General features: G+C 44.3%; 2 protein-coding genes and 1 non-coding gene across 6 annotated transcripts; 1 reads left to right on the top strand and 2 right to left on the bottom strand.

The window, feature by feature from the left end:
- Window positions 1-33,366: 33,366 nt before the first annotated feature.
- On the bottom strand, window positions 33,367-124,786 carry SLC37A3 (solute carrier family 37 member 3). Of its 4 annotated transcripts, XR_011486741.1 has the most exons (19): window positions 124,666-124,786; window positions 116,341-116,501; window positions 114,917-115,028; window positions 106,035-106,127; window positions 102,792-102,875; window positions 100,762-100,907; window positions 96,281-96,377; window positions 93,511-93,595; window positions 92,597-92,775; window positions 90,262-90,403; window positions 87,749-87,850; window positions 87,101-87,148; window positions 86,039-86,190; window positions 81,175-81,240; window positions 68,682-68,776; window positions 67,350-67,433; window positions 38,884-38,947; window positions 38,529-38,664; window positions 33,367-35,003 (listed from the first exon to the last, which is right to left on the bottom strand). XR_011486741.1 is itself a non-coding variant. In XM_070464941.1 (15 exons), the coding sequence occupies exons 2-15, from the start codon at window positions 116,460-116,462 to the stop codon at window positions 78,992-78,994; spliced, it is 1,521 nt and encodes a 506-aa protein (XP_070321042.1). In that variant the 5' UTR covers window positions 116,463-116,501; window positions 124,666-124,785; the 3' UTR covers window positions 77,715-78,991. The 4 variants fall into 4 exon arrangements, 2 of the variants coding, with proteins under 2 accessions (XP_070321042.1, XP_070321049.1); XR_011486742.1 differs by lacking the exons at window positions 33,367-35,003; window positions 38,529-38,664; window positions 38,884-38,947 and adding an exon at window positions 52,177-53,504; XM_070464941.1 differs by lacking the exons at window positions 33,367-35,003; window positions 38,529-38,664; window positions 38,884-38,947; window positions 67,350-67,433; window positions 68,682-68,776 and adding an exon at window positions 77,715-79,084 and having other exon boundaries at window positions 124,666-124,785.
- Window positions 124,787-128,905: 4,119 nt separating this feature from the next.
- TRNAG-CCC (transfer RNA glycine (anticodon CCC)) lies at window positions 128,906-128,978 on the bottom strand. Its single transcript has one exon. It is a non-coding gene; the product is annotated as a tRNA-Gly (tRNA).
- A 2,120-nt stretch (window positions 128,979-131,098) lies between these two features.
- Window positions 131,099-143,802, top strand: RAB19 (RAB19, member RAS oncogene family). Its single transcript, XM_020899376.2, has 4 exons — window positions 131,099-131,244; window positions 133,689-133,901; window positions 136,403-136,586; window positions 142,159-143,802. The coding sequence occupies exons 2-4, from the start codon at window positions 133,701-133,703 to the stop codon at window positions 142,425-142,427; spliced, it is 654 nt and encodes a 217-aa protein (XP_020755035.1). The 5' UTR covers window positions 131,099-131,244; window positions 133,689-133,700; the 3' UTR covers window positions 142,428-143,802.
- Window positions 143,803-144,179: the final 377 nt, after the last annotated feature.

Genomic DNA, 144,179 nt, shown 5'->3' with positions numbered 1-144,179 from the left:
CACTGTCTTCTGGAATTTATTCAAACTCATGTCCATTGAGATGGTGATGCCATCCAACCATCTCATCCTCTGTTGCCCCCTTCTCCTCCTGTACAACAAATACTATGTACTATGTGCTGTTATAAGCAGGTAATAGCTTAATCCTTCTAACAACCCTGTAAGATGGATCCCATTGTCATCATCTTCCCTGGTGGTTCAGACGGTAAAGAATCTGCCTAAAATGTGGGAGACCTGAGTTCGATCCCTGGGTCAGGAAGATCCCCTGGAGAAGGGAATGGCAACCCACTCTGGTATTCTTGCCTGGAAAATCCCATGGACAGGGAAGCCTGGAGAGCTACAGTCCGTGGGGTCGCAAAGAGTCAGACACGACTAAGCAACTAACACTATTTGACAGATGGGGAAACAAAGGCACAGAGAAGTAACTTTTCCAAGGTCTCATAGCTAATAAGTGTTCCAGGATTGAAACTCTGGCTGGCTGACTCTGGAATACACAAACCCCACTACACTGGCCTTCAGGCCACTCCTGCACATCTGCTGGGGTGACACCGCTCAGCTCTAGTCCGGTGCTGCCGGAATGCAGACCCATTGTAACCTTTCTTTCTTTTTCTTTTTTTTTTTTCCAAGAAAAGCCATAAGGGTCCATACTGGGTTCTGGATTGAATAAACCCAGCTAAATCCCCCAGAACTCATCCAGCTTCTGACTTCTGTTCAGCCCACGCCACCTCTCCAACCGACTTGTCTTATGGAGAGGGTACTGTGGTCTATGTCCAAGAACATGAGTCATAGATGTGGGCTCTAAACAGAGCAGGAGAGACAGGCAGGGCATGTGTATAGAAGCAGCTCGGGGCGGGGTGGGTGGGGGCGTGGGCAAAGGCTGTGAGTCGGGGTGCTTCTGTGTCTGGGGTCTGTCCCCGAGGGAACAGGCTTGCTGGCCTTGTCAATCAGCAGTGATTAGTAATCTCTGGGTCCCTTGCAGTTCCGGGGCTCAATGAATCTATGGATGTCATCACAGAAAGCAACATCTAAGGCAGAGAGAAATGTTTGATGTTGGGAAGATAGGCTCTGTGGCACATATATATATATACGTATAACCTGATTGTCCATCCTAAGACCATCAACCACACAAAATGTGCAGAGCCCAAGGCTATGCAGTGTGGTGTGGGCTGAGAGAACTGCAGGGCAGAGGCCAGGCAAGGAGTCCGAAGCATCAACAGAAGCCTTTCTGCAGGGTCGCCCCGTCAGCTCAGGCAGGTGGGGCACCGCCCCTCGAGTGCACAGAGAGACCAGGGGCATTCTTCTAGCTTGCACAAAGGCACTGTTCACTATGCTGAGCACTCATGGGGCTGTGTCCCCCCAGAAGAGGGTCCTTCTCTAATTAACACTGAGTCCCCATATGTAGCAGGGGTCCCTAAAGAAGCCTGAGGTGCCACTATACTCTTTCACATACCCCCACTTTACTCAATTTCTTTCTTTCCATCTTTTCTACTCTTGAGAATGCAGGTGGGATTTGGGGGTGGGGCCCAGGATTCTGCCCTCGTTCACCCACCCCTTCCTTCCTGTGGGGCTCCAGGGACCAGAGCCTGACACACCAGCTGGGGGCAGGAACACCGGATCCAGAACTCTGACTCCCCTGCCCCCTTGGACATGAACCCCGGGAAGAAGCTGCGGGGGAACCAGGAGGCCAGGCTGCCAGAGGACCTTGGTTATTTCCTCATTCTGTCCCGAGCTGGAAAAGCCAGGGAGGAGAGCGAGGTCACCCAGCCCCCAGGAGTCGGGGGGTGGAGGGGGGGACACGGGCGGAGGCTGTCCCATTGCAGGAACAAGGTCTCCCAGTTTCCCTCATCACAGATTAGGAAATGCTGACTGAATAAGAATAAGGAAACTGGCCAAGGTCACATAACTAGAAGTTGCAGAGCTGGGCTTTGAACCGGAGGTGGACGCTGTGGCCTCTGCCCGGGCTCCCCTTCGGGACTGAGGGCAGCTCCCAGCCGGGCCCTTCCCAGGAAAGACCTCGCCTCAAGGCAGCCGCCATGTCCACTGGCCAACAGGGACAGTCCCAGGCCAGCTCACTCCCGCGGGGGTGGGGTGGGGTCACAAGCCCGGCCCCAGTTTGGGATGACTCTGGGATGGAGGGAAGACGGGGCTTTTACGGCATCTCTGCTGCATTTCAGCACCTTCTGCCCAGTCCTGCTGCCCTCTCTGCTCCTGTTGGGAACAGTCCCAAAGAAACGCTCAGCCTACAAGTCCCCCTCTTAGCGTAGGGAGACACCCACCTAACACACCTCTGTGACATGCTGCCTCTCCGCCTCCAGCCTGCCAGGAGGGAAAAACCAGGAGTCCACCGAGAGGAGAGTGTGGGGACCCAGAGATGAACAACGGCAGGAGGCCACCACCTCCTCCAGGCTGGAGGGGCAGGAATGGGGGCAGTGAGACCTGAGCCCAGGGACCACCCAGGAAACACAGCAGGTCACACTGGGTCTGTCCGGAAGAAACTGAAGCCCCTGCAGGAGACACCCCCAAAGGTGGGAGTGGGTGGGTGAGACCCTGGCATCTTCCTTCCTTCCAGCTTGAATTTTATGATTATGGACAACTTATGCACATATGGAGTTTATACTGAGGTTGAAATTTGCACATATTGGGGTAGTATTAAAAATTCAAAGTTTTAAATCTGTTCAGGGTCCATGATAATTTTTTTCTTTTCAGAGGGAAACACTGCTGTAGAATGATATGCTGGTGGCCAAGTGGAAGGGGGTGTCCCGGGGAGGGGGTGTGCAGACCATGGCTAGCCCAGTGCCAGCCCACACCCTTAAAGGTGCAGAGTTTCGATTGGCTTGATCCTTTCTGGGATCGGGGGTGGGCAGCTTTAAACAGCTCTGAGAGCCAGAGAATTTTAGGGCCAGGAGGGTTTCTAGAGGTTTCCCAATTAACTCATTCTCCCCCAGGCCCAGAGCCCTGTAGTGAAGCGTAGACAACACATCCCATGGAGAGGGCCCCATAGCTTTGGGGAACCATCGTTCTGGGGATTGGGGACAGCTTGAGGCTTCTTAATCTTAGCCTAGATGGGTATGAGTGTGGGTGTGTGTGTCTGAGGTATGTGTGTACATGTGTGTGTGCACAGTCCCCACTTCCATAGTTCACAGGAGAATGGTGTCTGGACACATCTTTTCAATCTAAAAGAGTCATTGGCATTGGTAATAGATTGTGACTATACCCGGCTTACATTCCAATGGAGGGAAAGCCCCTCTTGCCCATTCCCCCAGGAAGGGAAACAGGATCCAATGGAGAGATGAGAATGGAGGGGCCTGTCCCAGCTCCCAGCTCCCAGGAGGCCAGGCCCAGCTCCGGAGCCTAGCTCTTATCAGTCGGCTGGGGACCTGGGCCAAAGGCACACCTGCTTCTGTTTATTCTTCCTCTTTATCTTAATGGGCCCCCCACCTATCGCTCCCTGCAATATCCCACACCACTGCCCTCCGTACTCGGGTACCTCTCTCTGCCCCTGGGCAAAGACCCAGGGAGGGAGGGCATGGGGACAGACAGGCCGGAGACTTGGTGTCTGGGTTAAGGCTCCTCACTAAACACAGGCTGAACTGGACGCTGAGGTCAAGGTGGAAAAGAAGGAAGAGTAAGAGGCTGGAGCCCTTCCTCCTGGGAAGGGAACTGGCAGGTTGCTAGGAGCAACCTCATCTCTAAGAGAAATGTAATTACATTTAAATTTCGGGTTATACCTAAGCTAATAACTCTAACTGGAAATTCCTGTTGGGAGCAGAAGGTTTTCTGTCATTACGAGATAATAGGGAGTCACTCGCCCTTGAACCCAAAACAGTCAGTCTTAAGCTGGGAGGACTTTACTTGGGTAGAGCCTCTACAGTTCACATGGCACCTTTGTGCAGATTAGAAAAAGGGGCCCCTCCTTCCAGGCATCACAGCCCTTGACTGGGCAAGTCCCCCCTATCTTCCCTGGCATCCTAGGACATTGAGAACCAAGACACAGTTACATAATCACAACAGATCTCCCTCCAGCCCCCAGCTATCCCTCTCATTAACCTGGACAGCTGAAGCACTAAACAGACCACCCCAGAAACAGAAAAATGCTGCAACTGGGAGAAGCTTGGAAGGTTTTAACAATGACTTGGTCCAGAGTCCCTGCTCCAATTCTTTCCATGATAAGGCTTCTGGTTGAGCTACCAAACACATTCCAGTCCTCACCCAGGTTATCCTAAATGGTGATTATTGGCATTTTGGAATGAATGAGAACATTACCAAATCTCTCAAGGATTTCTTTCTTTACATTTTGTGTAATGGCTATCATTTTAAAGCATGGAGCTTTTGTGTTACTATCTATATCATGAAGTTCAGCTCTTTTAAAGTAGCTTCTTTTTTTGTAGCAAAACTGGCAATATATCATGGGGGTTCCAAGCTTGATTTTGGAGTCAGAATGATCTGAGTTCTGATTTTAACTCCTCCACTTGCTAGGTGAATGGCCCTGTGCAGTTTGCTTTACTTCACACCCTGGTTTCCTCCTCTGTAAAATGGGGATATATAAAAGTATTTACCGCAAAAAATTCATACGTGAATTAAATAAGGTAATGCATAGAAAACACTTGCAGAGTACCTGGCACACAGTAATAATAAACAATTAGCTAGCATTAAAACTTATTTTAAGTGGTAAGGAAAGTGACATCTTACTTATAGGTAATTGAGGAGGATGGCCATGTTTTCTGTCACTTGAACAAATAGCCAATCCCAGGTCTCAGGCAGGGAAAATGAGCCTAGGGCATCAAATTGTGCCAGAAAACAACGAAGTATTCAAAAGACATAGGAGCTAGCTGAAAAGTATTCTTACAGGCCAAATTTGAGAAAACCGGAGCATCAAAACAAATAAGGACTACAATTGGTAGCACAATGAATAAAACAAAATCTACATGATCACTGTGATAATCAAAACAAAAGAGAAAGGAAGCAAAATACTGCTCAATAAAACTGGAAGGAATGATAGAATTGGAAATCAATATTTTGCACCCTGCAATAAAATAAGTGATCTAAGCAAAGACCATCAGTGGAACTACTGGGTGAAAGAGTAAAATATTTACATTGGGTTAAAGTAACACCCACAGATGACTTACAAGTTACTTACAAATGGAAAACTTCTCTTTACACTGGAGAGACCTGGTAGTCACCATCTTAACCAAGCAATCAAACTGAGCACTAATAGTGCAACAATTATGCACCTTCTGATATGATATAATCCAAAATACACAATACCACCTATGAATTATTCCTGTCGAAGTGATGAACATACTTCTAACCAAGCCTCATGACCTACACTCCAGTTTGCAGAAAATATGGGGATAGAGGAAAAGTTAAATTATACCAAGAGAAATCAGAAAGACACATTCACAGTGTGGAACACAGTATAAGACAATTAAGCTGTGACAAAGGCTCTCCCTTTTCGTGAGGTTCCTCTGAACCCTCTTTCATCAAGGCCTCCGCCCTGCCTTGGGCCTATCCCACCCAATCTCTGCAGGTGGTAATGGTGGGCATACGGGCTCAGTGACCCCATGGGCTCCTCTGTCCATGGAATTTTCCAGGCAAGAATACTAGAGTGGGTTGCTATTTCCTTCTCCAGGGAATCTTCCCGACCCAGGGATTGAATCCGCATCTCTTGGGTCTCCTGTTTTTGTGGGTGGGTTCTTTACCAGTCAAGCCACCCCTATATCTTATCTCCTATAATATCTGATCAAGTTCCTCCTCTTCTACCCACGATCAGGTCTAAGCTCTCGACATATCTTTAGTGAGAATCCTGTTAAGCAAGTTTAGCAAGATCCCCCTGCCCCCATCTTGTCTCCATCTCCAAACACTGACTTCCGCACCTGCCTTTTGGCCATATATCCCCACCTAACCTTGCTGTATTCAGAGTTGAACTCCTTCTCTCTCCCTTGTTGCAATAATCATGCATAAAGTCTTCTTTATAGTTTGAGAATAATCTCTATCACCTGGATACTTGAAAAATTAATGTCTTTCCTTTTTTTTTTTTTTTAAAAGGTAGATTACTATAGAATGAAAGAAATTAGAGAGACATAACAATCAAATGAATATAAGATACCTTGGTTGGATCCTGACCAAAAAAGAAAGTCTGCAAAAGTTACTTTGAGCACAATTGGATCCTTTTGATTATGAATTGAAAATTACAGAATGAGTCTTAATTTTCTTAGATGGTGTAGTGGCATTGATATGAAGAGAATGTTCTTACTCCTATGAAATATCTGGCTTTTGGGAACTCCTATAATTTTCTAAAACTTCTATAACAAACAATCATAAGCTAGGTGGCTTACAACAACAGAAATGTATCCTCTTTCAGTTCTGGGGGCTAGACGTCTCAAACCAGGTATCAGCTGGATCATGCCGTGTCTGAAGGCACCAAGAGATGATCTTGCTTCTTCCTAGCATCTGGTGTTTGCTGGCAATCTGAGGTGTTCCTTGGCTCTTGACAGCACTAACTCCATCTCTGCCTTTGTGGTCACTTGTCCTTCCCTATGTGTTTCTCTGGGACTTCAATCTCTCTCTCCTTATAAGGGCATCAGTTATTGGGTTTAGGGCCCACCCTAACCCAATATTCTCTCATTTTAACCTGATTACATCTGCAAAAACCCTGCTTATAATAAGGTCACATTCACTGGTACCAGGGGTTAGGACTTCTCCTTGGGGGGAACATAATTCGACCCACAATGAGAATAAAATGTCAAGATGTCTGAAATTTACTTTCAGATGTCTCAGCAGAAAATTTTATAGCCAGAGAGAGAGACAGAGAGAGAAAAGAAAAAAAAAATTTTTTTGAAATGTTAATAATTGTAGGATCTAGGTAGAAAGTAGAGGATGAACATTATATTCTTTCAACCTTTCTCTAAATTTGAAATTTTCAAAGTAAAAAGTTGAAGGAAAGATAGATTCATAGCAATTCCCCCATCCACAATCCTGTTCTGTTTCATAAACCTGAGGAAGGGCCTAGGAGTATGTATTTTTAACAAAGATTCTCACTGTTAATAAGCACTCAAAAGTGATTCTAATGCACTGCTAGGATTGAAAAGTACTAGTTGATATTATAAACTCACATGGATATATTTAAGTCCCTGGCCACCTTTCTACCAACATACTCTAAGATGTATTCTTTTGAGGACATAAATTATGTAAAGTTAAATCAACCAACACAGCCTGTAGACACTTTACATAAAAATGGTGAGAATCTCCATCACTGATCAATGTAACAATATCTAACAATTTTTTATTAGATATGTGTTTCACAGTAGGGAAATATCTCTGAAGTAAATGTATTTCTCCAGAACATCAATAGGCTTCCACTAGAATTTTTTTTCCTGATCCTTCTTTCTACTCTTATCTCTCCTACAGATATATTTGGTTTTTAAGATTGTCCTCGTGCTGGGTCGTGTCCAACTCTTTGTGACCCTTTGGACTGTAGCCCCGAGGCTCTTCTGTCCATTGGATTTCCCTGGCAAGCATACTGGAGTGGGTAACATTTCCTCCTGCGGGGGATCTTCCTGACCCGGGGAGTGAACCTGCATTGCAGGCAGATTCTTTACCCACTGAGCCATCAGGGAAGCCCAGTGGATGCATGCCTTTTTCCTTTTTTTAAAGTCTCTTTACTCCTATTTCAGTGGGGCTTGGGGAGGAGGCTGAAGTTTATACACATGTTCAATCTGCTGTTTAATGGGAAGTCCTCAGAACCCACAGTTTTCAACTCTAGTTTTACTGATGTCAGCTTCCTCATGTAAACTAGTAAACTAGTCCCGCTTTCAAAATGGAAGGCAAGCAGAAATGTGACTTGATTCACGGAATTGGAAGACCCACTTTCCCAGAATGCTTTTGGCCTGTGTGGTTCAGGCTGAATGATCAGTCTGAGTATAATTGTCTGACCATCATGTGTGGACTGGGTACACACAGCCCAGCCCCACAGTCCAGGCGCATCCCTTCTGATGAAACACAAGTGCCCACAAACAGAAGGTTCCTCTTCTCTCAGCGTGGAATGAACAGGAAGGTCTCTTGGGACTGTGGTCTTAGGACTCTAGCTCTGCCCCTAATGTCTTCAGTCCCTTCACTGGGAACTGAGTCACTGCAACGCCATGCCCTGCCAGCCGTCTCAGCACAAGAAAAGCTTTGCTGTGGTATGAGGTTTTGTGGGCTGCAAACGACATCTAGGTCAGCAAATTAAACTCCACAGTGTGGTTAGCAAGTCCAGCTTCATCTGGCTAAAGGGCTGTCTGATTTCACCCTCTGGGCACTGGCTCTTCTGGTGTTTGGGATGCAAGGCCCCTCTGCGGGTGTTTAAGGTACAACCCTGCAGGCCTAAACCCCGGGGTGACACGTGCCTAAGCTCAGAATCTTATTTTCTCCACCAGGGCTCCTGGGCACTTGAAAGTGACAATACTCTGTCCCTGCAGGTATATTGTGACTTGTGTCTGTGCGCTGGGACAAAGTGGGGAAATGGAGATGTATTTCTTCGTTCCTCAGTTTCACCCACTGTTTTTCTTTCCTTCCACGTGGACCCAAACATGAGCCTTTCTTCTCAGTTCCCTTTCATGGAAGTTTTTCAGAGAGAGCTCACAACAGATGGCAAACTGGTCTACCTAGATAGGGCTTTACAAAGAGCAGTATCTCTGGAATTCCCTGGCAGGCCAATGGTTAGGACTTGGGGCTTTCACTGTCATGATCCTGGGTTCCATCCCTGGTTGGGGAACTACGATCTTGCAAGCCATACAGCCAGAAAACAACAACATCAACAAAGAGCAATGTCTCCATAGGCTAAGGTTTTACATCTTGGTTCAGGAACTGGGTCTCATTTTTACAGTGGATAAAGTCCTGAGACTAAATCATATTAAAAATTCAAAATAATTCAGGAAATATTTATCTGAAGGCTTGATGCTATCCAGGTCTCAGGAATACAGGAAAGAAAACCAGATTTGTTGTCTTCCAGAAACTCTTTAACTATGGGGGGAGAATAACAGTCTAGTGGACGGCTACATATTTTACTGCCTAGCACCTATTCATGCTCTTCTTGGTAATAGAAACCGAAGTTTACTCTGAGGAGAACCCTCTCCTCCATCCTTAGTCTGTGTGCTTTCAATGCCTGGTTCTCGAGCTGAAGAATAGACTCAGGCCTGGCCACAGTGACTGATTTAGAGATAGGCATGAAACGTAATCAAAACCAAGATTTTATTTGCAGAACAGAAATAGAGATGGAGGTAGAGAATAGACATGTGGACACAGAGTGGGAGGGGAGGGTGGGATGAACTGAGACACTAGCACTGATACATATACACTCAGTTCAGTTCAGTTCAGTTGCTCAGTCGTGTTGAACTCTTTGCAATCCCATGGACTGCAGCATGTCAGGCTTCCCTGTCCATCACCAACTCCCAGAGCTTGCTCAAACTCATGCCCATTGAGTTGGTGATGCCATCCAACCATCTCATCCTCTGTCCTCCCCTTCTCCTCCCGCCTTCAATCTTTCCCAGCATCAGGGTCTTTTCAAAGGAGTCAGCTCTTCGCATCAGGTAGCCAAAGTATTGGGAGTTTCAGCTTCAGCATCAGTCCTTCCAATGAATATTCAGGGCTGATTTCCTTTAGGATTGACTGGTTAGATCTTGCAGTCCAAGGGATTCTCAAGAGTCTTCTCCAACACCACAGTTCAAAAGCATCAATTCTTCAGCACTCAGCTTTCTTTATGGTCCAACTCTCACATCCATATATTACTACTGGAAAAACCATAGCTTTGACTAGATGGACCTTTGTTGGCAAAGTACTCTCTGCTTTTTAATATGCTGTCTGGGTTGGTCATAACTTTTCTTCCAAGGAGCAAGTGTCTTTTAATTTCATGTCTTCAGTCACCATCTGCAGTGATTTTGGAGCCCCAAAAAATAAAGTCTGTCACTCTTTTCATTGTTTCCCCATCTATGTGCCAAGAAGTGATGGGACCGGATGCCATGATCTTAGTTTTCTGAATGTTGAGCTTTAAGCCAACTTTTTCACTCTCCTCTTTCACTTTCATCAAGAGGCTCTTTGGTTCTTTGCTTTCTGCCATAAGGGTGGTGTCATCTGCATACCTGAGGTTATTGATATTTCTCCAGGAAATCTTGATTCTAGCTTGTGCTTCTTCCAGCCTGGCATTTCACATGATGTACTCTGCATATAAGTTAAATAAGCAGGGTGACAATATATAGCCTTGACATACTCCTTTCCTGACTTGGAACCAGTCTGTTTTTTCATGTCCAGTTCTAACTGTTGCTTCCTGACCTGCATACAGATTTCTCAGGAGGCAGGTCAGGTGGTCTGGTATTCCCATCTCTTGAAGAATTTTCCACAGTTTGTTGTGATGTACACAGTCAAAGGCTTTGGCATAGTCAATAAAGCAAAAGTAGATGTTTTTCTGGAACTCTCTTGCTTTTTTGATGATCCAACAGATGTTGGCAATTTGATCTCTGGTTCCTCTGCCTTTTCTAAGTCCAGCTTCAACATCTGGAAGTTCATCTTCATGTACTGTTGAAGCCTGGCTTGGAGAATTTTGAGCATTACTTTGCTAGAGTGTGAGATGAGTGCAATTGTGCGGTAGTCTGAACATTCTTTAGTCATTGCCTTTCATTGGGGTTGGAATGAAAACTGACCTTTTCCAGTCCTGTGGCCACTGCTGAGTTTTCCAAATTTGCTGGCATATTGAGCACAGCACTTTCACAGCATCATCTTTTAGGATTTGAAATAGCTCAACTGGAATTCCATCACCTCCACTAGCTTTGTTCATAGTGATGCTTCCTAAGGCCCACTTGACTTAACATTCCAGGACGTCTGTCTCTAGGTGAGTGATCACACCATCGTAGTTATCTGGGTCATGAAGATCTTTTTGTATAGTTCTTTTGTGTATTCTTGCCACCTCTTAATATCTTCTGCTTCTATTAGGTCCATACCATTTCTGTCCTTTATTGTGCCCATCTGTGCATGAAATGTTCCCTTGGTATCTCTAACTTTCTTGAAGAGATCCCTAGTCTTTCCCATTCTGTTGGTTTCCTCTATTTCTTTGCACTGATCACTGAGGAAGGCTTTCTTATCTCCCTTTGCTCTTCTTTACAACTCTGCATTCAAATGGGTATATCTTTCCTTTTCTCCTTTGCCTTTCACATATTTTCTTTTCTCAGCACACTACCATGTGTAAATTAGATGGCCAGTGGGAAGCTGCTATATAGCACAGGGAGCTGAATTTGCTGCTCTGTGATGACCTAGAGGGGTGGGATGGGGGTGGGAAAGAAGATGAAGGGGGAGGGGATATATGCATCGGTTCAGTTCAGTTCAGTCACTCAGTCGTGTCCAACTCTTTGAGACCCCATGGACTGGAGCACACCAGGCTTCTCTGTCCATCACCAACTCCCAGAGCTTGCTCAAACTCATGTTCATCGAGTCAGTGATGCCATCTACCCATCTCATCCTCTGTCGTTCCCTTCTCCTCTTGCCTTCAATCTTTCCCAGCATCAGGGTCTTTTCCAATAAGTTAGCTCTTCGCATCAGGTGGCCAGAGTATTGGAGTTTCAGCTTCAGCATCAGTCCTTCCAATGAATATTCAGGGTTGATTTCCTTTAGGATTGACTGGTTTGATCTCCTTGCAGTCCAAGGAACTCTCAAGAGTCTTCGCCAACACCACAGTTCAAAACCATCAATTCTTCGGTGTTCAGCTTTCTGTACAGTCCATACATGTGTATGTATACGCATGGCCAGTTCACTTCCTTGTACAGCAGAAACTAACACATTATAAAGCAATTATACTCCAGAAAAAAAGCTAATGATGTGCATGAAATGTTTGATCATACTGTTTTGGGGAGAGACACTAGATCAGTTTTGCTTGGATTACAAGGAGGATGTGAGCCAAGAGTTGCCAAAAGCCACACAATAGAGCCTAAGAATGAGGCCAACACAGCAAAAGACAGATCGGAATGAAAGAGAAAGACTGACTTTCTTGGTCAAGCCATTCTTGATGTTCCATATATTTCTAGGCTTTTCTGCTAATTGTTCCAACAGTTATTTTTATTTGTTTAAGCTAGTTAGATGGGGTTTTAAGGTGCAACTAAAAAAGCTCTATGTTGCAACTAAAAACTTGAATAGTGTCCCGCCCCTGCTCCGCCAAATTCACATCCACCCAGAATTTCATAATGTGACTTTATTTGAAAATATAGTCTTTGAAGATGTAACTAGTTAAGGGTGTTAAGGTGAAAGAATCTTGGATATAGGGTATGCCCTGAATCCAATGACTGGTGTCCTTGTAAGATGAGGCGAGGACTAAGAGACACAGAGAAGAAAGCCATGTGGAGGGAGAGACAGGGATTACAGCCATGCTACTAAAGGCCTAGGATTGCCTAGGGCCACCAGGAACTAAGAAGAAGCAAGGAAGTAACCTACGAGCATCAGGGGGAACCTGGTCCTTCTGATACCTTTTTTTTTTTTTTTTTTACATTTTTTGTAATGCAGCATGTGGCATCTTAGTTCTCCAACCAGGGATCAAACCCATGCCTCTTGAATCCAAAGCATGGAGTCTTAACCACTGGGTCACCAAGGAAGTCCCTCTTCTGACACCTTGATTTCAAACTTTTAGCCTCTAGAACTGTAAAAGTTCCATTGTTTTAAGCCAGTTTGTGTTCTTTGTTTCAGCAGCCCTAGGAACAAAAATACTCTAATACATGAAAGGATTAAATAAATATTTATTGATACCTAATATGTGTCTGAAGAGATTTTAGCTCATTATTGACCAGGGGATTTTTGCAGAAACTAATATCTGTGGCTGGTGACTTTTATTTTGGCTGGCTAAAAATGATTTCTGTTATTGCACTAACACTTTGCAGGTTATTACATTCAATAATGTGGATGACCTGAGTTTGATCCCTGGGTTGGGAAGATCCCCTGGAGAAGGGAAGGGCTACCCACTCCAGTATTCTGGCCTGGAGAATACCATGGACTGTATAGTTCATGGGGTCACAAAGAGTCAGACATGACTGACTGACTTTCACATTCAACAGTTACACATGAAGCACCTGTGAAGTGGAGTGAAGTGAAGTCGCTCAGTCGTGTCTGACTCTTTGCAACCCCATGAACTGTAGCCTACCAGGCTCCTCAGTCTATGGAATTTTCCAGGCAAGGGTACTGGAGTGGGCTGCCATTTTCTTTTCTGAAACATCTGTAAAGTCTTCTAATTTTTGTGAAATATTATCTTCAATCTACTATTCTGTAGAAACAAAGGAGCGTTCTCCAGCAGTGTGAGTTTTATTTTCACTTTCTGTATCAGAATCAATCAATAAGGTTTTTTTGTCTTTGTTGGTGTAACATTCACTCGTGTGAATCAGAACTATATTCTGAAGAACTGTCATCTTCTGAGACACTAGTGTAAATGTTGCTCAGACAATCAGAATACGTATCTGCATAAAATTCACCAAAAAATTCTTCACTCAAAATTTCATGATGTATCATTTTGAAAAAATTTTACATTTATAATATCCACAAGGTTGGAACAGGCTTCCCTGGTGGCTCACTGGTAAAGAATCCACGTGCCAGTTCAGGAGACGTGGGTTTGATCCCTGGGTCAGGAAGATCCCTTGGAGAAGGAAATGGCAGCCCACTACAGTATTCTTGCCTGGGAAATCCCATGGACAGAAGGAGTCTGGTGGGCTGTAGTTCATGGAGTTGAAAAAGAGTCAGACACAACTTAGTGACTAAACAACAGTAACAGCAACGCTGGAACAAAAACCTAATGGGGCAAAATGTGAATGGACAATCATAAGTTGTATAACGAACCCTTGATCAATTTTAAGCTCTAACAACTTCCTCCAGTGACGTTAATTGTCTCACTCTCTAAAAACATATTGATATGTCTGAGATCAATAATGTTTGGGTAATAAAAGATATATTGATCCATCTCTGGTCAATAATGTGCTGTTATCACAAAATTCAGAGAAAAGTGGCACGGAGAATGTAGAAGGATATTTGGGCTGGGACATTATGAAGCCTGAAGAACTGTCTGTACCACCAACTTGCCCCACCATGGGTACCTCTGCAAGGCCCTGCAAAAACTATAGAATTCTTGTTCTCCAGCCTCCCTTTCTGGCCTCTGACAGGCCATTCTCCTAATATATGGACATCCTTCTTCAGCATGGGAATGAACTCTGTTTGATATAATTGAAAATATTTCTCCTCATTTGTTCTTTGTCTTTTGACTTTGCATGGACTGATCTTTGCCCTGTAGACTTTTCACTTTTTACATAGTCAAATTTATCAATGACTTTGTGGCTAATAGTTGTTGCTGTTGTTGTTTTCTATTCCCCTGTTTTCATCAAGTGTACTGTACTGTGGAAGAAGGTATTCCTTTTCCAATTTTTTCTTCTTGTGGTGAAATACACATAACTTACAATTTACTATCTTAATCGTTTTTAATTGTATAATTCAGTGGTTTTCAGCACATTCATGTTGCTATGCAATCATCACCACATCCATCTGCAGGAGTCTTTTCATCTTACAAAACTGAAATTATACCCGCTGAACAATAACTCCCCTTTTCTCCCTTCACCCAGCCCCTGGCAACCACCATTCTACTTTTTGTCTCTGTGATTTTGACTAAGTATAACGTAGCTTTCTTTTATCTTTACTGTGTTTCCCTTCCCTGCTCTTCCATTACCTTTATTGAGTGTTCCCCCAAAATAGCAACAGTAATAACACTACCATTTGTGTCCAGGCATTACACCCAAGGCTTAAGTACAGAGGCTCCAGTCTTCCCGGAATCTGCTAGGCAGGTGATATTCTGCCCATTTTACAGCTAAGGAAAGTATGGTCCATAGAAGTTACACAGTTGCCCCCAGTTAAAGGTCTCACAGTTCTTAATCGGAAGAGGGAAGAGTCATGCTCGTGTTTGTCCAAACCAAAGCCAGGGCTCCTCCTGTCACACCATTCAGAAGCCTTGTGTCTACACCCTCAGACTACAGATGGCTGATCTTGCCTCTGTTGATTATTCCTAGTTTGACTATCACAGAAAAAGCTTATTTTCAATTATTACATATAACTTTTTCACCTTACAACTTAGTTATAAGATATAGCTGTATTAACATCATGGGAGAACACAAGGAAATAGTTACTAAAAAACAAATTCTATCCTCATGGTCAAAGTTCCAAAGTATAGCCCTCAGAGGCTCCCATGGTCTGGGGCCCCCTCCACTATCTGATCTCTCTCAGATGAATGACCTCCCGCTGCCATCTGGATTGCCCTAACCACAGGAAAGCACAGGGGAGTTTGAACTTCACCCCAGTGGAACTCTTTTTCCTATGTGAGAGCTGTGCTTCATTTAAGGAAGTGTAAACAATGGTAAATAATACTTGTATGTTGTCTAGGGCTGCCCTAAGGATGTGGCTCACGACAGAAATGTTTCTCACTTGTAGAGAACAAACATTTGAGGTGAAGGTGTGAGGGGGTAGGTTTCTTCTGAGGCCTCTCTCCTTGGCTTGTAGATGACTGTCTTCATATTGTGTATTGGTCTGCTTGGGTCGCCATAACAACACACCACAGACTGCGTACCTTAAACAACAGAAATTTGTTTTCTCACAGCTGTGGAAGCCAGAGTCCAAGATCAAGGTGCTGGACTGGTCGGGCTCTGGGGAGCACTCCCTTCTCAGCTCTGAGACAGCCACCTTCTCTCTGTCTTCCCATTTCCTTACAGGGTGGAAAGTGGGGTCTCTTTCTCTTCTTACAAAGGTGCTACCATGCAGTCCTGCCTTAGCTCAGACTGCTATAGCAAAACACCATAAACTGGGTGGTATATATAAGCAAAAGTTTATTTCTCAGAGTCCTAGAAACTGGAAGGCCAGGCTCGGGTGCCAGCACTGCTCGCATTCTGGTGAAGACCTTCTTCCAGGTTGTAGACTGTGGACTTCTGTGTCCTCAGGTGGCAGAGAGAAGAGCAGAGGAAGCAAGGTCTCCGGTGACTATTAGAAGGGTGCTAATCCCATTCATGAGAGCTCCAACCCATGACCTCATCTCATGCTTGTTACCCCACAGAAGCCCCACCTCCTACCACCACCACATGGAGGGGTGTATAGTTTCAGCATATGCATTTTGGAGGACACAAACCTTTAGTCCCTAACTGAGCTCTGCGCTCATAATTTCATCTAAACGTAATTATCTCCCAAAGCCTCCATCCCCAAATACCATCACCCTGAAGGGTGAAACCTTCAACACATAAATTTGGGGGGCAGGGGACACAAACATTTAATCCATTGCACATTGTCTTCTCTGCCAGTCTGTGTCCAAATTTCCTCTTCTTACAAGGACAGTATTCCAGTGACCTCAGTTAACCTCTGTAAAGGTCCTATCTCTAAAGGCAGTCACATTCTGAGGTCCTGGGAGTTAGCATTTCAATATATGGATTTTTTTCACCATGTCACCAACATGTATGATCTTAGTTCCCCAACTGGGGATCAAACCTGTGCTCCCTGCAGTGGAAGCACTGAGTCTTAACCACTGGATGACCAGGGAAGTCCCTCAGTGTATGAATTTTAAGGGGACAAAATTCAGCCCCAAACACTACTCTTTGAGCCTCACAGAAAGAAAAGATTTTTCAAAGTCTGGTGTAACTAAGCCCTCCTATGCCTGTGATATACTCAAGGACTCTCAGATTCACCAGGTGTCTACCGCCCCTACCCTCATTCTCAGCAACTTATTATTACAAAAGTGCTCAAATATATAGAAAGATTGAAAGAATAGCACGATCACTTAGATTTAAAAATTGCTGACATTGGGGAGGGGCTTCTCTAGTGGCTCAGGGGTTAAGGGTCCACCTGCCAGTGCAGGAGACACAGGTTCGATGCCTGGTCCAGGAGGATCCCACTTGCTCAGAGCAGCTAAGGCCGAGCTCCACAACCACTCAGCCTGTGCTCTAGGGCCCGGGAGCCGCAGCTATTGAGCCCATGCCCTACAGCCCATGCTTTGCAAGCGAAGCCACTGCACTGAGAAGCCCATGCACCTCAGTGAAGAGTAGCCTGCAGTCTCCAAAACTAGAGAAAAGCCCACGCAGCAACAGAGACCCAGCATGGCCAAAAAGAAATAAAGTTTTCAAAGGTTGTTGATACTTTTTGCTTTATCTGTAGGTGTGTGTGTTTTCCCAAAATGCTTCAAAATAAGTTTTGGAAATCATATTTCCCTAAATGCTTTAGTAGGTGCCTCCTCAAAATCAACATAGCAGACAATCCTTGCCTAAAGTTATTTCCTTGATTGGCCTCCTACCAGTCTGAACCTGAGTTTACCCCTCAAAAGGCTTAAAACTTAGTAATTAACGTATGTAGTAGGATGAGGCTCAATCCCTTGCTCTTAGAAGCTCTTCTCTTTCCTATGATTCCTCTAACTTATCTCCTCCGTCTGTAGAGATCAGACCCGCTGGCTGGTTCCCTGGTGCCCGGAAATTCAACACCAGGAGAAAGAATCTGAACCATTTGTGGGGGTCAGTGGCAGGGAGGAGAAGTGCCAAGATGAAATAAGACAAACCAAATAAATACATCTGAAATTACGAGCAGTATAAGTTGAAGAAAGTACCTGATGCAGAGGTGAAGATCCCAGCAGAGAGGAGGAGTTTTGTGACTTGGGGAGGCGGGGTCCAGAAGAGCCCAGCTTCTGTGTGCAGCCCAGGGGGTACCGGGCCATCACAGGGTCTCCCAGGTGACCCCAAAGCCCCCGATCTCCTGTCCCAGGGCCCCCATGGCCCGCACCACACTGGGAGCCCCAGGAGCCCCAGGAAGTGGCCTGTGGAGCCTATGAGAAGCCGGGCAGCAGCCTGGCTCTGCTCCCCGCAAACGCCACTTCCCTCCTGGCCAGAGATGGGCCGTCTTCCTGCCCCAGCCCCACTAAGCAGGAGCTTCCCGCTGCGTTTCCCTGTTGCCTTAGCACCTGGAAGAGATTAGCTTAGCTGGCAAACCTGGAGAGCTCGCGGTGTGCTTCCTTTTCAACGTGATTTGTAAAACAAAATATTGAATGAGATCAGTTCCAGCACTCTCCCTTGAGATCCACATAAAATCTACAGAGAAGTGTCCATTTATCACTACCCTGGGGCTTCCTGTTTTGAGCCTGACCTGTTCTTGGCAGACCCTCCACCCTGGTTTCATCACGTTGAAAGACCTGGGCAGACTTAACTCTCTCTTTCCCCTCCTTCTCTTCATTCCCTGCCCTGTTCCTCCTGGTTCAGGCACCAAGGCAGGACTCTGGGACCCGAAAGACAGGAGAGGTGGCTGAGTCACTTTTGAGTCACATCCTCTCTGGTCTATACTCGCCCCTTTTCTTTCCCAGGTAACATTTCATGAACGTGGGGAACCCACCCCCTTCATTCTGGACAGGCAGAGGAAATGCAGACCCCTCTGGACAAAACTCGCCTTGATGTTCCCAGAGAGAGCAATCGTCAGAGTGGGGTGTGGCTTAGGAAGAGCCAACAGGTCAAGTTCAAAAGCAAAGACCTGGCTAGGCCTGACTGTTGGGGAAAACAACGGGAGTGTTGGTGGCAAAATAGGGGAGGGGAACCACAGAGCTCTTTCGACCTACTTTAAGGTCACTAAATCCTAATGACAAATAGCCAGATGATTGTTGTTCGTCTAGCCAGCACCCCTTCCCAGCTTCTCTTAGACTCAGACCCCAGCTCCCAAATACAGGGTGTGCACGTGACCCTGGCAGTCCAATCACGGTGCCCTGTCGCCCTGGGCCTGCTGCCATGCAGCCCAGAGAGACCTATTGTAATTGATTGCAATTTAAAAGCAAGTACAGGGATTTCCTGCTGGTCCAGTGGCTAAGATTCTGCACTCCCAGTCCAAGGGTTTGATCCTTAGATAGGGACACAGGAGACGTGGGTTCGATCCCTGGGTCAGGAAGATCCCCTGGAGAAGGAAATGACAACCCACTCCAGTACTCTTGTTTGGAAAATCCCATGGACAGAAGAGCCTGGTGGGCAACAGTCCATACGGTTGCAAAGAGTCAGACTCGACTGAGCAACTGAGCATCACATAGGCCTGGAACTAGATCCCACATGCTGCAACTAAAGATCCTGCCCTGCTAAGACCCTGTACAGCCAAATAAATAAATAAAAATACACAAATATGTAAAACTGCTGGGTGCCTGCCCCAGTATTCATTTTCATCTTATTCTCAAGTAACAGAAGTCCAATTTTTAAAAATTGTGGTAAAGCTCACGTAACAACATTCATACTTTTCAGGTGTACAATCACAAGGTGGTCCGACCATCACCACTGTCTAGTTCCAGAACATTTTCATCAACCACAGAATTTATTCTATTCAGTTGCCAGTGCTGCAAGCTCAAGGACTTCATTTCTCAACTTCCCTTTCCGTGAGATGTGGTTTTCTGATTAGGTTTTAGCCAATGAATTGTGAGCAGAAGTCTGAGGGACTCCCAGCAAAGCTCCTTAAAAGGATGTGATACCCTTTGGTCCTTTCCCGTTTCTTTCCTCTGCTGACCTTAAACATCAGCGTTTCATCTATGGGTCTGGTGGGAGAACTGAGCTAGTCAGGGTGTTCACCCTCACTGTGGTCAGTATGGGTCTTAAGGAGAAGTTCCCTTCTTAGTTAAGATAAACAGATACACACTATTTATACCAAAAAAAAAAAAAAAAAAAAGATAAACAGGGGCATTCCCTGGAAGTCCAGTTAGGACTCCATGCTTCCATGGCAGGGGACGTGGGTTCAATCCCTAGTCAGGGAACTAAGATCCCGAATGCCAGGTGGTGCTCAGTCAAAAAAGAAAGATTAAACAACAAGGACCTACTGTATAGCACAGGGAACAATACTTCTCATTTTGTAATAACCTACAATGGAAAATAATCTGAAAAAGAACATATAAAGAAAATATATGACTGAATCACTGTACACTGTACACCTCAGTTAACACTTCAGTTAAAAAAAATAATAAAAGGAGTTCCCACTGCTACATGTTAATGCTGACAGCAGCCTGGCCCAGATCCACACACAGGTATGAAAACTCCTTGGAGAGACACCAGCGGAACAGGCCGCCAGCCCTGCCCATGGTCCTGGGTATCTTGGCTGAAGACCCACCTCTGAGGCACACCCATTTGACTTGACTCTTCCAACATCACCTAGTGTCTGTCTCCAAGTCACTTGAACCTTGACAGCTAGAGTCCCCCTCCCATGCCTGATGACCTCCCTCAGTTACATATGCACCCTAGACAATAAGTTCATACAGCGCTTGCTCTGTGCCAGACTCTGATCTAAGCACCTTACATGTATCGACCCACGGCAACCCTTACAGTAACCCTAGGAGGTTAGAATCATCATCTCCTTTTCAGAGGTGAAGAAACTGAGGCACAGGGCACATTTATTTCACTGTGTGGCATTTCGTCTTAGAACATAGGATGAAGCCAGACAGTGAAATAAAAGTAAATCCTCCTTCCACCCCTGTCTTCCCCCAACCCACCCCCATATCTTAGCTCCACAGCTCAGATGGTGGTATAAATCAGCAGAAATTTATTTAACCAGTCACCTATTGGTTGTTTCCAAACTTTGCTGCGTCAACAATATTGCAACAATTCTTTTTGTATTATATATACTATATATACTTAATATGTACTACATATATATATAATTTGGTTCATGCACTTAATCTGTTAGATGAATTACTAGAAGTGGGATTTCTGAGCCAAAATCCTATGCATTTGCAATCTTGATGGATATTGCTCTCTGCAGAGATTGAACCAATTTGTCTTCCCATGAACAATGTTTGGGACCACCTGCTTTTTTTTTTTTTCTTTTAATTTTTATTGTAGCGTAGTTGATTTACAATGTTGTGTTAGTTTTAGGTATACAGCAAAGTGAATCAGTGAAATGTATACATATATCCAACTTTAAGATTCTTTGCCATACATGAGACCACCTGTTTTGCCATAGCTTTACCAACGCACCAAAATGTTACCAGATTTTGCCAAACTGATAGGCAAAAAATATACAGAGAACTTCGTTGTACTTTAAATTGCTATGTACTGAGTTAGATTGAGCATCTTTTTTACATGTTCAAGGCTACAACTTACAGTTTTTGCCCTTGTACTGACAACCCCCTTTTATTGGACCTTTACAGCATCGTCATTCTTACCTTATAAGCGATACTCCAGGAATGTCCTTGGGCATGCTGCCCTGAGCACACGTGCAAGTGTTTCTCTGAGGATAAAGGCCAAGAAGTATGGCTGCTAGATGGAACGGTTATGTACACGTAAAACTTCATTAGATTCTGCCAGATGGCTTTTCAAAAAAGGCAGTGCCAATTTATGCTTCACTAGTACTGTTTGAGATTACCCATACCTCACCAGCAGCTAATAACGTATACCTTTTCTTAGATGTAACCATTTTTTTCTATATATGCATAGTTATATGTGCGTGTGTGTGTGTATGTATGAACATAAGTTTTTAATGAAAACCAACCATTCCCTGCCTTAAACTTTCTCACCACCAGGATCTATTACACTTGAGGCAGCCAATGAAACTCTTTTAGCTACTTTCTCTGACATTTATCTCCATATTTAAGAACATTATGCTTCTGCTGATATTTCTTTTCTTTTTGGCTGCACCATGCACCATGTGGGTTCTTAGTTCCCTGACCAAGGATTGAACCCTGGGCCACAGCAGTGAGAGCATAGAGTCCTAACCAGTGGACTGCCAGTGAACTCCCTACTGCTCTTTCTTAATTTATCATCCTTAGACATTCTACACAGACTCTGACAGGTGAGTATCTAACTGTCCCACATGTACATCCATCACTTCTCCCGCATCACCCCAACACAGTGCTATTACATGAATAAAGAGTTGGGGTGAATAAATAGTATTTACATTATAATGACTGTGCAAGTATCATTCACTGCTGAGCCGAGTGCGCATTCATTACTTAGCTCAATTCTTGTGCAGCCTTCAGTATTCCTAAGGTTAAGGAGGGCCTTGTTTTTTCATTCGCTTAATTTTCTATGACTCATCATTAGTGTTCTCTAAAAGCTCTAACATCTCTGCCAAAGGCCTTCCCATGATATTTTCCATATGCTCAAGCACATCAGTTCCATTTCTTCTTTTCCAGAGCCTCTCAAGAAGCCTCCTTCCTCCTTCCCCCAGAGCTGGCTGGGCTCCGGCTTAATGCTCTGCTGCTACTCCTAGGACTTCATCACACCTCCAGGGATGGAAACCCTAATCTCTAAGTTGAGGATCCCACCTGTCTCTCTCCCTCTCTCTGCCCCCTTAAAAAGTTTTTTTACTCCCTTATTTTTTTATTTTTTGGCTGTGCTGGGTCTTCATTGCTGCTCATTGGCTTTCTCCAGTTGCAGCGAGTGGGGGCTACTCTCTTGTTGCAATGAACAGGCTTCTCATTGCGGTGGCTTCTCTTGTTGAGGAACACAGGCTTTGGGGCACCTGGGCTCTAGAGCCAAGGGTACTCCCTCCTTTTGATGAAGCATATTTTCTAGTAGCGGCTTTCCAGGTTGTGCTAGTGGTAAAGGACCTACCTGCCAATGCAGGAGACATAAGAGACATGGGTTCAATCCCTGGGTTGGGAAGATTTCCCTAGAGGAGGGCATGGCAACGTACTCCAGTATTCTTGCCTGGAGCATCCCATGGACAGAGGAGCCTGGCTGGCTATTCGCTCCATAGAGTCACAGAGAGTCCAGTACAACTGAAGCAACCTACATGCGCACCCGTTCTCTAGTAGTGTCCTAATAAATTGAGAGTGTACTCAGATAATTTTGTGATTGGGTGAAAAACTATGCATTGTTTAGACCACATCCCTTGGGAGTTTTCTGATTTTGATTCTATGGGGGCTCTGTGCCTTTCATCACCTTTCAGCTATTTTATAACACTGTAAATTGTAGATAACTGATAACAGTACAAAATAAATCATATCTAGAGATACACAAATAAATAATGCATGTCCCTCCCCACTTCCCACACAAGGATCCCTACAAAAGGCAATTTCATATCTGTTTGTAAATTTATTTCCTTTTTGAAATTCCATATATATTTGTGCTTCTTTGACTTCTTTAAACTGGTTATAACATCTTACTGATTCCCTCATTAATAATGAGTTAAATATGATATTTAACACATATTCATTTTATATGTGTGAGGCTATTCATTTACATTTCATTATGCATTCATTTATATTTATATTAATGATTTTATTAATACTTTAAAAACATATTCCTTTAATAGAAATATATTTTTCAAGTCACTGAAGTCTGAAAATATCTTTGTTCTACATGCACTCTTGATTGACAAATTGGCTGGGTATAAAATTACAGGTAAAAAATCCAATGAGATAGGTACTATTATTATCTGCATTTTGAAGGCAAAAAAGCTTATCTGAAAGTTTAAGTGACTGAGCTGAGATTTAGCTCCAAATATTATTCTTTTAACCATCAGATTAGGTGCCTCTTTAGTTGGCTCAGCTCATAAACCAATTCTGATCTATTTATAGTAGTGTCAGACACATATTGTTGAGAAGAATTCTAGGGCAGCATTTAGTTCCATAGTAAAAAACAAAACAAAACAAACAAACAAAACTACCTTGATTGATTAATGATATCTGCCACAAGCTCAGGAATGGGGAGTTGGGTTATTTTCTTTTTAAACACTGCTTAATCATTCCTAAAAGAAAGAGATTGTCTTTGGGGTTATACATAGCTCTAGCGCTTTTGAAATTAGGGCATGTTGACATCAAAAGTGTTTAAAGGCTGCTTTGTTTCTTTGCTGTAGTAGGAGAATTTTTTAACAGCCTGTTTATAATTTATCTGAGAGAAGCACTGGTAATTAGGCATCTGATCGCTTCTCTGATTCCCTTGCTTCTTCCTTTTCTTGTGACAAAAACAGAAAGTCAGGAAAATGATCACATTGCATCATGATACCAGTGGGCCATATAAAAAACCATATGATGTTGTTTTTCCAATCATGGGTTTCCTTAACAGCCAGCATTTCGACACTTCCAAATACCCCTCCCATCCATCATTAGCAATGACTGTAGGACTGGTCTCTTTACTAACCTTTCTATGTCCCAAGGAGCTTTACAACTTGGCTTCATCTGCAGGGCAGCCCAGCCTTTAAAGGAATTATGTTCTTTTCCCAGAATATCTATTAAACAGAACTTAACCCAGTTTGAAGAGAGGTATAAAGCGACTCTCTCCCGTCTCTCCTCACTTTTCGAAGTGCACTTTTACACTCAAGACCAGCATCTACTTGTTGAGGAAAATTCTATAAAGTGTTCATTATTCCCTTTCTCATCCTTTAACAATTTTTTTTTTTTTCAGCACAAATCATACACATTTACTGAGAATTCTGGGACGGCTACTATCTCCTCTTAACTACAAGGCAGGGAACCAAGCAGAGAAAAAAAAAATCACCAATAAATCCCATGGCCCTGATACCGCTGGCTGAGCAAAGGGAAGAGGGTGGTTGCTCGGAGAAAGTTCTTATGAGGCCCATGGAGGTTTTCTGGGCTGGGTCTGCACTGCTGTGCGGTCACTTCTTTAGTGGTGGTAAGCGGGGACCACTCTCCAGTTGCAGCGCACAGGCTTCTCATTGTGATGGCTTCTCTCATCGCGGAGCACGGGGTGCACCGGCTTAGTAGCTTGGCAGCACAAGGGATCTTCCCAACCCAGGGATCAAACCCGTGTCTCCTGCATTGGCAAGCAGATTCTTTGCCACTGAGCCACAAGGGAAGCCTGCCAGTGGGGTTTGGAAGGAGGCATGTCGGAAGAAATCCCCTGACACCAGGGATGGCAGCTTGGGGTGAAGGCTGCTCTTTCCTACCAGTGGCTCCTCTATCCAATTTCTTGAAGGGGCTCCTTCTGGTCTGTGATGAGGTCTTCTTCCTGGAAGCTCCACAGGGCACCAAAGGACAGCCGAGTGTGGCCCCAGGTTGTAAAGAGCATCTTGGAGAGGGCAGAACTGCTCAGACTGTGCCCATTTTGCAGTGGACAGGGCTCCCACTTAGCTATGCCCCAAGCATCCCCCATCAGGGTGAAGAAGGAAGACCTTGGGCTGCTTCCTGCACATTTGCTGCAGGTTGGCAGGCCCCCACAGAGCTTCCTGAGGGACCTTCCCCACTTCTGCTGCCCAGTCCATGACCTTCCTCTGAGGGGACCTGGATGCTGCACCCAGGAAAGAGGCACATCCCACCGTTTTATTGAGTTGGCACCTCCTGGAATGGTGTCTGGTCTGTGATCACATGAAATATTCACACATAAGATGAGAAGCGTCCACCAGCCCTCTACCATTTGCTGTACCCCATAATTTATGATGTTCAAGTTCAACCCCAGAGAGCCCCCTCCCAGAGGAGTCCCAGAGACCTGCCATGATCTTGGCACACAGCAGACCCATAACCAAAAATGCCCCACCTAAACGCATCTTCAAAGTTCAGACCCTTGCTGGATACTCCATTTCTGCTGTTATTTATTTTTATTTTTGTTAATGTGAAATCATATATGTACGGTTTAAAAACAATCCTAAAGCCAACTCCCTAGCACTCATAACTCAGGTGAAGAAATATCACATTAGCAAAGCTTTGGGGCTTGTGTTAGTTTCCCATGATTGCTATAACAAATTATCCTAACCCAAGTGGCTTAAAACAAGGGGAATTTACTCACCTCCAGTTCTGGGGGCTACAAGTCTGCAGTCAGGGTGTCTGATGGTTCCTGAGGGAAGTCTTATCTTTTCCTGGCTTCTGGTGGCTCCCAGCAATCCTTGGCACTCCTTGGTTTGTCCCTGCATCACTCCAATCTCTGCTTCCATTGTCACCAGCCTCCTTCCTTCTCCTTTCTCTTATAAAGACACCAGTCATTTCATGGAAGCAACATAAATCCATCAGCAGAGGAATGGATAAAGAAGATGTGGTACATATATACAATGGACTATTATTCAGCCAGAAAAAGACTGAAATAATGCCATTTGCAGCAACAGTGGATGAACCTAGAGCTTATCACAGTAAGTCAAGTCAGTCAGACAGAGAAAGAGAAGTATGAATCTAAAGAAATGATGCAAACAAACTTATTTACAAAACAGAAACAGACTCACAGTCTTCGAGAACAAACTTATAGTTACCGGGTGGGGTGGGCAGGGGAAGGATGGGTGGAAAGATATTTAGGGAGTTTGGGATCTACATGTACACACTGCTATATTTAAAGTGGATAACCAACAAGGACCTACTGTATAGCACAGGGAACCCTGCTCAATGCTATGTGGCAGACTGGATGGGAGGGAAGTTTAGGGGAAAATGGATACATGCATATGTACGCCTGAGTCCCCGTGCTGTCCACCTGAAATCATCACAGAGTGTTAATCAGTCTGTGCTGTGCTGTGCTTAGAGGTTCAGTCGTGTCCAACTCTTTGTGACCCCCATGAACTGTAACCTGCCAGGCTCCTCTGTTCATGGGATTCTCCGGGCAAGAATACTGGAGCTGGTAGCCACTCCCTTCTCCAGGGGATCGTCCCGTCCCAGGGACTGACCTCGGATCTCCCGCATTGCAGGCAGAGTCTTTACTGTCTGCCACCAGGGGAAGTCCAGCACAGCCTGTTGTACAGATGCAGGCGCAGGGACGAGGCCTCTCTTTGCTGCATCTACTGCGAGAGTGAAAACCATTTTTAGCAACAGGCAGTTGACAATCCAGAGAATGTAGACATCGCTTGGAAGGGATACACAGGTGTTACAAAGGGCCCCAGAGGAGGCTGCAGAGGAACTTCAATCACATCTGTGTAGAACTCTGTCTCCTTAGAAAGAAAAAGAGGAGGCTCTGGGAGGACAAATGGTGGAGAAATAGGAAGGAAGCAGCTATGGTTTGGACTGTGTTGCCATGTACAGACTGTAACGGAGGGTGTAAGCCTGGCTTCTGTTTCAAGAAGAGGTGTGTGTGCCCATCCCCATCACTGCTGTCATCCAGGAGGACGGGTCTCTGGCTGAAATCTGGAAATTCTTGGATGAGGAAAATGTCAGCAGTGCTTAAAAGTATTTGAACCAGGAATTGCTTGTTCAGTGTCTCAAGTCCAGAGAGAGGAGTTAATTCTTAAAGGTAAAGACATTGGCCTTGTATCAACTTTAGGTTGTGCCTTTGATTCTGCAAGCCACAACAGTTAAAAGGATACCAGGACACTTTGGGATGGTATCTCAGTCTCTGAAAATTGAACATTTCAGCAGGCAGATGGAAATCTAAGAGCTGGAAATAACTAGATGGTGGATGATTCTTAAGACCTAATCCTAATATTTGAATGATGCAGTAAAGGCCTTCTGTTGAAGGATCAAAAGGACAGGGAGGTTAGGCTATTTGTGCAAAGTAACTCTGTGAGTGGGAAGCAGAACTGAATCTAAACCCAGGCAGGTGGGCTCCCAAATTCACACCCTTACCCACGTGCAACCTCTCCCTGCTGGTCTTCAGGTGGTGAGCCAGACAGATCGCTCCTCAGTGGGAAAGCCAGAAGAGTCCAGAGCTCAGCTGGGGTCAGTCATGGCTCCAGATAATCTGATGGTGCAGAAGATGGAGATCAAGCAGAAGAGGGCAAACCTGCTGGCAAGAGCACCAGTGTGCTCTCCCCAAGAGCATTAAGGGAAAGCAAGAAACTCAGGGCAGGTGAGGGTGGAGTTATCAGCCAGGGCTGCAGCAAAGAGCCCAAAGCTTTAAAAGCATTCAGGCCTCTGTGAACTATTGGGGTTTACAGGTAAGACATCGCTTGAGTCTAGCAAGTGCTGGTCTCATAGCTCCTTCCTACTGCACTCAGCTGTTCCTCGCCAGGCCAAGCACCACATCTAAGCTCCCACCTCTGGGTCTCTGTACTTTCATCCTCCATCTGGAACAGTCTTCTGCAGACATTCTTGCTCCCCTCAGGCCTGTGCTCCAAGGAGGCTCAGGGAGGGAATGTGCCTGTCTTCCCCACTTGCCTCTCTTCTTCACTCTCCCCTTGCTGTGTGGATGGTGTTTTCCAAAGATGCCACAGCAATTTCTTCCATCCCATGTTCTTTCTCCCACCCCTTGAATCTGGGGCCCCCCTCACCGCTCTAACCAACAGAATACAGCAGAAGGGATGCTGATCCAGCCTCCAGGCACGTCATTGCCCTGGCTGCCTCTGCTTCCTGCTTCACGGAACACTTACTCCTGGAGCGCTCCTTCTGGAGCCAAGCTGCCAGGCTGAGAAGCCTGGGCCATGTGGAGAGGCCACCTGGAGATGTGCCGGGCGGCAGCCTGGTCAAACTCCCAGCTGGCGGTCAACATCCACGGCAGCCAAACGAGCGAGGTACATCGATGTCCAACCCAGCCAGTCCTCCAGATGACTCGAGGCCAGTCCAACATCTGGCTGCACCCCATGGGAGACCCCCAGCAAGACCACCCTGATGAGCCAAGAACACCAAAGAACCATGAGAGAGACTACGAAATTGTTTCAGGCCACTGAGTTTCAGGGCTGTTTTCTTCTGCAGCAATAGTCATCAGGAATATTGACCCTTCCTAATTAGCTATCACAGCACCTCTAACCACCAGACATTATACAAGCTGTTTGTTTACTGTCTTTTTCCCCCTCTTGGTTTTGTTTACTACTATTCCTAATGGTTCATAGTTTTGTTGAGTTAGACAAGGCTGTGGTCCATGTGATCAGTTTCATTAGTTTTCTGTGATTGTGGTTTTCATTCTGTCTGCCCTCTAATGGATAAGGATAAGAGGTTTATGGAAGCTTCCTGATGGGAGAGACTGACTGAGGGGGAAACTGGGTCTTGTTCTAAAGGGCAGGGCCATTCTCAGTAAATCTTTAAACCCATTTTCTGTTGATGGGCAGGGCTGTGTTCCCTCCCTGTTGTTTGATCTGAGGCCAAACTATGGTGGAGGTAATGGAGATAATAACAACCTCCTTCTTCAAAAGGTCCCACCATGCACTTCTACACTCAGTGCCCCGACCCTGCAGTAGGTCACTCAATGAAACTAGGGGCCATGCCGTGTAGAGCCACCCAAGATGGACAGGTCACCGTGGAGAGTTCTGACAAAACGCAGTCCACTGGAGAAGGGAATGGCAAGCCACTTCAGGATTCTTGCCTTGAGAACCCCATGAACAGTATGAAAGGCAAAAAGATACGACACTGAAAGATGAACTCCCCAGGTCAGTAGGTGCCCAACATGCTACTGGAGATCAGTGGAGAAATAACTCCAGAAAGAATGAAGAGATGGAACCAAAGCAAAACCAACACACAGTTGTGGATGTGACTGGTGATGGAAGTAAAGTCCGATGCTGCAAAGAGCAATACTGCATAGGAACCTGGAATGTTAGGTCCATGAATCAAGGCAAATTGGAAGTGTTCAATCGGGCAATGCTAAGAGTGAACATCGACATTTTAGGAATCAGTGAACTAAAATGGACTGGAATGGATGAATTTAACTCAGATGACCATTATATCTTCTACTGTGGGCAAGACTCCCCTAGAAGAAATGGAGTAGCCATCATAGTAAAACAAAAAAGTCTGAAATGCAGTATTTGGATGCAATCTCAAAACAACAAAACAATCTCTGTTTGTTTCCATGGCAAACCATTCAATATCACAGTAATCCAAGTCTATATCCTGACCAGTAATGCTGAAAAAGCTGAAGTTGAACAGTTCCATGAAGGCCTACAAGACCCTCTAGAACTAACACCCCAAAAAGATGTCCTTTTATTATAGGGGACTGGAATGCAAAAGTAGGAAGTCAAGAGTTACATGGAGTAACAGACAAATTTGATCTTGGAGTACAGAATGAAGCAGGGCAAAGGCTAACAGAGTTTTGCCAAGAGAATGCAAACACCCTCTTCCAACAACACAAGGGAAGGCTCTACACATGGACATTACCATATAGTCAATACCGAAATCAGACTGATTATATTCTTTGAAGTCAAAGATGGAAAAGCTCTATACAGTCAGCAAAAACAGGACCAGGAGCTACCTATGGCTCAGATCATGAACTCCTTACTGCCAAATTCAGACTTAAATTCAAGAAAGTAGGGAAAACCACTAGACCATTCAGATATGACCTAAATAAAATTCCTTACGGTTATATAGTGGAAGTAACAAATAGATTCAAGGGATTAGATCTGATAGACAGAGTACCTGAAGAACTATGGACAGAGGTTTGTGACATTGTACAGGAGGCAGGGATCAAGACCATCTCCAAGAAAAAGAAAGGCAAAAAGGCAAAATGGTTGTCTGAGGAGGTCTTACAAATAGCTATGAAAAGAAGAGAAGTGAAAGGCAAAGGAGAAAAGGAAAGATATACCCATTTGATTGCAGACTTCCAAAGGATAGCAAAGAGAGATAAGAAAGCCTTCCTCAGTGATCAATGCAAAGAAATAGAGAAAACAATAGAATGGGAAAGACTAGAGATCTCTTCAAGAAAATCAGAGATACCAAGAGAACTTTTCATGCAAAGATGGGCACAATAAAGGACAGAAATTATATGGGCCTAAGGAAATAGCAATCCACTCCAGTATTCATGCCTGGAAAAATCCCATGGACCAAGGAGCCTGGGGGCTATAGTCCATGGGGTCGCAAAAAGTTGGACACGACTGAGCGACTTCACTCACTCACTCAACAGAAGCAGAAGATATTAAGAAGAGGTGGCAAGAATACACAGAAGAACTATACAAAAAGATCTTCATTAAAAAAAAAAAAAAACTTCATGACCCAGTTAACCATGATGGTGTGATCACTCACCTAGAGCCAGACATCCTGGAATGTGAAGTCAAGTGGGCCTTAGGAAGCATCACTATGAACAAAGCTAGTGGAGGTGATGGAATTCCAGTGGAGCTATTTCAAATCCTAAAAGATGATGCTGTGAAAGTGCTGTGCTCAATATGCCAGCAAATTTGGAAAACTCAGCAGTGGCCACAGGACTGGAAAAGTTCAGTTTTCATTCCAATCCCAAAGAAAGACAATGCCAAAGAATGCTCAAACTATCGCACAATTGCACTTATCTCACACGCTAGTAAAGTAATGCTCAAAATTCTCCAAGCCAGGCTTCAACAGTACATGAATCATGAAATTCCATGTGCTCAAACTGGATCTCGAAAAGGCAGAGGAACCAGAGATCAAATTGTCAACATCCGCTGGATCATCAAAAAGGCAAGAGAATTCCAGGAAAATATCTACTTTTGCTTTATTGACTATGCCAAAACCTTTGACTGTGTGGATCACAACAAACTGTAGGAAATTCTTAAAGAGAAGGGAATACCAGACCACCTGACCTGCCTCCTGAGAAATCTATATGCAGGTCAGGAAACAACAGTTAGAACTGGACACGGAACAACAGACTCATTCCAAATTGGGAGAGGAGTACATCAAAGTTGTATATTGTCACCCTGCTTATTTAACTTATATGCAGAATACATCATGTGAAATGCTGGGCTGGATTAAGCACAATCTGGAATCAAGATTTCTGGGAGAAATATCAATAACCTCAGATATGCAGATGACACCACCCTTATGGCAGAAAGAGAAGAACTAAAGAGCCTGTTGATGAAAGTGAAAGAGGAGAATGAAAAAGTTGGCTTAAAACTCAACATTCAGAAAACTAAGATCATGGCATCTGGTCCTATCACTTTATGGCAAATAGACGGGGAAACAATGGAAACAGTGACAGACATTTGGGCTCCAAAATCACTGTAGATGGTGAAAGACGCCTGCTCCTTGGAAGAAAAGTTATGACCAACCTAGACAGCATATTAAAAATCAGAGATATGACTTTGTCAACAAAGGTTTGTCTAGTCAAAGGTATGGTTTTTCCAGTAGTCATATATGGATGTGAGAGTTGGACTATAAAGAAAGCTGAGTGCTGAAGAACTGATGCTTTTGAACTGTGGTGTTGGAGAAGACTCTTGAGAGTCCCTTGGACTGCAAGGAGATCCAACCAGTCCATCCTAAAGGAAATCAGTCCTCGAAGAACTGATGCTGAAGCTGAAACTCCAATACTTTGGCCACCTGATGCGAAGTACTGACTCATTTGAAAAGACCCTGATGCTGGAAAAGATTGAAGGCAGGAGGAGAAGGGGTTGAGAGAGGATGAGATGGTTGGATGGCATCACCAACTCAATGGACATGAATTTGAGTAAACTCTGGGAGTTGGTGATGGACAGGAAAGCCTGGAGTGATGCAGTCCATGGGGTTGCAAAGAGTTGGACTCGACTGAGTGACTGAACTGAACTATACTCTTAATTGGCTTCCCAGATAGCACTGGTGGTAAAGAACCTACCTGCCAACGCAGGAGATGTAAGAGTTGCAGGTTGAATGCCTGGGTCAGAAAGACCTCCAGGAGGAGGGCATGGCAACCCATTCCATTATTCTTGCCTGGAGAATCCCTTGAAGAAAGGAGCCTGGAGGCTACAGTCCACAGAGTTGCAAAGAGTCGGACATGACTGAGTGACTAAGCACACATACATGAATTCTTAACACTTGAGAGCAGTGCCTGGCATGCAGCTGATGCTCAATAAATATTCTATAAATAGATGAATGAATCCAGGGAACTCCCTGGTAGTCCAGTAGTTAGGACTCTGTGCTTTCCCTGCTGAGGCCCAGGTTCAATCCCTAGTTGGGGAACTAAGATCCCACAAGCCACACAGCATGGTCCCCAAAAAAAGAACAGGCAAAAAGACGAATGAACCCAAAGACATTTTCCCCCAAATCACAAAGCAACAGTCAGTGTGATTCCATTAGTTCTCAAGAAGCCTAACACTGAGCACAGGCCAGGCATCAGATATGGTTGTATTTATTCACTCAGCAGTCATTTATTAAGTTTCAATTATGTGCTGCTTTCCTGGTGAATCAGTGGTAAAGAATCCATCTGCAAGGGAGGAGACACAGGAGATGTGGGTTTGATCCCTGAGTGAGAAGATCCCCTGGATGAAGAAATGGCAACCCACTCTGTTATTCTTGCCTGGAAAATCCCATGCACGGAGGAGCCTAATGGGCTACAATCCATAGGGCTGCAAAGAGTCGGACATGACTATGTGCTAAGCCCTACAGACAACAGTGAACTAAAACAAAAGTCCCTGCCCTCACTCTAGTCGGGGGAGACGGGCAACAAAATAAATAAGGAGATTACACTGCATACTAGAAGGATACAACTTGCAAAGAAGAAAAACAGAGCAAAGAAGAGGGAGACAGAGTCCTGGGGTCAGGTTGGAATGTTAAGTAAGTTGACTAAGTGTACATCAAGTCCCCTACATGTGGACAAGTTCTGTTCTGAGGGTGCGTTGGTAAGAACAGTTTGTTCATAAGTCCAACAAAATTAGTCTAGGTACTCAATTAACACAATCAGCTATTTAGTACTGTAATAGGTTTATAATACTGATACTTCTCACACAAATAATACCTAGAAAACAAACACAAAAAATAGAGAAGGCATTTTCAATCTTACGGCACAGGACCTTGAAAAGCAGAGTAGCACAGGACGACAGCCGGCTTACAGGGCCCGGCGTCACTGACCGGAGGAGGGGAGGAGGCGCGCGGCGGCCGCGCCGAGGGCATCAGCAGCCGTAGGGGAGCGCGGGCAGGGCTTGATGTTGTTGGAATGCATGTTCGCATCTTTGAAAGGTTGCAAGTTGAATGTCTGTACATGGAGGACCTCCAGTATTGGCTTGCTAGGGCTGCCAAAGCAAAGCACAAACTGGGTGGCTTAGACAATAGAAATGTATTATCTCACAGTCCTGGAGACTAGAACCCAAATAAGAGAGACGATTCTCTGTAAGTGCTTTGCATTTTAGGATAATGTAGGATGACTTTAATTTAATAAAAACAAGAACTGAAAAACAATGCTATAAAGTAACAGGATGAGATGAAAAGGGAGGTTGCAGAGCTAAGGAAATAAGCTGAAAACTGAAATACTATGATTATATATACAATAAATAAATTAGAACAGAAAATAATAAAATAATCACAGTTGAAAATCAAATTAGCATCTTGGAAGAGAGACTTGAGATAACAGATGCACAGGGAAAAGACACAGAGGCTGAAGAGATTAGAAAGAATGTGATAGAAGCCAGAGATGTTCTAACTTAAGGACATTTGATACCCCTTGTGTACAGATTTCAACAAAAGGAACTTAAAATTATTCAGAGATATAACAGCAAAATATCTGACTTGAACAAAAACTTAAAGATTGAAAAAGTCATGTATATATGTTAGGAAAACTTGTTTTAGTAAAACTAACACTGACATGTCCTATTTAAGATTCTGAACATCAGATTTAAAGGAAAAAAATTGTTCAAGTAATTCCCTGGTGGATCAGTGGACACCACACTCTCACTGCCTGGGGCCTGTGTTTGATCCCTGATCAGGAAACTAAGATCCCCCAAGCTGTGTGGTGCAGCCAAAAGCAAAAAATTATTCAGACATTCTGGTGGAAAAAAATAAAATAAAAACATCACTTTCAAAGGAGGGGGGGAAATCAAGCTGGTCTCAGACTCCCTTATAGTAACATTCAATGCCAGAAGACACAGTTGTTGTTCACTCAGTTATATCTGACTCTTGGTGACCCCATGGACTGCAGCATGCCAGGCTTCCCTGCCCTTCACCATCTCCTGGAGCCTGCTCAAACTCATGTCCATCGAGTCAGTGATGCCATCCAACCATCTCATCCTCTGTCATCCCCTTCTCCTCCTGCCTTCAATCTTTCCCAGCATCAGGGTCTTTTCCAATGAGTCAGTTCTTCACATCAGGTGGCCAAAGTACTGGAGCTTCAGCCTTAGTATCAATCCCTCCAGTGAATATTCAGGATTGATTTCCTTTAGGATTGACTGGTTTGATTTCCTTGCAATCCAGGAGATTCTCAAGAATGTTCTTCAACACCACAGTTCAAAAGGATCAATTCTTCAGCGCTCAGACTTCTTTATGGTCCAACTCTCACATTTGTACACGACTGCTGGTTTTTCCAGCAGTCATAAAACCATGGTTTTTCCTATGGAGAAGACACAGAGTTGATCTAAAAAGACCTGAGAGGAAAGTGTAACCTAAGAATGTCACATTCAATCAAACCAACATGGAAGCAAGAGGCAAACACTCTCAAACATGAAATAATTCAGAAACTATAGTCACTTCTTGAAAAAAAAAGTATTGATGATGAAATCTAGCCAAGAGATGAGTCAAAATAAAGAATTCCAGAATAGGGACATCACACAGAGGCATAGATGGTAGGCACTTAATCCACTTAAATAGAAAAATAGGATGTAAGGAAGAACAGTACAAACAAACACTGGGAGTGAGGAAAGGGGAGAAGGGAGGCAATGAAGCAGCATTATCACTTCATCTTTTACAGTTTGGAGCAAACAAGTCTATCCGAAACTGAAATGTGATTTCAAAAACTAGTGGATTCAAGCCTCTGACAGTTACCATAATTCATAATTTTTTAGACTTCAAAGATTATTTTAGGAATTAGCATCTCTTGTGGTGAAGAAACATTTCATTTTAGCAAATTTTTGTTTCACCTTCTTTAAAAAAAAAATAGACTTTAGATTCAGACTACTATATATGGTAGAATGCATTAGTTTCTAATTCTTCAGCTCTCCCTGCACCCAAGCCCTTTCTCTGTAACTTCAGAGCTCTTCTTACTAGAGGCAGGATATTTTTACCTGCCACACTGATGTCTGGGTTGGCTATGTGTTTCAGCCGAGTTTCAGTGAGAGAAACATGACTGCCGGGTATGAGTGGCGGTAGGGAGGGGCACGGTGGTGAATTTTTTCATGTGCCAGATAATAAATATATTTTAGGCTTTGGGAGCCATATGGTCTTTGTCAGACCTACAAAACTTAGTCATGAAGCAGCCACAGATAATATGTAAATGAACAGGTGCATCTGTGTTCCAATTAAACTTTATTTACAAAAACAGATGGCAGGTTGGATTTGACCCATGACCCGTAGTTTGCCAACTGCTGGGTTAATGTGTAAAGGATTTACAATGTACTCAGACCCTACATTTGGAGAAGTAAAAGTCCAGGAGGGAAGCTGGAAGATCACAGGTAAGTCACCCATCCTTCAATCTGAAACCCAATCGCTTCCAACCACCAAAGGGAACTGCAACGGGAAAGCTCACAGAGACGTCACAGGACGCTGTCGTTCTAAGAGGTGCCCTGGGGTCCTCGGCTCTCCAGCTCTCTTCCTCCTTACCCACATTGCGACGTAGCCGTCCGACAGTTCTATCAAGCCAGCTCCCTCCAGATAACGGGGAACATGCTAAGACCAATGAACTCCATGAGTATGAGCCAACTGTCTCTCTTCATTGGCAGTGAGAAGAGCTTCTGGTCAGAACTGATGCTATGTGGAACACCTTGGTGGTGGAGAAGGCACTCTGAAAGTGCATGGACGGGAGTTTTGACAGAAGTATTGTGGGCAGGAAAGGTACATCTAAAACCCGAGTAAGAGTTCTAGTAAGGAAAAACTCCGCCCCTTCTTTGGTGGAAGTGGCCCAGTGTAACTACTCTGTAACTCTTGACTATTGTGAATAACATAACAGTAAACTTGCGTGTGCCAATACCTTTTTGAGATGTTGTTTTCAATTATTTTGGACATATGCCTGAAAGTGGTACTTCTGGATTGTATGGTAATTCTATTTGCAATTTTTTGAGGCAACTCTATTCTGTTTTCCATGGTTTCTGCACCATTTTACATTCCTACTAACAGTGCACCAGGTTTCCAATTTCTCCACACTCTTATCAACACTTGGTTTGTTTTTTTTTAATTTGATTGGTTGGCTGGTTTGTTTTGATTGTGGCCATCCTAAAGGTTTTGAGGTGAATCTCACTGGGGTTTGATTTTCATTCCCCTAATGATTAATGGTATTGAATATCTTTTCATGTGCTTGTTGGCTATTTGCATGTCTTCTTTGGAGAAATGTCTATTTACCTATTTGTTAATTAGGTTATCTGGGTGTTTTGGTGGTGAGTTGTATGAGTTCTTTATGTATTCTGGATACTAATCCCTTAATATAGTTGGAAAATATTCTCTCTCATTCTGTAGGTTGCCTTTTTCCCTCTGTTGATTGTTTCCTTTGGACTTGAAGTTTTTGTAATTAAGCACTGCATTTTAAGGGAAGACTAAGAAACCATCACAGATCAAAGGGACCCAAAGAGACAGGACAGTGAAATAGTGTTCCCTTTTTTTCCTTCTGGCTACGCTGGGTCCTTGTTGGATTTCCACGTGCTCTCTCTAGTTGTGGTGAGCGGGGGCTACTCTTCATTGTGGTTTGTGGGCTTCTCATCAAAGTGGCTTCTGTTGCAGAGCACAGGCTCTAGGGCACACGGGCTTCAGTGGTCGCAATTCTCGGAGGCAGCTGCTCCACCACACGTGAAATCTTCCAGACCAGGGATCAAACCCATACCCCTTGCGTTGGCAGGCGGACTCCCAGCCACCAAGCCGTTAGGGAAGTCCTGTGCTTTTATTTATTTATTTATTTATTTTGGCTGTGCTGCACCACATGTGGGATTCTAGTTTCCTAAGGATTGAATCGGCGCCCCCTGCACTGGAAGCACGGAGTCTTAACCAGGGGACTGCCAGGGAAATCTTATGCTCTATCTCTATTGGGTTCTAGGACAGGAAGAAGACATTAGTGGAAAAACTGGTAAAATCCTAATTAAAATCTATATTGAGTTAACCTACCATGGTTATATAAGACGTTAACACTAGGGGGATCTGGATGAAGGTACATGAGGACTCTCTGTACTACCTGTAAATGTTCTGTAAATCTAAAATTACCCTCCTCTAAAATATGTGTATATTTAAATAAAACTGTGAGTCATCAAAGAGATATCATGTTGCCAACAAAGGTCTGTATAGTCAAAGCTATGGTTTTTCCAGTAATTGTGTATGGATGTGAGAGTTGGACCATAAAGAAGGCTGAGCGTTGAAGAATTGATGCTTTTGAACTGTGGTGCTGGAGAAGACTCTGGGGAGTCCCTTAGACAATAAGGAGATCAAGCCAGTCAATCCTAAAGGAAATTAACCCTGAATATTCATTGGAAGTGAAATAGAGCAGGACCTTATGGTCCTTCCCCTCATCCCCACTATGTCCTCTGTCTGCCTTTTGTTTGTGGAAAATTTTACTCAAAGAATAAGTGTAATTAGAGAAGTGGGAAATGCAGAAACAAAGGAAAACAGTCAAAGAAGAGTAAATAATAATAATATGGTCATTAAGCATAGTCAAGGACCTTGAGTGTTTTTTCCTCAAGGGCTATAGATAATATTCTGAGCCATATCCTGGGAGCTGTCTTATAGACACCAAATCACGAGGTGGAGAAGTTAACCACACGGTGACCAGACTGTACCCAGAACATGACCTGCCACAATTCTGAGAATTGACCACAAAAAAAATGGGAACAAATGGACCTTGCAATTGAAGGTTAATTGTACCTAAAACAACCAAGATGACGTCGGCCTCACCCCCTGCCAGCTGCTGGCATCTGTAATAAAGCAAACTTCCCTTTCTACCAACCTGGACTATTTATTGGTGTTTGAGTGGCAAGCAGCTGGACTCCACACATCTTTCAGTAACAGAAGGACTGATGCTGAAGCTCCAATACTTTGGCCACTTGATGTGAAGAGCTGACTCATTGGAAAAGACCCTGAGGCTGGGAAAGATGGACATCAAAAGGAGAAAGAATCAGCAGAGGATGAGATGGTTAGATGGCATCACCGACACAACGGACATGAATTTGAGCAAACTCTGGAAGATAGTGAAGAACAGAGGAACCTGGTGTGCTTCAGTCCATGGGATTGCAAAGAGTCGGACATGATTTAGCAACTGAACAACAAGAAATCATATAAAACAAAATGGGATAAGCACTTACCTTTAAAGCTGATGAGAGGATTAAATGGGCTGGTTTCAGTGAAGTATTCACACAGGGCACAAAGCTAAAAGGTCAATAAATGCAGGTTATTGTAATAGCTGTTACTTACCTCCAAATTCTCTTCTACCTCTTGGATTCGGTGAATACCGCTACTTGGTAGCAGGGTACAAACACACTGCTTCCATCGTGGGGAAAATAAAGTTGCTACACAGTTCCACTTGCTGGCGTCCTACTAAACATGACATATGGCAGTTCTGTTTCGCCCACTCCATTTCCTTCTTTTAAGACCACAAAAAAGACTGCCAAACTAATACATGACGTATCTGAGAATGTGAAAAGCTCTTTGAAAAAAATTTTACAAGAGTCTACTCATCCTTTTCATCTTCTCCAGGCATTATCCCTCTCCCCCCCTCTTTTCCTCCCTCCCTCCCTTTCTTTCTTTCTCTTATTTTCAAACACCTTAGAGCTGAAGGGCAATGTCTTCTTTTTGCAAAGAAAAGTTCTCTAAACCTGCAGTTCCCAGTCTTCTGAATGTCACAGATCAAGTTAACTTTTAAAAAAGGAAGGGACTGGGGCGGCAGGGTTGTGAGGGGGATGGGGGATGATTTACAGTTGTCAATTTGTTATTTAACGTGTAAGGATTTTTTGGTTTTAAATCAATATTACTATCACCAACATTTCAGTAAAATGTCATCAAAGAAAAGGGCCATTTAATATCCAAAAAGTAAGAGGAGTGGAATCTCAAAATAAAGTGTCCTTCCAAAAAATCATAGTTGCCAGCTTACTATGTTATGTCAAAAACTTCTGAGTAACAGAATATCCTAAAAAGAGTCAAGCACAAGGAATTTTTTTCATTTATTTATATTAGTTGGAGGCTAATTACTTTATAATATTGTAGTGGTTTTTGCCATACATTGACATGAATCCACCATGGGTGTACATGTGTTCCCCATCCTGAACCCCCCTCCTACCCCCTCCCCATCCCATCCCTCTGGGTCATCCCAGTGCACCAGCCCTGAGCACTTGTCTCATGCATCAAACCTGGACTGGTGATCTGTTTCACACTTGATAAGATACATGTTTCAATGCTATTCTCTCAGATCATCCCACCCTCACCTTCTCCCACAGAATCTAAAAGTCTGTTCTATACATCTGTGTCTCTATTGCTGTCTCGCATATAGGGTTATCTTTACCATCTTTTTAAATTCCATATATACGCATTAGTATACTGTATTGGTGTTTTTCTTTCTGGCTTACTTCATTCTGTATAATGGGCTCCAGTTTCATCCACCTCATTAGAATTGATTCAAATGTATTCTTTTTAATGGCTGAGTAATACTCCATTGTGTATATGTACCATAGCTCTCTTATCCATTCGTCTGCTGATGGGCATCTAGGTTGCTTCCATGTCCTGGCTATTATGAACAGTGCTGTGATGAACACTGGGGTACACTTGTCTCTTTCAGATCTGGTTTCCTCAGTGTGTATGCCCAAGAGTGGGATTGCTGGGTCATATGGCAGTTCTATTTCCAGTTTTTAAAGGAATCTCCACACTGTTCTCCATAGTGGCTGTACTAGTTTGCATTCCCACCAACAGTGTAAGAGGGTTCCCTTTTCTCCACACCCTCTCCAGCATTTATTGCTTGTAGACTTTTGGATAGCAGCCATTCTGACTGGTGTGAAATGGTACCTCGTTGTGGTTTTGATTTGCATTTCTCTAATAATGAGTGATGTTGAGCATCTTTTCATGTGTTTGTTAGCCATCTGTATGTCTTCTTTGGAGAAATGTCTGCTTAGTTCTTTGGCCCATTTTTTGACTGGGTCGTTTATTTTTCTGGAAGTGAGCTGCAGGAGTTGCTTGTATATTTTTGAGATTAATTCTTTATCTGTAAGCATAAGGAAATTTCAACATAAAATGTTATCTTAAGGTATTACAGTGCATTTTCACTTTTAGACTGTGAACAGTGCATACAAGTGAGAGGACAGAATGTGTATACGCTGGGCAGTCTAAAGAGTAATAATAGAATACACAGCTGTGGACCTCCCTGGGAGTCCAGTGGCTAAGACTGCGCTGCCAATGGAGGGAGCATGGGTTCGATCCCTGGTGATAAACCCAACACTAGCAGAAACTACAGGATATTACTAATACTTTGGAAGGCCCTGAGTGGCCCCTCCTTCCTTTCCTGTTCCCAGAGAACACTGCCTCCTTAGTGTCTAGTAGTTATCTCCTGTCTTTTCTTTATATTTTACTACGTACATCTTTATCCCTGAACAAGGCATTGACTAGCTTCACCTGGCTTTACTGCTTCTATGAAAGGAATCATACTGTGTGTGACTTGATTTTTGTCCCTCAAAATCATGTTTGTTTGTTCATTTTTTAATGGTTGCTGCACACGTGCTTTCTCCAGTTGCGGTGCTCAGGCTTCTCACTGCAGTGGTTTCTTTTGTTGTGGAACAAGGGCTCTAGACATGTGCACTCAGTAGTTGCAGCTCTTGAGCTTCGTTGCTCCGTGGCACGTGGAACCTTCCCCGACCAGGGATCAAACCCATGTACCCTGCATTGTCACACAGATTCTTTACCATTGAGCCACCGGGAAGCCGCAGCCCCAATCATGGTTTTTCTTGCTATAAGTTTGGCATTTACGGATCTGTATCCTGCAGAGCTTCACAGAGGAGCTGGGATGTCCAGTGCACTCACATGGCACTCCTAGCTAGCAATCCGGTTTTCACGTGCGTGTGGATGGAGAGGGAGCGAGGCCCCCACTACCCTCCGTGCGCCCTTTGGGGGTAAGCTGGCGGCTTCTATGGTCTAGACAGGCCAAGATCCCTAACGTGAGCTGCAGAGTTTGGAAACTAGCTGGTCACTTTTCTCGAATGGCCCAACTTTAGGCTCTGATCACCACCCAGCAGTCAGAAAAGCCTCCACAAAGGTGCTGAAAGCAAGCAGATATCACAGTCCAGCCAACTATGGGCTGGTCTTGGAAACCACTTTTTGGGTGTTAATAACATTCTAGGTTAACATCTCTGCACACTGACTCCTTCACCGCAGGTCAAGAGGGGCCCGGGACACTTTCCTCTGGATCTCTCTAAGGAAAGATCCTGAAGATGCCAGTCTCTAGCAGTGCAGATTCTCATGTCCTACCCAAGGCCAAAAGAGTAAGAATTTTGTATTTTAATAAGATTCCCAGTTGACTTGTATGTACTTTCAAGTTTGAAAAGCAATGGTCATTGTGTGTGTGTGTGTGTGTGTGTGTGTGTGTTTTAATGAATATTTTTATTGAAGTACAACACATATGAAAAATGGCTAAGTCTGGTAAAAGAATCTGACAAAGAACAGATCTACGTACATGTATAACTGAATCCCTTTGCAGTACACCTGAAACTAACACAAAATTGTAAATCAATTATACTCAATGTAAAATAAAATCTTTTTAAAACTAGGTGAGGGAGATTAAGAGGTATAAATTTTCAACTGCAGTTGGGAGATTGGGACTGACATATATACACGACACATGAACCGTGAACTTCCAGATGTTCAAGCTGGTTTTAGAAAAGGCCGAGGAACCAGAGATCAAATTGCTAACATCTGCTGGATCATTGAAAAAGCAAGAGAGTTCCAGAAAAACATCTATTTCTGCTTTATTGACAATGCCAAAGCCTTTGACTGTGTGTATCACAATAAATTGTGGAAAATTCTGAAAGAGATGGGAATACCAGACCATCTGACCTGCCTCTTGAGAAACCTGTATGCAGGTCAGGAAGCAACAGTTAGAACTGGACATGGAACAACAGACTGGTTCCAAATAGGAAAAGGAGTACGTCAAGGCTGTATATTGTCACCCTGCTTATTTAACTTATATGCAGAGTACATCATGAGAAACGCTGGGCTGGAAGAAGCACAAGCTGGAATCAAGATTGCCGGGAGAAATATCAATAACGTCAGGTATGCAGATGACACCACCCTTATGGCAGAAAGTGAAGAAGAACTAAAAAGCCTCTTGATGAAAGTGAAAGAGGAGAGTGAAAAAGTTGGCTTAAAACTCAACATTCAGAAAACTAAGATCATGGCATCTGGTCCCATCACCTCATGGAAATAGATGGGGAAGCAGTGGAAACAGTGTCAGAGTTCATTTTTTGGGGCTCCAAAATCACTGCAGATGGTGACTGCAGCCATGAAATTAAAAGATGCTTACTCCTTGGAAGGAAAGTTATGACCAATCTAGACAGCATATTAAAAAGCAGAGACACTACTTTGTCAACAAAGGTCCGTCTAGTCAAGGCTATGGTTTTTCCAGTGGTCATGTATGGATGTGAGAGTTGGACTGTGAAGAAAGCTGAGCACCGAAAAATTGATGCTTTTGAACTGTGGTGTTGGAGAAGACTCTTGAGAATCCTGTGGACTGCAAAGAGATCCAACCAGTCCATCCTAAAGGAGATCAGTCCTGGGTGTTCATTGGAAGGACTGATGCTGAAGCTGAAACTCCAGTACTTTGGCCACCTCATGCGAAGAGTTGACTCATTGGAAAAGACCCTGATGCTGGGAGGGATTGGGGACAGGAGGAGAAGGGGACAATAGAGGATGAGATGGCTGGATGGCATCACCGACTTGATGGACATGAGTTTGAGTGGACTCCAGGAGTTGGTGATGGACAGGGAGGCCTGGCATGCTGCAATTCATGGAGTCGCAAAGAGTCAGACATGACTGAGTGACTGAACTGAACTGAACTGAATATATAAAATAAATAAGAAGAACCTGCTATCCAGCACAGGGAACTATACTTAATACTCTGTAATGGCCTATATGAGAAAATAATCTGAAAGAAAGTGGATATATACATAATTTATTCACTTTGCTGTATACCTAAAACTAAAACATTTAAAATCAACTATACTCCAATAAAAATTTTAAAATAATAATAAACTTTCAGTTGCAAAATAAATGAGTCATGGGTATCAAACATACAGGGTGGGAAATATAATCAATAACTATGCAATACATTTGTACAGTGATTGATCATAACTAGATTTATCATGGTGATCATTTTGAAAGGTACAGAAATATTGAATCACTGGGTTGTATAATAGAAACTAACATAGTGTTGGAGGTCAATTATACTTCAAATATAAGTAAACAAATGCATAGGAAAAGATATCAGATTTGTGGTTACCAGTGGCAGGGGGATGAAGGCAGTCAAAAGGTACAAACTTTCAGTTATAAGCTAAGTAAGAATTAGGGACGGAAAGTAACAACATGAAGAATCTAATTAGCACTGCTGTATGTTATATATGAAAGTTGTTAAGAGTGTAAATCCTAAGAGTTCTCATCACCTGGAAAATTTTTTCTATTTCTTTAATTTTGTATTGATATGAGATGATGGATGTTTACTACATTTATGGTGAAACCATTTCATAACATATGTCAGTCAAACTGCTATGCTGTACATAAACATACTTGCTGTATGTCATTATATCTCAAGAAAACTGGAAGGAAAAAAGTACTAAGTCATAGGAGTATCATTTGATGAATTATATATCACAAAGTGAGTCTACAGGTATACCTGGCACCCAGACCCAGAAACACTGCCAAAACTCTAGAAGCCCCCTTTTCACATGTCCTCCATAACCAAACCACCACTCACCAAAGTCATCTTACCAGAATTCCAGTTACTGAAAGCACAGGTTCATAAGGCCCATATTTGTTTTCCATATAAGTGGAATCATCTTTTGTGTCTGGCTTATTTTGCTCAACATTATGCTTTTAAGACTCTAAAACCGTCACTCGGAACCCCAACTTTCCTTTCTGTACTTACTGTGTATTGGTGGCTCTCTAGTTTTCTACATCTCTCATCTCCAGAGACCTGTAATAGTGTGAAACAAACCCTTTATTCAAATAAATACTTATTGAGCATCCAGACGATGCCAGGGATTGTGTCAGGGGATGAACCCTAAAGTGTGCTGCCAAACTGAGACTTCTGTTTCCATGAGGCATCTTGACTAAAGAATGTTGGGGGGCGGGTGCAGTGGAAGATTCACACTGGTATGTTACTGCAAATTTTGAAAGGAATGTATTACCTGCCTTAAAAAACACCCCAAGTTGCAGCTTAGCACACAGCTATCAACTAGCAGTAGGGCTTCTCACTTAGGTCTTTTGAATGGATCATAAAGTCTAGGTCCCATACATTTTTGGTTCAGTTACTTCTTGTCTTCAAATGTGATTTGGCTAAATATTGGGATTCTTCCAGCCAAAACTTCAAAAAAACTCTCGGCACTTGTTGTTTGGGACCTTCAGGAATATATTATGTGCAGACACGCACCCCTGGTTTCCCTGTGGACATCTGTGGTACTTCAATCCTCTTGTCTAGTTAGTTTACCACAAGCATTGCTATGAGACCAATGGTCAACCACCTTCTGTTTGAGTGTTAACTTTCTCATCTACAAAAAGACGGAAGTATACTACATTAGAGACGCTTAACCTGAAATCTGTGGATTTGCAAGGGAATACACTAACCCCTAACCTCATGCGAAGAGTTGACTCATTGGAAAAGACCCTGATGCTGGGAGGGATTGGGGGCAGGAGGAGGAGGGGACGACAAGAGGAAGAGATGGCTGGATGGCATCACTGACTCAATGGACATGAGTTTGAGTGAACTCCAGGAGTTGGTGATGGACAGGGAGGCCTGGCGTGCTGCGATTCATGGGGTTGGAAAGAGTCAGACACGACTGAGTAACTGAACTGAACTGAACTAAACTGACACTAACCCCTGGGCTTCCCTTGTGGCTCAGCTGGTAAAGAATCTTCCTGAAATGCAGGAGACCCTGGTTTGATTCCTGGGTTGGGAAGATTCCCCTGGAGAAGGGATAGGCTACCCACTCCAATATTCTTGGGTTTCCCTGGTGGCTCAGACGATAAAGAATCTGTCTGCAATGCAGGAGACCTGGGTTGGGAAGATCCCTTGGAGGAGGGCATGGCAACCCATGCCAGTATTCTTGCCTAGAGAATCCCCATGGACAGAGAAGCTTGGCGGGCTACAGTCTGCAGGGTCGCAAAGAGTCAGACACAACTGAGCAACTAGTAACACAGCCAGCACATACTAACCCCTGAAAATGACATGGAAGATTGTGAATGTGTGTAGTTTTGGTGGAATAGAGTCCCGACTATAACAATACCCGCCCCCTCCCCCAAAAATTAAACACCATCATGATAGGTGGTCTCCAAGAACCGTTTTAGCACTCGATATTTTGCAATCATGTGGCTCCTTGTGTCAACAGAAGGGCTTGATTTTCGCTTAGTGTCTGGCTCCAGCTGAATCTTAAAAAAAAATATGGCCTTGCTTTTTAGCTTCCGTAGATTTTTCTGCCTCAACAGAAAGGATACTATAAAACTGCAGGGCCACAGAGTAGCATCTCTCTCTGATCTCTGTAGGTGAGATAACATCAAGGGTCCATTCCTTTAAAATAGCCTGGCCCTGAATCGAGTCCCGTTTTTAATATGACCTCAATCGGGGTCCTACTGTATGTAGCTGGCTTGTTTCCTAAACGCTGTATCTATTGTAACCCTCAGAACTCACTGGTGGGTCTGGCTGTCACAACCAAATTGATGTGAACACACCAAGATACTCTGATCAGTTCAACAATCCGTTATCTCTACCCAGAGAAAGGGCCCGCAGCAGTCCTGCATGGAGAAGGGCACCCTGGTTTGCCTGCCCAGGCCGGGGCTGGCCTGTCACCTGAGCAAGGGGCTGAAATAGAACCTGTCCTAGCTCTCCAAGGCTCGAGCTCGTCATCCACACACAGTGAGATTAGGTTTCGCGTTCCTCCTGTGTGACTGTTTCCCCTGGCAGCGCCTCAGCAACAGTTTGAGTCCAAAGTTTTCATTACAAACCACCTCAGTCAGTACGCATGTTCGCTCTACTACATTCAACTCTTTGCAGCCCCGCGGATGGCAGCCCACCAGGCTCCTCTGTCCATGGGATTTCCCAGGCAAGAATATTGTGTGGGTTGCCACTTCCTCCTCCAGGGTCAGTCAGTATGAGGAAACATCTTATATTCCTTCCATGGAGCAAGACACATGGACTTGTAAACAGAGTTCTTAATCATTATATTGGTTTCACTGTAGACCAAAGAGTGATCTCAGAGCTCATCCTCTTCCTACAAACATCCTTATCTAAGAGAGAAGTAGAGCCACATTTTCAATCCTTGCTCCTCCAAGTGTGGACCACGGACCAGTAGCATCAGCCTCACCCAGGGGCTTGTTGCTGTTCAGTTGCTAGGTCGTGTCTGACTCTTTGCGAGCCCTTGCACTGCAGCTCACCAGATTCCTCTGTCCAATTTCCCAGGCAAGAACACTGGAGTGGGTTGCCATTTCCTCCTCCAGGAGATCTTCTGGGACCGGGTATCAAACCCGAGTCTCTTGCATCGGCAGGCGGATCCTTAACCACTGAGCCACCAGGGGAGGGGGCTTGTTAGAAATGCAAACTTCCTGGCCCCACCCCAGATCTACTGGACCAGAATCCGCATTTTAACCAGCTCTCCAGATGATTCTTAATCAGAGGCATTTTAAAATCTGAGAAGCACTCTCAAGAATTTACCAATGTCTTGCTAATATTATGTCTGTAACCTTCCAGCAAATAATGAAAGAGCAGTAAATGTGAGCTTTCTTCCATTTCCCTTTTAAAACCCAGAGGACCACCAGGGATGCTTTGAGGAAGAAAGGAGAGTAGGAACAAGCCCAGAAGAGGAGAAACTTAGAGAGAGAAGAAGGAAAAAGAGGAAAAGCCAAGAGAGAAGGGGGTGATGGGCAGAGCGAGGGCCCAGGGTCTCTGCACTCCCACCACGGGGGCTCCCCGCCTGAGGTCTGCGATCCCGCCTTCATGGCCTCTCTCGCCACGTGCTGCCTCTGTGTTCACCTATTTAATAGTTTCAAAAATAGGCTCACTTTCAAACTCTGAGTCCTTTTGAGAAGAAAGTTCCTATCTTGGGGTTTATGTGTTTGTTATGTTTTATTTTCTTAGGCTCCAAAGTCACTGCAGATGGTGACTGCAGCCATGAAATTAAGACACTTGCTCCTTGGAAGAAAAGCTATGACCAATCTAGACAGCATATTAAAAAGCAAAGACATTACTTAGCCAGCAAAGGTCCATCTAGTCCAAGCTATGGTTTTTCCAGTAGTCATGTGTAAAGATGTAAGAGTTGGACTATAAAGAAAGCTGAGCACCAAAGAATTGATGCTTTTGAACTGTGGTGTTGGAGAAGACTCTTGAGAGTCCCTTGGACTGCAAGCAGATCCAACAGTCCATCCTAAAGGAAATGAGACCTGAATATTCATTGGAAGGACTGATGCTGAAGCTGAAACTCCAATACTCTGGCCACCTGATGCGAAGAACTGACTCATCTGAAAAGACCCTGATGCTGGGAAAGATTTAAGGCAGGAGGAGAAGGGAACAACAGCAGATGAGATGGTTGGATGGCATTACCAACTCGATGGACATGAGTTTGAGCAAGTTCTGGGTGTTGGTGATGGACAGGGAAGCCTGGAATGCGGCAGTCCATGGGGTTGCAGAGAGTTGGACATGACTGAGTGACTGAGATGAACTGAACTGTTTTTTTCTAATACCCATGAAAAGAGATTCATGGCTATTAACATTTTGTTAGATATTTGTAAGCCTTCCAGGTGATCCCTGGTGATGATCCGTAGCCACGCCTGGAACCCCTGCCCCAGGGGAATGGTCGTCCCAGTGGTACAGGAGGCCCCTCAGAGCCCCCACAAAGTGTACAGAGGTAGGTCCTATGTTCCCATGTTTTTAAACTGCACTGCAGGGCACGAGGTGTTATTCAGGCTAAAAGCAGCAGATTAAACTCTTGCAGGGCCGCTCATCTGGAACCTGCAAAATCAGTGGTCCCCAACCTTTCTGGCACCAGGGACTGGTTTCCTAGAAGACAGTTTTTTCACCAACGGGCAGGGGAAGGGGGAGGAGAGGGAAAGGTTGGGGTGGGGGGACAGGGAATGGTGTCAGGATGGTTCAAGTGCATTATATCTATTATGCCCTGCTGATCTGACAGGAGGCAGAGCTCAGGTGTTAATACGAGTGATGGAGAGTGACTGTAAATACAGATGAAGGTGTGCTCACTTGCCCACTGCTCACCTCCTACTGTGTGGCCCATTTCCTGGGCCTGGGGACTGCGGACCCCTGAGCTAGATTCTTAAGGATACTGGCAAGAACTTGGGATAAAGTCCACAGACTAACAAGCAAATGCTGACTCAGTACTCCAGGTAACCCAAGGTACATTAGGTTTACTAAACCCCCACAACTAGGCTCAGGGCAAAGCTCTGAAATAGCACGCAGCCCTTGTCGGGCTGTGGCCTGGCCTGAAGAAGGCTGGGGGTTTCTGGTCACCTATAAGGTATCACCACCCCTTTCCTTCAATCTGTCTTCACAGAGTTTTCAGCAATTGATAGAACACGTTCTTCTCTGTCTTTCGAGAAAAGGGAGATGAGCAAAACAAATCAAAGAAATTACAACGTGAACACAATGAGCTGCTACTTGTTAAAAGAAACAGAAATCAAAGCTAACAACAGAAAACAATAAATAACCACGAGGTCAGAAACACACACTGGGAAAGAAGGTGGCAATTATTTTCATGTGCGAGTTAGCGGTGGTTCTTAGGAATTTAACAGGTACACATACGTCGTAGACGACAGTGTCTTTTCCACCTCCACTGAGAACAAGACATAAAAGGAATAGACTCAAATCATAGCCAGAGCACAAAGCAACGTTGACATGTTGGGGCTATTAGACTCTGATCCAAACTAACAAAGGAAATAATGGGCTCACCACAGAAGGCCTTTTTTAACAGATAGTTTAAAAAAAAAAAAAAAATCCCCTTGGTTCTATTGTGGATTACATGAGCTTCTGACAGGATGTCAGGGGTAAGTCTATGGATCCTTTCAATCCAGTTATAAAAAGCTCCTAGGACCTTAGTCCCAGGCCCTTGTAGTGGTGCAATTAATTCTATCTCATTAAATATTGCTTGTGATAAGTGAACCATCAACGGGCTCTGAGCCTTTCTGTTATTCATGTCTGTGCTTTCAAGAAAAGGGATCTTCTTACAGAGGCTGTTGTAAACAGACTTTCTACGAATTGTATATAGTATATTAATTGCACTGGAAGAGGAGGGAGAAATGGGGTTTACTGTAAAACAGAATCTTTTGTAAATTCGAATTTTAAAGAGCAAGATAGAAGAGCCCACCCAAGGTAAGAGAATGAATTAGTCTCAGACACATGACAGAAATTCAGGGCAGCTGACAGGTACCCGAGGCACGAAGACTGGAGAGCAGAGCGCCTCACCCTGAGGACCCAGGCAGTACATGGATGCTCTGAAAACACCACTGTCCACCTTGTTTGGATGCTGTGTATCACACTTGTACACAGGGATTGGGGCCCCAACGATACCTCTAAGCTCCAGACCAGAGCCCAAGTCCACTCTGGCCATCATCTCCCTGCATCTGGGTCAGGCCAGCCTCCCCCCTTCCTCTCCTCTGAAGAGCATCAACTCCTTCCCACTCAGGCCTTTCCTGATCCCCCTGTGAGATGAAAACAGACAGGTTGAAAATCAGTCATATCAAGCAGACCCGAAATCCAAGTCAAAGATGGCTGTGGAGACCATGAAGGAGCCCCAGGCCCAGCCCTCTCCCCTCCTACCTCTATTCCTTCCAACGTCCTCTGCAAAGTCACCAACAGCCAGAGGGCCACACAGTCTTGAGCACAGAGGAGCCTGCCTGCCTCCAGGAAACTCTTCAAGTGAGTATCTGGAACTACACAGCAATTACCAGATATCTTAGCTACTAGAATAAAGTTATGTATATTTTACGAACCATGCATTGGCAGGCAAATTCTTTTACCACCAGGCTTCCCACATGGCTTGGTGGTAAAGAATCCGCCTGCCAATGAAGGAGCCACAGGTTCAATCCCTGGGCCAGGAAGATCCCCTGGAGAAGGATATGGCAACCCACTCCAGTATTCTTGTCTGGGAAATCCCATGGACAGAGGGGCCTGGCGGGCTACAGTCCACGGGGTCGCAAAAGAGTCAGACATGACTTGGTGACTGAACAACAACAAGAAGAACCACCTAACATGGAGGTCTGATGTTACTGCTTTTGCTCAAAGGCCAGAGTAAGACTGCAGAGCAAACAACAGCACAATGTAATCCTCAGTTAAAAAGTTGGAGGGAATAGCATTTCAGAGGAAGTTTCAAAGGAGGAATGATTTCTGGGTCAATTTAACTGGAGAGTCTAAAATAACTGCAGCAGCCAGCTCACAAGATAAACTCTAAACGTACCGTGCCTGTCTGTGTCAGAGAGGAGGAAACTGACTTCTGAGCTTTATCTCAAGTGAATGATGGTCAGAATTATCCCCAAGAACCTTCTGGTGAAAGGATGGACTGGAAGCGTCCAGATGCGTCACTCATCAGTCAAGGCTGCCAAGTGGGAAACGGGTCCCAGAAAAGGCTTGTCTGGGTTTGGGAGAGATAAAGCTGGCAGGGGGAGGGGTGCGTTTTGCTCAGGTCTAGTCATCGCCAGCATGGTGTCCACTGTGGCCCGCCTGAGGGAGGGACCGCTGACGACCCAGCAGTAGGACGTGCGCTGCTGGGAACTGTCTTCTTCCTTCTGCGTGGTCTGCCCTGCGCCCTTGCAGGGGTTCATCTGTCTCCCCAACTGCCCCCAAAGGCACGCTGGAGTCCTAACCCCTGCTCCCTGAGAATGTGGCCTTTCAGGAAATAGGGCCTTTGCAGAGATGATCAAGTTATGATGAGGTCACACTCCTTTAGGGGTGTGTCCCAGGGAGTTGGGAAAATAGAGCTGGAGACAGACACACAGAGGGAAGACCACTCGAAGAGAGGCGGGGAGACGGCCACGTGCTCACAGAGGCAGAGGTGGGAGGGGTGCAATCTGGCAGCCCGGAACCCCAAGGATTGCCAGCTAGAGGCAGCAAGGAAGGATCCTCCCCCGGCGGCTCAGAGAGAGGCTGCTGACACCTCGAGTTCAGACTTGTAAGCTTTCAGAATTTCGGGGGAATAAATTTCTGTTGTTTTAAGCCCCTGGGTTTGCAGAACGCTGTATAGCAGCCCTGGGAAACTAACACATCCCCAACTGCCCTGGCCTTTCATCCCTCCTCGTCCACGTGGGTACACGAGCCTGGAGAGAACCCGGTGGAGTCCACAGTCACAGCTCTCCACAGGGAGCACCCCAGACAAAGACAGTATGACGTCTCAGCTTTTTTTTTTAAATTTATTATGGGGAAAAAAAATTCACATTCACAAAAATAGAGCAGTATAATAAACTCCATGTGCCCATCCTCCAGCATCAACAACGATCCACATTCTGTCCATTTGATTTCATCCAACCCCCACCCAAGTGTATTTTGCATGGAAGGATGCCTGGAGCATTTAAAAGCTAACTCAACACATCATTCCAGGTCATCTGTAAATGCTTTAGTCTAAATGACTTTAGACACTTTTTTGTTGGTCATCTTTGAGTATTGTGTACTTTATTAGTTATGTAAAAGGAATGAATAGCACTTTATGTCTGGGGCCTCTGTTTCTTCTCTGGTTTTTATAGTTCAGTAGTTTCCAATATATTCACAGAGTTGTGCAACCATCACTATGACCCAGTTTTAGAACATTTTCATCACCCCCAAAAATAAACCCTGTACTAATAAGTAGTGGCTCCTCACTGCCCCTGCCCTCCAGTTCCAGACAACTACTAAGCTACTTTCTATTTCTATAGATTTACCTAATGTAAACATTTCATATTAACATAAATGGAATCATAGTGCAGTGTGTAATCTCTTGTGTCTGACTTATTTCACTTGGCATAATGTTTACAAGATGCATCTATGTTACAGATCAATACTATGTTACTTATCAATACTTCATTCCTTTTTCTGGCTGAATAATATTCCATTGCGTGGATATGCTGCATTTTGTTTATCCACTCATTAGTTGTTAGAAATTTGAGTTGCTTCCAATTTGGGGCTATTATGAGCAACAATGCAATGAACACTTGTGTACAAGTTTTAATGTGGATGTATGTTTTCATGTCTCTTGCTGGTTGACCTAAGAGTAAAATTGCTGGACCCCATGGTAATGCCATTTTAATATTTCAAGGAACCACCTGTTTTTCAAAGTGGCTACACCATTTACAAACCTACCAGTAATGGATGACAATTCTAGTTTCTCCGTAAATTCTCCAAAACTTGTTATTATAATTTTTTTAAATTATTATAGCCATCCTAGTGAGTATGAAGTGGTAGGTATCTTGTAGTTTTGATTTATGTTTCTTCAATAACTGATGTTAAACTTTTTCAGGTTCTTGGTATAACTTCTTTGAAGAAATACCTCTTCAGATTCTTTGCCTATTTTTTAATTGGGTTGGTTGTCCTTTTACTGTTGAGTTGTCAGAGCTCTTTATGTCCGGATGCAATTTCCTTCTCAGATTTACGATTTGCAAATATCTTCTCCCATTCTGTGAGCTTTTTCATTTTCTCACTGGTGTCCTTTGAAACACAAAGTTTTCAACTTCATGAAGTCCAATGTATTTTTTTCTTTTGTCACTTCCGCTTTATCTAAAAAAAAACATTGCCTTACTCAAAGATTTATTCCTATATTTTCTACTAAGGGTTTTACGGTTTTAGCTCTTACATTTAGATGATGTCTATTTTTAACTGAGATTTAGTTGATTTACAATACTATATTAGTTTCAGGTATACAGCAAAGTGATTCAGTTATATATATTTTTTTATTTCAGATTATCTTCCACTATAGGGTATTACAAGATATTAAATATAGTTGTGTGTGTGTACATGCTAAGTCACTTCTATTGTGTCCAACCTTTGCAACCCTTTGGACTGTAGCCCACCAGGCTCCTCTGTCTATGGGATTCTCCAGGCAAGAATACTGGAGAGAGTTGCCATGCCCTCCTCCAAGGGATCTTCCCTGTGCTATACAGTAAATCCTTGTTGCTTTTTTTTTTTTTTTACATATAGTAGTTTATATCTGTTAATCTTATATTCATAATTTATCCCTTTCCCCTTTCAGTTCAGTTCAGTCATGTCCAACTCTTTGCAACCCCATCAACTACAGCACGCCAGGCTTCCCTGTCCTTCACCAACTCTTGGAGCTTGCTCAAACTCATGTCCATCGAGTCAGTGATACCATCCAACCATCTCATCCTCTGCCATCCCCTTCTCCTCCTGCCTTCAATCTCTCCAGCATCAGGGTCTTTCCCAATGAGTCAGTTCTTGGCATCGGGTGGCCAAAGTATTGGAGCTTTGGCATCAGTCCTTCCAATGAATATACAGGACCCAATTCCTTTAGGATTGACTGGTTTGATCTCCTTGAAGTCCAAGGGACTCTCAAGGGTCTTCTCCAATACCACAGTTCAAAAGCATCCCCTTTCCCCTTTGGTAACCATAAATTTGTTTTCTATCTCTGTGACTCTACTTCTGTTTTGTAAATAAGTTCATCTGTATCATCTTTTAAGATTTCACATATATGTGATGTCATATGACATTTGTCTTTGTCTGTCTGACTTACTTTACTCAGTAAGAATCTCTAGATCCATCCACGTTGCTGCAAATGGCATTATTCCACTCATTTTCATGACTGAGTAGTACTCCGCTGTTCATACATCCCACATCTTCTTAAACCAATTGCCTGTTCATGGGCACTTGGGCTGTTTCCATGTCTCGGCTGCTGTGAATACTGTTATTATAAACACTGGGGTACATGTATCTTTTCAAATTAAGAGTTTTCATCTTTTCTGAATAAGTGCCCAGTAGTGGGACTGCTGGATCATAGGGTAGCTCTACTTTTAGTTTTTTAAGGAAACTCCATACTGTTTTCCATAGTGGTTACATCACCAATAGTTATTTTTTACATTATGATGTGAGGTAGGGGTTCAAATGTATTTTCTTACATGTGGATACAGACATTATACTTTTCACATTTTTATTACTCACTTATTTACTCTGGCTGTGCTGGGTCTTTGGCACTGCGTGCAGGCTTTCTCTGGCTGCAGCGAGCGGGGGCTGCTCTCTAGCTGCGGCGCGTGGGCTTCTCACTGAGCTGGTTCCTCTCATTGTGGAGCATGGGCTCTAGGTGCACAGGCTCAGCAGTTGCAGCACTTGGGCTTATTTGCTCTGGGGTACGTGGGGTCTTCCCGGACCAGGGATGGAACTCATTGGTGTCAGGATTCTCAACCACTGGATCACCAGGGAAGTCCCTAGACCTTACACTTTAGTTCTATTTCTTAATAACATGTTCTGTATTATACCTCAGTTTCGGTTTCCCATAAATCATCTTTTAGATGATTTTCATCCAACTACAGCCTAGAGTGATAAAAAAGAAAATTCTAGGGAAGAAATATTTTACATGAGGAAGTGGTTAGCCCTTCCCGCATTGCCTGTAATCTATAATTCATTTCCCCAATTTTAGGCTTTTCCCCTTTTCTTATAACATGCGACAATGCAGTCTTGCGTGACTCAGTCAGTCATAATCATAATATTAGGTCTGCCCTAAACCTAAGTCATTCAACTTAAATTTTAATATAAGACTTTGGGTATAAACAATGTGCCAGGCAGCTTTGGCAAATCAGAGATAAAAAGACAGGTATTCTGCTATCAGACAGTTACAGCCTAGATGGGGAGAGGAATGGCATGTACACAAATAATAATATGGGGTGAGTGCCAACACAGGAGGGAAACAGCACCCATAAGGGAGGGTGGGGAAGCCACAATGAAGGGAGGGGAGCAGGACTGGGCCCAGATAGGGAGTGCCAACCTCTAACACCAGCTGGGTAAGGACCTTGCTGAGCTGGAGACCAGACATCCCATCCACAGGGGGATGTTCCCCATAGTGATGGGGATGTTCCCCACTCATTCCCAGCAGATGGGGATGGGGATGTTCCCCACTCATTCCCAGCAGATCATATCTCTACAGAGACACGAATCCAGGACTTCCTGGAGGCCCAGTGGTTAAGACTCTACCCTTCCAGTGCAGAGGGATGGGTTTAATCCCTGGTCAGGGGACTAGGACCCCACATGCTGGGCAGCCAAAAAAAAAATTTAAAAACAAAACATACCAAACAGAGACATGGACCCAGGACAGCCAGACTTCAGACTTTCTCATTTTTTTCAAGAGAAGTTGAGGGGGGAAAAAATCCGATTTTATGTGTAATCCTTCATTTTTTAAAGTTGTTAAGAAAGTTGAATTTTAAAAGCTCTATGGTGGGTTTCTCAAAAAGTTAAACATAGAATTACCATATAACTCAGCAGTTTCATCCCTAAGTATATACTCAGAAAAAGTGAAAACAGAGAGTCAGATGGATACTTTTATGCCAGTGTTCACGGCAGCATTCTTCACCATAGCTAAAACGTGAAAATGTCCATCGACAGACAAATAAAATCTGGTACAGCCACACCGTGGCATATTATTCAGCCATGAAAAGGAGCAAAGTGTTGATACTATAACACAGATAAACCTTGAAAATGTTATACTAAGTGACACAAAGGTGCAAATATTGTGATTCCACTGATGTGACATATCTAGAAGACACAAATCCACAGACGGAAAGTAGGTAAGAGGTTACCAGGGGTTGGAGGGTTATTGCTTAATGGTTATAGAGTTTCTGTTCGGGGTGATGAAAAACACTTTTGAAATAGACAGTGGTGATGCTTGCACAACACCTTGAATGTAACTGATGCCAGTGAACCATGCACTTAAAAATGGCTACAATGGAAACTTTTATATTTTATGTGTTTTAACACACACAACAACAACTCTAGAATGGCCAAACAAAACATGTGCAATATTACTATGTCAGCTGTGAGCACCAATTTGGGATCTCAGACTCAGTGATTAACACTGGACAGCTCATGTGCACCAAGCAAAGACTCAGCAGTAAGGCAAACATCTCACTGATGCTGGAGTAGGGGCAGAGGAGATAGACAAAATTAAAGATACATATGTCTATATAGTCAAAGCTATGGTTTTTTCCAGTAGTCATGCACGGATGTGAGAGTCAGACCACAAAGAAGGCTAAGCGCTGAAGAACAGATGCTTTCAAACTGTGGTGTTAGAGAAGACTCTTGAGAGTCCCTTGGACTGCAAGGAGATCAAATCAGTGAATCCTAAAAGATATCAACCCTGAGTATTCATTGGACGGATTGATGCTGAAGCTCCAATATTTTGGCCACCTGAGGCAAAGAGAAGAATTATTGGAAAAGACCTTGAAGAAAGACTGAGGGCAGGAGGAGAAGGGGTGACAGAGGATAAGATGGTTGGATGGCATTGTTGACTCAATGGACATCAGTTTGAGTAAACTCTGGGAGATAATGAAGGGCAGGGAAGCCTGGCGTGCTGCAGTCCATGGTGTCGCAAAGAGTTGGACAGAACTGAGCAACTGAAAAACAATTCCTTATCCTTCAGGAGATTAAAGGCTAGAACTAGACCTAATTGTAGTAATACAGCAATGCTCTCAGGAAGTTATAAAAATATGCTTCAGGAAATTCACAGGGGAGATCACACCTGGTCGTGGGATCTCCAAAGGATTCATGAAGGTGATTGGACTGCAGCTGAGCTTTGCAAGATGGGTAAGCAGGTGGGGCTGCTCCAAAAGTAGCAGCTGGAGTCAAGGTTTAGAGGAAGAACAGCAGATGGCATATTTTAGTATCGACTCCAGTTTGGCTGGAGAAGACTCCAAGTGTAGAGAGGGAGCTGGAGAGGCAGGAGGGGGGACTAGCACCAGGATGCCATGAATACCAAATCAAGAATTTTCCATTTAATTCTGAGCAGAAGAATGAAGTTCTCAAAGCTATCCCTGAGACTGATTAGCCAGGCATCCGTGTATAAGATATATGGAAAAGAGGAGACCAGGGCCCCTAAACAGTCAGGTGAGAGATAAGAAAGGGCTGGGCCTGACTAGTGGCCATGGTATGCAAAGGAAGGGGTGAGTAGGGACAGGAGGTGGCTCCTTGGATGGATAATAGCTAGAAGCTGATGGCTGCAAGGGGGAGAGGGTGGTTTGTCTCATCTCTATGTGAAAGAGGCTTCCTGAAAAGAAAGCAGTGTGGCAGAAATCAAACATAAGGCAGGAGTCTAGTCCCAGCTGTGCTAACCAAGCCTGTGCCCTTTGGAACAAATGCGGAATGACCTCATTTATTTATTCATTCATTCATGGTGCTTCAGTGTCCTCACTTTACGATGGGCCTAAATCTCTGTTCTACCCATTTCATAGCATCGCTCTGATGATAAAAATGAAAACTACTTCAAACCACTTCACATTTAAGCGCCCCATGTTACTTCATTGAAATGAATTTTAGATAACTATCTCTTGTGCTTTAAAATATTGTGTAATGTGTTTGAAATAAATGGGTCATCGGCTGTGGCTTAGAATTAGCTGTGATCCAGAGACCCGATCATATTCATTCCAAGTGTTGATCCCACAAAAGTGACGTGTTATTCACACCCAGCCTCCTCCTGTTTCCTATGCTCACATAAGGCAAAATCTCCGCTTCCCCAGTGCTTCATCTCGTTCAGCTCTTTCAGGAAATAAAAACTCTCGGATGTTTTGTTACTAAAGCCGCGTTCTCTTCAGAGCATGTGTGCCGACCAGCCATGAGGAACGGAACACGGAAAACCTTTAAAAGAATTTGTTATATGACTCAGGGAACTCAGACCAGGGTTCTGTAACAACCTAGTGGGGTGGGATGGGAAGGGAGATGGGAGGGAGGATCAAGAGAGAGTGGACATATGTATACCTATGACTGATTCCTGTTGATGTTTGACAGAAACCAACACAATTCTGTAAAGCAATTATCCTTCAATTAAAAAATAAACAAAAAACTTTTTTTAAAAAAGAGTAAGTTATCATTCTTGCCAGACAGTGCTATGTCATCTTAGGCAAGCCACCAAGCCTAGCTGTGCCTGGATTTCTAAAAGGTGTCGTGGAATGCGTCTGGTGACAGACACATGCAGAGATGGAAGCAAAGAGCTCCCGCTGTGAAGAAGGAACAGGAACACTTCAGTTTTAACTTGAGTGGATCCTAGAAAATGGGCACTGGAAAAGTGGCAAAGAGCAAAATGACTTGCTACAAAAGTGAAGCGGGACACACAGCAAGAGCCATGCACTGAGGAGAGAATGAGAGTTCAGCTGAAGGAGATTCTGAGACTCGGGGCCTGTCTCAGGTCGACCAGATGAAGAAGGATGCTTTTTATTTTTTTAATTTTTAAAATTATTTTTATTGAAGTATAGTTGCTTTACAATGTTGTATTAGTTTCTGTTATGCAGCAAAATGAGTCAGCCATATATTTATATATACACCAGGCTCCTCTGTCCATGGGATTCTCCAGACAAGAACACTGGAGTGGGTTGCCATTTCCTCCTCCAGGGGATCTTCCCAACCCAGGGATCAAACCTGTGTCTCCTGAATTGACAGGCGGATTCTTTACCACTGAGCCACCAGGGAAGCCCATATATACATATACCCCCTCCCTTTTGGGTTTCCTTCCCATTTAGGACACCTGGTGGTTCAGTGATTAAGACTTGGCACATTTTTAAGCATCTTATGGTGGGTATTAGGATGATTTTTCAACTAGTGATTCTACTGTGGGTCAAAGGGGAGTCTGGGTCCACGCAGGGCAGGTTGGTGTAGAGAACCCGGGCTATTCTCTCTGCTAGGACTAGGATAGGGAGCACCAGCCAAGAGATGTGGCCTGAGAAGGAAAAATTCCAATAGCTGTGATTTCAGAAAAACAAATAATCCTTGCTGAGCAAGGGGAGAGAGAAAAGAAGGAAGAGACAAGGATACGGAAAGCAAGAGTACGGAATGCCCATCTGAGGGGAGAGGGCAGGACAGCACAGATGAGGGCTCTTGTAGGGATCCACATGGCAGCACTGTCCAGCCCAGCAGGACGAAGTGGCCTCAATTTTAGAATGGCCCCTAAATTTACTCTTTCTTCCAAATATCAGGATTCTCCTCCAAATTTCCCTAGGGCTTGGTGCAGTGCATGCACACTAAGTCACTTCATTCGTGTTTGACTCTGCAACATCATGGACTGTAGCCCGTCAAGCTCCTCTGTCCATGGGATTCTTCAGGCAAGAATACTAGAGTGGGCTGCCATGCCCTTCTCCAGGGGATCTTCCTGACCCAGGGATAGAACCCACGCCTCTTATGTCTCCAGCATTGGCAGGCGGGATCTTTACCACTAGCACCACCTGGGAAGCCCAGGGCTTGGTACAGACAGGAGCAGAAACCCCTTCAGGAAGGAACAGACCAGAAAAGGCACCCTTTCCTGGCTGGCTCCGCCTCCTGGGTCACGGGCCTCCCCTCCGCTCCGACCAGACCCAGAAAGCCCAGGGAGGAAGCTGCGGGAGGCCTGACTCACATGGCACTCAGCCGCTCGGATCACGGGTGGGCAGCGCCGCGCGTGATGAATCACTGAGAGCCTGACTGCTATTCTGAGCACCTCCAAGGACACGAAGGCTCTTGTTCTTTCCTTCCCCGTCTGGCTGCCAGGAGACGAGCGCTTTAGGAACTGAGTATCTTCTTTTTTTTTTTTTTTTTATAGCCCAAGGCAGAAACTATCTAACACTTTCTATTCTTCCTGCACCCCCTTCTCAATTCCTGGAAATCAGCCATAGGAGAAGAGGACTGAGAGCCAGCTCTGTCCAAGCCCAGCAAAATCAGCCTTGCTGAGAATCCATCCCAGGGAGGGGCCAGGGAGGGCAGGGCACACCTTGTGGAATTTCCCAAGTGAATCACCTGGCTATTTATTGTGAATAAAAGTGCCCAAGAAATATGTAATTTTAAGTCCTAAATTATATTAATATGAGGAAAAATCAGACTGGTACCTACAGCTCTATATAACTGCACAGCATTTGGATTAATTTCTCGATTTTTTTCAGCTCCCTTGTAGTCCATGACTACAAGTTAAAAAAGACAATCACAGGTGACGGTGAGAACATGGAGAAACTGGAACTTTCACAGGTTGCTGGTGGGACTGTAAAATGGCACAGCCACTTTAGAAAATAGTTTGGTAATTCTTTATGTTAAATATAGTTCCCATATGACCCAGGAATCCCACACCCAGGTATATACTCAAGGGACCTGAAAACTTATAGCCACATAAAAGCTTGTACACAAATGCCCCTATCAGCACTACTCATCGTAGCCAAAAAGTGGGACTAACCCCAATGTCCATTAACTGATGAGTGAATAAACATGTGGTAAATGCATATAATTCAGTCATAAAAGGAAATGAAGTACTGATATTATACATACCACACAGAAATGAGCCTTTGTCTCAGTTGTACCTGTGGGATATTTATTTATTTAGTTTAGGTGAAAGAAAAAACAGATTTTAATGTATAATAGTGTTTGCTGGACTTTCCAGTGGTTAGGAATCTGCCTGTCAATGCAGGGGACACAGGTTCAATCCCTGGTCCAGGAAGAGTCACATGCCATGGGGCAATTAAGACCATATACCACAACCATAATTGTAAAAAAAAAAAACAAAAATAGGGCTTGCTTTGGTAGCACATATTTTCAAATATAAATAATGTAACTGCAGAATAAAAACACAAATTATGTCAGTAAATATAAATAAGCCAAACATTCAAGAGGATTAGATTAAATCACAACCCAATTTAAAAAAAAATTTTTTTTAATTGGAGGATAATTGCTTTACAACGCTGTGTTGGTTTCTGCCACACATCAACATGAATCAGTTACAGGCATGCATACGTCCCCTTCCTCTTGAACCTCCCTCCCACCTCCCACCCTCTCCGACTCCTCTAGGTTGTCACAGAGCACTGGGTTGAGCTTCCTACTTCATATAGCAAATTCCCACTGGCTATCTGTTTTACCTATGGTAATGCAGCGTTTTCAATGCTGCTCTCTCAGTTCATCCCAAGCCCTCCTTCCCCCAGCACCATGGCCACAAGTCTGTTCTCCACATCTGCATCTCTATTGCTGCTCTACAAATAGACTTATCAGCACCATTTTTCCAGATTCCATATATATATATACATTAATATATGGTGTCTGTTTTCCTCTTTCTGACTTAGCTCACTCTGTATAACAGGCTCTAGTACCCACCTCACTAGAACTGATGCAAATTCATTCCTTTTTATGGCCGAGTAGTGTTTACTGTATGTTGCTGTTGTTCAGTTGCTGAGTCGTGTCCAACTCCTGGCAACGCCACGAACTGCAGCACACCAGGTTTCCCTGTCCGTCACCATTTCCCTGAACTGGCTCAAACTCTTCTCCACTGAGTTGGTGACACCATCCAACCATCTCATTCTCTACTGCCACCGCCTCCTCTTGCCCTCATCTTTCCCAGCATCAGGGTCTTTTCCAATGTGCCAGTTCTTCACATCAGGTGACCAAAGTATTGGAGCTTCAGTTTCAGCACCAGTCCTTCCAATGAATATTCAGGGTTGATTTCCTTTAGGATTGACTAGTTTAGCTCCTTGCAGTCCAAGGGATTATCAAGAGTCTTCTTCAGCACCACAGTTCCAAAGCATCAATTCTTTGGTGCTCAGCCTTCTTTGTGGTCCAGCTCTCATAACCATACATGACTACTGGATAAACTGTAGCTTTGACTATTCAGACCTTTGTTGGCAAAGTCATATCTCTGCTTTTTAATACACCATCTAGGTTTATCATAGCTATACTTCCAAGGAGCAAGCATCTTATAATTTTGTGGCTGCAGTCACCATCTGCATTGATTTTGGAGACCAAGAAAATGAAATCTGTCACTGTTTCCACATTTTCCCCGTCTATTTGCCATGAAGTGGTGCGACCAGATGTCATGATATTCGTTTTCTGAAAGTTGAGTTTTAAGAAAGCTTTTTCACTCTCCTCTTTCACCTTCATCAAGAGGCTCTTTAGTTCCTCTTCAATTTCTGCCATTAAACTGGTATCATCTGTATATCTGAGGTTGTTGATATTTCTCCTGGCAATCTTGATTCCAGCTTGTGATTTGTCCAGCCTGGCATTTTGCATGATTTATTCTGCATATAAGTCAAATAAGCAGGGTGACAATATACAGCCTTGACGTACTCCTTTCCCAATTTTGAACTAGTCCATTGTTCCACGTCCAACAGTCAAAGGCTTTTAGTGGAAGTAGTTTTTTTGGAATTCTCTTGCTTTTTCTAGGATCCAGTGTATGCTGGCAATTTGATCTCTGGTTCCTCTGCCTTTTCTAAATCCAGCTTGTATATCTTGTACAAGTTCTTTTTTTTTTTTTTTTTCTCATTTATTTTTATTAGTTGGAGGCTAATTACTTTACAATATTGTAGTGGTTTTTGCCATACATTGACATGAATCAGCCATGGATTTACATGTGTTCCCCATCTTGTACCCCCTTCCCACCTCCCTCCCCATCCCATCCCTCTGGGTCATCCCAGTGCACCAGCCCTGAGCACTTGTGTACCACAACTTCTTTATCCATTATTCTGTCGATGGACATCTAGGTTCCTTCTATGTCCTGGCTATTATATATGGTGCTGCAATGAACATTAGGGTACATGGGCAACACTCAGTTCTCAAAGTGATTCAGAAAGGTTGAAAACGGAAATTATATTACACTAGGACAGTTACATTAGGCAAATTCAAACAAAGAGAATATCAGACATGGTTTAATTCAGAGACAAAAAGCATTGAACAAAAACAAACAAAACCCTTTGCAATACTCAAGGGTGCAATTTATAATCCAATTATATAATGAAGAAAAATATATACAAATGTATTTTCATTAACTAAGATGGTATGAACATTTATACAGGAAAAAATATAAAAGATATGAGAAGAAATATATACTAATAATAATCACTTTTCTCAGCTCACTATTCAGTGGACAAAAGGTATCTAAGAGTATAGAAGCTTTAAATATCAAAAATAAGATTAAATTGGTACACTGAACTCTGTAGCCTGAAAACAAAGTGCACTTTCATTCAAGTCCTGTGGGATTTTAATTGAGGGCGGTGACTGAGTGCTGACAAGGGGAGGTCAGAGCCACTGACAGATCTCTGTTGCTCACTGTTCCTGAAGGGCGGACACCCCACCCGCAAGGCCACACAGGAAGCTCCAGTGTGGACCAGGTGACGGAAGGCGCTGGGGAAACCTTCAGTCAGTTCAGTTCAGTGCAGCCGCTCAGTCGTGTCTGACTCTTTGCGACCCCATGAATCACAGCACACCAGGCCTCCCTGTCCATCACCAACTCCTGGAGTCCACTCAAACTCATGCCCATCGAGTGGGTGATGCCATCCAACCATCTCATCCTCTGTCGTCCCCTTCTCCTCCTGACCCCAATCCCTCCCAGCATCAGGGTCTTTTCCTATGAGTCAACTCTTCGCATGAGGTGGCCAAAGTACTGGAGTTTCAGCTTCAGCATCAGTCCTTCCAATGAATACCCAGGACTGATCTCCTTTAGGATGGACTGGTTGGATCTCCTTGCAGTCCAAGAGACTCTCAAGAGTCTTCTCCAACACCATAGTTCAAAAGCATCAATTTTTCGGTGCTCAGCTTTCTTCACAGTCCAACTCTCACATCCATACATGACCCCTGGAAAAACCATAGCCTTGACCAGATGTACCTTTGTTGGCAAAGTAATGTCTCTGCTTTTTAATATGCTATCTAGGTTGGTCATAACTTTCCTTCCAAGAAGTAAGCATCTTTTAATTTCATGTCTGCAATCAGCATCTGCAGTGATTTTGGAGCCCCAAAAAATGAAGTCTGACACTGTTTCCACTGTTTCCCCATCTATTTCCCATGAGGTGATGGGACCAGATGCCATGATCTTAGTTTTCAGAATGTTAAGCTTTAAGCCAACTTTTTCACCCTCCTCTTTCACTTTCATCAAGAGGCTTTTTAGTTCCTCTTCACTCTCTGCCATAAGGGTGGTGTCATCTGCATATCTGAGGTTATTGATATTTCTCCCAGCAATCTTGATTCCAGCTTGTGCTTCTTCCAGCTCAGCGTTTCTCATGATGTACTCTGCATATAAGTTAAATAAGCAGGGTGACAATATACAGCCTTGACGTACTCCTTTTCCTATTTGGAACCAGTCTGTTGTTCCATGTCCAGTTCTAACTGTTGCTTCCTGACCTGCATACAGGTTTCTCAAGAGGCAGGTCAGATGGTCTGGTATTCCCATCTCTTGAAGAATTTTCCACAGTTTATTGTGATCCACACAGTCAAAGGCTTTGGCATTGTCAATAAAGCAGAAATAGATGTTTTTCTGGAACTCTCTTGCTTTTTCGATGATCCAGTGGATATTGGCAATTTGATCTCTGGTTCCTCGGCCTTTTCTAAAACCAGCTTGAACATCTGGAAGTTCACGGTTCACGTATTGCTGAAGCCTGGCTTGGAGAATTTTGAGCATTACTTTACTAGCGTGTGAGATGACTGCAATTGTGCGGTAGTTTGAGCATTCTTTGGGGTTGCCTTTCTTAGGGACTGGAATGAAAACTGACCTTTTCCAGTCCTTTGGCCACTGCTGAGTTTTTCAAATTTGCTGGCATATTGAGTGAAGCACTTTCACAGCATCATCTTTCAGGATTTGAAATAGCTCAACTGGAATTCCATCACATCCACTAGCTTTGTTCACAATGATGCTTTCTAGGGCCCACTTGACTTCACATTCCAGGATGTCTGGCTCTAGGTCAGTGATCACATCATTGTGATTATCTGGGTCATGAAGATCTTTTTTGTACAGTTCTTCTGTGTATTCTTGCTACCTCTTCTTAATATCTTCTGCTTCTGTTAGGTCCATACCATTTCAGTCCTTTATCAAACTCATCTTTGCCGGAAATGTTCCCTTGATATCTCTAATTTTCTTGAAGAGATCTCTAGTCTTTCCTATTCTGTTGTTTTCCTCTATTTCTTTGCACTGATCGCTGAGGAAGGCTTTCTTATCTCTCCTGGCTATTCTTTGGAACTCTGCATTCAAATGGGAATATCTTTCCTCTTCTCCTTTGCTTTTCGCTTCTCTTCCTTTCACAGCTATTTGTAAGGCCTCCTCAGACAACCATTTTGCCTTTTTGCATTTCTTTTCCTTGGGGATGGTCTTGATCCCTGTCTCCTCTACAATGTCATGAACCTCTGTCCATAGTGCATCAGGCTCTCTATCAGATCTAGTCCCTTAAATCTATTTCTCACTTCTACTGTATAATCATAAGGGATTTGACTTAGGTCATACCTGAATGGTCTAGTGGTTTTCCCTATTTTCTTCAAGTTAAGTCTGAATTTGGCAATCAGGAGTTCATGATCTGAGTCACAGTCAGTTCCTGGTCTTGTTTTTGCTGATTGTATAGAGCTTCTCCATCTTTGGCTGCAAAGAATATAATCAATCTGATTTTGGTGTTGACCATCTGGTGATGTCCATGTGTAGAGTCTTCTCTTGTGTTGTTGGAAGAGGGTGTTTGCTATGACTAATGCATTCTCTTGGCAGAACTCTATCAGCCTTTGCCCTGCTTCATTCCATACTCCAAGGCCAAATTTGCCTGTTACTCCAGGTGTTTCTTGACTTCCTACTTTTGCATTCCAGTCCCCTATAATGAAAAGGACATCTTTTTTGGGTGTTAGTTCTAAAAGGTCCTGTAGGTCTTCATAGAACCGTTCAATTTCAGCTTCTTCAGCATTACTGGTTGGGGCATAGGCTTGGATTACCCTGATATTGAATGGTTTGCCTTGGAAACGAACAGAGATCATTCTGTCATTTTTGAGATTGCATCCAAGTACTGCATTTCAGACTCTCTTGTTGACCATGATGGCTACTCCATTTCTTCTAAGGGATTCCTGCCGACAGTAGTAGATATAATGGTCATCTGAGTTAAATTCACCCATTCCAGTCCATTTTAATTCGCTGATTCCTAGAATGTCGACATTCACTCTTGCCATCTCCTGTTTGACCACTTCCAATTTGCCTTCATTCATGGACCTAACATTCCAGGTTCCTATGCAATATTGCTCTTTACAGCATCAGACCTTGCTTCTATCACCAGTCCCATCCACAACTGGGTGGTGTTTTTGCTTTGGCTCCATCCCTTCATTCTTTCTGGAGTTATTTCTCTGCTGATCAGTAGCACATTGGGCAGCTACCGACCTGGGGAGTTCATCTTTCAGTGTCCTATCATTTTGCCTTCTCATACTGTTCATGGGGTTCTCAAGGCAAGAATACTGAAGTGGTTTGCCATTCCCTTCTCCAGTAGACCACATTCTGTCAGACCTCTCCACCATGACCCCACCATCTTGGGTGGCCCCACATGGCATGGCTTAGTTTCATTGAGTTAGACAAGACTGTAGTCCTGTTATCAGATTGACTAGTTTTCTGTGATTATGGTTTTAGTGTATCTGCCCTCTGATGCCCTCTCGCAACACCTACCGTCTTACTTGGGCTTCTCTTACCTTGGAAGTGAGGTATCTCTTCACGGCTGCTTCAGCAAAGCGCAGCTGCTGCGGAAACCTTAGCCAGAGCCTTTATTGTGTTTCCTGCAGGAAAGGCAAGATATGACAGGATAAACAGTTTAGGACTGACTAGTCCCTATAATTCTGGCAGGCTTTGGGAAGGGCTGTCTCCTAGCTGTTTGGCACCTGCCTTTCAGTTGACTTAGGGAGGGGGAGAGATTGGCTTGGTGTGGTTGGTTTGGTGGGGCAGGCTCAGGAACAGACTGTTTGCATATGAAAAGTGTACTGTAGGGCAAGCCCTTTGCTAAGGCTAAGAGCTGGCTAGTCCTGGGAGGGTGGCTGTCTCTGCCCCGAGGCCATAAATGCCAGAGCATCAAGAGTACAGAAAATAAAATATAATTAAGATAGTTGGTCTTCTGATGAATGGACACCAAATAGACAAATCCAGGATCTAAGAAAAGCCAGTTAGAACAGCCTCAGAAATATTATGCTTAAGTGAAAGGTGCTAATCACAAAAGACCATTTATTTGAAATGTCTACAATAGGCAGATCCACAGGTACAGATGATATCTCCGACTCAATGGACATGAGTTTGCGCAAACTCCAGATGGTGAAGGACAGGGAAGCCTAGGGTGCTGTGGTCCACGGGGTCGCAAAGAGTCAGACATGACTGAGCAACTACACAACAGTAGGTACAGAGGCTTCCCCAGTAGCTCAATGGAAAAGCATCCGCCTGCAGTGCAGAAGACACAGATTCGATCACTGGGTGGGGAAGCTCCCCTGGAGAAGGAAATGGCAACTCACTCCAGTATTCTTGCCTGGAAAAACCAATGGACAGAGGAGCCTGGCGTGTTACAGTCCATGGGGTCGCCATGAAAAGGACACAACTTAGCGACTGAGCATGCACCATAGATATAGAATGTAAATCATGAGTTGTCAGGAACTGGGGAAAGCAGAGAATAGAACTTAGAATGACTGCTAAGAGATATGAGGTTTCTTTGGGGATTGACGAAAATGTTCTAAAATTAGACCTGTGACTATCCCTAAAACCATTGTTCAATTTTTTTATTAATTTTTATTGAAGTGTAGTTTCTAAATGACTATATATGTTGAAGGGTGAGTTATATATATATGCAAATTATAGCTCAATAAAGTTATTTTAAAAAAATATATATATATATATGGACTTCCTTACTGGCCCAATGGTTAAGATTCTGCCCTTTCAATGCAGTGGGTGCAGGTTTGATCCCTGGTCAGGGAACTAGATCCCACAAGCCGCATGGTGTGGTGAAGAAAAAAAAAATCAGCAAAAGAGGTATCGCTACTACTTACCCTCAGATCTCTGATGTCTCAGATTTTCTAGTTAGAGATGAGGATCATGTAAGACATCAATGTTAACTCAGGAAACAAGAGTCCCCTTTTGATAGCTGAGCAGGAGAAAAACAACACAAAAATACTGTTTAGCAGGATTATTCTAAGAGCTGAGCATGGTGCAGACTGGAAAAGGGAAGACTAGAAGGGGGAACACTAGAAATAAGGCCCTTGAGAATAATTCAGGTAGAGGAAAGTGACTTAGACATCAACAAGATGAGTTCGAAAAGCAAGCCAGTTGTATGACCGATGCACTTTGCCGTACAGCAGAAATGCAAACAACACTGTAAATCAACTACACATCCCAATAAAAATTTTAAAAAAAGGAAAAGCAAGGGAGAAAGAATCAGCAACACCTGGAGACTGAGGACAAGGAGCAAGGGAAAGATGCAGCAGCAAGTATCCTGAAGGCTGTGAGCCTGGGGCTGATGGTGTTGCCACTGACAGTTCGAGTCAACTCAGGAAACGTGAGAATTAGGGCTCAGTGGAAATTCTCAGTCACTTAATGAGAGAGTCCCTTAATGAATAAGGATCAAAATGTGCCTTGACGCCTAAGGTTACCCAGAAATGTTTCAAGCAACTTATTAAGCAAGACCAGTAGGAGAGTAAGTAGGAAGTAGCTTTGCGGGGACTGGGGTGAGAAAATGAACTCTACTACTTTGGACTGCTGGCAGGACGTCAGGGTGATCACCAGGCAATTTAAGATTGGAAAATGAGTGACAAATAGGGGCTAGAGAGAAAAATCTGGTAGTCGGGAGGTTTCAGGAAAGTATGAAAAAGTGAACCGTGTAAAAGAAGTACCAGAGTGGGCACAGAGAAAATTAAACATTTAAGTTCTACCTCCTATGTGCCCTGCACTGTAGGAGAGGATTTTTTAAATGATGAGAAGGTAGTCCTGACTTTCTAGAGTTTTGTAGACAGGTAATGACAAAACTAAAAATAGAGTATGAACAAGAGTGTCTGGAACACAGAAGATGAAACAATTTTGTCTGGAGAGTTCTCTTAGGATTGAGGATTAGGAAGAAAAGGGGGAAATCAAAATGGAGAGAAACATAAAATTCAAAGAATAAGAAGGTAGTTACAACATCAAAAGTAGAGAATGAAGATGGTCAGCTTTGATCAGGAAGCAACGGCAGGGAGAATAGCTTCAATAAAGATTTAAGCTTAGAAGCATAAAAAGCTGAAAGGGAAAGATGGAAGTTGTCTTCAATATATCAGGGGAAAATATAGTTCTCTCTTGCTTTCAGTTCAGTCACTCAGTTGTGTCCAACTCCTTGCAACCCCATGGACTGCAGCACGCCAGGCTTCCCTGTCCATCACCAACTCCCAGAGCTTACTCAAACTCATGTCCATTGAGTCAGTGATGTCATCCAACCATCTCATCCTCTGTCGTCCCCTTCTCCTCCTGACTTCAATCTTTCCCAGCATCAGGGTCTTTTCAAATGAGTCAGTTTTTCACATCAGGTGGCCAAAGTATTGAGAGTTTCAGCTTCAGCATCAGGGGCTTCCAATGAATATTCAGGACTGATTTCCTTTAGGATTAACTGGTTGAATCTCCTTGCAGTCCAAGGGACTCTCAAGAGTCTTCTCCAACACCACAGTTCAAAACATCAATTCTTCAGGGTTTAGCTTTCTTTATAGTCCAACTCTCACATCCATATATGACTACTGGAAAAACCATAGTTTTGACTAGACAGACCTCTGTCAGCAATGTCTCTGCTTTTTAATATGCTGTCTAGGTTGGTCATAGCTTTTCTTCCAAAGAGTGTCTTTTAAGTTCATGGCTTGAATTTAATTTCATTGTTGCTTTGGAAGGGAGAATTAGGACCACTGGAAGAAACTGTTAAGATTTTCACTCAGAAGAACTCATTCTCTAAGGAGAGCACTCCCACAATGAATGGCCTCATGTGGGAGGGCCTGGCTGTGGGGGGGCACATGGGTAGAGCATCCATTCAGAGAACTTATGTGGAAAGCAAGGCTGAGAGTCTCACCGGAGAGGCCCAGAGAACTGAAAAAGTCAGGGGGGTGGGGGAGATGGAGAGAAGGTAATCAAAAGGAGTGGAATTTAAAGTGATGTTAAGGCCTCAGTTCCTGTGCAGAACAGAGACTTGCCCAAGCAGAGAACCTCTAGACAGTCCTATCTTTCAATGAAACAGGCAGGCTGTGTCGCCAGTGGCGATAAGAGGCCGGTGGGGTGGGGATGGGGGCGGTGGGTGGACCGAGAACTTCTGAGAGAATGACTAGCCGGGAGGGTTTCAAAGCCAATGGATGTAGAGTAATAATGAAACGGAGCCTCTCTGACAAGTGCAGTGGGCAGGGTCTTTGGAACTTTGTCTCCCCCTGCTGAGGCCAGAGGTATGAGCAACTGAGACGAGGAAAGGAGACCCGGAGCAAAGAACAGTTTCTTTGGGGGGTTGGGGAGTAGAAAGAGGAAAATATAAATGCTGATTTTCATAAATTGCCTTATTAGTTAGATCCTGCAGCATGAAGCGAGGTGCTGTGCCAAAGCCAAACAGAAGACAGATGTGGGAAGGAGGCCAGCGCTGGTCATCCCCGTGGGGCACTCTTGCTAATGTTTTTTGGGACTTCCCTGTGGTCCAGTGGTTAAGACTCCACGCTTCCACTGCAGGCGGATGGGTTCAATCCCTGGTCGGGGAACTAAGATGGCCAAAAAAAAAACCTTGCTAGGCTTTTCTCTAAAAGGCTGTTCTCTTAAGTAACCCATCCCTTTACCCAGACACTGTTTCAACAGCCTCAAAGTGACTGCAGAGACCAAGAGCGGGAGCTTTGGTCTTAATTAGGGGCTTTTCCCTCAGACAAGGCACAGGCTTGTTTCGAATTTTCAAAATTCTAATGAATTATCTTCTCTCCAAGACCTTGTTCACAGAATCATCATCTTTAGGAGAATCGACCTAGTAATGCAAACAAGCACGAAACCTCTCTCACACCTGGGGGCATTTGGGGAAGGGTCCACCTGCTTCCTCCACTTCAGTCGCCCCAACCCTACCCTCCTGGCTCCAGAGCAGTCCCTCTGTCTTTTGTAACCTCATTAACATCTTCATCCCATGCAACAAAGGCAAGTTATGTATGCTACTCTTTAGGTATTATTTTTTTAAATGAAACCCACAGCAATACTTAGGTTCCTGAAACTCTCTATGGTGAGCCTAGGCAAACAAACAAAATGCTAAATAAAGAAGCAAAGGTGCACATACACACACACACTCGTGGACTGTGTATCCTGATGTCACTCTTTGGGGCGTGATGACAACTATTAAACAAGCTGAAGGCCTTTGAAGTGCTTAGATGAAAGGCTTTACCTAAATTCAGTTATCCTATTACAATCCACAACAACATTTTCATCCAAAGGGGTGGCATTTCTATGAGTATTTCACTGATGATGAAGTTATGACAACCTCCTTAGGATTCAAGGGGATTTGAAACGGTTACAAATGATTTTGTTACTTGTTATCTAATTTCTGAAAGGACAAAAGGGAAAAATAAGTTCTTTCATCGGAGGCCAGTGGCAGATGAGAAAAAGCTGACTCATGGCACTTTAGATGCAACACCATTATTTAAAGTGCTTTAAACATTCATTAGAAAGAAGGGTAGGGATGGGGGCTGCTTCCCTGATGGGTCAGTGGTAAAGAATCTGCCTGCCAGTGCAGGAGACGCAGGCTAGATCCCTGGTCCAGGAAGATCCCATGTGCTGCAGGGCAGCTAAGCCCAGGCACCACAACTACCGAGCGCATGCCCCCGAGCCCGTGCTCTGCCAACGAGAGAAGGCACCGCAATGAGAAGCCCGTGCGCCGCAGCTAGAGAGGGGAAGCCGCTGCTGCGACCAGAGAAAATCCCGCACAGTAACGAAGACCCAGCACAGCCACCGACAGATAACCCTAAAAAAAGAAAGACAAGTAAGGGAACTCCGTGGCAGTCCAGTGGTTAAGACTCAAGAGTTTTCACTGTCAGGACACAGTTTAACCCCTGGTTGTGGAACTAAGATCCCACAAGCTATGCACCTTGGCCACGAATAAAGAACAAGAAGGGTAAGAGTAGGGACCGTGGTCAACAGGAAGGAGCAGAGCTGGCTCAGGCGGGCACATGACATCACCTCCACCGACTCCAGGGCAGAGAGGAGGGAAGACTAGAGTCTGTCGGGTGGGAGACTGTCCCAAGCCTCAGGCGGAAGGACCAGGAAAGAGGGAAGAGATGATCTTTAAAAAGGCAAACTTGGAGCAGAGGATGTTGCAGAGCAGGGTGTGGAGGGGCGCTCAGCCCAGCAGCAGGAACGAGGCAGAAGGCGGTTTTAAGACAAAGCTTTGCAGCACTGGCTGGCCTCTCACCTGCGGAACTCTGGCGCTCAGAGGATGAGAGCTTTTGCATAGCATATAGGTTGGAAAGAAGCCTAGGACAAGGTTCAAGTCAAACGAGAAGAGGATGCATGGCATCACAGAAACCAACAATTATGTCAGAAGACCTGGGTTCTGAGTCAGTCTTGCTGTCGGGTACTAGATGTGTGTCCCCAGGCAAACCCATGAGCTTCTCAGAGACTTAGCTCTCCAATCTAAGGACCAGATCCATCATGGGTCCTCCTACGTCACAGAGGTGGTGGGGGTAAGACACAGCGATGGATAGGAGCGCACTTGTAAAAGTCGTGTGAAGGAAGGAAGGCAAGGAGGGAGGAAGAAAATGAGGCCAGGAAGATGAGAAGCTTAAAATAAACAAAAGAGGTGCACACACATGAAGCATTGTTCTGGTGATGGTGGAAAGACCACGCCCCTGGGGCTTAAGCACAGAATGCCCTTTCAAATATTAGTCTTGACATAAACATACATTTGTATATAGTTATATGTGTGTGTGCAGTTAACCATAAAAGTTTTATATATATATACAGTCACCTAGAATTACCTATAACACATATATAACAATTTAATTATTTGTATTATCTGTGTTCACATATATAAATTTCATACAGATCTGATTTCTTCTGGATATATGCTGAAACAAACTTGGGTCACAGGAAATGATCGGGGCATTTATAGAAAAGCAAAAGGAAGGTGGGGCTTCCCTGGTGGCTGAGACAGTAAAGAATTCTGCCTGCAATGCAGGAGACCAGGTTTCAATCCCTGTGTCAGGAAGATCCCCTGGAGAAGCGAACAGCTACCTACTCCAGTATCCTTGCCTAGAGAATCCCAGGGACAAAGGAGTCTGGCAGGCTACAGTCCACAGGGTCACAGAGGCAGACACGACGGAGTGACTAAGCACGCACACACACAAAAGGAAGATGAGCCTGAACCTAACAGTACAGAGGCCACACGAGGAGGTAAACCAGCTGTCTGATTAAACAGCTGCTGCAACCTTGGACATGGAGTTGACTCCTCCATGTTCCCAATGTAATTGAGGAAATGACAACTTAACCAGCAACAACCAGAGAATAAAATAAGGCAGTAAAACCACTCAGCCCGGGCAGACTGCATAGTCTACCTGTAATGGCTCGAGAAGTTCAAAGGAAGGAAACAGCATTAGAAGGGGGTAAACAGGAAAAGCTCCATGGAGATTAACACATACACACAGCTATATATAAAATAGATACTCTGGATAGCACGGGGAAGTCTATTCAGTATTTTTTAACAACCTATAAAGGACAAAAATCTGAAAAAGGACACACACACACACATATATACCTGAATCATTTTGCTGTACACCTAAAACTAGTACAACATTGTAAATCAACTACACTTCAATTTAAGCAACCTGGCCACTCACTGCAGGAAGCGGTGTCTTAGTCAAAGCAAGAGGAAGGGCAAGGTGCAGGGTCAGGAACACACATCCACTAGATCCCCACTCCACTCTCATTTTCTTTCCACCTTTTCCAACATGATCAACATTTACTCCGCATCAACCATGCGAGGAACTAGGCACTGGAGAAAATGACCAATAATCTCTTGGAGAGTCAGATATAAAGACAGGTAAGCAGATAAGCACCAAATAAGTCATTTTACAATCACTACCAAAAAAAAGGCAAGACAGTGGACACTAGTATGGCTGGCTGGGAAGCTGTTCTTGGACCACATGATGCTTGGCCAAGACTTGAAGGAGAAGTAAGGCTCAGAAAGCAGAGAGTTAAAATAGAGGTATTACGGACAGAAAGTAGGAATTAACACAAGACATTAAGCACTACAGTGTGAGTATATCAGTACTTAACTACTGAACTGTACACTTAAAATGGTTAAGAGCATACATTTTATGTTACATGTATTCTATCACAATTAAGCTTTTTTTCATCTAAAAACCAAACCAAAAAACTGGTACTTCCTTAAAAAAAAAAAAACAAACCAGGCATAAATACTGCCATTTGTAGCCAAGTAATAAGATGACTGGGCTTCCTTGGTAGCTCAGCAATAGAGAATCTGCCTGCCAATCCAGAAGACACAGGTTTCAATCCCTGGGTTGGGAAGATCCCCTGGAGAAGGAAATGGCAACCCATTCCAGTATTCTTGCCTGAAGAATCCAATGGACAGAAGAGCCTGGCAGGCCCGTTTGTGGGGTCGCAGAAGAGTCAGACACAACTTAGCAACTAAACAACAGTTAAGATGACCAGTCTGATTCTGTAGCAAGTTCGTGAAGAGGGAGGTTCAATAAAGAAACAGAAGCTGGGCTGTGGGAAACCTCAGGCGAACAGGTACACCCGGTTCTCTCAACCAAGGTTTCTAACTTTGTGGCCCAAGGACTGGCTTCAAGTTTTGGTCCACGAACACCCTGTAATAATTTTTTTTTCCCCTTTAGTAATTTTATTTCTTACTTTTGGCTGGGCTGGGTCTTTGTTACCGCTTTTCTCCAGTTGCAAAGCACAGGCTCTAGGGCTCACGGGCTTCTGTAGTCGCAGCTCTAGAGCACAGGCTCAATAGTCGTGGAGCATGGACTTAAGTCACTCCACAGCATGTGGGATCTTCCTGGATCAGGGATCGAACTTGAGTCTCCTGCGTTGGCAGGCAGATTGTTTACCACTGAGCCACCAGGGAAGTCCCCTTGTAACAAATCTTGAATGTTTGTTAATAAGTGCATTTTGATCTGGAGAGAGGGTACATGGGTTTTTGATTCTCAGAAGAGCTTCTGAAGAAAATCTGAAAACCATTCATGAAGGCAATTGGCAGTGTGGTCTGGGTGGGGACAGGATGGCGACTGAGGCTACATAAGTTGAGCTCACTTCCCTTGAGATTTGCTCTTAACTAAACACCAGATAGTATTATGTAAACAGGTGCCATACCTCTCTTTAGGACTTAACAAAGCTATTGTTAGGTTCTAAGAACTGCTCTCTGGGAAAGCTGGTGACCCCAATTATAGAAACTAGCAGAGGATGAGCAGAGAAGAGAACCCAGTAAAAAAAAAAAAAAAAAAACAGGAAGTAAAAAGATTCACTATGTTGAAATGCCATAGAAGCCAAAGGAAAAAAAGTCCTGGAGAAGATGAAGGGGTTACCGGCGTCAAGTTTAAGAAGAGGGATTAAGAAAGGAATGAGAAAAAAAAAGATCCCTAAGTTCTATGACATTTTGTTGCACTGTTTCTGTAGTGATACAGAAAAAAAGGTCAGAGGTTAAGGGTAAGATATCCAAACTAGAACACTTGGGAGAGCAGAGAGAGGTGCTGTAATTATGACATGATAATTATGTCAGAGCTTCAGACATAAACCAGGACTGTCTTGGATGAATGGATACACAGTTAGTTCCCAAGTTGAGGAGGAAGTACAACAGCCAGGAAGGCAGCAGATACCATCTGTTAACTCAAAGGACTTGGTCCTGAAAAGGAAAATAGGACATAAATCAGAAGAACTAGTCAGGATAAGAAAGGGCTGTGTCAGCTACCTATGTGGGAGGCATGAGGACGTCGAAGGTTGAAAAGGAGAGGGAAGGAGTGGACAAGAACATCTTGTACCCTCCATCTCGCCGAACATCACAACACACAAAGGGGCAGGCCCTCAAGACACTTCTGTGTGAGTGTTGACTGTGGGGACCATTCTCCAGGAAGCAGCAAAGACTTGAGTAAGCAGGAGTGGAGAGGGGCCCTTCTCCCTTTGAAATGACAACGAAGGAAAAAGGGCTTCCCAGGTGGCACCAGTGGCAAAGAACCTGCCTGCCGATGCAAGTGATGTAAGAGATGTGTGTTCAATCCTTGGGTCGGGAAGATCTCCTGAAGGAGGAAATGGCAACCCACTCCAGTATTCTTGCTTGGAGGATCTTATGGATAGAGGAGCCTGGTGGGCTACAGTCCATGGGGTCACAAAAAAGTCAAACATGACTGAAGCGACTTAGTATGCACAGAAGAAGAAATCACATGACAAGAAATAGCAGGCCGGAGCATTCTATCAGAGACCGAGGTGTCAGAGAATGCTTTTCCAAACTAGCCTTCATGATGGCCTTTTCTTCAAGGAAAAAACAGTAAGAATGTGAGGTCAATTCTTACGAGTTCTTTAAAGCGAACCTGCATGCAGACTGCCAGAACCAGGACAACAGGCAATCCACCCGTAGTGTAAGATATAATTCATTCAATGCCAAGGAGTTATTTATAATTTCATTGCAGGTATGGCTTGGGTACTACAGAGAGGTCAGAGGAATGCTACGTCCAGCTAAGTTTAAACTGGGACAAGAAAACAATGGTTGGTGTCAGGATACGAAGGTGTGACCACACTGATTACATGGCAGGGGAGAGGAAATTCTCTCAGCCAAAGGTCACCAAGAGGCTAAATAACCAAAATGGGATTCATTCACAGGCAATTCTTAAACTATAACTAGGCCACTCATCCAAACTCAGCAGTCCGGCCCGAAGAAGAAGGGGAGGCTTTTTCAGAGTGCAGTAGACATAGACCTGTACAACCCAGCAGCCCGGCAGGGTCGGTGGCTGGTCAGTAGGGAACACTTAGGAGCAGGAAACCTCCAGGCGTGAGTCACATTCTACAGCGCGGAGCTCAGAGTATAAAGAAAATAACCAGACGGACAGCTATTTATTATAAAAGTCAGTTTATTTTCCCTGTGTTTCAAAAGTTTCCCTTTCGGTCAGTAATGAGCAGTTAACCGATTGGAAGTCTGCTTGATTAAATAACATTAACAAGTTCATAAACACACATTTGAGAGTATAAAGCAAGAGGTTGAAAATTTTCCCTTAACTCCATGTAAATTAGGCAGTCCTCAAAATTGCACGTTTTTCGCCTGCTCACTTTCGTAATTTAAAATATATATACAGGATGACCTTAAAATATTGATAATTAGTATAGAATTCACAGCCTTGAAGATGTATATTCTACAAACATCTAAAGAATAGATACCTAGATACCTCTCAGGCCCTAGTAATCCACTGTGATTCAATGTCACATACTTAATGCATAGAAGGCCAAAAGGTCTTTCCTTTTTCTCTAATTCTAGTCTTCTGCTGAGGTAACGCAAGGAACCCGGTTATGACAGAGACCGAGCCTCTGAAAATAGGTCTAAGCCGACTGGCTTCCTAGTGGATCCTAAAAAGTTCCCAGAGAACAAGCCTGGGGTTGAGTACTTCGGTTATAAATTACATCCTGGAATGTTCACAACCGAGGTACCTCATGGTCCTTGACAGGAAGACAAAAGACTTCCAGGAGTTGAAGGTAATTCTGAATGAAGATGGAGGAGGACAGCTGACAATCACTGGAAGATATTTCTGCTTCCGGAGCTGATCGACTTCAGAGCAGACAAAGTCACTGAGTCGCTCAGCACGTAGTGTGACTTTTCCCACTTAAGAGTTTAACTAAGGGATTCTCTGTCCAGACAGGCTTACACTGGACCCAGCTGGAGTGCTGCACCAGGATGTGATGCTTCAGAGATGAGCTGCTCTCTGTAAACTCATGACCGAAGCAAAATGCAATGATCCTTTCTATTTGTGGAGCATGTCGTTGCTACAAAACCAGGCAAAACTGCCTCGTGGTCACTCAGCTTTCCAGGCTGGAGAACAAGGGTCCAAGTTCAATAACGCATTTACGGTTAAAGGGATGAACCTTCACAGGCCAACAGAGTTGCTGGCAGATTCACAGGCCATTCGGTACATTCACGGAACAACGGTGATAAATAAAAATCATTAATTCCTGTAGTGTAGAAAAAACCACCCAGCCTTCACTCTGGTCAGCATCTCCGGCGGCTGACAATGCTGAAAGAGGCCTGATAATTTGAGGTTATGTTGGAGTTCTTAAGACAAACCCAAAATAGGGAGAATTAAAAGAAGTAAGAGTCCTGATGTTCTTTTGTGGGCACCAGTCACTCATTCAATACGCGAGTTTGTCGTCTTTGCATAAGAGAGCATGTTTCCCTCACTATTAATGGTGAAATAAACAGAATTGTGCAACTTGTCTGTGAAGAGAAAAAGAGCATTAAATGTGCAGTGATAATTTAATTCTGTTAGCGCATCATCGTTTGAACATAATAATGAATTTGGACTACATTCTTTTGACTTTGTACAAAAATAACTCAATCTTTAATGAAACAGAAAATGATTTTGAAAATTACAGTTACTGTAACAAAGTACTTAATGTAACATTACAGTCTCCTCAAAAAAAGAACCTAATGAAATAATTTGCTTTAAGTAGAGCAGAGAATTGATACTGGAGCTCAGATTTCAAACAGTATTTCTTCTAATAGATTCAGTTTTCTATGACAATTTCTGGTATGATTAGACCAGCAGGTACATCAGGAGAGATCTCCCTCTGCTTAGGGTAAATATCAGAAGTGGAACACAGAGTTATAAGGACCAGCCTTTAGGAGCCAGAAACCAGTGAAGCTAACAGAAGCATCCTCTGTGATAGGAGAGAACACGAGCCTTCAGGCCGCTCCAGGAGATTCCAGGTGCTGAGCTGTCTCCAAGGCCCCTGGATGAGGCTGGAGGACAGTGTCTGGGCTTGGGCAATGGAGGCTGCCTCCAACTAGGATGCTCGCAACTGAGGGAGAGGATGCTGAATGCACCCCCTGGTGCACGAAGCTGTCACCAGACTCTCAAGTGGACCAGTCTCAAGCACTGTGTCTCAATAACGTGGTAAGAACACGTCACGTGCTTATTCAACAGAGAGCAATGTTTTAAAAGCAGAAGGCCTTATTCTGTATTGGCTGTTTCCCTGAAAATATAGAGTTCCAGCCAAGAATATCTAAGGCGCAACAGATATTTTCTCAGGAGACTCAAGGTTCATTTTAGAACTTGCATGCCACAGTTAATTATAGCAATGGTTCTTTTTTAACCCTACGTGGTTTGGCATACACATTCCCTTCAGACTTCCCAAATTGTATTTAGTGACAGAGAGTACCCTGGAAGAAGTACCCTGATTAACAGCTGGGGATGTGAGTCTCTCACCGTTTTTTCTGGAATCATGAATGACGACACTCATTAGACTCAGGTCAAGGGCAAATGTAACAGCTTGAAAAATGAATGTGTCTTTTAGAATAGTAAGATGTTACTTTTCACAAAAGAATCTTTAAAAGCAGTCAGCAATGTTGCTGGTTTAAGAAGTGATTTAACCATAAGAAGAAATGAACTACTGACACATGAAACAACATGGATGAATTGCAAAATAATTATGCTGACTGGAAGAAGCTGACAAAAATATGGAGTGTATAATTCCATGTACATTAAACTCAAGAAATTGCAAACTAGTTGACACAGCAACAGAAAAGTGGTCCAGCAGTTACCTGATGGAGAGAGGTGGGATGGTGAAGAGAGGTGGGAGACAGGCATGACCAAGGGGCTGTGGCGAAACTTTTGGGAGTGACGGACACTTCCTGCCCTGATCTGGATAATGGCTTCACAGATGTGTATGGACATACGTTAAATCTTCCTGAATTTTATATCTCAAATACATGCCACTTATTTTAAGCCAATTATTCAACAACAACAAAAGACTACTTTGCATGTTAAAAAAAACCAAAAAAACAAACAAACAAAAAATAGTGATTTAAGTAAATGTTTTGAACTTGGAGAAGGAAATGGCAACCCACTCCAGTATTCTTGCCTGGAGAATCTCATGGACAGAGGAGCCTGGCAGGCTACAGTCCATGGGGTCGCAAAGAGTCGGACATGACTGAGCGACTTCACTTCACTTTGAACTAATTTAAAAACTGCTAGCTAAAGGCTTCTCTGGCGGACTAGTGGTTAAGAATTCGCCTGCCAGTACAGTGGACACAGGTTCGATCCCTGATCTGGGATCCCACATGTTGCAGAGCAACAAGGCTGCGCGCCAGAACTACTGAGCTTGTGCTCTGCAACAAGAGAAGCCACTGCAACGAGATGCCCACACATCACCACAAAGAGGAGCTCCTGCTCGCCTCAACTAAAGAAAGCCCGTGCAGCAAAAAAGACCCAGCACAGCCAAAGATAAACAATGAGATAAATATGTAAATCTTAAGGAAGATAAACTACTAGTTTATTTTTTTTTAAAAAAAGGGCACATACTTACCATAAGAATGAAAAAGTAGAAAACCCACATCCATCCCAGGTTGTCCTGGATCAAAGACACTAAATACTAAAAGGGAGAAAAAGAAACCACAATATAATCCTTTATAAATTAATAAAATGAAGTAGCTAAGAGCAGATGAAACATGGCTCTTCTAGAAAATGAGAAGGGAGTCAGGGCATGTATAATGTTTTGCAGTTTGCAGAGCTCCTATATATACGTGCTCCTAGTTAAGCTTTACTGACAACCTGCAAATGACAACCTGCCAGCAGGTAAGCTGGCAGAATCCAAATAAAAAATGGGACAGAAGGCCTAAGTCCAAGAGGTCTATATTTTTTTCACTTTGCTATTAAGAGAGAATGATGAACAGCCTCAAACCACTTCTGTTTAACCATCCCTTCTTCCAGTGAAAGGTACTGTCACTGATGCTTTTAAAAATAGTTCATCTTTTAAGTATACCACTCATTTTTCAATTATGCTATTTGCTCACAGGATTACTGCACGACTTTGACACTCTACAGCATATTCTTTTATTTTCAATTACTAAAAAGTATCCAATAGCTTTTGATCCATTTTCTTTTTTTTAAATTATGGTAAAATATATGTAACATGCAACTTGCCATTTTAGCAATCTTTTGTTGTACATACAACTCACCAGCGCCAAATACATTCATGACTTTGCACAACCATCACCACTACCTATTTTCAAACTTTTTCATCACCCCAAACAGAAATTCTGCACCTATGAACTCTCTGCAAGAACTCTCCATGGCCCGTCTCCTCAGCCCCTGACAAACTCTAATCTGCTTTCTATTCCTATGAATTTGCCCATTCCAGATATTCTGTGTTAAGTAGAATCACCCAATATTTGTCCTTCTGTGCATGGCTGATTTCACTTAGCACAATGTCGTTAAGGTTCATTCATGCTGTAGTGCACATCAGAACTCCACTCCTTCTATGGCTGAATAATACTCCACTGCACAGATATACCACATTTTGTTTATCTATTCATCTATCCATGGACACTTCAGTTGTTTCCACCTTGTGGCTATCAGGAATAATGCTGCAGTGAACAATGGCAAACAAATAACTGAAACTGTCTACAAGTCTTTGGAGTATAGCATACCTAGGAGTGGAACTGCTGGGTCATGCGATGTTTACCTTTTTGAGGAATCATCATAGCATTTTCGACAACAGCTGTGTGATTTTACATTCCTACCAGCACTGTATGGAATTTCTCCACATCCTCACCTGTACTTACTACTTTGTTCTACTTTGTTCTGTTTTGCTTTAATTACAGACATCCTAATTCGGTGTGAAGTGGTAGTTCATGTTTTTCTTTTGCATTTCTCTAATAGACTAAGGATGCTGAGAATCTTTTCAAGGGTTAACTGACCATTGGTACACATCTGTCATAAGGAGCTGTCCCTATGTTTTCCTCTAAGGATTTTATTAGTTTTAGCTCTTAAAGTTAGGTATGTGATCCATTTTGAGTTAATTCTTATACACAGTGTAAGGTAAGGGTCCAAATTTATCATTTTGCAATGTGTACATCCTGCTTTCCCAGCACCTTTTGGTGAAGAAACCACTCTTTCCCCAGTGAGTGGTCTTGGTACCCTTCTCAAAACTCAGCTGACCACCGAAATGATCATTTAATCCATGTTCTTTGATCACATTATTAGTAAAATTGGGAGAAATTAAAGGAGAACAACTGAGTGATTTAGCCTGGACAGCCTCATGGGAAACAAAAAAGCAGAGGTGTAATCACCCATTAGAGGAAGCACAGTGGCCCTCCAAACGCTCTGAATGCTACTTTATCTTTTAAATAGCTTTACTGACATATAATTTACATAATACTAAGCTCATATTACTCAATGGATTTTAGTATACTTACAGAGTTGTGCAACTATCACCATAATCTAATTTTAGACCATCCTCATCACCCCAAGAGAAACCCATTAGGAGTCACTCTCCAGACCCACCCAACCCAAAGCAACCACTAATCTAATTTCTTTCTCTATAGATTTGCCTATTCCGGGTATCTCAAATGAATGAAATCACATAAATAGGTGGTCTTTGGTGACTGGCTCCTTTTACTTAGCATAATAGAGTTGAAGTTCTTCCATACTGTAGCATCTATCAAACCTTCATTCCTCTTGAACTGCCAAATAATACTCTATTATATGAATATATCATATTTTACTTATCCATTCATCGGTAGATGGACATAAGGATGTTTCTACTTCTTAGCTATTGTAAATAATCATTTGCTGTGAAATACATTTGTGTAAAAATGTTTATGTGGACATTTGTTCTCATCTCTCTTGGGAAAACACTGCAATTTAACCTACTGAGCCCCTGTTGTGGGTCAAAAACATATTAAGCATTGGGAAAGCAAAGAGGAAGGACACAGCACGGTTCTATCCTCAAGGAAGGCAGAGTCTGACACAGGGGATCAACCAACCAGTCAGTGTGAAACACTGTGGCAACTGTCCCACTACAGGTGTGCACCAACTGCTGTGGAAACCAGGAGGAGAAAGCAGTGTTTTTCTTGGGAAGTCAAGGGGAGGTTGGGAGAACAAAGGTATTCAATGTGACTTAGGCGAGTGCTAGGGACCAAGTTTATAGAATTTCTGTTTTTGTTTTGGCCACACTGTGCAGCATGTGGGATCTTAGTTCTCTGACCAGGTACTGAACCTGCGCCCCCTGCAGTGGAAGCGAGGAGTCTTAACCACTGGACCACCAGGGGTAGTCCGAAGTTTTTAATATTAAGTTATGAAGTTTGGGGTTTTACACCTCAAACAGTAGGAAATCATTCAAAAATCAACATGCCAGGGGAATGAGTAAAGCGAACAATGATTTACTCCTGATTCTGTTTCTAAAACCATGAAAGTCAGTCTAATGCTGACCCCCCACCCCCAAGTTCCTAGTTAGGGATCTTAAGACTGGCAGGCATTCTAATTAAAAAAAAACTCCTTGAAATGCAAATTACAATCCATCCATCTGAATAATGAAGAAAACATTAGCTAAGAAGGAAAATCTAAAATACAGTCATTTCAGAAAAGGATGCCCAATACCCTTTATATGAAGACATCTGACCAGGTGGCCAATAGCATTTTTTAGTTCCTACTCCAGAGCATGGCAAGAAAACAAAGTTCTCTTACCATTGCTAAGTTTTCTTTTTTCCCTTTAGTTTCATAATCAAATAAGCTAACACCCTGATCCTATAAACCATTCTTGCTACAACCATTCAACAAGTACCTGAACGTCTCACATGTGCCAGGCACTCTTCCTAGGACTGGGATGACAGCAAAACACAAAACAACACACTGCCCTCATGAAGCTCTAGTGGGAGAGACAGACGTGAACAAATAAACATGCACCGCATGACCAGGGAGAGATGTGCGTTAAGATGGTGTATCTCCTGCAATGGGTTTCCCAGGTGGCTCAAAGGTAAAGAATCCACCTGCCAGTGCAAGAGATGTGGGTTCGATCCCTGGGTTGGGAAGATCCCCTGGAGAAGGAAATGGCAACCCGCTCCGGTATTTTTGTCTGGGAAATCCATGGACAGAGGAGCCTGGTGGGTCCACAAGGTCGCAAAAGAGCCAGACACAACTGAGCAACTAAATAACAACAATCTCCAGCGACATCTGCTCTCGTATTAACCACTCACGATCAGATACCAGTGATCCACCCCCATTAAGCGAGCAAAGCATCAGTCTTCAAGGCCATCTAATGACCTCAGTGTCAAAACTACAAGCCTTTTCCCTTCCATTCTCTTTCTCCTGACCTCTCTTCATTTATGATCTGAGTAACACCCCCACCCCTCAAATTCTGGCTTCCTGTTTCTGTGACCACTGAGCATTCTCTGAGGTTTTGCCCATATTTTCTTTCCCCATTAAACACGACGTCATTGTCAAAGTTTCAAATATTTTATCCATGCAGTTGATTCTCAAATCTATATTTTACAAAATAAGCACTCAATGACTGAGAGTGGTATACCCCAGGAGAGACACATACTCATGACTGTCCCAGAGAAACAATGCCTTTCTTAAGCTGAATGTAAGCAAGACAGATCAATTTGAACGGTTCTGACAAGGACTTCCCTGGTGGTCCCGTGGTTAAGACTCCACGCTTCCAATGTAGGGAATGCAGGTTCGATGCCCAGTTAGGGAAATAAGATCCCACACACTGTGCAGCGTGGCCAGAAAAAGAGAGACAACAGTTCTGACTACCTACAGTAGGCCACTCTTAGCCTAGAAGATCTCAGACTTTATAGAGTGCACAGGACTCGCCAGGATGGCTTATTGAAATACAGATCCCCAGGCCCTCGCTCAGCAAATCCACAGTAAGCTAAGTGTTCTGTACTTTAATGAACTCCCAGATTGATTCTGATGTAAGACATTTATGAACTGTCTTTTGAAACACAGTTGTAGGAAGCAGAGAAAGCATCTCAGGGCAGCTGCAGGGTCCATGGCAACTTCTGGCGGGGATCTGTGGCAAGAATGTGTATTTGGTGGGTGAGAGAGCTGGGGCCTGCGTGTCAAGTGTCGGGTAATGAGAAGCATGTGTCTCCTGGCCTCCCTGAAGTGCCAAGTTCAGGCTGGATGAGGGGGCGGTGGGCAGAGGGACTGAAGGATCTGTCTTACAAAGTGTTCGCTTCTTTCTAGACAGGAAGAATCTGGAGGTAAAAGTGGAAAGGAGGAACTGATAAATGTAGAGGGGCCTTCCATGTTAGGTCACTAAGAACCCAAGGCTTTTAGTGCAGTGCACTACAGAACAAGAGCGCCACCTGCCGGGGCCCTGCAGGGGGGGCAGACCCTCCCACCGCTGAACACTCCCTGTCCAGCCCTCCCTGCCCTTTCACCTGGCCCACTGCAGCGCCAATGCTCCCGGTTCCATCAACGATCCCAGTGACGGTCGCCAAAGCCTCACTGCTCCCTTGGATCAGCTCCTGACGACCCAGGTCAGCAGAAATAGCAGAGCTTATCATATTAGAAGGTCCACCAATAAAGAATCCTAAAGTCAGAAACAGAACGGGTTCTTATTAAGACACTACACATAACAACATGTTAGGAATCTATTGAGAATTATGTAAACTCTAATCCCAATATTCTAACTGGTATGTTGGAGAGAAATGGAAAGAAGGGGGAAAAATTACCTGTAAAAACAGAAACTCCCCCAGATGTAACATCTTAGTTAGCGCCCACTTTCCTCTAGAAAACAGAGTGAACACAGACCTTTCCAGTCTGGTGAAGTGTGCATTCACTGACAACTGCACTAGTTTATCAAATTCTATTATGGCAGAGATGACTCAGAGCATCTGAATGCCCAAATTCAACCAAACATTGAGAAAGATAGAGAGGAGAAAAAGTGATTTAAACGGTGCAAGGGGTTCCATCTGCCACTGTTCTCGGTGAGGCTGCCACAGGACTGAGCGCAGACAGGGCCAAGAGTCTCACAGAGTGGCAGCAGCTCCAGCGATCCCACGAGCTCAAATTTAAGAACAGGAGTTTTTCCATAACATGGTCCCGAATGGCACCCAACTGATTCATCTGGGATTCAAGGGAAGAAATACTGACCAATTCCAAATAGGAGGAAAAACCAGCTATACTGGACTTTATGAAAGTTGGTGAACTGGTTTCCAACGGGGCATTCTTCCTACACCACTTCCGGGAGTGATATGAGCGGATGTGGGCCGCAATCAAAAATCGGAGGAAATCTCTAAAGGACTGCTTCTGCCACACCAAGACTGAGGCAGTAACATGAGAGCAGAGAAGCAGGATCTGGGGGAGGCATCTTTCCTTTTACCACCTGAGTCTTCTATAATTAAGGCTTTAGAATAACTCAGCTTGAAGGAGCAAGCAGTTTCCTTTTTCCCTTTTTATTTGCAGAGGAACAAGACAGTGAAATGGAGCCTGTGCCATACCTGTGACAGCCATCAGAAGCGCATTGATGGACTTGTCGTTTGGAGAACCTGCGAGGAGAGACACAGACACGGGGTGATGACGTGAGGAGCGCAGTACGTGTGTCTTCACCCAACAGGACACACAGGCCTGGATTCTGTGACCTCACAGATCACTCCCAGAGAGAGCAAGCGGACACGGCTCCATCACCGCCGCTCCCGACTTTTACTTGTAATGTCTGCCTCTGGCTGCTGCTCAAGCTACTGTCACTTCTAAAAGCTACAGGAAAGCTCCTATCTCAGCAGCATCTTAAGGGACATATACCAAACCTACTAATTACCATCTTTCCTCTTTTGAAATCTTGTCCCTTTTATTGTTTTATTGGCTCTAATGCTGCATGGCTGGAGCCTACCCTTGGACAAAGCAGATACACTCCCAAGCAAGCTTTTAAACAAACCAACAAAGCACAAGAGATGCCAGTTTCCTCCCCAACGCAAATAAACCTACGTAATGATACTTCTACCGCTGTTCACAGGACAATACAAAGATCCCATTTATGCCCTGGTGGCTGGTCTCAACCACCTCCCCAGGGCTGATCACTGACTCAAGGCAAGTAAATGCCTTAGTCCTAAGAGATGAGGCAAACAGTTTAACTGCAAGGAGATACTCACGACTGTATCCAACCAGGGACCCGATGGCCAGAAGCAGACTGAGAGCTAACACCGGCGCTCTCCTCTGTAACATGTCAGAGATGAAGCCTTGCAGCGTTCCACCTTCAAGCACAAAGAAGTGCAACCCAATCAACATCTCAAAATTAGCTTAGTTACCTGACTCTTGCTTACCACGTACCCTCCACCCGCCGGCAGGATCCTAACACTGGTCTATCCAACAAGAGAGCTGACTCTCCTAAAAAAATCTCCTCCATAATTTCCTTTTAAAGAAAGATCATCTGTCAACTCACACGATGGCAGATGGGGACAGACACCACCAGTCAGACACCCAAATCAGGAAAAATCATCAGACCCACACTCACTGTTCCTTGCTGTTTTTCCTTCTCCAATCAGCTGTGAAGGCTTTTCTTGCCTTTTTCCCCCCTTCTTTTTATTTGAAAGATAATTAATTAGACTCTGTGTCACAGGTTATGAGTAGCAGTGAACATAAATATTCACTAAAATTAAACGCAGCAATTATGGTTTGGCAAAAACCAAGTCAAGATGTTTAAAAAAAAAAAAAATTTATGTGGGGGACTTCCCTGGGGGTCCAGTGGCTAAGACTCTGCACTCCCAATGCATGTGGCCTGAATTCAATCCCTGGTCAGGGAACCAGATCCCACATGCCGCAACTGAAGAGTCTGCATGTGGCAGCTGAAGAGCCGGAATATCACTATGAAGATTGAAAATCTTGGGTGTTGCAACTAAGATCCAGCACAGCCAAATAAATAAATATACAGTTTAAAAAAAAAAGAAGAGATGATGTAGATCCTTGAAGCAACACAGTCACATTCAGATTCAGTCCTGTTTAGAATCTCAGGGCATTGGGACATCTGGTACACCCTCATCAGAAATCTGTTCAGGACACAGAAGTATGTGCAAGTCTAAAGGCAGCATCCTCTCCTTCGGCTCTGAGTCCAAGAACGAGGGCACACAAGTTCAAACACAATAACAGCTTATCACCTAAGGATACACTTTGTTTTCATGTGCTCAGGGCAGTTGAGTCTGTCCACAGGTCTAAATGTAAAGGATGGCGACCAAGGTTCTGCCACAGTCATGCAGGTGGTACCCACTACCAGGCATTCTGTATATCCATCTAGTTTTGAAGATTCCTACTTCCCTGTTTGGGCTTCCCTGGTGGCTCAGTGGTACAGAACCTGCCTGCCAATGCAGGACACGTGGGTGCAATCCCTGGTCCGGAAAGATCTCCTGGAGAAGGAAATGGCAACCCACTCCAGTATTCTTAAGGAGAATCCTAAGACAGAGGAGCCTGGCGGGTTACGGTCCATGGGGTCACAAAGGGTCAGACACAACTGAGCAACTGAACAACAGCTCCCTCACTTGCACTTCCAGCTGTAGCAAAAAGTCACTATTAAAATCTGCTGTGGGGCTTCCCTCAGGACTCAGCGGTGAAGAGTCTGCCTGCCAATTCAGGAGACACAGGTTTGCTCCCTGACCTGAGAGGACCCACATGCCGTGGAACAGCTAAGTCCACGCGCCACGACTACTGAGCCTGGGCTCTACGGCCCGGAAGCTGCGACTACTGAAGCCCACATGCCCGAGGGCCGGCGCTCCGCAGCAAGAGAAGCCACAGCAAGGAGAAGTCTGTGTACCGCACCTCGAGAGTAGCCCCTGTTCTCTACAACCAGAGGGAAGAAAAAAAAAACCCTGGGCAGCAACGAAGACCCAGCACAGCCAAAAGTAATAAATAAATAAAATCAACTTTAAAAGAATGGGACACACAAGTTCAAACACAATAACAGCACACCACCTAAGGGTACACTGTGCTTCCATATGCTCAGGGCAGTTTAGTCTGTCCACATGTCTAGATGTAAACATTACACAAAGGTTACCAAGGTTCTGCCACAGTCATGTAGGTGGTACCCACAGACATGCATGCTGTACGTCTCTCTGATTTTAAAGTTTCCCACTTCCTCGTTTATGCTTCCAGCTATAGCAAAAAGAGACTATTGAATTCTATTGTGTACAAGGAAGCAACTGCGAAACAAAATAATCCCTGCTGTTATTCCTACCTTTATAATCTGACAGTCAATACACTAAGCTAGTATATTTCCCTTATTCGGCTGTGGGTGATAGGTAAAATGAACATAACTCGGATCTCTGACATACAATTAGCTTTAGAGCTAAGCAATCCCTGGGAGTGTACAAAAGGCTCACACTTAAAGAGATCAGAGAGAGCAACATCCCGGTGCGTCCCAGGACAAAAGAACTGATCCAGCAACAAAGGGCTGAGAAAAAAGAGCCCTATACATCACAGGGCTGCCGCAGGCTGGGTCTTCTTTTCTATGGGCTTTTTTTTTTTAAAGAGTTTGGCTATTTACCAGTAGGACAATTTAAGAAAAATGGCTGTAGAATAAGTGATAAAACTTTAAATGATGCCAGATTTCATAACCCAATAAAATCTGACTAGTGACTCACTCTTGCTAGAGGAAAAGATGCTTCATTGGCCATACCTATAATTCCTCCGACGTCGTACCAGATGGACAGCTGGTCAGCTTCGGCCTCCTTCCATCCAAAGTTGTTACTCAGATAAAAGGGCAACCAGAAGAAGAAGGAGTAATTCACTAACTTCAAGCATGCGTAGGCCAGTGAATACTACAAGGAAAACACCACTGTCAGTAAGGAGCGAACAGCACAGCACAACTACTGTTCTAATGCAATTAAACAGCAAAACAAAACGGAAGAGTTGGGGGCGAACAGTACCTGATTTTAAACCTAAATGTTCCTATAAATTCCCACTGCCTGCGTGTCCTGGTCCTCCTCTTCTCTTCCCCCCACTTAGTGTCTAGAGAGGCAGTACAATAAGCCTTGGGATTAAAAACACAGAGGACTACTCCCTAATTGTCCCCACTGTCTTCTCCTTTTGGCTCTCTGGTAGAAGCAAACCGGTGTTTTGAACCATAAGGCAGGGCATGGACTCACATTTCTTTATTTAGATGAAGATAAAAGGTAGTCATGCCACTGAGGAACACTAACCATAAGCAAACGAATCCAGTAAACATCACAGCTTTTATTGCAAGCAGCCAGACCTTTCAGGTTCTACTTGCTTCAAAGTTAATATGATGACCAATGCAAAGCAACATGACTGGACTCTAGTTCCAAAGGTCTAAGAAAAGCATCAGCATGAAAACTACTTTCATAGGGTAGTTTCTGGAAGCTCTGAGTCAAAAATGAAAGCACAGGATCGTCACGGGCCTTGTGGCTCTAGGTTGAGGAGTAAGTGAGAGCTGCCTTAACATGGCAGTGGGGCTGAGAAGCCTATATTCAACACATTATTACCAGGAAATCCTGACATTCAGCATCAAAGGAAGAAGGGGGAGGAACAGAGAGACACTTCAAAGGGTGTCTGGCTAGTATATTCTCTTCCCTGGAGCTGCCACTTATTCCCTAGGTATCACTTGTTTTAAAGGGGCTTTCCTGGCAGGACAGCTGCCCCCTAGAGAGCCAAATCTCAACCATTTTGTCCAGACAGCCGGCCACAAAGACAAAGGGATTAAGTTCACTGGATTTACTTTATACCCTGCCCATGGCGGGGAACAATAGCTTGTGAAATACAAAGGGATAGCAAGAGAGCGCCGCGTTTAGTCACAACAAATCTAAGTCCTGCCTTAGAAATTAAACTCTTACCAGCAGAATATTTTAATAACTACTGTAAAAAAAAATAACTCATCATTAGCATAAGAAAAAGCCCCTAGGGAACATGCATTTCCCTGTATGACACATCATCTTTTGGTTGAAGAATTGTGGGAACTTACACTTCCATTTGAACTCACGCTTAAACTTTATCTGTTGGCAAGTATCAGTTCTCTTAGCTTGGCACAGGGAGAAGGGAGCAGGTAAGTATGAAATAGGACAACCAGCAGACTCTGAATCTAGTTGAGAGGTTGTATTCATAAAGCACCATTAAACAATAAAATTAAAAAGGTGTTTACTCATATAATAACTCGACATTGCAGACTTAGGGAGGATGGACTGGCAGGCCTTCTATCCACAGGAAGGGGAACTAAGACACAAGGAAGAGCTGAGTAACGCCACAGGCCTCACAGTGGGTAAGCCGGCAACATAACCGAGGCCTCTTAACTTCCACTCCCGCGCTGGAGGCCCGAAACACCAAGACAGAAAAACTGGCAGAATGGACTCAGTTTAGACGTTAGGGAAAAAAACCTGACTGTGGAAGTTATGGAAACACTGGAATGCACTACCAAGGGATACGGTGGAGCATCCTGCTCTGGCCTTTTACAGAAGGGCAAACTATTTTTTTCCTTAGAATGGCAAGAATACAGGCAAAGAAGACAGACTTAACAAACCACTCAAGCCCCTCTTGATCTACTTATAATTCTATAAGACTTCAACAGGCCAAAAGGTATATATTCAAAAATATCCATTTTTGCCTTCTTACTCAAATTCTAGTATCAGGGTCAGCAAACGGGGGCTCACAGGCTGCTTCCAGTCAGGTCTGCTGGTTCCATATTGGCTGTGGAGTCCTCTGGTCTACTGGGCTGAGTGGCTGTGGCAGAGACACTACGGGGCCCCAGAGCTGAAAACATTTACATCTGGCTCTGCACAGAAAAGGTGCCAACCCCCACACTGAGTATCAGATACAACTTCAAGTGGTGTCAATACAGAAACAGGCTGAGGGCCACTGTCGGCGATTCCCCTGGACATATAGTCCTGAAATAAAGTCTCAAAGAGAGGCTAACAGCTTCAAGGTGCCTTATCCCCAGCAGTGCTACTATCCAGGCTATGGTATCGCCCAAGTTTCGGTGGGGAGATCTGAACAGTCCTTACCGCTATAACTCCAGGAAGGCAACAAGCCTGGAAGAAGCTTATTGCCTTCACTTGGGTCACAGTATTGCCTTCTTGGATTGAATAATTAGGCTCAGCTTCATCTTCATTTTCAGCACCATTAATTAACGGCCTGTGCGAGTCTTCATCAAAATTTTCTTCTGTCTCGATACCTGGGATACCTGCAACAGAGACAGCCACAGTGAGAGGGTGCCCTCCAGGTGCCCGGCGCTGTGCTAAGTGCTTTACATGTACCATTACTTATGCGGTCCACACTATTTTTATTTGCATTTTACAGAAAAAGTTACTAAGGTTCAGAGTCCAAGGTCAATTAAGGTCACACAGCTAATGAGCAACAAACCCAGGACTCAAATTCTCCTTTATCCGGCTTCAAAGTAATGTTTTTTCAACTACATCACGCTATCTCTCTTACATACAGAAACTCGTTAATTACGTTACTATTAAACTGACGTGTCTCTTCAGTAAAACTTAAGAATCATACATCTATCTGCTTCTGTGGTTTCACTTGTACGTTCTGCCTGTACGATCTGTATTTAACCACAGATAAGTATTTCACTGAATTATTCTTCTGAAGAAAAAAAGATCTGTCTCAAGAAGCGAAATTCGAAATCCATCCATGCTAATTTCAAGCCAATGTCTCCATTATAAAACCTCATTTGCAAATGATGAGTTTTCCCTGAATCTATAAAAAGGTGAGCCTCACTCCCTCAAACATTTGCAGCTGTGCCAGGCGAGGCTGTGGCGTCGACAGGACACAAAACAGTAAGACTGCTCTTTTAATTCACTGAAAGGAGCTCACAGTTCTCCTAGAGAGAAAGATCCGGGCTGTTCCAGCCTCAGGTTTCTCTTTGCCCATGTTAGCAAGATGATCTGAGTAGAAAAGCAGCTTCTCTCACCAATTTCTTCCGGTGACACCAGGAGTCCAAAGAAGATGACGATTCCACCAGCAAACTGCACGGCCGCCGTCACCAGGAAGGCATACTGTGGAGTGGGAAGGGGAAAGGGGCTTCTGACACATCTGGGATGCTCGTTAACCACACAGTCGTTAGAGACACATGTGGGAGGACGGGGCGACTGGGAAGGAAATGAGCACCGGGCGCCTGGCCTGTGCCAGGCACTGAGCTAAGTATTTTACTTGTTTTCTCACAAGTTTTTCCCAGGGACTCTGTGGAGCTCAGAGAGGATAATTAAGGTCTCCTGGACACTGCGTGGTACTATTACAATTGGGAAGTCAGAATTAGCTCCAAAAATAGCGTTCTTGCCACCACTCAGCCTCACGCGACAGACAGTATCTGCCCTCAAAGACAGTTTCCAGTTGAGGGGGGTTCCACACTACACACAACATTAATAGGAACTTCCCTGATGGTCCAGCAGTTAAGAACCGGCCTTGCAATGCAGAGGAGGTGGGTTCGATCCCTGGTTGGGTAAATAACATCCCACATGTCGTGAAGCAAGTAAGCTGGTGCAACTACGAAGACTCTGAGTGCTACAACCAAGACCTCACACAGCCAAAAACTAAATCAAGATAAATTTTAAAAAGAGACACCACACATTAATATAGGCAGCATGGAGCTGGATAAATGAGAAGACTGAGTCCCCATAGGAAACATACAGAGGAATTGAATTTGGAAGAAAAAAGCCAAGGAGGTTTTGAAGGAGGGAAGACAGTGCTTTAGGGAAGAGCTGAAAATCCTGGCAAGTGACCACCTTTCCCAGCATGACTGAAGCCCTGGCACCGGGCGGGCGGGAGACGGGAAGCCTTCTGCACGGGGGGAGCTGAGAGCTGTGCTGGGGGTCACAGGGAAGAACAGTGTCCTTCCGACGGTCCAGGTGAGACACCTGAGAGCCAGGTGGCATCAGTGAATTTTATTTAAGACAGAATGGAGCCTGAGGTGTCAATGAGTGTTTCCAGAATTCAAATCTGGGAGCAGCCAATGGGGTGACCTGAAATTCCCATTTGAGCCAATTAGTACAATCCAGGTGTGAAGCTAAGAAACCTGGGAAAAGGTGACTATGAACACAGGAAGGACTTCCCACTGGCCCTAACTAGACCAAAACTCCTCAAGGACCAAACACTTGGCAAGCTGTTTAAAAACTGTTACCTACTTTCTAAAAGAGCAACTTACTTTCAGTTATTAGGTTTGGGGTTTTGTTTTGTTTTCGTTGCACTGCATAGCTTGAGGGATCTTAGTTCCCCGACCAAGGACTGAACCCACATCCTCAGCAATGAAAGTTTGGAGTCCTAACCACTGGACTACCAGGGAATTCCCAATTATTAGGTTTCTGAACAGGCACTCCGTTGACATGAGCCATTCGATTTTTATTTGTCGAACATATAAGCACTGTTATTTAGCTTGTACTTTCCAAAGTTTGTTTTGGAAACATACAAGCCAATACAATAGATACTCTTTAACTCTTCCTCCATTTCACATAAATGGCAATACTCAACACACAGTTATCTTCACTTAACACATCACTGAGCTCTATCCCAATCTGGACACGCAGGGCTGCCTAATTCTACTTCACAGCTGCACAGATTCCACTGAACAGGTGTTTCATGGTTTAACTAGTTCCCATTTGGTTGACATATGTTACCAATCTTTTGCTATTACAAACAATGCTGAAGTAAATAACCTTGCAGATGTACTCTTTGTAAATAATGAAGTATACTCAGTCAGATTAATTCACAGAGGTCGAACTGCTAAGTCAGAGCCATTATAATTCTGATGTGTCAGTCGCTCAGTCATGTCTGACTCTTCACAACCCCATGGACTATAGCCCACCAGGCTCCTCTGTTCATGGGATTCTCCAGGCAAGAATATGGAAGTGGGTTGCCATTCTCTTCTCCAGGGGATCTTCCCGACCCAGGGATCAAACCCAGGTCTCCCGCATTGCGGGCAGATTCTTTACCATCTGAGCCACCAGGGAAGCCCTGTTAAGTGACTGGGCTTTTGACAGACATTCCTATATTGAGCCCAAGAAAAGTTTTTTACTCTCCCACCTGGCAATGCCTGCTCTGTCACCTCCTAATGAACATGGTATCAAACTTCTGGAATTTTACCAATCTAATAAGGATAAGGTATAGGTTTTCTCTCTTTTTTTTTACAGTGTAGTTTTAATTTGCATTTCTTTACCACTTAATACCTAAACTCCTATAAGGGCAGAGAGTTTTGGCTCTTTGGGTCAAGGCTCCATCCTCTACTGCCTTGGGGCACTTAAGAGGAACTTAAGAGGAACTTAAGAATATTACTGAATGAATAAACAAGTTCTGAGTGAAGTGGAATATCCTGTCATGTGTTTACAAGCCATTTCTCTTTCCTTTTCATGAACTACACATTCAAATCCTTTACCTTTCTTTCCATGCGTTGTTAGTCTTTTTCTTTATCAATTTGTGGGCAACTCTTTATATATTAAGATTAGCTCTTTATCTGTAACATGAGTGGCAAGTACTTTTCTCCAAATGATTATGTCTTTAGACTTAGGTGTTTTTCCATGACTAATTTTTTTTAATGTGTTTTAATTTACCATAAGCTTGTCCACTCTTAGTACAAACCTTGCTCCTCCCAGACACAGCACTAGGTCATTTTAAATGGTCACAGGATTACTTCCTAAAAATAAAACATGTATTTATACACTGAAGAAAAAGCTAGGAAAAAAAACACCTACCTCATAACCATACTGCAGAACAGACGAAGCGAGACACGCGCCCAAAATATTGCCCACTGAGGCACAGGCACTCCAGAGACCAAAGACAACCCCTCGCCTAAGATGGGAACAGAGCAGAACGGAAGACAACACAATCAGAACGGGTTCCGTGTGCAGCTCAAGTACAGAATGGCCACACAGTGCAGGTTCACGTTACACAGAATCAATGTTCCATTCCAGTGTGTTTTTTTTAAGTACACCCAAATGGCAAAACACTTAACCGGGTAGCTCTCTTCTTCTAAGACTTTATTATACTAAAGTTCAATTTGGAGCTCACTGAAAGACACTATTAAGAGAATTTAAAAATACAAGCCCCATGGATTGGGAGAAACTATCTGGATACCACTTATCTGACAAAAGACTTGCTGCTGGGATATAAAGAAATCTCAGAACTCAATACTGTGAAAAATAAGCAATGCAATAAAATTCTAAGGAGTGTTAAATCTATAATCATCTCAAATACAAAGTTTCTGAAAAGGGGGCAAAGATTTTAATAAACGCTTTAAACACACACACACACACACACACACACTTAAAATAAGATGCAAATAAGCACATGAATGAAGAAGGAAATGGTAACCCACTCCAGTATTCTTGCCTGGAAAATTCCACGGATAGGGGAGCCTGGCGGGCTGCAGTCCATGGGGTCACAAGAGTCAGACACCACTTAGCGACTAAACCCACCACCAAGCACATGAAAAGATGCTCAGCATCATCAAACTCAGGGAGATGCAAATTAAAATCACAACAAGGTATCACTACGCACCTAACAGAAGAGCAAAGTCAAAACACACTCAGCATACCAAGCGTCGGCAAGGGTGCCCAGCACCTAGGACCCGCACACTGCTGGTAGGACATAAAGCGGGGCAACCACTTTAGGAGAAACTGCCAGTTTCTTAGAAGGATAAACATGCTCCGACCATAAGATCCAGCCATTCTACTCCAAGGTATTTATCCAAGGGAACAAAAGCATGTGTCCATACAAGGATCTGTTAACAAATAAGCACAGTGGCTTCAATAGTAAAAGCCAAAAACTAAAAACCTAGACGTTCACCAACAGCTGAACAGATAAACTGTGATACAATGGATGACTCCTTAGTCATAAAAAGGAATGAACTACTGATGCAGACATGGATGAATTTCAACATTACTGTGCCGAATGGAAGAAGAGAGACAAGAAAACTGCAGGGACTTTCTGGGTGGTCCGGAGGTTAAAACTACGAGCTCCCAATGCAGGGGGTACCAGTTTGATCTCTGGTTGGGGAACTAAGATCCCCCATTCTGCAAGGTACAGCCCCCAAAAATCAAAAACAAAAACGGAGAGGGAGACAACACTGTACAGTGAAAAAGCGTGTTCAGAAGCCACTTCCAGCTGTGCAGAGTGATGGCCACCAGCCCACGGCCCGGGCTTGATGCTTTCATCTGGAAAGCGCTGAGCTCCTCAAAGGCCTGGGTGCAGTGGCAGAATTGACATTTGGGGCCTACAAAGGTGTATCTACTAGTACTACCAGCCTCAATGTGTTCTAAAAAACTATGATCCCAGGACTTCCCTGGCAGTCCAGCGTTTAAGACTCCAAGCTCACAATACAGGGTATACGGGTTTGACCCCTGACTGGGGAACTGAGATCCTGCATGCTATATGGCGAGACATAAAAAAAAACAATGACCCCTGACAATGGGAGGAGAGATGTGACTCACGCAAGGGAACAGCTTTTCAGGGCAATGTCTTCAGTAGATCATCTAACTTTTTTCACTTGGAAATCAAATGATTTGAACTAGACAATCTCTATTTTCACCAGCACGATAATGCCCCAAGCCTTTAAAACACAAAACCTACCAAGAGGACCCTGGAGGGAGAGCAAAGGGCAGGGTCTGAAGAATACGCTGATCAAAGACATGATTTGGGAGGGATGGTTGAAAACACTGTGACTCTAAGCTGTCACAGTTTTACTGGTACTTTGCGGTTTACTGCTACATTTCACAGGAAGAGGCACTCTGTGTCAAGCGCAGCATCATCGATCTCACTTACTAGTTGCTGTTCGCTTAAAAACAGACTGTCTCACTTTCAAAAGCAAACTGCAATGGCTTTCTTGAATGTGCTGTTTGTGACTGAAACAGAGAAATAACGAAGAGTTAAGACTGTCCAGTCACTGCTACCAAACACCCAGTGTCATCCAATTTGGAAAAGCTCAGATAAGGTTTATCTCAGAATGATACATGTCAAAGTATTATCTTGAAATAACAAGATTTCAAGTGGTTTTTGCCTTTATTTCTCTTTGTTCATTTGTAATAGCTGGCTTCACAACAATAATCAAGTAGCCTTGGTATAATTTTTAAAAATCATGAATGGAAAGACATTACCTTAAAAATTTTAATGAAAATAAACAGCACACAAACAGCATCACCTACTCCAAAAGAAAACTAAAGTATAAGAGGGGAGGGACTTCCCTGGTGGTCCAGGGGTTAAGAATCCACCTTGTAATATAAATGATGTGGGTTCGATACATGTTTGGGGAACTAAGATCCCACATGCCACAGAGCAACTGAGCCCGTGTACCTCAACTACTGAAGCGACGCCCTCTGGAGCCCACACGCCACAACTAGGCAGTTCCTCAACTGAAAGGAAAGATCCCACAGGACGTGATAAAGATCCACGTGCTGCAACTAAGACCTGATGTAGCTAATAAACAAATAAATTTTTTGAAGTATCATTGGGGAATGAGTACCTCTGAAAATCAACTTTATTAAACCAGTGACAGTGGAGCTGAAGAAACAGAAACCACTAGGGCAGGCTCCCCTAGTGGTATGGTGGGGGAGAATGCACCCGCCAGCGCAGGGCGCACGGGTTTAGCCCTGGTCCAGGAAGATGCCACACGCCGAGAAGCAAGTAAGCCCATGCGCCACAACTAGTGAGCCCGCACTCCAGAGCCGGAGAGCCGCAACTACTGAAGCCTGTGCATCGCGACAGCCTGTGCTGTGTAACCACAGAGGCTGCAATGAGCAGCCCACGCACTGCAACTAGAGAGAGCCCACGGACAGCAACAAGGACCCAACGAACACAAAAATAAATAACGGTATTTAAACAAACAAACAAAGAAATCACTAGCATACTGAACATAAACATTATTTCACAACAAATACAGATCATTATCAAGCAAGCACCATTACTCCCATTAGGAAACTGGGGAAGCTAGAAAACCGAGAGGAGCTGCCTAAAGCATGCACTGATCACCACGGCGGGTGGGGAGTATCTGCTGGGTGCACTGGCCCCTATGTCAGAGAGTAGACAAAAAAGACAGAGCTATCAATAAAATAAACGTGCGTTTCACAAGACATGAATATTTATCCAGGACAGAAACTAGAAATCCAAATTAACAGTGCCTGAAGGCAGAGAGTCATAAATGATGATAAACCACAAAGGGAGAGTGTCACGAATGGTAATAAGAATCAAAGCCAAGTCTCTGGGTATCTCTGCGATTTTCCATCTGTAGGTAAGTATGGGTCTTCCTGAGTGGCCCCGAAGATCTGCCAGCAGGAGCCCCTCCGTATGCCATGGCTCCCACCACACACACCAACTCACATACAACTGATAAATAACAGAAGGTATGGGGGGGAATGGCCAATTTAACTAAGGCCCGAAGTCTGGCATTCTTCATCTGCATCTTCTTAAAGCCTTGCTCTGTGACTCTAGGCAAGTCCCAAGGACAACTTCTCAGTTCAGTTTCCTTATCTTTCATTTTAGAAGGTCAAACTAGATCACTGAGTCTCAAAAACAGGGAAGGCAAAACCCACAGGAAGATACATGATGAGATGGCATGCAAGATGTCTATTATTATGATGTGTTATTTATGTTCTCTAAGGGAAGATTAAAAAAATAATAATTTGAGATGTACTGCCTCAGCCACACTCAAAGTCTGACTGTGGTCAGAACAGTGCTGTGAACGTGTCTCACGAGCTAGACTTTCTCTATAGAGTTCACACCATCTCCCAGTGTCCTTTGACATGAAACCTCCTCTCTCTGCTATTCTAAACTTTCTCAAATAGAGGGAAGACATGGGTGGTGTTGAAAAGATCAAGTGATGGACAGCTGGACACAGAGGGGTAAGGGGAGGAGGGTGGGACGAACTGGGAGGACAGCACAGATGCACATACACTACCACGTATAAAGCGGACAGCTAGTGGGAGCTCGGCTCGGTGCTCTGTGATGACCTGGAGCGGCAGGGTGGGCGGTGGGCGGGAGGGAGGTGCAAGAGGCAGGGGATATGCATACACATACAGCTGACTCACGTCACTGTAACACTGTAAAGCAATTATACTCCAGGAATAAAACTTTAAAATTTAAAAAAAAAAGGGATAGAGAGAATTGACTCTGACAAATCTGAACAATCAGATATTAAAACTACTATCAAACAGGGAAATGAAAGAGGAGGGAAGTGGCATACCCAGCTTTCCCAAACCAGTTGCCCATAACAGCAACCACACAGGGCCAGCCGGTGGACTGCAGCAGGCCGTTCACGATCCACAGGCTGCAGTACAGCCCCTTGTTGTAGAGATGCAGCCATTCCGTGAGAGTGCCGAAGACGAACACCTTAGGGAAGAAGACAGGATGAGACGCGCATCACGTCCACATGGACACACCAACTCAAGACCCTCTGTGACAGACACACTCAACGTCTGCAGCCTGAGAGACTCACAGGAGACTCCTCAGATGCCCCTGCTCAGAGCAGCCCTGGGCAAGACAAGCATCAAACCATCCCCGACCAGAGAGGCAGAGAGGGCAGACAGCGTAAAACGCAGCGAGGACCCATCCCCCCAGCTTGCATCTTCAACTCTAAAAGACTGCGTCCCCATTGTGTGACCTTACATCTACTTCCCTTTCCTCTGGTTTATGGAGGACGGTAAAAGAGACTACTGGAGTTCACATGTGCTGACTCCCACGAGATCATGTGTAAATTCCAGGCACATTGTGGGGGCCAGAAAGCACCAGCTATTTTTATTAACCGTGGCTACTCAGTGTATCAGCATAGCTTGTGACTGACTCAGTCATTTGGTGGCATGTATCAAGTGACTGCTTTTTTCCAGGCATTCTGCTCGGGGTGGGCGTTTTATTTGCAGTCAATCTCCTTTGGGAATGTTTGGCGTGGGTTTAAAAATGGTGTATGTCTAATACTGTATGATTCCAGTTACACTGACATTCTGCAATGAGTGAAAACCTAAGGACAGACCAACGGGCAGTGGCTGCCAGAGGCTGGGGACAGAAGGCAGGGTGGCAGTTACACAACTATAGTCACTTGTCAAAATTCAAAACTGTACACTGAAAGGGGTGAGTTTACGGACATACTTCAGTTTTTCTAAAAGTGTGTGAAAAAAAAAGGAAAGAAGACACTGGGTTGGCCAAAAAGTTCGTTCAGGTTTTTCCCTAAACCCAAATGAACTTTTTGGCCAACGCAATACATATACAGGTTTTAAAACAGTTTATATGTATGTGGGGGTGAGCAGCTTGTGAATAAAGTGTTTCAATCCCTGAAATATAAAGGAAAATAATTTTTTCCCCCATCCAACAAAGACAGACATTGAAAAACAATTAATAAGGTCTAACTAGGCCCCATGCTTTTACTCAATCAACAAATGCTTGTGAACAAATACAGATGATTCAAATACGGATCCTGCCCTCTGGAGCACGGAATACGCCAGGAACTGTTCCAAATGCCGCCCCCGCCCCCAAAGTAACTCACAGGACCCTCACTGCAACCTTGGGTGCAGGTATTGAAAAGCGGATCCTGAAGCACAGCGAAACCACAGCTGGAAGCTGCAGGGGAAGGACTGAAAGCCTGGCAGTGCAGCCCTGCGGAGTCTATGATCTCCACCACCCTGCTGCAGACCCCTAGGGACAACAAGGCTGACCGGAAACAAGCAGGCTGAGCGGCAGACAAAGGAAGTGCCTTTGAGGCAAGTCAGGGGCCGGGGCTCAGGACAGGGAGTGACAACTTCCAGGAGTGGGGTGGATAAAGTCAGGCATCTGACCAGTGACTTGAAGGAGACGCTGAGTTAGACTATGAAGAGCTGAGCGGAGGACACTGAAGGCAGGAAGAGCAGGAACAACAGCAGTGAGGTAGAAAGGAGCAGGATGCGTGAGGGCCACGGAAGGCAGCTTGGTTTGGGAAAGCAGAGGGGTGACACGCAGGGCAGATGCGACTGCAGAAGAGAGCTGGGACCGGGTTCTCGAGAGCACTGGACGCCACTCGAGTTATGCGGTGACTTTTGTTGGTGACTGAGAATCAAAGAAGGGGTGTGACTGAAATCACACTCTCAAGATGTCCCTTAACCAAAAAGGCACCCAAGGGATCAGAAAACCAAAGATTCATCTTACTGTTCTATTCTACAGACAGAAGTAGGGGGCTTGCTTGGATTCTAAAATTCCTGGCCAAGATAACAGTGACTGGAATGAAAACAACAACGCTTTTCAACTTACCACTAATGCAGAAGAGCACATGCCAAAAGACAGAACCCATCGCAAATTCAGCCGATCCCCGACGATACCGCTGACGAAAAGGCCCTAAGAAGAAAGCATTTCATTTTACAGCTCTGGGTAACAACACAGCCTGCAAAAAGTAAGGTACATTCGAAAGTAAATGAGGCAAACAAAGTCCCAAAATTACACCTCACTCTCGTGCTTAGCCTGACCTCTGTATCAGTCTCACCAGTGTTTCAAGAAACAACTGCTTTTGCACACTGTAAACATTTCATGCACCAAGACAGTGCAATCCAGTGCAAATTTCCCTTCCATATGATCCCCCTAACTGCCTGAGACACCTAGGGGAAAAAAATAATTATAATAAAACAAGCACACAAATATACTTCATCTTCTAGAGCAGATAAACTCCAACATCAGTACCTGCTTTCCCAAAGGGATTCATCTTAGCCATTTGCATTCTGAATGAAGATGTTACAACATGTCCTACGGAACAGAAGCTTCAGGGGCACGTGCCCTGCCTGTTTAATCTAACCCTTGGGTTTCATCACACCACGAGGCAAGGAGACCAGGGAGGCAGAGATGGTAATTAGCTGAAGATAAGTGCAAGTGTTCTGCCTCTGCTTTCCTCCCACTGAGTGGTAGGAGTTAAAAGGCTGAGCTCACGGCAGGACTTTCCAGGCTTCCCTGGTGGCTCAGACGATAAATAATCCACCTGCCAATGCAGGAGACCTGGGTTCGATCCCTGGAGATAGAAGATTGGGAAGATCCCCTGGAGAAGGGAATGGCAACCCACTCCAGTATTCTTGCCTGGAGAATTCCACGGACAGAGAAGCCTAGCAGGCTACAGTCCATGGGGTCGCAAAGAGTCAGACACAACTAAGCAACTAAAACACACACACAGCAGGAAGGCAGACCAAAAAGCTAAGGGCAACACCCTTCAGGTTTCTTCCACAAACATGTAAAATGAATAAATGTCTTAACTAAATACCTAAATTCAGATACAGGTGTTTCTAATAAATTGACTATATCATACATATATATATTGTGGCTCAGCTGGTGAAGAATTTGCCTGCAATGCAGGAGACCTGGATTCGATCCCTGGGTTAGGAGGTTTCCCCTGGAGAAGGGAAAGGCTATCCACTCCAGTATTCTGGATTCTGGCCTGGAGAATTCCGTGGACTGTGTAGGTCATGGGGTCGCAAAGAGTCAGACATGACTGACCGACTTTCACACACACACACACACACACACACACGAGAAAATTTAGATGATAAACATCATAATAAATATTTCTCCCTCATTACTGTCAACCTTTCACTAAGTCAAAAGAGGCACCCACAAGCGTCAGAGAAAATTCTACATTCTAAAGCTCCAATTCACATGGTCTTATGCTATACACAGGGTTTTCCTGGTGGCTCAAGAGTGAAGAATCTACCTGCCACTGCAGGAAATAAGGGTTCAATCCTTGAGTCAAGAAGATCCCCTGGAGTAGGAAATGGCAACTCATGCCAGTATTCTTGCCTGGAAAATTCCATAGACAGAGAGGCCTGTGGGGTACAGTCCATGGGGTCACAAAGGAGTCAGACACAACTGAGCAACTAAACAACAATCGCCTTATATATAGTAAAGGCAGAGAAGAAAATCTCTCAATTGTATTTCACATTAGGGACCTAATTTATTCTGTACTGCTCCAAATGCCCAGACAATACCTGGAAGTTACAGAAGGAAATGCAGCTCAATATAAAGAGCTACAATCACTGATTTTTTTTTTATTTTGCCACACCATATAGTATGTGGGATCTCAGCTCCCTGACCAGGGATCAAATCCCCATCACCTGTACTGGAAGCAGAGTCTTAAATTCTGGACAGCCAGGGAAGTCCAGATCATTGATTTTTCATGGCACGTATCTTTTATCTCCTAAACCTATTTAATCCTATAGACAACTATGTTACCATAACTCTATAGATAAGGAAACGATCAAAAAAAAGTTAAATTCCATTTGGATACTGAGTTTATCATAGCTACTTGGTAGCACTAGGCCACCATGAGACCACAAGACTTCCTCTAATACTTCCTCAAAGGCTGAAGGGGAAGCACCATTGGATGGGATTCTGTACCGAAAAGGCTGGGCTGAGGAGCTGGGCTAAATGATCCAACATCTGCTCCAACTGTGTCTGTAAGTTTCCTCTTCACAGAAAGGATATTCTAACAATTGCCCAAATAAACACGTGGAGATGACACTGGGACTTTCACCCAGTACTTCACATCACCTGCACGGCTGCTGCTGTTTAGTTGCTCAGTCGTGTCTGACTCTTGGTGACCCCATGGACTGTAGCCCGCCAGGCTCCCCTGTCCATGGGATTCTCCAGGCAAGAATACTGGAGTGGGTTGCCAATTCCTTCTCCAGGGGATCTTCCCCACCCAAGGATCGAACCCTCATCTCCTGCTTGGCAGGCGGGTTCTTTACCATCGAGCCACTTCAGATGTCCCCGATGACCGGTCAGGGACTCCAGCTGCCCGATTCCAGGATACTGCCTCAGTCAGAGTGGCCCCGCCACCCTCTCGTGGTTCTCCTGCTCCCTCCCAGCCTCCCCGCCCCATCCTCGTCTTCCCCAGCTGCAGATGCAGGAACCCCTTTCCCAGGGCCCAGCTCAGTCCTCCCACCTCATCAACTCTCCCTGACCTCTCTTCCCTCTCCTCACCAACTCTCTTGATGATTTTCATCCAATCTTGAAAAAAAATCATGTATGTGCAAAGGGCTCCGAAATCTCTACCTACACTCACGTCTCTGCTCTTCTCAAGGTCCTTCCTGGCCATCCTACCTACAGGTAAACTCACTGCCTGCCTGGTTCTACTCCACAGCACTTAGCACCTTTGAACACACGCAGGAATGTCCTTCCTTATGGAACTGTATTACTGTTTGTCTTTGTTCCCAGTCAAGAACAGAAGCTTTTTAAAGGTCGGGAGTTTTCCTGTGCTGCTCACTGATGAATTCCCCTCAAATGAGAAAACTACAAGGCATACACTATGTGCTCTAGAAATATCTGTCACATGGATGGACGGAGGGATAGATGGATGGACGGGTGGATAGATGGATGGATGGGAAGGACACAGAATATAAACTCCAGGGAAACTGAACTCTCCTCAGTCAGCACATTCAAAATCCCTCACCAACTTGGCAAGATGTGGAGTCATTTACATCTTTCCTCAACAGAAAAGCCTAGTGTTCTAAAACTTACCACGGCATAGGAGAAGAGGAAAATGGTGTCCAGCGTTCCGAGGAAAAGAGTGGCTTCCTCTGCGCTGGGAAACAAATGGTTGCTGCTCCAAACCTGTGGTCACACAACAAGAACCTGTTAAGTCTCACTGGGTCAAAGCACCTTCTGGAACCACCTCCGCCCACCCTGGCAGAAACCTGGGGAGGTCGAAAAGAGCTAATCAGCACTCTGTACCTGAGGAAACCCATATGCAAACAGGTCCATGAGGCCACAGCGATTTGCATAGTAACACTAAAATGCTATCTGCTTCTTCCCTTTTAACTGTTCCGCTGATGGTGCAAAAGCAGTGATGGGTAAAACTCCCATGCCTGAGCATGGATGGAGGCAGGTACACCAAACTACACTATTAAGCACTGTATCTTTTACTGCCTCACAGTTCCCAAAAAGGGGCTATTTCACTGAAGAAAGTCCTTGGCACACACTAGACACTCAATAAATATTTGTCAAGCATTAAAAATCATTAATCTTATTAAATCTGGCCAGAGTCCCCACCCCCCCTTTTTTTAAAATATTCTGTTCCATGAAGTAGAAAATACGCATCTAGCACCGAGCACACCAAAGAAAGACATCTGTTTTGAGAAAACTGTGAGTTGCAGGCTGGAATGTCATTTTTCCTTGAAAGAGTGACTGACAGACAAAGGCTAGTTATTCAGATTTGGGTTTCTGGCAGATATTTCCTCCGAAAAGAATGAAATGAGCCTGTCACTTCCAAGACCCATTCAAAGGACAAGACAGACAAATGGATCTTAATGTAAGAGGATAAAAAAGTTAATTAATATAGTTTCAGATTCCACATTGTCACTAACCTTTAAGAAATTGCCTCTTGTCAAATTCTGGTATAGTATCAAAGACAAATATCCACAATTAACTAAAAAGGCTATTAAAATACTTCTCCCCTTTCCACTATGTATCTCTGAAGGACAAACTCTCTTCATACCCTTCGAAGGATATGCTACAAGAGACTGAATTCGGAAGCAGACACAAAAATCCATTGTCTTCTATTAAGTTAGACATGAAGAGATTTGCAAAAATGTTAAGTCAAGGTCACTCTCCTTAGCAAGTGATTCTTTTTGTGGTTTTGAAAAAGTCATTTTTCATAAAATGCTATTTATGTTAACATGTTATGGGTTACTTAGTTCATTTTTTAATAATTTAAAACCAAGGTAGTTTTTTAATTTTTTAAAACTTCTCGGTTTTAATTTCTGAAACAGTAAGTCTCTATAAATACAAACTCGTAGCTCTTTGGGATCTCCAGATCAAGGAGTTGTACTAAATGATTTCTCAGATAGGTTATTATAGGAAAGAAAATTTGGGGATCTCCCTGGTACTCTAGAGTTAAAGACTTCACCTTCCAGTGCAGAGGGTGAGGATTCGCTCCCTGGTCAGGGAGCTAAGACCCCATAAGTGCGCTAAAAAGCCAAACATAAACCAGAAGCAATATTGTAACAAATTCAATAAAGACTTTAAAAGTGCCCCACATCAAAAAAATATATATATATATCTTGTCAAACAGAAAATTTTTTGACTTCAGAATATTAAAAAGAGGACCTTCTCCAGTGGCCCAGTGGGGAATCTGTTGGCCAGTGTAGGAGATGGGTTCGATCCGTGATCCAGGAAGATCCCACACACCGTGTGCCACAACTACCAAGCCTGTGCTCTCCAGCCTGCGAGCCGCAACTGCCGAGCCCATGTGCCGCAACCGCTGAGGCCTGTGCGCCTAGAGCCCGGACGTGCTCCGCTGCAGTGAGAAGACTCTGCCCCGCAACTAGAGAGTAGCCTCTGCTCTCCACGACTAAAGACCCAGCACAGCCAAAAATACAATAACTCACTAAATAAAATGATTTTTTTTTTAAAAGAATATTAAAGAGAAAAACCACAAGCAGCAACTTTGAAAATACATCATCACTTCACAGAACGCAAAATCCCCAAATTGTCAAGAGAATATATAAACTGTGACTGCAGTCCAGTGACTCATTTCTGTGCGGCTTGTGCCATCTGTCTTGTTACTGATACCTTAACACTCACTCTCTGCTTTCAGGAGCAAAAGACAGACACTCACAACTGAAACCCATCAGTACGTCAGGGTGACAACTTGGGGCCCTAAATACTTCCAATGAGAGTTACCTCACCACCTTTCCCTCGAGCCACAAGCTCTGACCCCTGATCCCGTCCAGGCTCAACAGGACCCAGGATGAAGCCCTGTGGGGCACAAGCCAACGTGAGCCAGAGCTCACATTCAAGCAGCTGCTCACACTCAAGCAGTTTCAAGCGTTTTTTTCTTCACTCTCATGAGAAGCCACCGAAAACTCCCTGCAGGTGTGGCTGTCACAAAAACGGACAGATTTTAAACAAATTTTTTCTGCTTTACTGCCAGAGTTCAGCTGAAGATATTACTGACTGCCTCCTTCACAAGTGCAAACAAATCCCAAAACTAAAAGAAAAAAAGCAGGATGAACAAAAAGATTCAGAAATAGGATGAAAGAAAAAAGGCTGGTGAAGAAAATTTACATCAATAATGCAGCTCCGACCAGCTCAGGTTGGGTACATGAGACAAGTGCTCGGGCCTGGTGCACTGGGAAGACCCAGAGGGATCGGGTGGAGAGGGAGGTGGGAGGGGGGACTGGGATGGGGAATACATGTAAATCCATGGCTAATTCATTTCAATGTATAACAAAAACTACTGTAATGATGTAAAGTAATTAGCCTCCAACTAATAAAAATAAAAAAAAAATTAAAAAAAAAAAGATCTCTTACCATATTACCTTAAAAAAAAAAAAAAAAATAATGCAGCTCCGATCAAGACAATTATACTAACAGGAGAGAAGATGACTGTCTTGAGGAAAATTGTGGGTAACAAGTTGAAAGGTCATTTTTGCTTGTAAGAGGGACTGACAGATGAACTCTAGTTATTCAGATTTGTTTACTGGCAGATATTTCCTCAAAAGAGAAGGAAATGAGCCCAAAAGTCACCGGCAAAGTAACTTTAAGCTGCCACAGTCTCTCCTGCCAGCCGGCACCTACATAGAGCTACCGGGTGGAAGGACCAGCCTGGAGAGGCCGCACGGATGAGGCTCTTCTTGCGGGGGAGGGCCTTTATTAAGCTACGATGATTGCTGCACGTTGGGACACTTCCTGGAAGCACCAAAGGTCACGGTGTGGGTTTCCTAAGCGAGAATGTTTATCACAGAGTGACAGCTCTGCATGGGGGTGGGGGAACTTCTGACATGAAAGAGCTTCCTGAAGCGGTGCACAGAGGGTGAGCTGAAGCTGACTTGGGTTCAGGGCTCTGGTATCGGGTGCCGTGAGAACCGGCGTTAAAAGCAGCTGTGGTCAAGGTTGAGCTGGAATGCTGAGGGCACCTTGAATCCTGCTTTAGACTGGAGAGAAGAAGTTTAGACTCTGCACTCCGGAAGGACTGCGCTGTCTGGAATGATAAGACTTTCTAATTTAGTAGAAAAAAAATTCTTGTATAAAAAAAAATTGTTTATAAGTTTCAGTCAAGTTGTCCTCAAGTATTAGATTCAACCATTTCCTCTCCATTATCTATAAACTTAGATTTTATATTATGTTCTCTTACTATTTCCAATGTTTGTCCACATCAGTGGGATCCATTATGAAGTCTCGAGGTACAGAGACTATGGTCTGCTTATGTCTTTTGTAAAGCACCTAAGATAGCTATACATAAACATGAGAGCTATAATAAGTACTTTATGAAGACACTATTTAGGGTACTTAAGAAACATTGAATAATATATATAAAAAAATATTTTTTGGATTTTACACATACTTCTGGTTCTAAGAATCTTTCCACTTTGGACAAGAAGGGAAGGCTCAGAGGGAAGCTAGAGTCAAGACAAGTTATAGACACAGAAACACAGGAGGAGTGAAAGTAAATACTGCCCTAGCCACTCTGCTCTCAGCAGCAGCCTTCAGGAAAGAAAAAACCTGGATGTTTACGTCTAAAAGGGAATGGAAAGCTGGCACTGCTCTCCACCAGGGCAGGTATGGAAATACAAAGATCCCCAGATAAGTCGGAACCTGACTTTTACATAACCAATCCATCTGAACTCCTGAAGCCACAGTTTTGAACAAATCAAAATTTGTTTTTGTTCAGTCACTAAGTCACATCTAACACTTGGCAACTCGGAGGACTGCGGTCCATCGGGGTTCCCTGTCCTTCACTATCACCCGGAGTTTCCTCAAACTCATGTCCATTGAGTTGGTGATACTCTCCAACCATCTCATCCTCTCCCACCCTCTTCTCCTCCTGCCTGAAATCTTTCCCAGCATCAGGGTCGTTTCCCATGAAACCTATTTTAATAAGCAGCAATTAGAATAAGTAAGTAAATAAATATCTTAGCAGGAAAGTTAATGGAAGTTCAACATGCACTAACAACGTGACTTGGTTACTGGCAGGAAAGAGTTACATAGCAGACCTGATACATATCCTTAAACAGATCTATCTGGCAAGGCTGGCCCCTGGAACCTTGGGACGGTTCCCATCATTCCCTGCCAAGAGTGGCTCCCTGTGCCTCCACTGCCTGTCCCAATAATATGGTTTGTGCTGAACACTTGCTTTCCTTATGGGAATGTGGAATTTTCATACATGCCAGGCAGAGGACGCCGTTATGACCAGCCCCAATAAAAATCCTGCCACCAAGTCTCCAATGGGACTCCCTAGTAGACAATATCTCACCGGGGTGTCAGGACTTGTTGCTGGAAGAATTAAGCACATCTATGATGCAGACAGTCAGACATGACTGAGTCAGACATGCGCGCGCACACACACACACACGAGGGACTCCTGGAAGGTTTTGCCTACTTTCCTCTAGACCTGACACTATGTGTTTTCCCTTGCTGACTTTGCTCTGTATCCTTCCACTGTAATAAACCATAGTTTTGAGTCATTTGCTGAGTCCTGTGAATCCCTCTAGTGAATCACCAAATCTGAGGGTGGTCTTGGGGACCACCTATCAATTATCTTAAAAACAAAGGCAGTATAACCAAAACTGTAGTGCCTAAATCAATTCTGTTATTCTATATACTGATCAGCCTGTATCTGAAATAGCACATTTAGAGCCTGGCATCACAAAATTATACCTGAAGAAGCAGCACAGATGTTCTGCCTAAACAGGAGAAATTTAGGGAGACGTATTTTCCACAAATATTTGAAAGGCAGCAAGAATCAACTTAGGATGCAAGGCTCAGGAAAAAACCTAAGATCAAAATTAAAGCGAACACTCTCCCCTTAGCATAAGAAAGAACTTCTGAACAATGAGAGTTAAATAAAAATGTAATTGTCCACCGGAGAAAACAAGGAGTTTCTTCACCCTGAAGTACTAATGTAGAAGTTGGGTGGTCACCATTCAATGATGGTTAAGAAAGGATTTGATGCTGGCTGAGAAGTTAGAGCACATGACCTCTCTTGGCCACTTCATCTCTAGGGTTAATGACACGTCAGTGAATGATCAAATGTACTCACTATGCACGCAGCACTGGTCAAGCCCCAGTCAAGAAATCTAGCCATCTAGTCTTAAAAGCTTGCCTTTCAAAAGTCATAGTCAATAAGAGAGTTCAAAACGCAATACTTGGGTGCAGCCTCAAAAATGACAATGATCTCAGTTCATTTTCCAAGGCAAACCATTCTGTATCATAGTAATCCAAGTCTATGTCCCAACCACGGATGCCGAAGAAGCTAGAGTTAACGGGTTCTATGAAGACCTACAACACCTTCTGGAATTAACAATGAAAAAAAGATGTCCTTTTCATCACAGGAGATTAGAATGCAAAAGTAGGAAATCAAGAGACATCCGTAGTAACAGGTAACTTTGGCCTTGGAGTACAAAAATGAAGCAGGCAAAGGCTAACAGAGTTTTGTCAAGCGAACACAACAATCACAGCAAATACCCTTTCACAACAATCTTAGAGACAACTCCACATGTAGACATCACCAAAGAGATGCTCAGTATCAAAATCAGATTATGTTCTTTGCAGCCTAAGAATGAGAAGTTCTATATGATCAGCAGAAACAAGACCTGGAACTGACTGTGGCTCAGAACTAGAGTTAACTATTGCAAAATTCAGGCTTAAATTAAAGAACATAGGAAAACCACTATGCATTCAGGTATGACCTAAATCAAATCTCATGATTGATTATACAGTGGAGATGATGAACAGATTCAAGGGATTAGGCCTGGTAGACAGAGTGCCTGAAGAACTATGGACAGGGGTTCATAATACTGTGCCGGAGGCAGTGATCAAAGCCATCCCAAAGAAAAAGAAATGGAAGTAGGCAAATGGTTGTCTGAGGTTTTACAAATAGCTGAGGAAAGAAGAGAAGTGAAAGGCAAGGGAGAAAGGCAAAGATATACCCAACTGAATGCAGAGTTCGAGAGACTAGCAAGAAGAGATAAGAAAGCCTTATTCAATAAACAACACAAAGAAATAGAGGAAAACAATAAAATGGGAAAGACTAGAGGTCTCTTCAAGATAACTGGAGATACTAAGGGAACATTTCATGCAAGGATGGATGTGAGAAAGGACAGAAACAGTAAGGACCTAACAGAATCAAGAGATTAAGAAGTGGCAAGAATACACAGAACAACTATACAAGAAAGGTCTTCATGACCCAGATAACCATGCTTGTGCGGTCAGTCACCTAGAGCCAGATCTCCTAGAATGCAAAGTCAAGTGGGCCTTAGGAAGCATCACTACAAACAAAGCTAGTGGAGGTGATGGAATTACAGCTGACCTATTTCAAATCCTAAAAGACGATGCTGTTAAAGTGCTGCACTCAATATGCCAGCAAATTTGGAAAGCTCAGCAGTGGCCATAGAACTGGTAAGGTCAGTTTTAATTCCAATCCCAAAGAAGGAGAATGTCAAAGAATGTTCAAACTACTGCACAACTGCACTCATTTCACATGTAAACAAGGTTATGCTCAAAAATCCTTCAAGCTAGGTTTCAGCAGTACATAAACTGAGAACTTCTAGATGTACAAGCTGATTTAGAAAGGGCAGAGGAACCACAGATCCAATTGCCAACATTTGCTAGATCATGGAGAAAGCAGTGGCATCCCACTCCAGTACTCTTGCCTAGGAAATCCCATGGACGGAGGAGTCTGGTAGGCTGCAGTCCATGGGGTTGCGAAGAGGTGGACACAACTGAGTGACTTCACTTTCGCTTTTCACCTTCATGCATTGGAGAAGGAAATGGCAACCCACTCCAGTGTTCTTGCCTGGAGAATCCCAGGGATGGGGGGGCCTGGTGGGCTGCTGTCTATGGGGTCGCACAGAGTTAGACACGACTGAAGCAACTTAACACCAGCAGCAGCAGCTAGATCATGGAGAAAGCAAGGGAATTCCAAGAAAAACATCTACTACTGCTTCACTGACTACGCTAAAGCCTTTGATTGTGTGGATCACAACAAACTGGAAAATTCTTAAAGAGATAGGAATACCAAACCACCTCACCTGCCTCCTGAGAAACCTGTGTGCAGGTCAAGAAGCAATAGTTAGAACTGGACATGGAACAATGGACTGGTTCAAAATTGGGAAAGGGTATGTCAAGGATGTATATTGTCACTCTGTTTATTTAACTTACATGCAGAGTACATCATGTGCAATGCTGGGTTGGATGAATCACAAGCTGGAATCAAAACTGCCGGGAAAAATATCAACAACCTCAGATAAACAGATGATACCACTCTAATGGCAGAAAGTGAAGAGGAACTAAAGAGCTGCTTGATGCGGGTGAAAGAGAGTGAAAAGCTGGCTTAAAATTCAACATTCAAAAAACTAATATCCTAGCATCCAGTCCCATCATTTTATGGCAAATAGAAGGGGAAAAAGTGGGGGCTTCCCTCATAGCTCAGTTGGTAAAGAATCCACCTGCGATGCAGGAGACCCGGGTTCGATCCTGGGTCAGGAAGATCCCCTGGAGAAGGGAAAGGCTACCCACGCCAGTATTCTGGCCTGGAGAATTCCATGGACTGTATAGTCCATGGGTCGCAAAGAGTCGGACATGACTAAGTGACTTTCACTTCACTTCACTTCAAGTGGAAACAGTGATAGATTTTATTTTCTTAGGCTCCAAAATCACTAGGATGGTGACTACAGCCATTGATGCAGCGTATTAAAAAGCAGAGACATCACTTTGCCAACAAAAGTCTGTAGAGTTAAAGCTGTGGTTTTTCCAGTAGTCATGAACAGATGTGAGAGTTGGACCATAAAGAAGACTAAGCACCAAGCAATTGATGCTTTTGAATTGTGGTGCTGGAGAAGATTCCAGAGAGTCCCCTGGACAGCAAGGAGATTAATCCAGTCAATCCTAAAGGAAATCAACCCTCAATATTCACTGGAAGGACTTATGCTGAAGGTGAAGCTCCAACACTGGCTACCTGATGCAAAGAACCAACTCATGGAAAAGACCCTGATGCTGGGAAAGACCAAAGGCAAAAAGAAGGGGGTGGCAGAGGATGAGATGGTTAGATGGCATCAATGACTCAATGGACATGAATTTGAGCAAAAACTCCAGGAGACAGTTGAAAACAGAGGAGCCTGGTGTGCTGCAGTCTATGGGGTCACAAAGAGTCAGGTGTGACTTAGCCACTAAACAATAAGAAAAACAGAATTGTGTGATTTCAAAACAGTGAGAAATAAGTTGGTTGAAATGGTAAAACAGACCTAAATCAGAGCAAGCTAAGAAAGCAGGCAGAACAGTTTGGATTTTATACCACAGGAAAGAGTAAGTCATCCAAAGGATGAATAAAATAAAACAGAACTTAATTTAAGGGTGGACAAGGTTCCCTTCTTAAATTCATCCCAGCTCTTTCTTCTGCTTACCTCCACAGGCAGTAATTCAATTGACTTGTTAAAAGCACTTGGGGTCCACTGCTTAGAGATACTGACTTTGACATTGCTAAATGTTTTTCTTGACGCATGGAGCAACGAATAACTACAAAAGAAAGAGGAAATATAGCTGAATGCATAAAAAAGAAAACACATTCGATAAAATCACAGGTGTATTGCCATGTTTGACCCAATTTTAGAATTCTTCTCTTTTAAAAAAGAAAGAGTACTGCTTTATAAGAACTATCCATTGAAACAGCCTCCACTAAGAAAAGAAGCAATTAACTTGTCTTCTTCCATATAAACCCCCATGTTCACCTGTAACAGGTCCCTGGACCTAGAAGATGGAGATGTGATGGATCCCAACAGTTAAAATCATGGTTGCAGTTCTGTAAGGTCAAGTCTTTAGCAACCTCTGACCACTCCCTACACTAGCCATTCAGTAGCTTTTTCCTTGAGGCCTGTCTTTTCCTCAACCCCTCACAAGTGAATTTCCTATAAAGCAAGTATCTAAAATTACCTACTAACTCTTATATAATTAGAAAAACATTTTCCTAGTTTCTGCCTTGAAAAAAAAATTATTTGTGGTGCCTTCAATAAACATTAATAAATAAAATCTACTCAGAAGAAATAGTCAAAATACTGAGTCACAGAATTTGTGAATACTGTGCCCCTAACACCAAAAAGTCTGGCTGACATCATCAACAGACCACTATCGAGAGCGGCCAAGGGCCCTTGAGTCAGACAGTCGATTCTTCGGTCATGCTGACTGGGCAGCTCTCATAAGAGTATCCAAAATTCCTCACAGAGGTCTCCTACCATCTCTACTGCTCAATGAGGCACAGAGCACTCCCTGGAAATGCACTTCCTTTGCTTTCAAGCTCCTGGTTTTAACAATTAAAGGACTTTATATCAGATCAAGGTTTTTTAATCATAGCAATACTGACATTTTGTGTTAGTTGCTCAGTTATGTTCGACTCTTTGCAACTCCATGGACTGTAGCCTGCCAGGCTCCTCTGTCCATGGGATTCTCCAGGAAAGAATACTGGAGTGGGTAGCCATTCCCTTCTCCAGGGGATCTTCCCAACCCAGGGATCAAACCTGCAGCTCCTGCATTGCACACAGATTCTTCACCGTCTGAGCCACCAGGGGAGCCATAGTGACATTCCGGGCTCCCCAAGTTCTCTACCACGGGGTGTTGTCCCAGGCACTGTAAGATGTCTAGTAGCATCCCTGGTCTCTACTTACTAGATATGAGCAGCACCCATTCCCCCAGCGTGACAACTAAAAATGTCTTCAAACATTGCCAAATACAGGAGAGAATGGAGAACCACAATACTAGAGCTATCACAAAGAACAGCAGACCTTTAGTCAGGCCAATCTTGCCATGCAACAAACAGCTTCGGAGGTCCACTTACCTGAAGAAGGTGAGCAGGAACACGACCACGTGATGATGGCTGAACCGGGAGAGCAGAGTTCCTCTTTGAAAAATATTTGGCCAGGCCATGTTCCTCCTGAGCTTCCTTCTCACTGTGACCATAAAGTCTGGATGGTGAATGGTTTACATCATTTCTTCTTTCTGGAAAGACAAAACACATAATTAACATTACTCATATAGGCATATTATCCAAAAACAGAATTATTTAGACTTAACACTATATAATCAGGCCTTGGGGGGAAAAAAAAATCACATGGATTAGTTGACACCAGAAAACCAGACTGATAATTATGTATTATAGCTATCAGCCAGTCTTTTAAAAAGAAATCCTGGACAAAAGATTACATCCTAACAGAATGAACTCTCACACAGACTGACAGGAAGATCACTAATTCAGACCCGAAAATGAGCAAAGAAATGAATAGACAACTCAGAAGAAATGAAACGGCTATTAAACTTATAAAACAAATGTTTTAATTTCATTAGAACATAAGAAATGCCAATTATGGTGATAAAAAAAAGTGTGCACAGTTAAAAAGACTGTTCAATGTAGCTCAAGATCTAAAGATCCTAAACTCTCATACACTGCTGACAGAAGTGAAAATTAACACATATTACAGGAAGATGATCTGGCCGTGTTCATCAAGAACCGTTGACCAAAAAAAAAAAAAAAAAAAGAATTCAACTGTCAGGGATCTATCTCTAAAGAAATACAAGATACATTCAACTCTATATAGAAGGAAGTTTTCACAAAAAGTCATTTCTTCTTATGTGAAGAAACAAACTCTGTCAGTCATAAAGCAACAGGAGAAACAGGGCCATTCCTCTGCCATCTCTTTCCACTACTTCCTCTCACCTCTCCTCTGCCCTCTCAGAAAGTCTCATCCATGCTCTGACGTCCAAGAATAATAAAGCATAAAGTAAGCATCTAAACTTACTGTCTCCAGTTATGAGTCTGCAGAAACAATCTAAACATGTAATAAGATGGGAAAAATTAAAACAAATTACAGTGGCTGAATTACATCTGGCTGAATATTTTATCATTTGACATGATGATTAAGACTTGTTTTTTTGGCTGTGCTGGGTCTTCATTGTGCCGCCCGAGCTTTCTCTAGTTGGAGCCAGTAGGCTGAGTTGCTCCAAGGCACGTAGGTTCTCAGTTTCCCAACCAAGGATCGAACCTACATCCCCTGCACTGGAAGGCAATTAAGACTTCTTCATAACATGAGAAAATGTCAGGTGAAAAAAGTAGGATATGACATATAAACGTAATCAACCGAACTCTGCTGCTGCTGCTGAGTCGCTTCAGCCGTGTCTGACTCTTTGCGACCCCACAGATGGCAGCCCACCAGGCTCCCCCGTCCCTGGGATTCTCCAGGCAAGAACACTGGAGTGGGTTGCCATTTCCTTCTCCAAAGCATAAAAGTGAAAGTGAAGTCGCTCAGTTGTGTCCGACTCTTTGCGACCCCATGGACTGCAGCAGGCTCCTCCGTCCATGGGATTTTCCAGGCAAGAGTACTGGAGTGGGGTGCCATTGCCTTCTCCAAACCAAACTCTAGGTTTACATAATTACAAGTATATAAGTTATATACAGCTCTTTCTGGGTAGCAGGAATATAGGTAGTTTTAGTTTTCTATATACTTCCCTAAAAGTTCTACAACAAAAGTGTATCTTACTGTGGAAAACATCCACAGGGTTGGGAAAGTTCTGTGATTTATCTGCACAGTAGGAAAAAATAAAATTAACAAAGTATCTTGTATTTTAAACATATAAATATCGTGTGTTATAAACAGTCAAGGTAGGAGACAAACTCAAGAGCTCTCAACACTAAAGTCAATTTATCACAGGACTTTGCCCAAGGCTGTGTTCTCTGTACCTGCTATTTATAATCCTGTTCTTTATTATAATTCATACTACCGCTTGGCAGGTGAACTGAAAACCTTAAATGTTGAAGATACCCAGCTGAAAGGCCATTCTTGAAACTTTGCAATAAAAAGTACAAAGCTGAGGTGGTTAAAATTATATAAACACATGCACACACAAAAAATTATATAAACACGATAGCTGATTCACCAACTGGCTGTGAGCCTTAGGACTAGTCAGTCTCTCTGATTCACAGATACGTCACTTGTAAAATGGTCTCTCTTCTGAGTTGAGACCACAATAAACAACATATGCAAGGTATTGAGATAATTATTTCAGTCACTGATTTGCCCACAGTTAATCCCATAACAGGAATATGTAGCTAATTTCATATACTCATTCTCCTTGAAAAATGTTAATAAAATTATGGGCCAAGTAAGATTATAAATCTCCACTCACAATAATGTAAATGAACTTTCTGTCTATAATTCCAGGAAGTGACAAACCCAAGAGCTACTAGTGTTACTGCTAAATTTACCTCCATCCCCCAAATTAAATGTGACACCCAAGTGAAACAACTCCAAGCTTTAACCATTCTTTACAAATCCTAGTTCTTTGAACGGAACACATTCACAACTCAAAACGCTGGACTGGATACTTCAGAAAAGGGCATGGGTTACAAAATTCTACAATTAATCAGGTAAGATAATAATTCCAAAAATATATGCTCCAACAGACCTTGATTACGTTGCTTCAGCAATAATGGTTGAGGATTTCAGGGCTGTAAGCAACAATAATGGTTTTAAATGACTACCATCTGGAAAGAATCCTGGCGTGGGTTGCCATTTCCTTCTCCAGGGGACCTTTCCAACCCAGGGATCAAGCCCAGGTCTCCTGCATCGCAAGCAGGCTCCTGCACTGCAGGCGGATTCTTTACTTACTGAGCCACCGGGGAAGCCCAGTGGTTTTAAACGACTACTAAGATGTTTGAGACTACCTAGATTTAGTTCCTCCCCACTCCAGTACTCTCGCCTGGAAAACCCCATGGACGGAGGAGCCTGGTAGGCTGCAGTCCATGGGGTCTCGAAGAGTTGGACACGACTGAGCGACTTCACTTTCACTTTTCACTTTCATGCACTGGAGAAGGAAATGGCAACCCACTCCAGTGTTCTTGCCTGGAGAATCCCAGGGACGGGGGAGCCTGGTGGGCTGCCGTCTATGGGGTCACACAGAGTCGGACACGACTGACGTGACTTAGCAGCAGATTTAGTTTGTAAATAAACCACTTTTTCCTTAGCTACAGTGACGGGAGAGAAAATGCTTCATAATTACAATGGGAAAGTGTTTTAAACATTCACCTGATGTTGGCAGAAAGCCATTTAAAATGAATATTATTACAACACCTGGTCCTAGGTAATTATAATCATTAACAATACCTTATACTTATATGCCCTACATCACAGAAGTGATTTCTGATCATCTGTGAGCTCTGGGGCCTTTGGTAAGCACAGAGTTTTTACCAAGTCTGAGTCCATCAAGCACATTCTACTTTTTATACCATTTTCTTTCTGGCTCTTAGTATAGATTGAACAAATCTAACATTTTTCAAGTGTAAGTGCTGTTATAATCAATAAAAACCAAAATTCATTTTAAGTATTTCTAAATTAATAGAAACTGGTCATTTAGTATTTTCTTAATCCATGAATACTGAATATACAAATGTCATGGGAGAATAAGAATGATCTTTAAAAAAATTAAACATATAAGAAGTTAGGTCCTGTATGACAAAAACCACTGCAATGATGTAAAGTAATTAGCCTCCAACTAATAAAAATAAATGGAAAAAGAAAAAAAAAAAAGAAGTTAGGTCCTAAAAAAAAAAAAAAAAGAAGTTAGGTCCTTACCATCAGAAAGAACCATCAAGCCTGTTCTATAATACTTCTCAAGGCAAGATCGAGATCACTAACTCATTTGATTTGTCAGGAAGCTCTCTGGAGACCCATAGCATCTTCCACACAAGGTGGAATGGAATTCCCAGAATGGAATACTCTGTATCATGTGATCCAGGCTGAATGAAAGGTGGCTTCACCTGTGACATGTCCAGGCAGAGGGCAATCTCCCCCTTATAAACACTGCCTTGGAATATAAGACGTTCCACAAATTTCACTTTCCACACATATTTAGAATCCATTCCAACTCAAATATAAGAAGAATTAAAGTTTTCTTGGGGGGAAACGGACTGCAAAGAGGAAAGGCAGAAAAACGGCAGGAAAAAGTGACCCCCTGCCACCTCCATCTCATCAGACCCAACCTCGCCCAGCCACCCCACCCCAGTGCGGGAAGGAAATGCTCTCTGGAAATGGACAGAAGTGGTTAATCAAGTTCTGTATATCAGGACCCTGTTTTGCAAGTTCCTGCCTTTCTTACTTACCCTGGTGGACTCCTGCCTGCCCCTAGATAACACCACTTCCCCCCAGGGTCTTTCAGGGAGAAGCAATCTTACTTCTCACAACCACTTTTCCTCCTGGCGAAACCCCAGCTTCTCTGAAGCTCCTGGGCCTTGCTGCCCACTGCCCCTCCCAGCTCTTGTCCCCTGCTCTCCCACTGTCCCCCTGTTCTGTCTCTTGTCAACACCCAAGGGGATAACCCCACAGTCCCTTGGCCTCTTACCCACCAATCTTTTCTTCTATTGCACAAGAAAAACCCACTCCGTGGTCAAAACCCAGCCAGTTTCCAGTCAACAGTAAGGGCTTCAACCAGTCAGTGCTAAGTGCATCCAGTATTCTCCAGGCAAGAATACTGGAGTGGGTTGCCATTTCCTTCTCCAGAGGATCTTCCTAACCCAGGGATCGAACCTGGGTCTCTCACAGTGCTGGCAGATTCTTTACCGGCTAAGCCATGTCTGCCTTTTCACCTCCCAAACTGGATTTCAAACATCCAACTTTCCTTCCTTCCAGAAAACTGCTTACTTCAAACTCTCCACTCAAACAGTCATTTTACCTCAGCAAGCTCCCAACTCAGTCACCTCCCCATGTTTTCATCCATGACCCTCCTCTTGTCCTCTTCCTCTTCTTTCCCAACTTAGAATCCAGACTTATCTGCCTTATGAGCCTTTTTTTCTTGCTTGCCTCTGGCCTCCTCCTCTGCACCTAAACGGTGGAGTTTTGCCAGAGAAAAATCACATGAGTGGGCTGGTTTTGCTTTTTAGATTCAAAACCACAAACCTCAAAGGGCATGCAACACTGCCCAGCAAGTCTTTGCTTCCCTAACGACCTGCTTTCTCAGCCTCTAAGATAACCATTTACATGGCTCTCTCTTAACTTCCAACCTCTGTCTCCCTGTCATCTGGTACCACAGCTTTCTGCCGATGAGTCCCAGAGCACCAGCTCTAACCCGGACCCTCCAGGGCTCCAACACAACAGCCAACTGACCACTTGGCCATCCTTGGAGCTACAACACCATTCTTCACTGTCTCCCTCTAAACCTGTCCCTCACCAGCACTGTCCTCAGAAGATGGTACCACCAAGGCAAATAGCACATAACCCTCATTTCTTCCTACCTCTCAGCTTCCGCATCCTCAGTTCAGTTCAGTCGCTCAGTCGTGTCCGACTCTTTGTGACCCCATGAATCTCAGCACGCCAGGCCTCCCTGTCCATCACCAACTCCCGGAGTTCACTCAAACTCATGTCCATCGAGTCAGTGATGCCATCCAGCCATCTCTTCCTCTTGTCGTCTTCTCCTCCTCCTGCCTCCAATCCCTCCAAGCATCAGGGTCTTTTCCAATGAGTCAACTCTTCGCATGAGGTGGCCAAAGTATTGGAGTTTCAGCTTCAGCATCAGTCCTTTCAATGAACACCCAGGACTGATCTCCTTTAGGATGGACTGGTTGGATCTCCTTGCAGTCCAATGGACTCTCAAGAGTCTCCGCATCCTACCCATTGCTAAATCCATCCTTTCACCTTCAAAGTTCATCCCCAATGCATCCTCTTCTATCCATCCCCACGCCGCTACCAAACTCAACCACCCATCTCTTCCATCAAGTCTAATGCAACAGCCTCCTACAAGGTTTCACTATTTTACATCTAGTGTGCGCGCACACACACACACACACACACACACACACACACACACAAACAAGCCTTCCTGTAATTTTTCTCTTTTCTCAAATTGTTCCTTACCACAGATGTGGTTGGTCAAGAATCCGCCTGCAATGCAGGAGACCCCAGTTCGATTCCTGGGTTGGGAAGATCCGCTGTTAACATTGTCACTGACTCACCTATTTGGGTGTTCCAAGAATTGAATTAAAATTGTGCATGAATGCAACGAGGGAAAAAAAAAAAAGAAGAAGGAATAGGCTACCCACGCCAGTATTCTTGGGCTTCCCTTGTGGCTCAGCTGGTAAAGAATCTGCCTGCAATGCGGGAGACCTGGGTTCAATCCCTGGGTTGGGAAGATCCCCTGGAGAAGGGAAAGGCTACCCACTCCAGTATTCTGGCCTAGAGAATTCCATGGACTGTATAGTCTATTGGGTCGCAAAAAGTCTAACACTACTGAGCGACTTTCACTCACCCACAGATGTAAAATACTTATCACTTTTCTAGAAAATTCTCTCAGCTCATTCTAGCATTCCCCAAACCACATTCTTCCTACCTATTCTGAACATATTCCAAAGACAATAGTTTTCAAGATAGAAATCTTTCCTTCTCCAGGAGACAAAGGACTTACAGTCAAGGTAAAGGTCACTGCTGTGACATTTCCTTATCACTGATGAACAAGACAAATCAGAACCTGAGACAATGACTAATACACACTGCTAGTCAGCAACAAGTCACCACACTGATTCTGAGCTTCTCAAAGTATCCTTTTGGGGTTATTTTCTGATGCAGAGACTGAAATCAAAGATTAACAGGTCTTCCTGGTGGGGCAGTGGATAAGAATCCACCTGCCAATGCAGGGGACATGGGTTTGATCCCCAGTCCAGGAAGATTCCATATGCAGAGGAGTAACTAAGCCCATGTGCCACAACTACTGAAGCCCAAGCACCTAGAGCCTGTGTTCGGCAAAATGTGAAGCCATTACAAGGAGAAGCCTGTGCACCGCAACTAGAGAGTGGCCCCTGATCACTGCAACTAGAGGAGCCCTGCCTCCCCCCATCAGGGCAACTAGAGAAAGCCTGCAGGCAGCAAGGAAGACCCAGCACAATCAAATAAATAAATTAATAATAAAAAAAGATTAAGAGAAGACTGTCATCTGAAGTCACACAGGGCCAACACAACAGCATGAAAGTTCCAGCTAGAATCCAAGACCCTCGACCTCACACTTTGAGTCTCAATTTCCTCGCTGAAGGATTTACATGAGATCATTTAAAAAGAGTTCTATGTATAGTGCCTGCCATATAGCAAACATTCAACAATGGAAAAAAATAATAATTCAGGCATCAAATCACTGAAGAAAGCTGTTCGAGCTGGAACTTAATGCTGTGTGTGTGGGCCATCTTAAGTCCAGATGACAGCCTTCAATCTTTATTATTATTATTTTTGATTGCTCTGGGTCTTCCTTGCTGCCTGCAGGCTTTCTCTAGCTGCCGTGATGGGGGGAGGGGTGGGGGAGCAGGGACGGACTCCTCTCTAGTTGCAGTGACCAGGGGCCACTCTCTAGTTGCGGTGCACAGGCTTCTCCTTGTAATGGCTTCACTTTTTGCCGAACACAGACTCTAGGCGCTTGGGCTTCAGTAGTTGTGGCACACGGGCTTAGTTGCTCCTCTGCATATGGCCATTAAAAGTTAGACTTTGCTGACCCCACGAACTCCCTATAATCATTTCTGTAAATTATCAGGCGATCGCCTAATTTCTGGAACCACCAAAAGCCCTGCAGGCACATTCCCAAAATCCCGTCAAAAGTGAGACTAAACAGACCACATTCGGCAAAGAAGAATATCGAGTTAATGACGAAAAAGCAACCAGATCAAATTCCTAACAGAGACCACGGTTGTTGCCAAAAAGCAAACCCCAGTTATTCCACTAAGACTCTGCTCCTTCTCTGGCCTCCATACATCCTTTCCAAAAGCCTCCTCGCCCTACGTGTGAGCGATCCTTTCACCTGGTCTAGACGAGGAGCCCTTTACTTGCACAAGCGCCGCCGCGCTGGCTGGGGGCCAGGCTCTCCCCGGAGGCCCTCCGATCCTCCCGCCCCGCTCCGCTGCGGTCCTCGCCGGCCTCGCCAGGTTCCGGAGCACCTGGACGCCGAGAAGCCAGGCCCAGCGTGGAGGAAACGAGCGGCAGCAGGCCTGGCCTGCCGCGCCACACCCACCGGCTGCCACCGCCTGCCTCTCCGCCCCGGCTCCCTGGTCGCCTGGAAGCCCCTCGGACCTGCCCTCGCCTGCGGCGCCCCCACCCCTGCCCCACGCCAGGTTCCCGCCCTTCTGGGCGTGGGCCCTACGCACCGCCACTCGCGCACCCGAGACCCGCAATAGTCGTCACGTTCCCGGCTGGCCGCTCGGCTTGCTCCACTCGCTCAGCCTCGCCCGCAACCCCACCACTCCCGCCGCCACCTCACCCGGGCCGCCGCGGCCAGGGTTTCCGGGCGCTCACGTGACACGCGGGTGCCCGCGGCATGCTGGGAGTTGTAGTCCGACCGCGCCTCTTTACCTGGGGGCCGCAGGGGAGGGAACAGAGAGAGGAGCGGAGAAAGTTAACTTCCGGCCGCCTTGCAAGGCCTGGGTGAACCCGGCGGGTCTGAGGGAGAAGTCGGGGGCGGACGGACGGTCATCGGCCAGGACTCTTAGAAAAAGAGGCAGCGACGGAGAGAGAAGTTACAATCTGCGAAGAAATTATGTATAGATCATCTTTTTTCAAAAAACTTTACTCTGCCTTTTGTTTTGAGAGACTCACACTGTGTGCCACTGACCTGCCATGAGAGCGTAAGATTTAGATTTTTTTTTTTTAAATAAATGCAGTTGCTGATAAAAACAGGGCTACTAGTCCGTTGGTATCATTCAGTATTGTACATTGTATCCCCAGTCATTCAAACAATAAATGAAAATGTTAAGATCCTGGTAGTTCAGTCGCTCAGTCCTGTCTGAAGCTTTGCGACCCTATGGACTGCAGCACGCCAGGTTTTCCTGTCCATCACCAACTCCCGGAGTTTACTCAAACTTTTGTCCATCGAGTCGGTGATGCCATCCAATCACCTCATCCTCTGTCCCCCTTTTCCTCCCACCTTCAATGTTTCCCGGCATCAGGGTCTTTTCCAATGAGTCAGTTTTTCATGTCAGGTGGCCAAAGTATTGGAGCTTCAGCTCCAGCATCAGTCTTTCCAATGAATAGTCAGGACTGAGACTCAAGCAGAAATTAAAGACCTTGTAACACACAACATCAAACAAGAGTGTTCTGCCCTCCTGGGCTCCCTTTCAACAGCGAGGGAATTTTTTTTTCCCCCCAAGTCTTCCAACTCAGAAAACCACTCCACAAAGATAGCAGATTAAGAAAAATTTTATTACTGAATAAGCTTTGAACCAGACTGCGATGCACAGATGCGACTTCTGCGATGCTAAGAAGAGGTCGCAAAGGCAGAAAAGAATCTTCCCTTACATAGCCAAGCAGACTCTACCCTCGCCAACAAGTTCTCAGATAATCACCAGTCCTCAAGTGAGAGTGAAACAGGAGGGAAGGGGGCAGGGCACACCCTTCAAAAGCGGGGCGTAGCCCAAGGACAGGACATGAACTGATTAGAACCAAATAGGTCCAAGATAGCAGAGGAGTTGACTTCCATTAGACCCTGTGCCTCAGTATATGCTCACTCTAACACAGCAGCATGCTAAATGACAGACACACACACAGGTGCCCTGAGTTTGAGCAAATTTCAGGAGACAGTGAAGGACAGGGAGCCTGGCGAACTGAAATCCATGAGGCTGCAAAAAGTCGGACATGGACACGACTTAGTGACTAAACAACAGACTTTGAGCCTCAGTAACACATCAGCACACTAAATGATGACACCCACAGGTGCCATGATAGTTCTAAGTCCAACCTTAGAGACCAGAAGGTGAGTGGTAGTCCAACTCCTGGATATCCCTGCCCATTCCCCTGAAGCAGTTGGAATAATCCTCCCACACTCATTATCCTTTGAAATTGCCCAACCTGTTAAAAACTAACATTTCAGGGCCTCTCACCTTCTAAAATGGCCCCACTCTGTGGAGTGTTTCTCTCTAAATAGATCCTCTCCTTACCTATTTGTCTCTCACTGAATTCTTCCTGCGATGAGACATCAAGAACCTGACCTTTATTAAGCCCTGAGACCAGGTATGTGTTGTTCAGTTGCTGTCATGTCCACTACCCCATAAACTGCAACATGCCACGCTTAACTCATGTCCACTGAGTCAGTAATGCCATTCAACCATCTCATTTTCTGTCACCCTCCTGCCCTCAACTTTCCCAGCATCAGGGACTTTTCCAATGAGTTGGCTCTTCACATCAGATGGCCAAAGTATTGGTGCTTCAGCTTCAGCATCCAGTGAATATTCAGGGTTGATTTCCTTTAGGATTGACTGGCTTGATCTCCTTGCTCTCCAGTTCAGTCAGTCACTCAGTCATGTCCAACTCTTTGTGACCCCATGGACTGCAGCACGCCAGGTTTTCCTGTCCATCACCAACTCCCGGAGCTTACTCAAACTCATGTCCATTGAGTCGGTGATGCCATCCAACCATCTCATCCTCTGTCATCCCCTTCTCCTCCAACCTTCAATGTTTCCCAGCATCAGGGTCTTTTCCAGTGAGTAAGTTCTTCACATCAGGTGGCTAAAGTATTGGAGCTTCAGCTCCTGCATCAGTCCTTCCAATGAATATTCATGTTTATTTCCTGGTTTGATCTCCTTGCAGTCCAAGAGACTCTCAAGAGTCTTCTCCAACAGTTCAAAAGCATCAATTCTTCAGCGCTCAGCTTTCTTTACGGTCCAACTCTCACATCCATACATGACTACTTGCTGTCCAAGGGACTCACAATTCAAAAGCATCAATTCTTCATCATTCAGCCTTCTTATGGTCCAACTCTTACATTCGTACATGACTTCTAGAAAAACCATAACTTTGACTAGACAGACCTTTGTCAGCAAAGTCACGTCTCTGCTTTTTAATACACTGTTTAGGCCTGTCATAACTTCTGTTTCAAGAAGCAAGCATTTTATAGTTTCATGACTGCAGTCACCATCCACAGTGATTTTGGAACCCAAGAAAATAAAATTTGCCACTGTCTCCACTTTCCCCCCATCTATTTGGCATGAAGTGATGGGACTGGATGCCATGATTTTAGTTTTTTGAGTTAAAAAATCATGGGTTCGAGTACAAATCTGAGTTACATGGTTTCAAGAGGACTCAACAGGACCTTATGTCACACATAGTTCTCCTAACTTCATCACAGTCATTGGGAAGGTCATCTGTACTGGCTTATCCAGAGAAGAAACAAATTTGTCACACCTTTAGGACAGGAGATGGTTTTGCAAACTGGAGCAAGGCTCCCATGAAAAACTTAGGGCCCTTCCACCCATAGGAACTGGAAGTTAGGGGTGATATCTCCCTGGATGTTTGTATTTCAAAAGATGGCACCCAGGTCCTGGAGGAAACTTTCCAGAGTTGTGAGGATGGCAGAGATTGTTCAGCCATTGTACTGAAGTACATATATTTGACTGACCTGCGTTCAATCACTGGGTTGGGAAAATTCCGCTGGAGAAGGAAACAGCAACCCACTCTAGTATTCTGGCCTGGAGAAGTCCATGGACAGAGGAAGCTGGCAGGCTATACAGTCCATGCGGTCACAGAGTCAGACAGGACTGAGTGACTTTCATTTTCACATAGATTTGAAAAGGACAAAGAAAGAAATTTTGAAAGAAAAAGGAGGAGGTCCTCTTCCCTTATTTTCAACAAGGAGAACTGTCTCTTATTTTTCATTTGTAACTGCCTTTACACAATGCAGGGGTAGTTTTCTCTACAGTCACCAGAGGGTGTGGCTAGAGAAATGTGATACCATGGTGAGCAACAATAAATCCACCAGGCGTTTCACATTTACTGTAAAAAAACAAATTTTGGATGATTATTCAGCCTTGAAAAGGAAAGCAATTGTGACACATATTACAATGTGGATGAGCCCCGGAAACATTATGCTAAGTGAAATAAGCCAGATACAAAAGGACAAATACTGTGTAACTCCACTTGTGTGAAGTACCTAGGGTAATCACATTCACTGAGACAGAAAGTGGAATAGTGGTTACCAAGGGCTGGGGGGAGGGAATAAGGAGTTTAACAGATACAGAGTTTCAGTTGGAGATGATGAAAACGTTCAGGAGGTGGATGGTGGTAATGACTGCACAACAATGTGACTATATTTAATACGATTGGACAACACACTTAAAAATAGTTAAAATGGTAAAATGTATACATCATGAAATATATGTGTGTATACACATATATGGGCTTACCAGGTGGCACCAGTGGTAAAGAACCCACCTGCCAATGCAGGAGATACAAGAGATGTGAGTTTGATCCCTAGGTTGGGAAGGTTCCCTGGAAGAGGGCATGGCAACCCACTCTAGTATTCTTTTTTTTCTTAATAGATCTGAAAATGTATTTTTTTAATGTATTTATTTATTTATTTGGCTGCACCAGGTCTTCGTTGTGGCATGTGGGATCTAGTTCCCTGACCAGGGATCAAACCTGGACCCCCCGCATTGGGAGCACAGAGTCTTAACCACTGGACCACCAGGGAAGTCCCCCACTCCAGTACTCTGGCCTGGAGAATCCTCAAGGACAGAGGATCCCATTGGACTACAGTCCAAAGGATCACAAAGAGTTGGACACAACTGAAGCTGCTTACCACGCATGCATATGTGTGTATGTGTGTGTATAAAATAAGTATATAACCTGTGTCACCACCACCCATGTCAATAATGCATCTCCCCCATAGCCCAAGCTCAGCTCTTTGCACTTATAGTCAACATTGGTGAACAGGATTGGGTTAGGGAAAAGCAGCATTTCTCCTTACATCCATAACCATCCAGGCATTTTACCATTTGATTTCTACTTCTAGACACCCTCCCAAGTGGGAAGTCTGAGTCAGCTGGGTTTCGTTGTTGTTATTTTCCCTTATCAGTAATCATCACCAGAAAAAGAAAACATTTGTACACCTAACCTCATTGACACATTTCACAGGTTCTATTTCCTGCCCCTGCCCATACATTTGTCATGGATCTTGACTTATATTTCATTTCCAAGCCTCATATACATGACCATGGCTTTCAAAACACGGTCGGCAGCAGCAGTATTTGGCAGTGTTTTTTTTGTTGTTGTTGTTTGTTTGTTTGTTTTCTTGCTCTCCCTGCCAACATTGGGTTTATCCTCCCTGAGAGGTTCCTGGGGATACATGCATGCTCACTCGCTCAGTCGTGTCTGACTCTTTGTGACCCCATGGACCATAGCCCTCTAGGCTCCTCTGTCCATGGGATTTTTTCAGGCAAGAATACTGGAGTGGGTTGCCATTTCCTCCTCCAGGGGAGCTTAAAATCTGAGTCTGCTGTGTCTCCTGCCTTGGCAGGTGGATTCTTTACCACTGTGCTACCTGGGAGGCCCTCCTGGGGATGTAAGTGTACATGTAACTGATTCACGTTGTTGTTGTGCAGCAGAAACTAACAAAACTGTAAAGCAATTATACTCCAATCAAAAATTTTTGTTTAAATTTAAAAAAAGAGAGGTTCCTGCAAGTGATGTGTAAATGGAATTTCAGATAAGATAAATCATCATTCAGTTTCTCTACAGAAACGCTGTTGTGTAGTGAATAAACTGTCCTCTACTTCAGTGCTAGGCCTCCACACACAGTAAGAAGTACATCTTAAATCACCCTCAGCACACACCTCCCTGTTCACAACTGACACAAACAGTTCATGAAAACAGGAATGCATTCTGAATTGTTTTCCTCATCTCTTCTGTAAAAATGCTGGTTACGACCCACTGAAATTGACTGCATGACTCATAACGAGTCTGAGCCCACAGTATGAAAACACTATACCAGTTTCATATTTTATCAATCCAGATGTTTTTGTTTTGCATGTGGTGCTTGTAGCTTAACTGCCTACTCAGCACATTCTACGTAGTGGAGGCGAGCTAGTCCCCAGGCTAGGAGAAGCAGAGACTCTTCCAGACTCTGTGGGGGGGAAAGTCAAAAAGGAAAATTCAGCTCAGCTCAATGCTTCCATGGCCACCATCGGGGACTGACGGATGCCAGGTCTTCTTAGAAATAAATCCTTGTTCTGGGGTAGATTTTGAGGGGGGAAGGAAACATTTTCAGCTTTGAAAGAAAGAAAAGATAGCGCTAAGTCATGTCCGACTCTTGTGACCTATGGACTGTAGCCTGCCTGGCTCCTCTGTCAAAGGAATTTTCCAAGCAATACTGGAGTGGGTTGCCATTTCCTTCTCCAAGGGATCTTCCCAATTTAGTTTTTTAATCTTCTCTTTCACTCAATAACTCCTCAGCAAAGGTTATCCAAGCCCAGAAAACAATTGAAGGACTCGAAATCCAGATCTGTAGCCCCCTTTAACTTGTGGTCTTTCAGCTAGCCAGCCCCACCCCAGACACACAGGTGACACCAGGAAAAATGGGGGTTGGGGCCGCCCAAGAGAAGGAAACCAGGTGGCTCAGTGGGTGTTGGCTGATACAGCTGCCTAGCTCTTTTCGTTTGGGCTCTGATGGATGACATGGGATGCTCCACGCTCAGGGGAAAGCTAACTGAGCGTGGCAGGTGTGGCAGGACCTCACCCCGCGCTTTGTACTCTGTCGCAGCTCCTCCGGATGGCGGGGGAGGGGGAGACGGAGGGAGGGTTTACGCTTTCCTTTCGCTTTCTCGAGCCATTAAACCTGACACCTGGGGACAGAACTACAGTTCCCACCACACCTCGAGGCAGGAGGAAGAAGGGGCACGGAGGGCCAAAAGGAAAACCAGGAGAAAGAGCAAACACCTGCTGGCAGACGTGAGCAACAGGTGAGCAACAGGTGTAGGTTGCAGGATGGAGGGTTTTGGAGGGGGGTGGATATGGCTCATTTCTTCTTGCAGGGCATGTGAAGGGGGCTTTTGCGGAAACCCTGAGGACTTACTGGGGGAGGCGGCCGGGGTCGGGGGAGAAGTAAGATTTCAGCTCACATGACAGTAGTTAGACACCGGAAGTAGAATGGCTTTCTTTATTTGAAAAGCCAGAGGGGGAAAAAGTGGTTTGGCTGTTTCTCTTGTTTGCTGGGTCATGCAGCCACAGTAACTTCAGAGACACCTAAGAGAGGTGCGGGATCCTCCTTCATTCATTTAAGCTTAGGGGTTTTAAGTATAGATTTTAATGTGTGTGATGATACAGACTTGTCATGTTCTAAGACTTTTAAGAAGACCAGAAAATAAAACTGGGAGAAATGAAGAAGGGTGTCATAGACAGGGACAATTTGCAGCACATCAAATTTAGTTATCAAATGGGATAAACTTTCGTGTATTTTTATGAGACATTTGATGAGAATACGTAACACAACTGAAGAACAGTCAAAGGGCCTGGGATATCTGATTCAAGGGGACCTGCTTGCTGCTTCAAATGTCTGCTGGGCTGTCATGTGGAGTAAGAATCCTGGCGTAACACGAGGGTCCACAGTGAAAAACCTCAGGGACATAGATTTCAACCCTATGTAAGAGCTGTGCACACAAAATTGATTTTTGTCTGGAGGTAGTGAGCTCCTTGTGATCTGAGATGTTGAAGCGTAGGTGGATGTTTAAGCTGAGATGCTGAGGGCAAGAATAAAGTTTCAGGTGGTTGACTGTGCTGGTCAATGCTTCCCAAACCTGACTGCTTATCAAAATCACCTGAGAGTGTGTGCATGTTTTTGCAGCTATTTTGCAGATCTGAGATGGGCTCTGGAATATATATGTATATATATATATATATATATATATATATATATTTATTTATTTATTTATTTATTTATTCTTTTATTGTTTATTTTTGGTTGTGCTGGGTCTTCGTAACTGCATGCAGGCCTTCTTTAGTTGCAATAAGCAGAGGGTATTCTCTAGTTGCAGTGCTCGGGCTTTTCATTGCAGTGGCTTCTCTTGTTGCAGAGCACAGGCTCTAGGCACACAGGCTTCAGTAGTTATGGCACATGAGCTTAGTTGCTCGAGGTATGTGGGATCCTCCTGGACCAGGGATCAAACCTGTGTCTCCTGCGTTGACAGGCAGATTCTTTACCACTGAGCCAGGGAGGTCCCTATATATTTAATTGTTTAATTACCTTCCCAGGTAATTCTGATAGTCAGTTGGGAAAACACTGTCATAAGAAATTTTTTTTCCCAGCCTATGGCAGAATACAACACAAACATTCGAACCACTGGGTTTCTTTTGTTTGTTTGTTTCTTTTGTTTTGTTTGGCCACGCTGCACAGCTTGTGGTATTCTGGTTCCCAGATCAAGGATGTAACCCAAGGCCCTGGGCAGTGAAAGTGCAAAGTCCTGACCACTGGACCGCCTGGGAATTACCCACAGTTTTCATTTTGAGTATTCTCAAAATCATAATTTCCCAGACAAGAAAAGCCTTTCTGAAACTGACTTCTCTGTCAAGTATCCTTGGTGTTTGTTGCTGGTTGCCTGGACATTCAGACTTCCAGTAGTTTGTCTTCCTCCCGTGTGACACGAAGATGGGCTGACAGCTAGGCCTGCCTTCCGCAACTGATGTTCAGTTGCTCAGTCGTGTCTAATTCTTTGCGACTTCATGGACTGTAGCATGGGTCTGCAGTGTCCTTCACTATCTCCCAGAGTTTGCTCAAACTCATGTCTGTTAAGTCAGTGATGCCATCCAGCCATCTCATCCTCTGTTGCCCCCTTCTCCTACCACCTTCAATCTTTCCCAGCATCAGAGTCTTTTCCCATTTGCATCAGGTGGCCAAAGTACTGGAGCTTCAGCTTCAGCATCGGTCTTTTCAATGAATATTCAGAGGTGATTTCCTTTAGGAGCCAGTCAATCCACCTGATAAGTGGCAGGTTAAACATACCTGCTGAGCCAGGCCACAAGGTGTGTGGGATCTTAGTTCCCAGATCAGGAATCAAACCCTCGCCCCCAGCAGTGGAAGCACTGAAAGCGCAGAGTCTTAACCACTGGAACACCAGGGAGGTCCCAGTCAATGCTACCATCTGAGACTGGGCCCAGACCGTAGACCCCCTTCATTGTAAGGTGACTCCTAAAGTAGTATCAACTCACCTAGGACAGGTGGGGTTTGTGGGGGCAGCTCCCTCTTCCCTGACCAGTAACTAATGTCCTTCTCCTCCCACGAGGATGTCCGTGCTAGGAAAGCAGTGACCTTCCTCTGTCTCCTGCTGTCCTGGCCCAAGAATAGTTCCTGGCCGCCAGTAGCTGTTCACTAGAGATAGGCTGAATTCCTTCTTTTCTTCCTTGATCCTAGGTGGCAAGAGCCATGCAATTCTCCAGCTCGGCCAGGGCAGCGGACGAAAACTTCGACTATTTGTTCAAGATTATCCTCATCGGGGATTCCAATGTGGGCAAGACGTGTGTCGTGCAGCATTTCAAGTCCGGGGTCTACACGGAGGCGCAGCAGAACACGATCGGGGTGGACTTCACTGTGCGTGCCCTGGAGATCGACGGCAAGAAAGTGAAGGTCAGAGGGGCACAGGGGTGGAGCTGCCTATTTCACCCACAGACCCTGACCCGGAAACACAGGCCTGAGGCATAAAAGCTGTAAATATAAAATATGAAATCATAAAAATACCAGGCAAAATACACCTGAGAGTATTTATTTTTCTCACTGAGGAAGGGGAAAATCAGGCTTGAAATTATGACAAGAACCCAGAAGCCATAAAGGAAAATATTGCTCCATCTAACTCTTATATCTAAAGGTCAAATTTATACTCTTCTGTATAATCATATAAAGGTCAAATTTCTACACACTCAGAAATACCATAAACAAAGTCAAAAGCTGAATGACAAACTGGAAAGAAACACTTGCAAATATGGAAATCATAGAAGGCTAATTTCTTTGACATGAAAAGAGCTCTAATAAGGGAATTCCCTGGCAGTCCAGTGGTTAGGACTCCATGCTTCCACTGTAGGGGGCATGGGCTCAGTCCGTGGTCAGGGAACTAGGATCCTGCATGCCACGCAGCAAAGCTCTGATAAATATCAAAGAAAAGACCAACAACCAAACACAAAATGTAGGCAATTTACAGATTTGACAAGACTACTACTTCATAATTTTTATGCAAACTGGCTCATACATTTATGTGAAGAAGTAAAGGTTCTCACTCTCAGTTTTTTTTTTTTTCCATTTATTTTTATTAGTTAGAGGCTAATTACTTTACAATATTGTAGTGGTTTTTGTCATACATTGACATGAATCAGCCATGGATTTACATGTATTCCCCATCCCGATCCCCCCTCCCACCTCCCTCTCTACCCGATCCCTCTGGGTCTTCCCAGTGCACCAGGCCCGAGCACTTTCACTGTCACTTTTATTTTTGTTTTTTTTTTTTTTTTTTCTTTGACTGTGTTGGGTCTTAGTTGCAGCATGTGGGATCTCCTTCTCTGACCAGGGATCGATCCCCAGGCCCCCTGCATTGGGAGCATGGAGCCTTAGCCACTGGACCACCAGGGAAGTCCCCTCACTGTCACTTTTAATTAAAGCAATGAAATTGACAGTTAGATATCTTTTACCCATTTGATTAAAAAGGATCAAAAAGTGTTGGTAATGATATAATAAATGGATTTTGCTTGGGATCCTATTAAACACAATAGTAGAAAGATATTTTGGAACCAGTTAGGAAAATGTAATATGGTCTGAATATATCATACTAAGGAGTTATTGAAATGTTTATTAGCAGTGATAATGGTGTTATGGTTATGAAAGACAATGTCCATTTATTAAAGAAGTATGTAAGTAGGCAGGAAATGACACAAAGTCTAGGATTCTCTTTAAAATTATATTTCAAATAAATCAACAGAAAGGGCTCCATGAAGCAAGAGTGGCAAAATCTTGATAATTATATGGTTATGTGAGGATTCACTGTTATATTCTCTCTAGTTTTACGTATGTTTGAAAACTTTCTTTAAAAAATAAACTTTATAAATAATGTGAGAGTATGAAAAAAACAGGTACCAGGGCTCCCCTGGTGGCACAGTGGAAAAGAATCTGCCTGCCAATGCAGGAGACATGGGTTCGATCCCTGGTCCCGGAGGATCCCATATGCCGCAGAGCAACAAAGCCTGTGTGCCTATGCTCTAGAGCCCAGGAACCACAACTACCGAAGCCCAAGTGCCCTAGAGCCCGTGCTTCGGAACAAGAGAAGCCACCTCAAGGAGAAACCCACACACGGCAGCTAGAGTAGCCCCTACTCACCACAACTAGAGAAAACCTACGCAGCAGTGAAGACCCAACATGGCCAAAAATAAATAAATAAATGAAGTTAATTTTTTTTAAAGCTAAAAGAAAAAACAAGTACCCTCAAACACTGTTGGAGGGAATATAAATTGGTGCCACTGCCTGGCTTGTTAATTTGGAAGTTAGTATTATGAGGACAGTGGCTTCCCCGGTGGCCCAGTGGTAAAGAATCTGCCTGCCAATGCAGGAGATGCAAGAAACTTGGGTTTGATCTTTGGGTTAGGAAGATTCTCTAGAGGAGGAAATGGCAACCCACTCCAGTATTCTTGCCTGGGAAATCCCATGGGCAGAGGAGCTGTCAGGCTGCAGTCCATGGGGTCACAGAGTTGTACATGACTAAACAACAATTATGGGCACACTTCTAAACATGGACAACTGAGTGATCCTTCAGAATCAAAGCAGTTTAGCCAATGCCCTCTCCTTTACCAGGGTCAAAAGATAACCCTCAAAATCTAGACAAGGAGATGAGTGTGCTGGAAAGGCAAAGAACACCACACCCTAGGACCCTGGATCCACCTCTCAGGCTGAAGAGTCCCTTAGGAGATGACTTCCAACCTGAAAGCACATCCAGATGACTCTGGGGAGCCTCTGAAAAAAGCAGACTCTTGGGCCCCACCCCAGACCTTGTGAGTCTGGATCTCTAGAAGTGAGACCCAGGAAACAACTTAGGTGAGCATCAAACATGGGAATTCCTCACGCAGACCCCCTTGCCCGACCTTCTGCAGATGCAGGTGTGGGACACCGCTGGCCAGGAGCGTTTCCGGACCATCACCCAGAGCTACTACCGCAGCGCCCATGCGGCCATCATCGCCTACGACCTCACCCGGCGGTCCACATTCGAGTCTGTTCCTCACTGGATTCATGAGATAGAGAAATACGGAGCAGCAAACTTGGTCATCATGCTGATTGGTATGTGGATTTCAAGGCGTTTCACTTTCCTTTAAGCCCCATGCTCAGCTTTTTCTGGGTTTCCAATGACAGTGGAACAGGAAGTCATATAAGCACAGGTGGAGGCTAGGACCTCAGAAAACATCTGGGCCAGAAATTCCCATCAGGTTCACTTGAGCATGATACTGGGGGTGGCATGAATTTGTTAACAATACAGATTCCTCGGTGGTCCAGTGGTTGAGACTCTGCACTCCCACTGCAGGGTGCACTTATTGAATCCCTGGTGGGGGAACTAGATGCCACATGTTGCACAGCAAGGCCTAAAAAAAAAAAAAAAAAAAAAAGGAATACAGACTCCAAGACCCCACCCTAGAGTTTCTCATTGCAAAAACCTGGGACATATATGTGAAGGTGCACCCTGGCTGATTCAACACACATATTTGCAGACTACACAGGAAATACTCTGGAGTGTGAGTTTCACAGCTTCAGGTGGCTCTTAATCCCCAAGGGAGCCACTCAGATGACTATGACTGACAACACTCTTGAACGACTTCTCACACCTGCTAAGATCTTAAACAAATCTTAACAACAAGTTAACATCAAAATTAACATCAACTTCAACTACACTAAGTGAACTCACAGCTTGAAATAGGTGCAGTCCCATTGTATATTCAGAATGGGTAACTTCCCAGGTGGCACAGTGGTAAAGAATCTGCCTACCAATGCAGGAGATGCAAGACATGTGGGTTCGATCCCTGAGTCAAGAAGACCCCCTGGTGTAGGAAATGGCAACCCACTCCAGTATTCTTGCCTGGGAAATCCAATGGACAGGGGAGCCTGGTGGGCTGCAGTCCATGGGGTCACCAAGTCGAACACGACTGAGCACAACATACTGTCAGTTCCCTATAGTATTAGCTTTGCAAGCAGTGCACCCCCCCCTCCTGAGGACACTACTGTTTACCAGGTGGCTGGTTAATTTTGGCAACCTGGTTTAGCTTTAGCTACTCAAAGTGTGGTCTGCAGACAAGCAACATCATCATCACCAGGTTTTTGTTTGTTGTTTTAAGACTTATTTTTTCAGAACAGTTTGAAGTTCTTAGCAAAACTGAGAGCAAGATACAGAGATTTCCCATACATGCCCTGTACCCACACATGCATGTGCTGTGCTAGTCGCTCAGTCATGTCCGACTCTTGACTCTTTGTGACCCCACAGACTGTAGTCCGCCAGGATCCTCTGTCCATGGCATTCTCCAGGTAAGAATACTGGAGTGGGTTGCCATGCCCTCCTCCAGGGGATCTTCCCAACCCAGGGATCAAACTCAGGTCTCCTGAAATGCAGGCAGATTCTTTACCATCAAAGCCACCAGGGAAGCCCCATGAATACTAGAATGGCTAGCCTATCCCTTCTCCAGGGGATCTTCCCAACCCAGGAATTAAACCAGGGTCTCCTGCATTGCAGGAGGACTCTTTACCAGCTGAGCTACCAGGGAAGTCCCCACACATGCATAGCCCCTCCCATATCAACATCCCCTAACAATGTGCTACATTTGTTACAAAGAATGACCCTACATAGACCTACATCATAATCATCTAAAGTCCATAGTTTAAATTATGAATCATTCTTGGTGTTGTGCTTTCTATGGATTTGGACAAGTGCATGATGACAAGTATTCATCATGAAGATATCACAGAGTGTATTTTCACTCCCTTAAAAATCCACAGCGTCCTCATCACTTTGGGGTTTGTTAGAAATGCCCCATCTCAGGCCTCACCCCAGACCTACTGGATCCGAATCGATCCTAGAGAGATCCTTGTGCAAATTAAAGTTGGCAGAGCACAGGTCTAGACAGCTGCTGTAGGACTGAGAAAGAGCTACCCATTGACAAGCATATCCTAGCTCTGTGCTAAGTCACCATCTGAACCTTAGTTTCCTCATCTATAACATTTGATCAATATTTGCTGGGGTTGTAAAGATTTAGTGAGAAAAAGTGTATGCATTGCTTGACAGTGCCTGGCACATAGTAAGTTTGTCATAAAGGGTGGGATTTGCTTCTAGAAGTTTGTTTGAGGGAACAAGCTCATCAGTGTTCCTTAAATAATTGAGGGGGGGGGGGGCTTATGGTAAGGATACAAGTCCCTGGGACCTAGGAAAAGTCAGCAACCAAGCTCACAAGAGGAGGAGCCACAGTGGAGCCAGGCCACCCTCCACAAGCAGGAAGCTGGGGGCCCTCCTCTCAGGCTGGGATCTGCTAACCAAGCTCCTCCACTGGGTATGCTCAGTTGTGTCTGACTCTTTGCAACCCCACGGACTGCAGGCCACCAGGCTCCTCTGTCCATGGAATTCTTCAGGCAAGAATACTGGAGCGGGTTGCCATTTCCTACTCCAAGGGATCTTCCCGACCCAGGGATCGAACCCGTGTCTTTTGTCTTGGCAGGGGGATTTTACCACTGAGCCACCTGGGAAGCCTCCTCCACTATTGTGCATCTATCTCCTCTCTCAGAGCTGCTTCTTAAATGTGGGGTGGTGTGGGCTGGCCACTCTCTCTCACCCTGAGCCCTCCCTCTTGGATTCCTCCAGGCATCATCCCCAGCCTGCTCCTGCCACAGAATCCCTCATTCTCCCATACCCTCTAGCTCACATTCCTCAGAAAGGAAACCCCATTGTCCCATTCCTTCTTTTCACGTCAAATCCAGGCCCAGGTTTCTAGCCAGCCTCTGGGCAGGTGGACCTGGGGTAAGGTGCTCACCCTGGACCTCCCCTGATGGGACACATCATTAGCACACTCAGTCCATTTATTATTATCATCCAGACTCCAGAAAGGACTTGTTATTCTAGAACCACTCTTCCCCTGTCTTTGCTGCTTTAAGTCATTGTCTAGCTTTGGCCACTTGATGCAAAGAGCCAACTCATTGGAAAAGATCCTGATGCTGGGAAAGATTGAGGGCAGGAGGAGAAGGGGATGACAGAGGATGAGATGGTTGGATGGCATCGTCGACTCAATGGATGTGAGTTTGAGTAAACTCTGGGAGATAGTGAAGGACAGGGGAGCCTGGCATGCTGTGGTCCATGGGTCGCAGAGAGTCTGACACGACTGACTGACAGAACAACAACCAGCCCCTGTTGTATGCACAGCCTTGAGGAGAATGCTGCTTCTTAACTCATTCTGTTTCTTGTAACTTAAGAATCAAAGTCACTCCCAGGGCCTCGACAGGGTTCATCCCTTCCTGACACATTAGATCAAAAGCCCCCCAATCCACAGCCATCCAAAGAAAATGTGCCTCAAATTTAGTCCCCTCCTTTTTTCAGAGTGGCTGTCTTTCCGCACATGCATGAAACCAGGAAAGAGAGATTAGTGTGGCCATGTGGCCTCCACACAGAGGACCACTTGTCTCTTTGGGGAAGAGTGTCTCTTTTCTCTTTTTACTTCTCAGCCAAAGGTCCCCTTTGAGACCAGAAACTTTTTTGATTTGACTTCTGATATATTGGACACTTCTAAAGGCACCTCTGTGTTTATACAAATAAACACTGATTCCTGCCCCCTCAAAAGGCCTAGATTTCTTCCTCAATAACCACTTCTTCAAAGCAACAGGGAGGACCCTGGCTGAGGTTTCTGACACCTTTCATGATAGTTGCTCCTGAGGTGTGAGAACCAGGAGGGTTGATAGGAAGAGATAGTGACAGGTGACATTTACTAAACTCCACTCTGAATCCGCTCCTGAGTCCCTTCATTTAACCCTCACAACCATCCTGAGAAGCAGAGACCACCATCCTCGTTTCCCAGCTGAGGAAATCGAGGCCTCTGGAGGTTGAATATGGTGCTAAGTAACTGGGTCAAGGTACTTACTGACAGGTGAGGCAGGGTATGAACCAGAGCCTCCCTGGGGTCAGTTCCTTTCCAAACACTTTCCAGCAGTGGTCAGGCTAACAGTCACCCTCGTCTGAAGCTCTGGTTGAAGCAGTGTCTCATCCACTCTAGTGCCTGAACTCTGCAGTCAAACAGATTTGTGTTCAAATCTCCCTCTCTGTCCTGTCTCAACTTGGGTTCATCCCTTTCTCTGAATTTTGTCTCCTCATCTATAAAAGCAGCACCTGCTTCAAAGGTGTTGTTGAATTGAAAGGATTAAACAAAAGAACACACAAAGCACTTAGCATAGTGCTGAGACCTCAATCCAGGGAAACTGTCCTGCCCTACTGAATTAGAGGCTCCGAGCCCCACTCCCCACGTCCCCGCTTCCCACCCACCCCCCCCCCCCCCCCCCCATGACAGAGCTGAGCAGGCAGGGAAGGAAACCCCACCAAAGACCGCTCCCAGGGAAGGAAGCTTAGGTGCGAATCTCATGCATCTCACCGAGGGGAACCACGCAGTTCTAATCTCACTGGGACGTTTCCCCAGGAAGGTGGGCTGGATCCTTTAAATTCGCAGTTTCCTGGGATATCTTGGAGCAGAACCTCGAAAGCTGCCCTGCAAAGTCACCCTGCCCAGGCAGCCCCCTTCTGCACCGCCCTCGCCTCCCTTGCTAGCCCCGCCCCCTTAGGCCCCGCCCTCCTGTCCCGCCCCTGTGGCCCCGCCCTTCACCCCTCCTCCCTTTTCTGCAGAAACAGGTGGGGCAGAGGAGGGGAACAGATGGCAAGATGCGGCGGGATTTCTGGGAAACTCACAACGGTTTCTTGGTCATTTACTCCCTCGTGTGTCTGTTGTAACAACCGTCTCTGCCCTCACTTCTTATCTGGTTCCAGAAACGCCCCCAGAGATGATCTGGAAGTGTCCCCGGAGTTCCCTTGTGTGACGCATCCAACCCCGAGGGTTGACACGAGGGGTCTTGTTTTCTGTCAGTGGCCTCCTCGCCTTAATCTGGGATGGTCAGCGGTGTCGTTCCCTCACCGAACTGTCCCTGCCCTTCCACCACAGTTTCCATTCCATCTCCACGGTTCTTCACACAAAGGAGTCTTTCTCTCTCAAAAGTTTACCCCAGCCCCTGAGGCCACGTCACCACTGTACCAAAGTCAAAGAGACGGTTGTGCATTAGCTGTCGTGTTCCTTCAGCTCTAGCTGAAGAAGGCCAGCTCCTCAGTACCCGTTTAAAACCCTCGGCGTTCTACCTCATCGCGAATTCCTGAACATCGTTCATAAGACGCCCTACTCTCCCCCTGCAGGCCGCTGCTTCTCAACTTTTTCTCCTTCTCCCTGCTCTGTTTCTCTAACTTAACTCTTCTTACCCCCTCAGTGTATGGGTTTAGGGGCCCTGGTGGCTCAGAGTGTAAAGCGCCTGCCTGAAATGCAGGAGATCGGGCTTCAACCCCTGGGTGGGGAAGATCCCCTGGAGAAGGAAATGGCAACCCACTCCAGTACTCTTGCCTGGAAAATCACATGGACAGAAAAGTCTGGTAGGCTATAGTCCACGAGATCGCAAAGAGTCAGACACGACTGAGCAACTTCACTTTCACTTTCTTCCTTTCCTAGGTTAGGTGTAGGTTCTGTCTCCTAACTGAATCTTTGGCATCTGCTAAACTAAAATGTTCTTTTTAAAGTCCACCTTTTAAAAAACCAGAGTAAGTTACTCCCCAGAATATCTGCTTCTCTCTCACTCCCAGGGAACAAGTGTGACCTGTGGGAAAAACGCCACGTTCTCTTTGAGGATGCCTGCATCCTGGCTGAGAAACACGGCCTCCTGGCTGTTCTGGAGACATCTGCCAAGGAGTCCAAGAACATCGATGAGGTCTTCGTGCTGATGGCCAGGGAGCTGATGGCCCGCCACAGCCTGCCCTTGTACGGGGAGGGTGCCCCAGGCAGCCTCCCGCTGGAGTCCACTCCCGTCCTCATGGCCCCAGCTCCGAGGGAGAAGAATCAGTGCACCTGCTGAGTAGGTTCCCCAAGCAGGTCACACCCATCAGAGGCCACCTCTGAAACAAAGGGCAGCTGCTGGCCTCGAGTCTGCTGAACAAACGGACTTGCCTCTGGTCCTACTCCTTCCTGCTTGGGGTAGGGGTCCGGGGCGGGGGCGCCCCTTTGCCTCAGTTCACACCAGAGGAAGGAACACTGATTCTGACAACAGAGGACACCCTTATTTCTCTTGACTTTTCCTAGGACTCGAGGCCCAGGGGTGGCAGGACAAGATTTGTTCTTTTTTTCCCTTTTTGTGCATCTTTCCCTTTTCTGTCTCCCCAACCCTCCAGCTGTTTTCTACTGAACTTTGCCTCTCGCTTGGAGAAGTGAGCAGTGAAGGAAAGAAGAAGAGAGGATTATCGAGAGGGACGAGGATGTTTGGAACATTCCAGAGTGGTTTAAAACAGTGTGGGCACAGGAGGATGGGGGAAAAGCCTGCCATGATGACCAGATGTTAACTTTTTTGTTTCCTGACATTCACACTTCGAGTCTTAGTTTGGGGAGCAAAGCCTTTTGAGCTGAAGACCATAAATAGTGTCTTGCCAAATGGTCAGGAGCCATGTGATAGAGATAGAATTGGATTTCACTTTATCCTAGTTGGGCTGATTGGACCAGACTCCTAGGATGTGGGAGATGCATACGATTTCTTTCTAAAACATCCAGTTATCTGCGGGATCAAAAATTAGTTCTGAATTGAAATTAAATTGGCTCAAACATGTATCAAACCAATACTAACCTCACTGTGTGGCTGGGCAAGCCATGTACTCTGTGGAACCTGTAAGTCATAAACCTCGTTTTTTCAAAGCTCCCCAAGGGTTGTTGCTGAAGGTGTCTTGCAATCCTAATGAAACTACAAGGGCTGGTCTAGCCACAAAACTAGCTCTAAAAGGGGAAATGTCTATGGGGAGCTCACCCAGGGTGCAGGTGAGGGTTCCCAGGCATTTCAAGCCTTAGCATCACTATCCATAGGCTGAGACCAGCTCTAAACAAACAGCCACTAGCCATGTATGATGACTAAACACTTAAAATGTGGTAAATTTGAATTTGAGATGAGCTGAATGTAAAATATATACCAGATTTTTCTAAATTTCTAGTTAATTTATTTTTAATTGGAGGACAATTGCTTTACAATATTGTGTTGATTCCTGCCATACATCAACATGAATCAGCCATAGGTATATGCCCCCTCCCTCTTGAACCTCTCTCCCACTCTCACCCCATATATACCAGATTTTGAAGACTTAGTACAAAAAAAAAATGTAAACTATCTTCCTAATAATTTTTATATTGACTATATGTTAAAATGATAGTTTAGATTTTCTAGGTTAAATAAAATATATATTAACATTTCAGCTGTTTCTTTTTACTTTTTTTAATGTGACAACTAGAAATCTTAAATTAGATGTGCAGCTCACACCATCTAGCCATTGGACTGTATAATAGAGCAACACTTCTCTAAGTGGGGTTCCCCAACCACACCTTTGAGAATGGCCAGGGGATGTTTATCTCTGATTCCAGACACCCAAGGCTGACCCACTGAATCAGAATCTTTTCAGAAACCCACACTTCACCAAGCTTGCCAGGTGAGTCTCCCCACACTAAATCTTGAGAACTGCTACTATACAGAGGGTAGGTGAGGGTGGGAGTGAGCCAACAGGGGTGGGAGTGAGCCAACAGAGAATTAATCTTAGTTCACAGCAATATATATTTATTGTGGAAACTGTTAGGT

The sequence above is a fragment of the Odocoileus virginianus genome, chromosome 1 (assembly GCF_023699985.2).
Source record: "Odocoileus virginianus isolate 20LAN1187 ecotype Illinois chromosome 1, Ovbor_1.2, whole genome shotgun sequence".
Classification (NCBI taxonomy): Eukaryota; Metazoa; Chordata; class Mammalia; order Artiodactyla; family Cervidae; genus Odocoileus; species Odocoileus virginianus.
The sequence above is the reverse complement of the archived record's forward strand: the minus strand, read 5'-3'. Positions and strand labels throughout refer to the sequence as shown.

What these genes read in the sequence shown, in the direction of transcription:
- SLC37A3 (XM_070464941.1), bottom strand. Translation starts at nt 116,462, where the DNA reads ATGGTCACAGTGAGAAGGAAGCTCAGGAGGAACATGGCCTGGCCAAAT. An exon ending in TTGAATTACTGCCTGTGGAG is followed by an intron (nt 106,128 to 114,916) that starts GTAAGCAGAAGA and finishes GTGTGACCACAG; the next exon opens with GTTTGGAGCAGCAACCATTT. An exon ending in TTCTGCAGTATGGTTATGAG is followed by an intron (nt 93,596 to 96,280) that starts GTAGGTGTTTTT and finishes CCCACTCCACAG; the next exon opens with TATGCCTTCCTGGTGACGGC.
- RAB19 (XM_020899376.2), top strand. Translation starts at nt 133,701, where the DNA reads ATGCAATTCTCCAGCTCGGCCAGGGCAGCGGACGAAAACTTCGACTAT. An exon ending in TCGACGGCAAGAAAGTGAAG is followed by an intron (nt 133,902 to 136,402) that starts GTCAGAGGGGCA and finishes GACCTTCTGCAG; the next exon opens with ATGCAGGTGTGGGACACCGC. An exon ending in CTTGGTCATCATGCTGATTG is followed by an intron (nt 136,587 to 142,158) that starts GTATGTGGATTT and finishes TCTCACTCCCAG; the next exon opens with GGAACAAGTGTGACCTGTGG.